Here is a 144,179-nt window from a genome sequence, read left to right as displayed (position 1 = left end):
ATTTTCTGCGATTCTGGTGAAGGCATTGAGGAGAGAAGGTCCAGTGGGAGGGTGGAGAATGGAAGTAGGGAGAGCCAAGGATGGGAGAGCATTTCAGAGTGTCACAGAAACTGGGTCAAGTGTCTTCTTGAACGGTCACAAAGGTGAGAATATCACTTAAAAATTGTGTCCCACTGATAAGATGAATGGGACAGGAACCCTGTGTTCTGTTATCTAACTGTGTCTGTTCTCAGGAAACACATTTAGAAATATTCCCTGAGGCCAGCCTGGTTCTTGCTGTACCCTGATAGCCCAGATGTAGATCCAGAGTAGATTCAAGCAGGCTCGATTCAGATGGAAGTGTCCTACAGCATGCCTTGTCTAGAAAACAGGCCTTCAGGCACAAGGTTCAGTGTTCACTGAGAAGTTTTATCAGTGTCCTGAAAACTGAGGCCAGACCAGGCTCTTGCTATATTGACCAATGGGCTTCCTGGAAAGCTGTTCTCCTGCCTACACTGTGCAGGCAGAGCAGTTCTGAAGATATTTCCTATCCCATTGACACTGGCATCCCACTCCTCCATTCACTCACATCCCAGGGCCATAGGGACCATGCAGCTGAGGGCTACAAGAACATTCAGCCTTTGCCATGAGCCTTTCTCAGCCCAAACTGATTCTCTCCTGCCAAACTTCTGTGAGAATTCAGACTTGGGCTGAACCAGAATGAACCACTGCACTGGCACAAGGTTGAATCACTCCACCCCACAAGGCAAGGAGTCAAAGCTATACATTGGCCACAGCACCCCTGAGTCTGGTTGGCTTTGGTGAAAGCCAGAGTCAAGAGCACACTGGAGCAGGGTGTGAAGAATAGCTTCCTTCTCTCCCAACCCTAACCCCTCCGGGATGTCATGGACCAGGAAGTGCCTTCTTACTATGTGGCATAAAGAGAATTGGAAAATTTTTGTGTTCATCTCTTTGCTCCTCAGAGGTAGTAATGTATTCTCACCTGCAAACTACCTGTAGCAAAGGGGGCCATGCATCTTCCCAGCTCCTTCCTAGTGTTATTTAGCCCAGAAACAAGTTTATCAATTGCATAATACAGCAACTCTGTTTAAGTCCAGAGCTCACAGTTCGAAGAGACTGTAGAGATGGTCTGTATTTATTCCAAATAGATGCAAGTTACAAAGCCAAAGGTCCAACTTGTTCCTTTCCACCAAGCCATAGCAGAATTCTTCTTCATGGCTGTACATTCTCAGTTGCTTTAATTATTCCTCATGACTCCAGACATAGGTATGTGTCCAGTCCTGGACATTCAAGGATGAATAAGGCAAAGTCACCAGCTAAGCAAATAAGTACAAAGTGCTGAATCTTCTCTAAGGCCACATACCAAGTGCTGCAGGAAGTACAGGGAAAGGAGCACTTGGTGGCAGGAAGGATTCTCAGAATGCCTGACACCTGAGCTGGGCTGTGAAGTCCTTGCCAGGTGGAGAGGCTACAATCTAGGCAGAAGAAATAGCATTGACTCATTCATTCCTTCATTCATTCCACCAATATTTCCTAAGTGTCTACCTTGTGGCAAGCTCTGTTTTAGAACATCAGGAAACTAAGAGTGAGAAAAATAAATGGTGTCTCTGTCCTCAGGAGCGTACAGTCTACTTTGGTAAGAAAAAAAGGCAACAATGACATAAGGTGAGAGAAGCAAAGGGATAAGATAGGTGCTTTGAGAGCACACAGGGTGCACTAAACCTAGGGGCAAAAGCATGGAGGGAGAATGAGTGTGGCATGTTCAGGAAATGGGGCAGCCATGGCACAGAGCCTGCTGGAAGAGGCTGGAGAAGACAGGAGAATCTTGGTGTTTGCCCCTCTCCCCTGGCAATGAGGAAGGGGCATCGAAAACTTTAAAGAAGTGAGTGATATGATCATATGCATGTCCATGAAAAGCTGCTCTTTGAGCACTATGGGGAACTGGCAGAAACAAAACATGGAGGTGAGAAGACCAGCAGGGAGGCATTGTGGTGGTTTTCATGGATCCTGATTTTTCTCCCTTCTGTGCACTTTGGTACATCAATTTCCCTCTTTAACATGATGTTAAGATGAAATGAAATTCTGTAGCTGTGGACTAGCCAGCATGGAGTGCCAAAAGATAGTTAACTGATTGTCGTTTCCACTCTTTTGTTGGTGATGACGTTAGCTTTCATGGTAGCATATCCTTCTGCCGTTTCATTACGTACTCATTATCACCAGAAATCCCTGGGTCACTTTCTTACTTACGGTGGCCAAAAAAATGGTTCCCTTGTCTGACCCTTTACTATTCAGTTTTATGAGGATGCAGGAATTCCATCCTCATAAAATATCATTTTGTTAGCTCTGGCCCATACCAACAGTTGGTTAGAATTACTGGGGATCCAGTTTCATTGGTCATCGCATTTCTATCTTACTTGGCTGTATGACATCTGCAAAATGGACTATCATTTCAACGAGTTTTTTTTACATATCAAGTCCTGATAAAATTTTTGTATAGGTCAAGGATGAGAAGAGAATGTGGAATGTGCCGCTCATAAATTCAGCTAGTGAAACCGTTTCAGAAACCCATATTTTGCCATGTCCCTAGATATTAGAAGAACCTTTTTCCAATCATCATCCTGAAATCCAGGCAAACTATGGCTTTGTCTAGGGATATTTTCTAAATAAAAGAATGGGCTTCAGCTGGGCAAACCTGTTCTTGGTGCAGGAATCCTGAATTCTGGGCATCATTGCTTTCTTTTTTAAGGATTCATTGAAAATCCTTTAAACCTACCACTTAGTAGTTACTTCTCAGGCCCGTTGATCCCTCCCTCTTCCCTGAAACCCAGTTATCACAGGGCCCCCCCCAGGACACCACAACCTCCTGGTTTTCTTCCTACCTCACAGGCATTTTCTCCCCAGTCTTTTTTGCTGCTGAGTCCTCCTCTTCTCAACATCTGAACACTGGAACGCTCTGGGGCTCAGTCTTCGGACTTCACCCTTTTTTATCATTACTTTAAACCCTGTGTTAATCTCTTTATTCTAATGAATGTCCCCCTCCAGCCTTGGTCCTGTCCTTACTCTCCAGATTCACGAAGCCACCGTCCTACCAGGCACCTCTTCTTGGATATCAAATAGGACTCAAAAGCACTATATCCAAAACCAAGCCCTCATCTCCTTCCAATACTCCCACAGTCATCCCATTTCAGTTAATGGTCAACCCATTATTCCAGGTGATCCGGACCAAAAACTTTGGGCTCCTCTCTTTTCATATCCTCATTCAATCCATTAGCAATATCCACGTGTCTCTATCCAGAATTTCACTACTTATTGGACCACATCTCACCATTGTCAGTGGTTCAAGTCATCACCTATTACAACAGCTCCCTAACAGGCGTCTCTGTTTCCACGAATACCTCCCTTCAGTCTACTTGCAGCACAGAGTCTAAATCAGGCACATTACCTTCTGGTCTGTGGTTCCTGTCTCTCACTCTCTCTCTCTCAGTTAAAGCCAAAGTCCTTATGACGGCATCCAAAGTCCTTCCCAGTCTGGTCTCTTGTTATCTCTCTGTTAAGCTCTCCTTCATCCCCTCTGCCCCAGCCCCACTCACCTCCTTGTCGTGCTCCCCTCTTGGTATCTTTGCACTTGCAATTCCTTCTCCAGAGATCCACCTGTCTTCAGGTTTCACCAAAAGTTGTTGTCAGAAAGGCCCTCCCTGACTCTCCATAGCCTCTGCCAGCAACAACATATGCTGTACTGTCTTACATTTTTCTATCATCTGGGTCCACTGATTAAATGTCAGAAGGCATAGACTTTTGTTTATTTTGTTCACTGCTCTATTCCCAGGGCCCAGCACAGAGCCTGACACACAGTCAGTATGCAATAATATGTGTTTCATAGCGGAATCAGTAGCGATTTTGTGTGGCATGGACATCATTGAGGCAAGTCACTTATTTTATTTTGAAAATTGGAATATATTTGTTCTTTTCTGTCTTCTGGACTTTTCTAGGATTTCCATGATTTTTTCATAGACTATCAGCATTATAATTGCAGCAGCAATAAACAACTACTGAGCATTTATTAGACATTAGGCTGAGTGCTAAGAATACTAAGAATAAAGAGGATCGTATTTAAATCCCTCAGTAATCCTATGTGATAGATAAATTATTTTATTCATTTGACAGGTGGAAAAACTAAGGCACGGACTAAGTAGTTTTCCCCAAGGTCACAGAACAAAGAAGACAGGTCTGTCCCTAGAGATGAATGGTGTGATGTTATTGAGTAACAAGAACAACAACCCTACCAGTTTCTACTTTTCTTCCAACTTCTCTGATAAAGTGGATGATTTTGTAATAAAAATGGATAGAAGCAGGAAATAGAAGACATAGAAATCCCCAAAGAATGTGGTGGTTCAAGAGTGAACCTCATTCCTCAAATTTGTTGAAAAATCCTGAACCAAATGAATTACATTCCAGGGCTCTGAAAGAATTTTCAAGAAGGAATTACTCTAGAAGCAGAATAGCATGAAGAGCCCAGGCTCTGGAGTTAGGCTCCCTGGGTTTGATTCTTGGCTCAGCCCTTTGCTAGCTCTGTGACCAAGAGACAGAGGAGGGACGCTTGCTTCATCAGACACTTGCCGGGCCACTGGGACAGGCCAGGCTCTGTGCTAGGCACCAGAAGTCAAAGCTGAAGGAGACCTGGGCTTGTGTGGAGCAGTCCAGTCAAGGGGAGGAAAGAGGTACCCGAACAGACGTACAGGTATAAACAGACTCGTTCTCTCCACCCAACCTGTAGGAATACCCTGAGGAACGGCCCATTGTTCTTTTGAGGGTCAGTCATTCAGAAGACTCAAACTTCTGTGCTGTGCATCTATTCCCTCACATTTGGAGGAGGGCCCACAGACTGCCTAAGCACCCAAATCACCACCCCTATTTCAGCATCGACCACCAAAGCCCTTCCCCCAACACCACTCTCCCCTGCCGGCCCCCCTCTGATTTTAGAATGACACTTTGCGCTGCTGGGTTCGGGCATCAGCCACGTCATGGTCGGCTGCAGGCACAAAGATTGGGATTTAGAGTTCTGGGCCCCCTCCCAGAGCATTTCTGCTTGCAAGCCTCTTTCTGGCTTTGTGCTTTGTGATCCATGCTTGGCCTTAATGGGTTCAGGAGACAGGCCAAGGCCCTGCTACCTGCATACCCCACCCCCCTGGGGGTGCTATACGGAGGCTGAGCATTCATTAAACCAGCCATTAACTCAGAAGATGTCCATTGAGAGCCCAGCAAGGGTGGGTACTGCACTGGCCATCAGGGGCTCTGGACCTCAGGCTCCCCGGTGGGGCTGACCCAGAAACCAATTATCTGCCTTAAAACAATGATCCAAATTTGCGATGTGTTGGTACACAGGTGGTTCCACGGTAGCGTGCTCGCCTTCCACGTGGGAGACCCGGGTTCCATTCCCAGACCATGGACCCCCAAAACAAACAAACAAACAAAAAACAAATGTGCAATGTGAATTCAGAGGAGGGACAACATAACACCACAGCGTGTGTGTGTTTGGGATGAGCCAGGAGGGAAATGCACCAGCTTGTTTACCAAGAGACATCAGCTACACATGGGCTCATCATGCCAACTTCCGTGGGAATCCACCCTGAACCTGACCTCCTTACCTCTGCCCTGTCTGGGTCCTACTCCATGAAAGGGAACTGGGAGAGCTGACTTCAGGAATGAATTCCCTGCCCTTCCTGGCATCTCCACCATCTCTTCCTGCTGTCAGAGGGGGAGGCCTCACTTTGGTGAACTTCCAGTAATGCCCAAGTTTTGCCCAGGGGCCTGGGCCAAGAGGGTGGTTGTTTTCCTCCCTTGGCTGTCCTCTTGGTTGCCTGAGTGATTAAGGAGGCAGTGGGGCAGCCTGGAGCCGAGCAAGAGGCCCAGACCTTACCAGGTGCCACACGGACAAAAATTTTCTGTTTTTCTGAGCTCAACAGCATGGTCTGATATGGGGTTCAGTGAGGCCCTTAAAAAAGAAGAAAGGAAAGTGGGGGAATACACATTTTTCCCCCTTGGCCTGAGCTCCAGCAGATAGTACAGAAAGAGTGAATTCTCCTAGGGGAACAGCGGGGTGTGCTCCGTCTTTGAGGGGACTCTTTGCCCAATTACAGGAGTCGCAGAGGGGCTGACTTCCGGCCGCACCACGGGCTCTTCTCCCCACCCTGTCCAAGTGCAGCCACACCCACTCTCAGGGGCTGGGGCTGGGTGGCTGAGAGGGGAATCCCCGCTTCAGCCCTTTCCTTGTCTTGGGGAAACCCTGCAGGAAGTATGGTGGGCGTGGGTATCATTCTCGGGGTGGGGCTGAGAAGGACAACAAGGCTTCCTACTCACCTTGTGGACCTGACCCCCTTCTCCATCCTACCCATCACCCCTTCCAAATACCCTGCCCCTCATCCAGGAAAGACCCCAACTTTTCACTACAGAGGAGCACCTTGTTATATCCCAAAGTCTCGTACAGAGGGTTGTGGGGAGGAGAAGCTGCCTCTGAAGTCCTCGGCGATGTGATCCCTCCGTGGACTCTCTCCCCTGCCGGCCCCCCTCTGATTTTAGAATGACACTTTGCGCTGCTGGGTTCAGGCCTCAGCCACATCATGGTCGGCTGCAGGCACAAAGATTGGGATTTAGAGTTCTGGGCCCCCTCCCAGAGCATTTCTGCCTGCAAGCCTGTTTCTGGCTTTGTGCTTTGTGATCCATGCTTGGCCTTAATGGGTTCAGGAGACAGGCCAAGGCCCTGCTACCTGCATACCCCACCCCCCTGGTGTTCTGCTCCATCCAGGAAGTTGTCCTGAAGGTTGACCAGGAGCCTCCACCATCTGGATCACTGGCCAGGATTGGCCTGTCCCACCCATGGGTCACATTCATTCTCCCCAGAATATCATAGCATTGACTTTATTTAAGAAGATGTGATAACACACAGGCCAGCTTTCACATATCTATCTAATCCATCCTTCAGGGCCCAGATCACCTCTACCATGAAACCTTCACCATCACCTCCAATTTTCCTCCACCTTCTCTGCCCCCCTTATGTATTCACGATAGTTAACATCATGCTTTCTGGCTTCCTGCAATTCTGACTGTGTCTGCTCTCATCACACCCTCAGGAGACCGTCCAAGGCGCCAGGGAGGATACAACCATCTAACCCTCAGAGTTGCTTCCAGCGCAGTAGAGATGTGGACACAGAAGACAACCTGCACACCTGGTGCTAGGAGAAATATTTGGAGAAAATGTGATAGCAGATGGGGGAAGAAAACACTGCACTGAGCTGGGGGGCAGGGTGTGGGCAGCAGAGGCTTCTCAAAAGGAGTGGCATCAGAAAAACGAGTTTCTGAAACAGGATTTGGATGCGAGTGGAGCTGAGTATAGGAAAAGACTTTCTGGACAAAGGAGTCAGAAAACGGTGAATGTTTCATGGGGAGCCTCTAGAGCACAGAGGGCCACCCAGGCAGCACCCCTTGACTGTGCTTCGTGAAGTGCACCCTGTTGGCCCCTGGGTGCCCCCGCTCAGGGCTTCCCCTTCCTCAGCAGGACTGCCTGTGGGGGGTGGCATGGGGAGGCTGCAGGAAGAGGCAACAACCTGGTCCCCTCCTGTTAAAACCAAAAGCCAGTCCTCCTCACCCAGATTTTCTGAGCGTGGGTAGCCCTGCCGACTTATGCCTGCAAACAACACCAAACTGTCCTTTGTGGACCTCGGTTCAGTGAGAACCTCCTGAAGGGCCTGTCTGCCTGCGAGGCGGGGAGCTGGCCACGGAGCACTGCCCAGCTACCCTGCTTGCACACGCACTGAGCACTGCCCGGCTACCCTGCTTGCACACGCACAGAACACTGCCCGGCTACCCTGCTTGCACACGCACGGAGCACTGCCCGGCTACCCTGCTTGCACATACATGGAGCACTGCCCGGCTACCCTGCTTGCACACGCATGGAACACTGCCCGGCTACCCTGCTTGCACACGCACAGAGCACTGCCTGGCTACCCTGCTTGCACACACATGGAACACTGCCCAGCTACCCTGTTTGCACACGCACAGAGCACTGCCTGGCTACCCTGCTTGCACACGCATGGAGCACTGCCCGGCTATCCTGCTTGCACATGCACTGAGCACTGCCCAGCTACCTTGCTTGCACATGCTCTTCCAAAGGCCTTGCCATTGCATTTGAGTTCAGCCTGGAGAACGGCAGCCACAGGTGGGCTGGGCTGAGTTCAGGGCTGAAGTAAGAATGGGGAGTGCCTACCGGGAGCCTGAGGGCTGCACCCTCAAAAAGCACTGCTTGTCGTTAAACCAGAGCAGCCTTGTCCTGCTGAAGGCACTGAGCTCTGCCTTCCTAGGTGAAATTCTGTGCCCAAGAGCAGACAGAAGGCGCTGTGGGCTGGGCTAGGTTTTCCTATTAGATAAATTCAATTCTGTGTCGGAAAGGCAGAGCCTTTGGAACCTAACCCGTGGGGGTATACTGAACGGGAATTTTGCCTTGCCCACGTTAGAATCACCTGAGGATTCTGGGGTGGGCCTCTGCATCCACGAGGTTCTGATGCAGTGGTCCTAGGTTGAGGCTTGAGAGTCTAACTTCCCTCCTTTTTTCCTTTCTCTCTCTCCCTCTCCCTGTCCTCTCCCTCTCTCTCCTCTCTCAAGGAAGCACACGAGGTCCCTAGAAGAAGGTCTGAAATAAGAATTAGGTCGGCAATGGCTATGGACCCTTCCTGTGGGTAAGGCAGGGGTACACCGTCCGTACCCCAATCCCGCTCTGAGACTGGACTAGAAAAGGCCTGTTGAATGCCTCCCCAAGCAAGATATGCGCCTTTTGCTAGTATTTGCCCGGGGAACGCGCTCATCCATGCCTCATCCACGGGGCAATGCTGCCTCCTGCTGGTCACTTCTAGAAACAGCTCCCATTTTCCCGACGTGGGGCATAAACGGAGGTAGGGAGCAGGGAGGCAGCGCCCCACCCTCCCCGTTCGCTCTGCCTTTGAACTCCTTGCTCTGAGAACAACACTGACCCCAGTCACGTGCCTCTTTTGGCGCTTCTCATTTAAGCCCACTGCCCTGGGCAGCCGGCAGTCTACGGGCAAATCCTGCCCCCCACCACCTTGCTTTGAACGCAGCTCAGTTTAACCCGACTTTGAGGGTACCTGGTGTGAGCCCCACGTATTCGTGGGAACACAGAAGAAAATAAGGCAGGGCACTACATTTGCAGAGGGAAGAGAGAAGTGGGGGCGATTGATTTTAACATAAATAAGGAAAATTTCAATCTGAGGTGATGTCTGACCTGAGCATTGAAGGGTAAGTGGGATCCAGCCAGGTAAAAAAAACGGAAAATAAAAAGATTCCAGGCAAAAGGATCAGCAAAATATGATACTCAGACTATTTTAATATAGAAACTGAATTGCTTTATTTATTTATTTATTTTTATTTTTTACATGGGCAGGCACCGGGAAACGAACCTGGGTCCTCTGGCATGGCAGGCAAGCATTCTTGCCTGCTGAGCCACTGTGGCCCTGTTTTATTTTTTAATCCACTTCTTCACTGGCCCCAAAAGGATGCAATGCAAACATTTCCCCCTAATTTCTGGGTAGGTTTGAAGATTGAGAGAAAAGGGAAATACATTTTTCTGTGGCATATGGTTAGGGTCCGGGTCTCAGGGGCCTTCAAGATCTATTGTGAGAGGACAAGGGGGAGGCCACAGTGTGAGGGAAGCAGACTGGGGAAGCAGGAAGCAGAGAAGGCTTGCTCCAGACTCTACAGTCTTCTGGGTCAGTGAGGGGAGAAGATTCTAGGTCTACTGCTCCCCACCCTAGACCTGGTAGTGCTCCCCACCCTAGACCTGGTAGTGCTCCCCACCCTAGACCTGGTAGTGCTCCCCACCCTAGACCTGGTAGTGCTCCCCACCCTAGACCTGGTAGTGCTCCCCAAGGAAAGAAGAAGACCCCAGAGAAAAGAGGCTGCATAGAGCCAGGACGCACCAGACTCCTAGTCCTGCAAAGAATCTCCAGCTTCCAAGGATGGCAGAGATGTAGCCAGGAACCAGCAGATCTGTGAACCCCATACTGAAAGAGTCAGAGACATCTCTGTGATCACCCACGTGGACAAATGCCCAATGCCCAGACCTCTGGCCCTGTGGAGGACTAGAGAACCCTGGCGTAGCCCCAGAATGGGGAAAATACAAAGTCAAAACACAAGGAAAAACTAAAGGAATGCACACCTGGTGATTCATACTGGTCATGGGTACAAAGAAAGGTAAATCATGGCCCTCGCCCTTGAGACAATGGCAACGAAAGCTACAAGCTTCTGACTAGGAGCCAACCATTTGCCTACTGATTTAGTCTTTAGGGACAGGATAAGGAGGTTGAGCCATGTGATCTCTAAGCCCCTTTCTGCTATGAATCTATAGAAATACAGTTTCCTTATGTACTGTATGAGATCAGGGAAAGAAACTTGGTTTTGCTGGAATGATCAGAAAGGCCTTTATGAATGGGACTTTGAAAGACAGAGGCAAGGAATTGCAACAGCAAAGAACTCGGTGGGGGGGGGGGGGGGAGGAGAGTTTACACAAGGTGCCCCTATGAGCCTGGGCAGGGTGTGCCGGGTCCAGAGCAGACCTGTGTGGCTGGGGCAGAGGCGACGGGGTGGGAGGGTGGGGGTATCTGCAGCTCTGGTTCCCTGCTAGGGGAAAAGGGAAGGCAGTGTTAGCAGTGAAGGAAATAGGAAAGATTTCCTCTGAGAATCACTATATTTCTAGAGAATCTAATATTGAGCCAGTTCCCTGCAGAGCCCTTCCTGCTCAGACACTTGTGTTTCCATCATTGAACACATGACAAGTGTATTTTCATTGCGACTGGGTGCGTGTGCAAGGCAGAAAGCTGAGGAGAGAGCCTATAGCCACAGAGATGCTGCGGCCTGTGAAACCTTCGGCAATCGGACACACTAAACATTTGCTGAGGGCTCCGCTGGGCAGGGCCAGTGGACACCATGGGCAGGCAGCCAGCCCTCCACAGCCGCCATCTACACAGCTGTCCTTCAGAGGTGTCCAGCCGGGTCAGGAACTGGTGCACTGAGCAGAGAAGCATTCTGGGCGCTGGTGTATCATATCCTGGAAGGCAGTTTTATGAAGTCTTGAACACAGTAAAATATGCCTTGCTCCCATACCATTTTGAACCTAATTTAATCTTACTTTGACAGTGTAAAAGGAACCAGATTTAGAGGTGGTCTGAATGTTGGTTAAGAACATGGGCTTGGAGTCAGTCTCCATGGGTTGGAATCTTTACTAATTACCAGCTGTGTGGCAAGGGAGAATTTACTGAGCCGCTACGTGCCTTAGTTTCCTCTTGTGTAAAATAGAGATAAGAATATCTACCTGTATTTGTTTCCTGGCTGCTAAAACAAATGCATATGCAATGGATTGGCTAATAGGAATTTATTGACTTGTGGTTTCGGAGGCCAGAAGGCTTGTTTCCTCTCAAAGTGTCTTTGGCTGGTCGGCAGCCTTCGGCTTTCGTGTCACAGGGCAGTGCACAGGGCAGAGTCTTCTTTCTCTTCTGGGTTCCACTGACCTCCAGCTGCTGGTTCTTCCCAGGTCTGTGTCTTTTGTGTCCTGTTTTCTTTGTTTATAAGGACTTCAGCCATATTGGATTAAAGCCCACCCTCACTCAACTTGGGCGCACCTTACTTAACTAATAACATCTTTAAAGGTCCTATTTACAAATGGGTTCATACCTACCGGACCAGGGGTTGGGACCTGGACGCACCTTCTGTGGGGGATATGTTTCCATCCCCCAACTCCCTCTTTGGATTGGTGTGAAATGGGCCTGGCACATGGCAAGCAAGTAATAAACATGAGTTATAATCATTTTACAAGGCCTCGAGAGCAGCACTGTGCCATGGTGTAAACTCAGAGAGGAAGTATGTAATGATTCCAGTTCATTGTTTTCATGTCATTTGACCCCTTGGCATCAAAATAGAATGGAGAAGGCGCATCTGTTGCAAAGGATGTTAATAAACACTGCCTGGGTGGTGTGTGGGAGGCCCACAGTCCAGGACATTCTGTAGTTTGGGTGGTTCTGGAAGCCTAGCCAAATGTTTCCCTCCAGACGATACCAGACACCGCTTTGTGCCCCGCAAGGCTGTGGTCGTCTGGCTCTTGAGCACCGGATTTGTACTTGTTCTGGGGCCAAACACAATGAGGGCCAAATTTGATAATATTCCGCTTCTGCTCATAATCTTTCAGCGAAAGAATTATATAGCTTAGAAGATGGACATTGACCCTTCAGTGGCTCTCTGCAGCACTGAGGATAAAACCCACACTGCTTAGCACGGTGCATGGTCCCGCCTTGCACCCTGTCTCCACAGCCTCACCTCCTGTCAGCCCCTCTCCATGCCACCCCTCCCGAAGGGCTTGCAGCTCCTCTATTCTGTCAAGAGCTTCCCAGCCTCTCCTGCTCATCCCTCATGCCTCTGCCTAGTCATTTCTCCAAATCTTCTCTGCCCCATGGCTGAGCTAAGAACTTCTGTGGACTCCCACATACTCTTGGTTCACCCCAGAAACAGCATTCAGCACTGTCTGAAACTCTCTGATCACCTCTCTCTGCCTGTCTCAGCAGACCAGGAACGACTGGAGAGCAGCTGGTGTGTCTGCAGTCCCCTGACTTAACAGAGGGGATTCAGCTGGGTTTTCAGAGGTCGTGGTGCTTGTCATGAGACCTAAAATATGGGGTGGGAGTGGAGGTGCATTTTTGAGAAAAGAAGGAGCATGCCAGCAAGTGGAAAAGGAACATGCTTAGGATGTTCCAACTTGTGGCTGGAATGTGGGGAAGTGAGTGAGCAGGTGGCACGGGATGATGTCAGAGAGGTTCTTAGCATGAGGGGAACGTGTTAAACTGGATAGAAATATAATCCTATATCCTCAACCTCATATCCTCCCTTTTCTGCTCTCACTGAATGCATACCTTCTCCTGAAGGCACTGCTCCCTATGGCCTCTCAAGCGGTGGCCTTGTTTATTCTTCCACAGTCCTCCTAACCACTGGCCGGTGTCTTCATCACTCCTTCAGACCATTCTCCATCTTCTATAAAACTTCTTGACTTTGAACATCAAATCATCATGCTGCAGCCCCCAACCCCTGTCGTGGAGCAGTCTCCATCAACCCAGGTCACTTTCCCTACTTCCTCACGGATTGCAGCATCTGGCTGCCCATCACTCTCAACCCTGTCATCATTCTTGGGATTCCAACCACGTGTAGCTGGCTTCTTCATCCCCTCAGCTCCTCTCCTCCAATTATCTTGTCCAAATGGCCAAAGCTTAAAGACTGTCGTCAGTAACAACTGTACTCCCTCGATAATCTCTAATTTCATGCATCTCATTCTCTGAGCACCACCTCCTAACTTTCTAGATCATTGCTTCTGCAATCCCATCACCAAAAATCCTTCAGCCCATGGTACCATTGGCCCTACCATCTTTTAACTCATCCTACTTCCCTCAGGCTCTCTCCTGTTACCTTACTCAGTTTAAATTCCATGGTTTTTCCCTTTAATCACTTCTTTTTCATATACCTTCATCTTTAGCACTCTTCTTTTGCTTCACTGTATTATTTAATTCTAAATCTGAACCTATTTCATGCCTGTCACCACATAGCTGATCATGAAGGGGAAAAAAACCATGACTTTCCTGACCAATCTAACATTAATTCACGGTCTTTAAACTCGAGTGAACCTTCAATGCTATCTGGCAATCACAAGACCTATTCATTCTCCCACTCTCCTAGATTAATGTTTCATACTTTCTTTCTCCTCAGAACACCCGCACTTTCCCCTCTTCTCCATCTCAGCTAATGACCCTGCTTCGTATTTCACTAAGAGAAAAAGCAGCCCTTGAAAGAGAACTTCCTCAAGTTCCCACCTCTACACAGACCCTCTTACCTGAATCTGTGCCCTTGTGCTCTAACTTCTGCCCTGTAGCCATGGACAAACTTCCCCTGCAGAAGTTCACCCATTGCTCAGGCATTGGATCCCATCCCTTACACAAAGTTATCACCCCAGCAATCCCCCTATCTCCACATCATCAATTCTTCCTTCTGTACTGGGTCACTCCCTTCAGCAGAAAAAACATACTGTTTTCATTTATCTGTTTTCCTTCATAGCAATATTCTTTGAATGAAGTGTGTACATTGACTGGCTGCATCTCCTCTCCTTCCTACTTCTCTTGAATCGAATCAGGTTTTGATTCTCATGTGGCTAAATTCAATGGCCAATTCTTAGATCTCATTTAAAATGAACTCTCTGCAGTATTTGACATAATGAATCACTCTCTTCTTCTGAAACCATTTTCTTAATCTCTAGAATATCACAGACTCTGAGTTCCTTTCAAACTCCTTCAGTAACTTCTTTTAATCTCATTTGATGGGTCCTTTTCAACCTTCCCACTTGTAACACTGGGTTCATTCAGAGGTCAGTCCTTGGTTCTCTTCTCTTCTCTATATACATTCTCTTGATAACTCATATAGTTACATGGCTTTAAATGCTATCTATATATTGATAGCTCTCAAATTTTATCTCCTGCCCAGAACTCCATCTCGAAACCCAGACACCTATACTCACTGCCTTTCCAATGGTTCCACTTGGGCACATTGTCCAAATCCAAACTTGATCTTTCTCCCTAAAATGTGCTTCTCCCACAGTCTTCCCCATCTCAATAAATGGCAACTCCATCCTTCTAGTTACTCAGACCAAAAATTTTAGTCGTCTTTGACGCCACACTTTCTCTCACATTCTGCATCCAAAATACAACAAAATCATGTAGCTCTGATTTCAAATCAGACCATCTCTTATCACTTGTGACCAGTTTAGCTCAAACTTCCATCATCTTCCTGAGGCTACTGTTCCTCCCCTCAGCTTTCTTAACACAGCAGAGTGACATGATTAAAACATCACCCACAGTAAAAGCCAAAATTCTTAAAATGGCCTTCAACTATCTATATGGCCTGGTCCTGTGACCTCATCTCCTTCTTTTCCTCTTGATCTCTTTATCTAACCACCCTGGTCTCCTTGTTCCCCACGCTGTAGGCATAGTCCCACCTCAATGTCTTTGCACTGTTCCTTTCTTCTCCTGGCTTCTTCCTTATACCAGCACCTCTCATTCTCTCACTTCCTTCAACATTTTGCACAAAAGCCATCTTGAGTCATATTGAGACATAGCTCATGCATGCAATTTAAACTGCACCACTACCCCCACTTCCAAACCCCTTAACACTGTTCTATTTTCCCATACCACTTACCAACATCTAACAGATTCTACATTCTATTTACTTATTATGTTTCTTTGTGATGGGAGAGCTTAAAATAAAAAGTCTATTTCTTCCATGTTACATGTTTACTGTGGGTCAGACAGAGGCTTGACGGAGCTACCACCATATTAACTGTTGCTGGTTGCCATGTGAGAGAGAAGAGAGAGGTCTGGAGAACCTCAAAGAGGCAATTTATGCTCTGTCTGAAAGCCACTCTCACCTCATTGGACAGGATGAATTACATGGTCCTAATCAACCATAAGTGTCCAGGAAGTAAAATGCTATGAGCTGAGAAGAGACAAAATTAGAAATATGCGATGGACAACACTAATGATTACTAAGCAATAATAATTTTTTGGTTTTTTTGTTTGTTTGCTTTTACATGGGCAAGCACTGGGAATCGAACCTGGGTCTCCAGTATGGCAGGTGAGAATGCTGCCTCTGAGCCACGTTGTACTGCCCCAATAGGTTTTTTTTATTTAAAAACTTTTAAATTGTGAAATATAACATATACAAAAATAACTTTTAAAAGGAACAATAATTATCAGAGTAAATTTTAACAAGTAGTTATAGAACAGATTTTAAAGGTTGGTGTGGGTTACCTTTCCACAACTTCAGGTTTTACCATCTAACTGCTCCAAAACACCAGAAGCCAAAAGAAACATAGTGACTCAGCTGTCACATTCCTCTGTTAAATCCTATCTTTTCTATTACAGCTCCTCCTTCTCCTTTGATCCTAATCCCAGTCTATAGGGGTCTTTGGTGTAGGCCTATTCTAACGTTCTCATGTTGAAAAGGGGTATCAACAATATAGGATAGGGGAATGGAATTAGTTGGTATCCTCAGAGAAGCTGTCCCTCTGGATTTCAAGACTTATCTGTCTTATGACCTCACTGAAGGTTATAAGTTTCAGGAAAGTAAACCTAGTTCATGAAACTTTTATAGAGTCTCAGTTAGAGGCCTGGGTGCTCTTTAGGGTGAATAGGAAGGATATTGGTTGGGGTTTAGCAAACCTTGGCAATCAGCAATATCTAGTTGAAGCTTGTATAAGAGTAACCACCAGAAGAGTCTCTGGGCTTCAATTGAATTCTCTTAGCCACTGATATCTTATTTTGTTACATTCCTCTTCCCCTTTTTGGTCCAGAGGGCATTTAAGGATTTATTATAGGAACAAATGAATCAACTGAGAGTTAGAGGTCTCTGCAATTGAACAAGATTTCTCTGGTCGCAGCTGAGAAGAGAGAAAGAATACGAGACAGGAGTAAGTGACTAATCAGATATGTGGGTGTGACAATGTGAGAAAGTCCAGTTTGTCTACCAGATTTTCAGTCTGGTGAGTTGCAGAAGTGTGATATCAACTTAAATTTTAAAAAAGGAAAGTTAGAGAAGGTACAAATTTAGGTGTCTTACTATGCGTATGTTAGGTAAAGTACAGAAAAGACAATGGAATTATGACCTTACAAGAGAAGATCTGATATCTTGGCACCAGGTCCCTTGCTCACAATACTATTTCTCCTTTGTGGTCAAGCACTGGGACTCAGCTATGAATCAGACCTAGTCCCTGCTCTGAAGGAGATCCAGCCTGTAATGGGGGCAGAATTTTAACAGGTATGGAGAATAAGGAAAGGTTTTAGGATGTACAAGGTGCTTAATATGCATCACTTCATTTAATCCTCACAACATTCCATCAGTAAGATACTCTTATAGAATTTACCATTGCAGCCACCTGGCCTGGAGTTTTCTCTGTGTGAAGCATTTTAACTCCATATTCAATTGTGTTAGTAAATACAGGGCTATTCATGCTATCAATTTCTTCTTGAATTAGCTTTGGTGGTTTGTTTCTTTCAAGGAATTTGCCCAGTTCTTCTTGTCAAATATATTGGCAGGAAGTTGTTTATAAAATTCTCTTATTATCCTTTCAATAGCTGTAGAATCTGTAGTAATGTCACAACTCTCATTCCTGATATTGGTAATTGGTGTTCTTTCTCTTTTTAACCTGATCAGCCCAGTTAGAGGTTTATCAATTTTATTTATTCTCTTAAAGAACAAGCTTTGGGAGAGGAAAAGACAGGAAAGGCTCAGGACTAAATTCTGAGTAACACCAACACTTAGATATAAGAAAAAGTAAAAGAAACAGTGTGCTGTCATGGAAGCTAAGGGAGCAAAGTACTTCAAAAAGAAGGGAGGGGCCAATCATGTTGACCGAGGCTAAGAGTTTGAGTAAAGGACAAAGATTTGGCAAGGTAGTGACCATTGCCCTTGACTAGAACAATTTTAGTTGGATGAAGGGTAGAAGCCAGACTGCAGCAGATCTGAAAAGTAAGTGTTAATGAGAAAAAGGGGACAGAGTATGTATAGACAAGTGCTTCAAGAAGTTAGCTTATGAGAGAAGCAGTAGCAGGAAAGGCCTCTCTTTTTATTCATGTATATCTGTCCTGATAGCATGCTGCACTAGTTGCCTCTCCAGCTGGACTTAAATTTAACAGAGGAATTGCAGGAACTGCCCTGGGTATGAAGGTCATGGTACCTATGGAGAGATACTCCCAGGTCCTCCTCCAAAGAAGCTCTTGCTCTGAAGCTGCAGGGAGCATGGTCAGCACATGACCTCTAGTTCTCAGCTCCTTCAGGGTCTGCCTCAGCTGCAGAGTCACCTCATCCTGATGAATGGATAAGGAGTAGGTATAAAGACCCAGCCACCAATGCTAGACACTCCAACCAGGAAAACTTGCTCCAAAATTGGGTCACAGTCCAACTTCTTCCTCCATGGAATACCACTTCCTCCCTTTCTTTCCTTAATAAAGACTTTGTACCCCAAAGTCCACATCAGCAGCTGCTTCTTAAGAACCCAACCCAAAACAGAACTCTGGCTGTCTAAACACAGCTTGGGAGAGATACGATGTCACCACTGCTTGTATGAAAAAGGCTTTGGTGCATTTTTCACACTGAGGGGGCAGGGTATGTGGATCCCAGCAAGGTCAATGCTGTTGGGCTGCTGAGAGAGAACCAGAATGAGGGAAGGGGCGATGCTGCTCAGCAACTGGTCAGACAGCTGGACCCAGAACACTGTGCTCAGTTTGGGCACCACAACTTAAGAGACCCATAAACATCTTCAAATAGTAGATTCCCAAGTAAAGGAACTCAAATAGCAATCGGACTGCAATTTTTTTCTCAGATGCTGTTTTTCCCCATATGTTTTTCTTCTTGAGATTGTTGCAACTGTTATGTACTGAACTCTTGTACTGTGCGGTGTGATGTTGGGGTACATGTTTGTATATTGCCCATAGGAGCTCTGTGAGAGAGACCCTGCTATTCTTGCTTCACAAATGGGAAAGACAGAAGTTAAGGCAGCTCCTTAAGGTCACAGCAAGTAAGCGGCAGAACAGGAATTTGAATGGCAGTCTTTCTGACTCCAAACCTGTGACCCTGCCTTCTCTTATTAAGTAGACAGATGGCCACAATAAAACTACTCCAAAACCTGGAGATACACTCACCTTCTAAGAAAGAGAATCAACATCCAATGCATAAGAGCAGCCCACTCACCCAAGGAGCTGGTGCATGGCATGGAAACATGTGGCTGAAGAGGTTTGGGAGGCCCCCAAGTCCATTAAAGTTGTTGAAAGTCCAGTTGTTAGGGCAACTGGAATGAGACAACAGCTGGGTCCTAACTAATGAAGTAGAAGAATGAATTACAGGAGAATGTTGTGCCTGGGTTCAGGGAAAGGGACACCCCAGAGCTAGAGTTCAGGGCTATGTCCTCAGCACTGCCCACATATGTGCGTGTGAGAACACACCAGCACACTGGGGCCACACGCAGCTGGGCTCCCGTGCAGCTGTGTCTTTGGGGAGATTGGAAGCAATGGGCTCTCCAACACCAGCCTCGAGGGCTCCCCAGCTCACTCCCCTGATTGGAGTTCTCCTTTAGGCTTCCCTAGTGACAGAGACAGGTCTGCCAGACTGCAGGGAGCAGGAGTGTGCCCAGCTCCGCAACAATCCCCTTGCTCCTGTGAAGAACGACAGTAACAACTTTGTGCAAAGGGCCTCTGCCATCACGCATCCTCTTTCCCTGCTATGGGTTAGATTTCTCCCACAAAGACATGCTGAAATCCTAATCCCCAGAGCCTCAGAATGTGAATTTATTAGGAAGTAAAGGTTGTTGCAGGTGTCATTAGCTAAGATGAGGTCATATGGAGTAGGGAAGGTCCTTAATCCAATCTAACCTGTGTTCCTACAAGAAGAGGAGAAGGGACAGAGACACAGCAGAGAAGGCCACATGAAGATGGAGGCAGAGACTGAAGCGATGCAGCCACAAGCCATGGAGCGCCAAGGACTGCCAGCTACCACCAAGAGCTAGAAGAGGCAAGGAAGGACTCTTCCTTACAGGTTTCAGAGGGAGCACAGAACTGCCAACACCTTGATTTCAGACTTCTGGCCTCCCGAACTACGAGAGAATAAATTTCTGTTGTTTTAACCACCCAGCTTGTAGCTCTTTGTTACAGCGGCTCTAGGAAACTAATACACACCCCATCTCCCCCTTTTGACCAAATGAAGAAACCTGGCTGCAGAGCCAAGGCTCCCTGCAGCCCTGCCTGGAGGCACCACGCCTCTGCCCTCCCCCTCTTCCACCTCCCCAGGATGAGCACACCTGGGTGCTCACTAACACTGAATTTCTGTCCCTGTGAGGTTGAAGTGGAGTCAGCCGGCAAAGGCACTTTCACACGACGGGGCCCAGCCCCTAGCAGATTTTTGAAACTTTTTTTCCCAAATGCAAGATTTTTTTTTATATGTGTACAAGAATGACTTGTTCCGCTGTTGTTTCCTAATATAATGGCATAATACCGTGCAAAGTATTCTCTCATATCTTGATCCCCTTTATTATTATTTTGCATGTGTTTTTACCTACCCCTTCCCCTGATTCAATGTGCCAGAGGTGTTCACGCCCTTTCCGAAGAACTGAGCTGCGCGCCTTGCTGGGGTGAGAGGCAGGACGGCCTGAGCTCACCTCAGCAGGCCTGGAGAATCCGAGTGCCCGGAGCAATACTGCATTCCAGGAGCCCTAAAGGGAATTTCTTTCAAGAATCTTGGCTTCACATCCATGAGCCTCAGGAAGACAAGAGAGTCTTCCTGGTGGTGCTCAGTGTGGCCGTTGGGAAAGAAAGGGGAGGTGTGTTTTTATAGAAACCTCGTTTAAATGTTTTCCCTTCTCTGAGCTCTGAAATGAACGCCTCTCCTCACCACCCATGAATCACCTCTGTGTTCAGGCAGCCGAGCTAGACAGCTGCAGGGAAAGGCGTGTGTGCTTGATGGGGGCCTTGGGAAGAAAAGGCCCCTTGTACCGCCGCCAGCCTGTGAAGGTGGTGTGACCTGGGAGGGCAGGGGAGCGGGGGGCTGCGCAGCGGCTGGGCAAAGCCAGAATCCCTGTGGCCACATGCAAGCGGGCCGGAGGCGGGGCAGGGGAGCTGAGAGGCCTCTTCACTGTCCGGAGACAGGCAGGGCCACAGGCCTCACCGCCACGAAGGAGGTGAGCAAAAGGACCAAGGGAAAGGGTGGAGCATTCCTGACCCTGCCGTAGGCCCTTACCCGCCTCTCCTCTGCTTGGCAAACTCCAACCCATCCTTCAAAGCCCAACTCAAAAGTCATCTCTTTTGGGAAGACTTCCCCGACCCTTCCCTGGCAAAGCCGGTTCCTCCTTCCTCTTGCCACCCGGCATTGCCCGCCCGCGGGAGAACTGGGCCGAGGGCTCTGCAGTCTCGAGCCGAGCCGCTGCGAGGCCGGGTGCAGTGGAACCCTCCTAGTTCCTTCTGGATCTTGGGCTTGGCTCAGCCCCTGACCCCGGGCTGCGCTTCTGCCGGAACTTGGGACTCAGAGCTTTGCAGGAGCTTGTTAAAATGCAGATGTTAGGGACCTGGATCTGAAGAATCTCTGGGGGTGTGACCATTTAACAAGTATTCATTTAACCAGTTCCCCATGTTATTCTTCTGCATGCACAACACATACAAAGGGCAGTGATTTTCAAATCTTCTTGACCAAAAAACAGAGCCAACCAGAGTGAGAAATACAGCTTTCATTACAACCCCCCCCATTATATGTATATAAAGCTAAAACAAAAATTGCTTGAGATTGTACTTGTCCTTACTGTGTGCGACACTCTGATGTATTTTATTCTACCTAAATAAGGTGTCGGTTGTAGCTCACTAAAGTGATTCTCTGCCCTAGTCACCAATGTGTCCCGAAGTTTTTAAAAATACAGACTTAGTGATGTTCAATCAGTATTTCATGAATACATAAATGAATGAAGAAACAAAAAAATGAATAATAGTATCTTGACATCTGTAAACCATAGGGGCAGCATTAGAAAATCTCTAAACTCCCATTCACTTAAAAATTCTAAAATCAGATTTCAGCCTTTTCTTCAAGTTCCAATAGTTTCACCTGCCACAGGGCTCCGGTAGTCTTCCGTGAGAGGGATTCCAACTGACATAGTCGTTCAGAGGGCTCGATTTCAATTTGTTCATGACCTGAGGGCACATGGGGCTTCTGCTGTAACCCCTCCCCCCCCCCCCCCAGCATGGAAGAACCAGCAAAGGCAGAAGATAAACCTGAAGTACAGGAGAGTCCCGGGAAGCTTGTTTGTGGTGTTCTTTCCTTGTGTTCTACAAGGTCCCGATGCTGAGGGGCAGGGGGTGGGGTAGGCAGCTGGGCATCTCTGTGCCCCGGAAGGGCGTGCCACGGCAGCTGGGCATCTCTGTGCCCCGGAAGGGCGTGCCACTCCCTGGGTGGAGGAAGGGTGCTGCTATGCCAACAGAGAGGGTAAGGCTTTGGCCTTCTGTACCCATTGGCCTCTGTGACCTTCAGAGATGCCACTCTGAAGCTGCTGCTTGCAGGGGGTGGGGGGAAGGGGGAGGGTCTTTAGAGGCCACCTGGAGGACCACCCAAGCAAAACATGGGTGCAGAGGAGCTAAAGGGGGCTGGTCTTCTCGGAGCTCATCTAAGGAGCTCTAGTGAGCACTGCCCCAACAGGACCTGGTTACAGCTCACCCACAAGGTGAGGCCTTGGGACAGCTCATGGAGAGGATTCTAGTGGACACCAGGGGTGGCGAAGCTGGGTTCTCTGCAGTTTGGAATGGAGGGAGAGGGGAGTGTTCCCTCCCCAAATTATATTATTATTAGCTAATACTGAGTACTTGCCATCTGTCAGACCCTCTGAAAAGTACATCATCTCATTTCATCCCCACAGCTCTGTGAGAAGGATACTATGTTAAATTTAATTTAAAGACCAAGAAACCGAGGCACAAAAAAGGTTAAGTAACTTGCCCATGGTCACGGCACAAGTGGTTAAAACAGGACTAACCCAAGTAGTTTGGCTCTAGAGCCTGAGTGCTCGGTCACCACCCAAGCTGCTGTGCCCAGGGCAGGTAGTGTTAGAGTTAGTGAAGGTAAGGCCTCCTGCCTGGCCTGGAGGTGCTGGAAGTACTGGAGTGCCGTCATCCTGTCCTGCTGTCCTGTCAAGAGCATGAACCCCCACCCCTGTCACTGGCTGCCATTGTGTGCTGAGTGGGGCACACACCAAGGAGCCCAGGTTTGCAGGAATCACTGCTCTGGAAATACCACTGGCCTCAAAAGAGGTTGCTTGGCCAGTCTCTCAGCAAGAATGTATTTGGGCAGAGAAACCAGAATCAGAGCTGGAAGGATGGAATCTTTCTAAAAGTAGAGTAGTTAAGGACAAGCATTCTGGAGGAATAGGGATGGGGTCAAGACAATGGCCAAGTCCCACCAGCTCTAGGAAAAAAAAAATAGTAAGGATTAAAACCAACAGAGCACCACTATATGCCTAACACTGGGCCAAATGCATTAAAAATACTATTTCGGGTTATTTCTACAACAGCTCTGTCTTAAAGGTATTCTCATCCCCATTTTACAGATGGGGAAACTGAGGCTCAGAAATGTTAATCAAATCATTTAAGAATGTGGGACAAATAGGATTTAAACCAGAACTGTCTTACCCAAGAAGGTGCCCTTCTTTCCAAATTCTAGACCCACCTTCAATTCTGCGTTCTGCATATGTATTCTTACTCAACAATTTTGTGGCCTGGGATAAAAATGACAACAATATTTTGGGGGTATCCACCATCAGGCATGGGCCACTCAAGGGGCTTGAATTAATCTTCCTCAAAGATAATGAAGAGCCAGGGGCAAGAAACCAGATTGGATGGCCAGTTCCTACTGTTTTGAAAGCAGAGCAACTAAATCACTCATGACAGCTGGCAGCAGGGCAGAGAAAGAAAACTGCAGGGAGGAGGAAGGTTCCTGGCTTCATGTTCATCGAAAGACCTTAGGGAGCTTTCCAGGTTCCTTCAGAATCACAATTGAACCCAATGTCCACACCTAGTCTGGGCAAGGCCCACAATTAAGTTCTCAGGCACGATGGGCCTCCGGTGTGCAACTCATTTGGATGGTAAAGTCTTCTATACAGAAAGGGTGCATGACATATCCATCCAAGATTTTTAAGAAGGCTTGGGGACATCTCAGGGTAGGTACCTTCAGGGAGGTATCATCGAGGCCACTCATCCTATTTCTCACTGGGTGGCCTATTTCACACCAGTGAGACAATGACACCAGGTGTCTTGAAAACTAGAGAGGTGACCAAGTGGCATATGGTAGTCTGTCGTTGCTGTTTCTAGAACTAAAGCATAATGAACAGGCTCGTCTAGGCGGATGAGAATGGGGGGACTTTGTGACAACCATCTTCTCCTTGAACAGCTAGGCTGAAGGAGCAGGAGCTCTTCTGGGGAAGTGACTGCAATGACCACACACTCACAGGTCTCAGCCTTGGGGTACACGCACAAAGGGCTTTCTGGAAATAGGGGTGGAACCAGGCAAAGGTTACACGTGCAGGCTCGGAAGGGACAGCATTCGGAGAGCTTGTACTGGAGCGGGTAAGAGTGCAGGCTCTGAAACCTTCAATTCCAACTGCAGCTTCACCACAATGTAACTAACTATATGACTGTGACCTTCGGTGAGGGACTGAAGCTGCGTGCAACTCGGTTTCCTCAGTCACCAAGTGGGGAGAGTACTGATAGTACCCACTCCATCAGAATGCTATAAAGATTAATTGAGATACTATGTGTGATGTGTTTAGCATAGCGCTGTTAGTGTCCAATAAATGTGCACCATTGCTGTTCTGGGAGTGAGGAGGGACACACTCACACACACTCAGCCAACCTCTGGTTTTCACCTCACTTTCTTGCCAGAGGTATCCGAAGCCCAAAGTCGGCATGATACAGCCACTTAGGAAATTGTGAAAACAGTGCTGGGATGTGGGTTGTGGAATCGCCATCTGATATGTTGTCATGGGGGGCACTTTAAGTATTTGCCGCCTCTCCCCATCCTATTATCTTCCCCAATACCAGTGATTTTTAACCTATTTTGGATCATGGCTCCTTGGGAAAACCCATGACAACTAAGAATCTCCACCCCCCGCCCCCAAGCAGTGCATACCCACAAATCCACAGCATTCTGCACTTTATTTCAGGGGTTTTATGATCAGGGATTTGAACCCTGTTCCAGACTTGCAACTCAGAAACTCAGAGGCATCTCCCTGCTGCCCGGCTCCTCCCTCTGCAGCCAGGCTTACAGAACGCCATGGGGCAGAGAGGGGCGCGCATCTCTGGATTGCACTCTAAAAATTCAGAGTTCAAAAAAATGCGTAGGGTGTCGGTATTCCTATGGAGTTACAGCCCTCACAGGATCCTGGGGATATAAAATGAGTCCCATGAGCCGTGTCTCCCCTAGAAACATCACCACCCATCAATAACAAAGAGGGCGGCTGAATTTTCTGGGCCTATATTATGTTCCAAATAATGTACTCAGCTCTTTCCAGCATTATCTTCTTTAATTCTCCTAAGACCTCCATGAGGAAGGAACTGACATTATCTCCATTTTACAGATGAGGAACTAAGACACAGAGAGGTTAAGTAACTTGCTTGAGGGCCACAAAGCTAGTGATTGGTAAAATCCAAACCCAGGACGAGAATCCTGCTACTAGCCACTATCTACTTCTTGGCCACCTAGTAACACCACAGTTGCCCTCCACGCCAGCCTCGTATTTTAATGTCTTGGGTGTTCCCCAAATAAAGGTACATTCGACTCAAGTGGGCGTAAATTCAGGACACAGTGAGTTTTCTATCCTGGGACAAACTTTCTCTTCAAAATGAACCTGCATAGGAAACAAGGCTGAGAGACAGAGAAGTCCTCGACAGGCCTGCACCTGTCTGAAAAAAAGAGAGAAAAGTATCTCCCTGCACTCCCACCCTCAGCTAAATGGTGATGGGCACCTTTGAGCCAATGACTTCTTCAAAAACTTTTGGGAACTGTCCCCCACCCCCACCCCCAGTCCATCCTCAGTTCTGCAAAAAGTGGCTAGTAGAATAGAAGAGGTGAGGGAAAATCATGCTCCCCAGGAAAGTCACAGGTGACAAGTGGGCTTCGGGCACACCAGGGCCCAAAGGAGTGAAGGATGAGCTGCTCTTCCAGGACCGAGTGAGACTGAACAGGAGGGAAAGGGCCACCTACAGGAGAACTGAGCCACCTTTCTGAGGAAAGAGAGGGCAGAGACTGGCTCAGGCAGGGTGGGGGAGAGTGGGCCCAGAGGGAGCGAGAGGATCGGTTCAGGCAGTGAGAGAGGGCAGCTCGACTTTATTTCCCAGGCTGCCCTCTGGGATGCAGGCAGGAAGGCCGAGTGTATTACACAGGCCCCACCTCCCGAGGCTCTCTCTGCAGCTGCTGGACGGGACACAAAGCGGCAGAGACACCATCTCTGCTGCTGAGTGCCAAACTCTGCTTCCCGTCTCCAGGAGGCCCCCCACGGTGCTGTCTGCATTTCCCAGGTAAGCGACTGCTTGTGTCTGAGTCTGCGGTGGAGAGCAAAACCTGAAGTCAGAGGAGAAGGTGGGAGGTGGCTGTCCTGGGGTGGACAGGACAATCTATGGAAGGAAAGAAGGAGGAGGAGGGAGGCCGAGCGTTGGAAGGATCCCTTGGGCAGGCTTCTGCCAAGTGTCCACAGAGGAGGTGGGTGTGGGCTCAGCCCACTCCTGGCTGGTCAGGCCAAAGGAATTTCCAGGAAAGTGCTGTGGTTTGACGGGCTCTGGTGTCAGCACATCTGGAGAGCAGAGGGGCCAGCCACACCGAGGCGTCAGTGTTCCTCTTCCAAGGCAGGTACATTTGTGCAGACTTTGCCAGGAAATTCCCATCTGGGGCCCCTGCCTTCCTCCCCAGTGTTCCCAGGGCTCAAGAGCTCCCCTTTGGCAGCTACAGAAGGAAGAAAGCAGAACACGTGCACTGGGAATATGGCTGCAGACAGGAGGGATTTTTCATGTGAAAAGGTAATCTGGGGGTGGGGGGCTGGAGGCTGCCCTGGGGACACCCACGGAGGCCCAGAGGAAGGGGAATGAGACACAGGCTGTACAGAGTGGGGTACATGTGCTGGAGGTGAGGCGGGGGGGGGGGGTGGGGGTGGTCAGAGGTCCGTGAACAGTTTCACGTGAACATGTAATGTGTTGTCCCACAGAAAGAAAGTCCTGAGAGGTCTGTTTCATACAAATTCAGCCTCCCCTCTGCCCTCCCTGCCTCTGACAGGCAGACCACACCCCCCCGAGCAAGCCTGCTGGTGTACTTAAGTCATATTAAGCCATTTAGTGCTGTGTTCCCTCTATTAACTACACATACATTCTTTTTTTGTCTCTCTCTCTCTCAGGAAAGGACCATGCTGGAAAGATGTTAAATCTGGTTTCTTGTCAAACACATATCCCCGTGACACTCTGACATGTCATGAGGACAGAGAAGAGAGGTAAGAAGGAGCAGTTCCCGGGCTGCAGGGCAGAGAGCAACATGAGATGCTGCATGCTGGCTGCTCACCCGTGCAATGTACTGGCCTCTGTCTGTGGCTTGTGTGTCTAGAGGAGAAAGCACGAGTCTCTCCCATGGCTTAGGCAGGAGCTGAGGGAAGGACAGCTGGAGGAGACGGGGGTAATGTAATTTTAATGCGTGAATCTTGACCACCAAACTGCTGTCATCCACCTAAACACCTCCCAGAAATCCTACTGGGATGGAGAAGAGCTAACAGCACAAATGACACTGCATAATTTATTGAATGCCAACCTCGTGCAGGAAGGTTCCACTGTCTATACATCCACTAGGATTATTATCTCCATTTTGCAGATAAGGAAAATAAGGTCCAGAGACATTTGCTGATGGCAAATGCTCATGATTTTGACTGGTAAGCACGTGCTGCATGAATGAATACACCTTGCTGAGTGTACAGAGGCCTCCTTCTTTAAGAAGGGAGCACTGCAGATACATCACGTGCATAGTTTGCTCCCTTCGCTCCTTTTGAGATGGCAGTAGGAGGCGGGTGAAGGTGGAGAGAAGGAACTTTAAGAAGGTAAATAGTGATTAATACTCTCGACCACCCCAGGCAGCAGTGTCTGCAGCATGCGGCTCCAGCAGTCACCACTGGCCTCTCTCACCTGATGCGGGCAGTTTGGGTCAGTAAGAGCAGGGAGGAGCCGAGCAGGGAGGAGCCCAGCAGTGAGGCTCTGCAGCCAAGGTTCCTTGGCCCAGAAAACATAAGGGGCTTTATGCCTGCAGGAAGCAGCAGTACTTCCCCCCAGGATGCTGTTGGGCAGGCCCCAGTCCAGGGCAGGCCTTGGACTGGAGGCCACAGCTGGGAGGCAATACGCTCAGGGCTTAACCAAACGGCCTCAAAGTTAAAGAGAAACAACAGGACTGCTATTTATCAGCTGTGTGGCCTTGGGCAGGTAAGTAACCTCGTTAAGCCTCAGTTTCCTGGTCAGTAAAACGAAAATAATAATATGATAGCATCTATCTTAAAGTCTGCGGGGAGGAAAAAATGGGATCATGCTTAAGAAGCTCTCAGTACAGTGTCCAGAAAATGGGAACTTCCCATACGACCCCCTCTGGGGTTCTCAGGTTCCCTCCAGGCCAAAGTAATCTCAGCCTCCTCGTTCAGCCAATCAGGCCTCCTCGGTGGCCTGCCATTCACTCCAGCAATTTCTGGGGCTCAGGGTCCCACAAAGAGTCTATTGGAAACTCTTTGTTATGTTCCCATTATGGAAATGGGAACAGTTCCATACACTGTATTTCCAGACTATTCTATTCTTACTTTCAGTGTGAGTCATGTGAGCCATAACTGCCAGTCCTTCACCCCTTGCTGTATTATCATAGGACCCAGACGGGGTCCAAGCAGACCAAGAAGGATTCACTGTTATATTTTGGGATCCTGTATTGATGTGTTAACCATCTAGAAATGGACTTCATTTTCAGACTACTAAGGGATCCCCCAAATGCACCCCTTCTGCTCCCCCCTTCATTCTGATGGGAGAGGCATCACTCAGCTCTCAGTTTTTCTCCCTATTGCACTTGGAGGTCCCTGCAGTTTTTTGTTCTGCAAGGTGCACACAGGCCTTGATACCTAGTGGGAACCTCTGTGGTCTGCAATCCATCCTCTGTCTCATCACCCAGCTCCCATATCCCTTGCCCTCTCCTGCCATTTCCTCCAGGAGGACTTACGAATGTGAGCAGCCCCTCTGTTCTCTGGGGCTGACGCTAAGGAGGGATAAGGGTGGCTGTGAGTCCTCTGGTTGGTCAGGTGCTTGGAGGGTGTCAGCCCTAAGCCATGGCCAGCCCCCAGGACTTGGGCCACCCAAGGAAGTGGCTGTCATCCCGTGAGACTCCTCAATTATCATTGAGAACTGCCTCATGCAGTCTTACCAATGCCAGCAGACTTTCTCCGTGTCTTTGAGCTAAAACAAAATCTGTTATAAAAGAAAATCCAAAAGGCTCCCATGCCTCATATCAAAACCCCAAGTCTATGCTTCTCAAGTCAGGGTGTGTGCACCCCTGGGAGCCTGTGGGGTTTATGCTGGGAGTACATGATGTCATGGGACACGCATGGCACACTGAGGGGGGGTGGGGAGTGAAGTAATTTAAGCTGAAGGCAGAAGAGAACACTAGTTTTATATTTTGACAAAACATGGCATACAATGCATATTCTCATGAATGTTTAAGAAGAAACATTTCAAAGATGGTCATACTTCCAGTGGGCACCCCTCCGTCTCTCAGGGTGCTTTACCGTCCCCAGGTGCTCGTGTCCTTCATCACAAAGGTCTCAGAAGTCCTGCTTAAACGTGAGGAGCGACCAAATGTCTCTTGAGGAACACACCTGGTGTCTTCCTGACCCATCCTCATCCACTTAGGGGACGTTCCTTGTTTTGGGAAGAGGCAGGCTACACAGCGCTGGGCCAGTGGCACCATCACAGATGTAGACCTGCATTCCGGGCCAAAGCCAGCCTGGTTTGTAGCTTCCTCGTAGGGAAGTTTCAGACCGGCTGGGGAAGATCAGAGCTCGCTTCCTGCAGTCTCATGTAGCTTCTCCCATGCTAGAAGCTGGAGTTCGAACTTCCTGGACAGGGCAGACCACGGGTGGCATTCAGCAAATATCTCACCCTGGCCTGCTGATTACCCCTGACAGCATCATCTCCTGGGGCTTCTTCCAGCAAGCGGGACTTCCAAAGGGATAAGGGTGACTGTGTGGATTCTTCAGTCCAGCTCCCTCTTCCCACCACAGGCTCAACCATACCCCTGGCATGGGCACCCACTGGGCACAGACATGTAGCGAGAACCTCAGGTGCTCTGGCCACGAAGGAGGTAAAACACATTCATTGTGATTCCCTCTTCCCACTTTCCTTTTTGCAGGTATGCTGAGGCGAGCGCAGCCTCTGCCCGGAAGGCGCAGACAATGTAAAGGACCTGACATCATGGCCCACGTGGAACTCCAGGACACTTGGGGCACGGTGGCTCCCCTTGGCAGCTTGACTGAGGAAGCTCAGGACAGCCTGATGCTGAGCATGAACTTAGAGAGTGAGGATGAGGATGGTGGGGAGGTAGGTGACAAAGGGGGCACCGGTGATCATGGTCACCAGAACCATCCAAGGGGCAGCCCCCAAGTGACTCAGGACAATCGTCACTTGCCAGGGCAGAATCCACAGGGCAAGGAAGAGAAATCTTACGACTCCTTCAGTGCTGGGGATGTGGGGAAGAAACAGATAGAGATACCTGAGAAGGCCAGTGGGGGAAGGGATGAGTCAAAGAGCTCCTCAAGCAAGACGCTCACCTGCGCCCTCCAACACAAGCGGTTAGGCCCCACGCACCCTCTCAGGGACTCACAGCCTCCCGGATATGACGAAGACCGCGGGGCAAAACTAGACGCACCGTTAGGTGTTCCATTCAGTTTTCCCGGCATGGGAAGGTATGGGCACGAAAGTGGAGACACATCTCCAGACAGTTCTTCTCCGCTGTGCCTCCCCAAACCGGGAAACAGCTGGGGCCTCCCCACGCAACAGACACACACACCAGCTGGGCGGTCGCCCACCCCCGCCACCCTGGCGGGGATCACGAAAGCGCGGGCGGTCAGAAAGGGCCAGAATCCGGAGGGCTCGGGGAAGGCTGGGCAGGGGGAGGCGCGGCTCTATAAGCGCCTGCGGGCAGGGCGGGCCTTCCAGGAGCCCAGCCACCCGCGGAGCCCCGCGGAATCACCCACCAGCGCCAAGCCTCACGCGTGCGAGCTGTGCGGGAAGGCCTACTCCCACCGGGGCACGCTCCAGCAGCACCGGCGCCTGCACACGGGCGAGCGGCCCTATCAGTGCCCCTTCTGCGACAAGACCTACACCTGGTCCTCTGACCACCGCAAGCACATCCGCACCCACACGGGCGAGAAGCCGTACCGGTGTCCCGACTGCGGGAAGGCCTTCGTGCGCTCCTCGGACCTGCGCAAACACCAGCGCAACATGCACGACACTAACCGGCCCTTCCCGTGCGCCGAGTGCGGCCAGACCTTCAACAAGCCGCTGTCGTTGCTGCGCCACCAGCGCTCTCACCTGGGCGCGAAGCCTTTCCGCTGCTCCGCCTGCGACAGGACGTTCGCCGTGGCCAGCCGCATGGTGGAGCACCAGCGCGTGCACTCCGGCGAGCGGCCCTTCCCCTGCCCCACCTGCGGCAAGTGCTTCACCAAATCCTCCAACCTGTCCGAACACCAGACGCTGCACACCGGCCAGAGGCCCTTCAAGTGCGCCGACTGCGGCGTGGCCTTCGCGCAGCCCTCGCGCCTCGTCCGGCACCAGCGCATGCACACGGGCGAGAGGCCCTTTCCTTGCCCGCAGTGTGGCCAGGCCTTTGCCCGCGCCTCCACGCTGAAGCGGCACCAGCAAGTGCACTCCGGGGAGAAGGGCTTCCTCTGCGCCCAGTGCGGCAGGGCCTTCCGCGTCGCCTCGGAGCTGACGCAGCACATCCGGGCGCACAGCGGGGAGAGGCCCTACCAGTGTGGGGACTGCGGCCAGGCCTTCACTCGGTCCAATCACCTCCAGCGACACCGAGCCAAACACGGCATCTGTGAGAAGGAACCCATCCCTTCCTCCTCTGATGCATGAGGGCTCCCCACTGGCTAACTCTCAGGGGAGAAGACACTGTTGCCCTCATTGCTTCCCACGCTCCTACATGGACTCGCTCACTCACGTGGACTTGCCACCCAGCCCCGCCGGTCAGCCTCTGCTCCCAGCCGGGTTGCCGGCCATGGGGTGGCTCATTTGATTTACCTGTTTGATCTCTCGTGTTGAAAGTACCACAGGTGTAGTATCCAGGTGTACGGTTTCACACCAGTGTTTCTTCTGAGATGTAGAGAGCATATTCAGTTGGAAAAGGAGAAGAGAAAGTTGTGGAAACTAGACTAGAGTTTGGTTTCTTGGGCTGGGGGATGATCTCAATAGGAAATTATCCATATAATTATATGCTGAGCACCGTGCAGGGCCCCTAAGTCATATGCAGATACTGAGAAGAAGACATCAGGAGCTGGTCCAGAGAAAGGTGCTTTTTAGTTTTTATGTGAATGAAAGGAATCCCTGAAGGTGGTCCCCATAGTGGGCTCTTCCAACACAACAGAGCCTACGTGGCAGTAACTCAAACCCAGCCAGGCAGCACCACCCCATCTCTTCATTTTCTTACTGAAATGACTTTGCTCTCGGAATATCTTTATCAATCTTGGCCTTGAAGTAGAGAGGCTCTGTGTCTTAAAGAGAAATTTCTGTGCTGTGTTTAGAGATCTAGAAGATCAGAATTCCCTTAGCATCTGAAAAAGAAACCCTCTCCTTCCCCTGGTGGAACTTAGTAACTGGATCTCAACTGAGTCTCAAGCACAGAATTCACATGTGCCTTCTGTGCTGGTTTTAAAGGATGTGAGCCCCCTAGAAAAGCCATGTTTTAATCAAAATCCCATTTCATAAAGGTAGAATAATCCCTATTCAGTACGGTATGTTTGAAACCGTAATCAGATCATCTCCCTGGATGATGTGATTTAGTCAAGAGTGGTTGTTAAACTGGATTAGGTGATGACATGTCTCCACCCATTTGGATGGGTCTTGAGAAGTTTCTGGAGTCCTATAAAAGAGGAAACACTTTGGAGAAAGAGAGATTCTGAGAGAGCAGAGCAGAACGACATAGCCACGAGAAGCAGAGTCCAAAATCTGCAGGGCAGAGTCCACCAGCCAGCAACCTTTGGAGCTGAAGAAGGAAAACACCTCCCGGGGAGCTTTATGAAACTGGAAGCCAGGAGAGAAAGCTAGCAGATGACTCGTGTTCACCATGTGCCCTTCCAGCTGAGAGCGAAGCCCTGACTGTGTTTGCCATGTGCCTTCTCACATGAGAGAGAAACCCTGAACTTCATCGGCCTTCTTGAACCAAGGTATCTCTCCCTGGATGCGTTTGATTGGACATTTCTATAGACTTGCTTTAATTGGGACATTTTCTCAGTCTTAGAACTGTAAACTAGCAATTTATTAAATTCCCCTTTTTAAAAGCCATTCTGTTTCTGGTATATTGCATTTCGGCAGCTAGCAAACTAGGACACAGTCTCTCCAACCATCTCTTTGTTACCACCTTGGGACCTTAAGTCATATGTAACATTTACACAGTCAGAAAGATGTATAAAATTTCTCCAGATGGGCCTGCCATGCCTCAGAAAATCCTGTTTGTTTGTTTAAATTCACCTGATTTATTAGCTCTGGTTGGAAGTAAATAAAATAAAGTATCTTTTGTCTGTGTACCAGTTTGGCTTGTCTGTGTTTCAAAGTCATTGAATCCACGTTTGAAAGCCTCTTTATTCTCTGATGTTATTCAAAATTTGCGTAATGAGCATTCTTCAAAGTGTGTTAATATATTCATTGACTTGTCTAGTTTAAAGCCAGTAGTTCTTAGCTCTGGACCATCATGTTAGCTCTGTTTTGCATACAGGCAAACAGCAGCTCTGATCTTACCAGTGTTAAATAAGGTATTCCACAAGAAGATATAGCACTGTCCTACTGAGGGTATCTTTAGTGCATTCCCAAAATTACTACCAAAGGGTACTGTATCAGAATTTCTCTTTGATTCCACCTGATTTGAATCCAAGATGTGACTGCTAAATAGAACTCTCATGTTTGACACATGGGGGCCAAAGAGAGAAGATAGATGTAGTCATGCCTTCTTTGGCAAAGGTTATCTTAATTAAAGAGTTCTGGCTCTAGGCCTGGAAGTTCTGTGTTATAATTTCCTAAGATACAAATGGTCCAAGTAACAGAGTTACCTAGTTCTGGGGCTGGCATGAGAGCCAGTTATTGGGTTCTTAATTGAACCCCATCATTTATCCATGATATAACCTTGGACAGGTAATTAAGCCTCTAAGCTTCAGCTTCTGCATCTGCCTTAGCAAAACAGAAGTGTAAATAATAGGGTAATAAAGGTGTGAGTCATCCCTACCAGGAGAGGAACTTTGTCAAGCTGATAAGTTGGCTGAATGCAAGGACATTAAATTGGTAAAAGAGTCATAAAAATCAACCATAGCTTTGCGACTTTGAACAGAGAAGAGGCTGTATATATTTTTTCTGGGCAATCACTGAAATATTTGAAGATGTCAAGGGATTATTCCTTTGCTTTGTATTTCTTTTTTGAAAATGATTGTTAGCATAGTTTTTACCAATTAAAATTTTTAGTATGGTTTTATAATTTTTTCAAGCAATTGCTCCCAAAAAGCAAGTTCAGAGAATCACTGCATAGGCATCATCTGGAGAGTAATGTTGCTGAACCCTATCCTTGCATAGTGATACTGGTAGTGCATCTTGGAATTGATTTTGTAAAGTTCCTCATGTGTTCTGATGCACAGCCATTTGGGTGCCACAGGTATAGTTAATATATTTGTTTTATATACATACATATAACCTATTTAATTGTAAAGCAACTTTGTGGGAATTATTGTACCCATTTTTAAGATGAAGAAATCAAAGGACAAAGAAATTAAATTGTCCAAGATCTCCTAGCTAGAAAGTAGCATAGTAATGATATGACCCTTAGGCATGCTGGCTTCAGAAGCCATGATTTAGCCCCTGGGCCAGCTGCCTCTGTTTTGTGTAGAAGAAAACGCCCCAGTTTTTGATGACATGCATTTTAAAAGTAGGTGACCATAAACTCAAGAGAAGATAAAGGTTGAAACATAGCACAGAATTTATGGCCTGACTCAAGGAAGAAGACCTGTGAGTTACTTAAAGATGCATTTGGGAGAGCCTGGGTTGGCAGCTATTAATCACTAATTCCTTGGAATAACTGTCAATAAACTGATTAGGAGGAAGGGCTCGGAGTTAAGGAGTGGTGGTCTCTGGAAGGCACATTATTATTTCATCTTGCTGATTAAAGAAACATGCTGTGCCTAAGTCATCCACAGAACAATATACCAGCTATGAATCTAGGCACTCGACATTTACACGGCATTTTAGAATCTAAATGCATACATATTGAATACTATATTATCCATGATACAAACACAACAGATCACTTAGAGAGTTCCAACTCGGCTTTACAAAATCTTTTTTGGAAGGAAATTTTGTCTAAAGCATCAATTTAATTGCCAGAATATTCCTGCAGATGTTATTGCTGTACTCAGAACTAGAATATCAACTACAAACTCAATGACCTATGAAAACATTGCCAAAGATATAATGACTCAATCTTTTATCAAACCAAAAACAGTGTATTTGTTTAAGCTGAGAAGAAGGCTCCATTTTAATGTCAGTTGCCCTCCATCCATCCTGCATAAAACCATGGTAGGACAATGAAAATTTTGCCTCTGTGTTTGGATAATATTTTATCTCTCTCTCTCCTTTGTTTTACCTTTAACCAACCCCACCCCATCCTTCATTCCTCAATCAAATTGGTTCAGAGTTTTACTGTCTCAGGAGTGTTAGGCACCCTGAATGAATTGAATTTCTATAAAATATAAGTTATAATTAAGATTCAAAGACAAAGAGACCTCTTTCATAATGCATAATGCAAAGACATAGGGGAGGCTGAAGATGCAGAGGGAAGCAAGAATGCTACTGCAATAGTTCTAATGGCGTTATGAGCAAGGTGAAGATAATGAGAAGTCAGAGATTTAGGAGGTAGAATCAATAAAGCTTGGTGACAACCCCACTGTGTATTATCTCAGTGAATCTTACTATAATCTATTATAGGAGACCCTCAAAAAACATTCTCATGTGGGGTCTGCAATAGCCTTCCTTCCCAGGAAAGCAGAGGAGATAAATTGTGACTACTGTCTCTTATTCTTAAACAAGGGTCACTAAGGACTATAGGCCCCTTCTAAGAAACAGGATGCATATCTGCAACAAGAAGCACATGCAGCAATTGCCCTGCCTATTGATTTAGAAATCATGATTGCTTGACTTTTTCATTTTCCTTAATTGTGGTGGTTTAAATATCACACCCACAAATTCTTTGATACAACTCCCTTCAAGAGGCAGAGCTTAAATTTCCCCCTTTGTTGTAGGCTGGACTTAGTCTTGGTCCTAAGAAACTGGAAAAGGCAAAAACGTCAGTACATAAAAGGCACTGTGGTTCCACCCTTCTCTTCAAATCCCTTGCTCTGGGAGAAGCCAGCTACCACGTGATGAGCAGTCTTACCCACGTGGGCAGGAACTGAGGTCTTCTGCTAACAGTCTCATCCAGTCCCAGTCAAGAGTTTGCATAACTGCAGGCCTGGCTGACTGCTTGACTGAAGCCCTATGAGAGACCCAAAACCAGAACCATCCAGCTAAGTGACTCCTAAACTCATGACCCTTGGAAACTGGGTCAGATAATAAAGGCCTGTTTTAAGCTCTTAATTTTTGTTGGTAATTTGTGATGCAGCGATAGACAGCTAAAACAATAATATAGAGAATAACTTACTCCTAATGAGACAAGAGTAGTCACTAGATATCACCATGAGCCCCAATTTCTGCCCCCAAAATTGACAGAAGTAAAGAATGGAACATATCTCCATTTCCTGCCACCACATTCCCCTGCCCTCTCCAATGGTCACCTGTTAAAGCTGACAGTGGCTCAGCTGTTGTATAGGACACCCCTCTGTCATCTGCCCCCATGGCCTACTGAATCATGCTGATTCTAGGGCCCAGGAAGAGGGTTCCTTCGGGGCGGGAGCCCAAGCACTGTGGGTAATACCTGGACACCAGCACTTCACTTGACAGGGGACTAAAAGAATAAAATCCTTTTAGTTGCACTCTCTCTTGATATACTGCAATTCCCAATTCACAGAGGTAAGTAAAAAGGGAGAAATCCCCAATTCCCCAGAGCCTAGAATACAGTCCTATGAGGGAAGTATTATTATCTCCATTTTGCAGATAAGGAAATAAAGGAATAGAAAGATTCAGCTACACATCTTGTGGTTCCTACATTCCTAGACTTGTGACCACATCAATCCAATCTCTACCTCCATGGCCAGATGGCCGTCTCCTTTTCTGTCCATATCAAACCTCCTTCTGCCTCTCCCTTCTAAGGTCACTGTGATTTAGGGTCCTCTCAGATAACCCAAGATAATCTCCCCATCTCGAGGTCTTTAACTGAAACACATCTGCAAAGACTCTTTTTCATTATAAGGTAACATTTATAAGTCCCAAGGATTAGGAACTTGAGTATCTTTGGGATATCTTGGAATATCTTTGGGTAGTCATTATTCAGCCTAAAAAAATCACTGCACAGTAAAGAGTATCAGGAGTCTTCTTATAGCTATCAGTATAGGTAGTGATTATTTCACTTTGGATAGCTGAAAAGACAATGGAAATGTAATTTTGTCCTGTCATTTAACCAAAGAAATTTTGGAGCTACAGGTGAGGAAACTGCAAATTATGCAGCTAGCTAAAATAGTAGTCCAGTGCTCTTTCCACTCTACCAGGGCCACTTTGTTTATTTGTTTTGCATGGGCAGGCACTGGGAATCGAACCCGGGTCTCCAGCATGGCAGGCGAGAACTCTGCCATTGAGCCACGGTGGCCCTACTGGGTTCACTTTTAAAAAATACTGTTATGTCCAATTTGATTACTATCCTTTAAGTTCACTAAAGATGATAAATTTAATTAGCTCTATCAATTTCAAAATTTATAATAAATTTAAATAATATTTAGAACAAACATCTAAAGTTGATGTGTTTACATTTTCTTTTTAAATCCAATAAAAATTTGTTTTAAGATTTAATTTTCCACCTAGATCTAGCCATTACTTCATTCTAAGACCCATTCATACTCCATGACCAGCTTCCTGAAATAACTGACCTAAGCTTTACATTACTCCATTGCATTACTTATTTTAATTTGTTTTCCACAATTACATTTATTATCTGAGTAAAGATACAAAGCAAAAACACATTTCCAATTTTAGCATGCAATTATTCAAATTCATCCCCTTTCATCAAATTTCAAAAGATCTTAAAATACATTAAAGCCATTTAGAAGAGATTACTGCCACTATAATCACAAATATAAAAGAAAGCATTTTTTAGATGTATATGAAAGACGGAGCTTTCGTAATGATATACCATCCTGAGAGAAGCAGGTAAAGAACTAAGGAGAACAGTGAGAGTGAATGTACATGGAAACCACTCTAGCATTTCCAAAATACTATGACCAATTAGATTTATGGCTGTTTTCTAAATATTCTGAACCTTTTCTTGAGTCACAGCCTGCTTGAGAATTGAGTTAAAGCTGTGGATCCTCCAAAAAAATCTCCACATTACCAGCTTTGTATTCTGATTCCAGAGAATTTCTAAAGCCATCAATTGGCTCAAAATTAAGAATCTCTGTTAAATTCCATTTCCAAATGTGTATCCAGCTACCAGACCTACAAAGTAAGCCCCATAAAAGACTATCTACTGGTTGATTAAAAACAAAAAACCATGGAAAAACAGCAAGATCATTCATATTTCAAAGGGGTAAATAGATTTCCTCAAGCACTGAAATGAATTTATAACGGAAACAAGAAAGTAGCCATATTACCTCTTACAAAGATAACATAACTTTTAGACTATATAAAATAGTATGCAGTAGTTTGAAAAAGATGCAAGTTCATCCAAATAAGTAGTCAGATTTTAAGAAAAATAGACTATTCTTTTTGAGAAAAAAAAAAGCAACAGTTAATGACAAAGGTAAACCAAAATATAAATGTTCTCTAAGCAAAAGGCTACATTTGCATCCAGAACTACATGCAAACCAGCTCAGGGGTTACAATTATGGAATACTTTGATGAAGACAAGCCCTTAAAAGACCAATCAGAAGCACCAAATTATTAAAATAGCCAGGCTTCTTGATTAGGAGTCTGCCAACCATAAAAATTATTTCTATTCACAGTCATTAATAACAGTATTATATGCCCCTGTAAATAACTGGAACTAACTTAATAAAAGCCTACTTTTCTCTTGCTAGTAATGACCATAGCATTCCTAGGGGGGAAAATAACTTCATTCTTACATGTATGTTAACCCATCTATGAGGGTAAAGGGCCCAAGGAGATGGCCTGGCACTAAGCAGTGACTACATCAGAAAGTTTGCTCTACCAGATGCATCTGAGTAAAGATAAGAATAAAAGATGAGGGTGGGCCACGGTGGCTCAGCAGGCAAGAATGCTTGCCTGCCATGCTAGAGGACCTGTGCTGGATTCCTGGTGCCTGCCCATGTAAAAAAAAAAAAAGAAAAAAGAATAAAAGATGATAAAAAAAAACAAAACAAAACTGTAACTGTCACAGCTACTAGGACACTCCCACTTCATGAGCCCTTTCATGCGTCCTCAGAGTGCCTGGCATGAAAGCGTGATCTCAGGAAGCATAGGAACGTGGCTTCTCACCTGCACATGGGCGAAAGTCCCGGCCTGGGCAGAGGTTGGAGGCGAGAAACAGAGACAGAGACACGCCCCGGCAATGGGGAAAGGAATGTTTATTAGCAGAGGAGCAGCAGGGAGAGTTGACCCCAGGATTCAACTCTCACCTGCCTGGATACGAGTAGGAGTTTTTAAGAGATTTGGGGGTAGAGTTAGGCAGGTTTCTCACAGGTGGGTCCTTGGGAGTTGGGCGGCCTTCCATTGGCGAAAACACTGCTTTAGTTCTGCAATATTGTAACTGCGGGAGGGGGAACATTTGAGCAAGAGAATTGCATCAAAAGAATGCTGCAAGGTCATAACCGTCCGAGGGCGGATGTTTGTGCGCCAGGATTTATCAGCAGATGGGGGCCTGAGAGCCTCAAGAGATTGATTCTCGGCAGTGGTGTCTTCGTCCTTGCTCGTTTCTCCGGTTCAGCTTTCACAATGGGAAGTATGGATCTTTCCCATGGAGGGATCTTCTCTCTTCCAAGTATGGATCTGCTGATGGCATAGCAGGGGCCCCAGCAGGCTGAAGGTCCCTCCACACAAGTGACAGTAGAAAGGGTCTCCTCCAGAGTGTCCTTGTTGGTGTCTTTTTCACCCGAGCAGCTGGATGAAGGCCGTGCCACATTCTCGGCACGTGGATGGCTTGTCCTGCTGGGGGGTCACCTTATGTTTTGATAGCAGGTTTGGCGTGCAAAACCCCTTATAAAAAATAATAGGGCAGACACGTGGCGTCTTCCTTTCCTGAGTCTTGGTCACATGGGCTGTGGGGGTTCTCGTGCACTGCGGACCAGGAACTTCTCCCAGTGCCATCGTCTCCCACAGCCACCTTGGAGCGCTCTATCTCGCGTGCTTTATGCAGGCGCCTCCCACACCTGTGGGGCGAATAAACCCTTTATCATGTTCAGGGCACTTACGTGGAGTGAATCAGTCTGTGCCTGCGTACGCTGGCGGCGTGGAGGAATCCCCTGCTGCAGATCGGGCGGTGGTGGGAATGCACCCCTACGTGGTACTGCGTGTGTTCCGGAAGCCCTGTAAGATCCTGAAAACGGGTCCCCCAGGTTTCGTGCTGATGAGAGCAATCTTCTCCGGAGCTGTGGCCTAGGTCTTCTTCATGTGTGCCACTAAGGATAACATTGTCATCACCCTCATGAGGCGCTCCTGAAGCTTCCTGAGTGCTGAGAGGAACACCGCGCTAACTCTTCATCCTGACCCTGTAAGTCAAAGTCCATGCTAAAGGTGCCAGAGCCCCTGCGGTGGTTTCTCTCTGCGTAAGTGATGGAGTCAGTTGCACAGATTTCCTCAGCCTCACACTGAAGCCCCACTGGGGACTTCTGCCCACCTGAGAGACCTGCCAAGATGCAGCCAGCCCTAGAGAGGGGAGAGCAGGCCCCCGTGAACCGATTGCTCCTCTCTGGGAGCACTCTCACCGGGAAGTGCCGCGTCCCTGCCCTGAGCACCCTCTGACTGCCATGTTCCCTCCATCCTTGGGTCCCTGGGCTGGGTATTTGCTTTTCACTTTTTGTTGAGGTTCTGGTCTCTGGTCTCACATGCTTTCTAACAGACTTGATATAGCTTCATTTTAGATTTTAAGGAGCAGGAAGATAACTTTTATTCACAGAATTTGTTAAAATTTATGCTGGCAACCTCAAAGTGATTTCAGTGTTTTTCAACAATTAAGTAGTGTCTAATTCTAAAAAAAAAAAAAATTAGAAAAGCAACAGCCTGATATTCAGTCAAGATGTTTCTGTGGGTTTACACTTAAATCACCACCTTCAAAACACATGGCAATGCAATGATGGATAAAATATACAAAGGATAAAAATTTTAAAATACAGCTGTACTCAAAAGCAAGATAAATGCCCTCAGGAGCCATCACTGAATAGAATCACAATGCAGTAATGGGGCTTGTTGGGTTCTGGGTCTGAGAATTGGCAGAAGTGGCCAGGAGTTTAATTCCCAAAGTGGAAGTGAAATATAAACGAAGCTGGCCTGGAAGAAGATGTGAATAGAACCTGTGATGTGGCTTATGCAAAACTGTGTGTCTGGAATAGCAAATAGAAGCGGGTAGTGTTCTCAACCAGCATATGGTCAAAGAAGAGAGAAAATTAATAATCTAGAACACAAAGAGAGAAAAAAATCAAACGAAAAGCTGGTTCTTCAAAGATACTAATCAAAAAAAGAAAGCTCTAGCAAGACTGATAATGGGGGGAAGGGCAGGGCACAAAGAATTTGAAATTAAAAAGAAGGCGAAACTATCATTACAGTAGGGAGTTTAAAAACTAGAATAGAATAAACAATATTTTAATAAATTAAACAAACTATAAATTAAAAAAAATTTGAATGAAGTGGAACATTTTTTCCAGAAGAATATGAATCATCAAAATAGTCTCAAGAAAATAAAAATTCAAACAAATCAATAGCCACTAAAATAAAATGGTAATCTCATTTAAAATCTTGTTCTCTTTCCCTTCACCTAAAGAAATACCCTTACTCTTAAGTGGTTTTATGAGTAAATTTTCCAAACCTTCAAAGAAAATATTATCTTCTAATACAAATCAGCATAGAAAACTTTTTAAAGAGAGAGAGAGACTGAATAATTTTTATATCAAGACCTGGAAAAGGACAGTACAAGCAAAGAAAATTACAGCTGCATCTCACTTCTAAATACAAATTTAAAAATCTTAAATAAGTATTAGTAAACTAAATCCAGCAAGAAAATCCCAAAAGCCAACAAACAAAACAAAACACATTATGACTAAGAAGTTTTATCCCAGGAATACAAAGGGTTTATCCCAGGAATACAAAGGTGTTTCAACCTAAGACAATCAATAAAAACAGTCATTAACTGATTAAAATAACAGAAACACGCAAATTCGTGAAATTTTTAAAATAAAATTAAAAAAAATAATAACAGAAACAGAGGGCCATCTCAACCAATAGGGTGGAAAAGTATTCACTAAAATTCAGTAGAAATTCATGACTGAAACTCTTAGAAATCACCAACAGAGAGGCGTATCCTAGGATTTCCTTGAAAACAGCTTGAGACAAAAATGAAAGCTCTGAGTAACTTATTTGGGAGATGATTCCAGGAAGGTGGTAAGGCAATATAAGGATATGTTATCAAGATCACTGCAATAAGCATCAATGTCTCAATTCCATTACTCAAGAAGTAAACAAAATGTATCTCAGAATTTTCACCAGAGGAAGGAAAGACTAGAGGCTGCGGCATCTATCCATAAGCTCCCACTCACATTGATTGAGGGAGGAACACAAGGGCTGACTTAACACTGCACCCCAGCACTTCCAGGCTCTACATACAGAAGGGCAGAGTGGGCTCCTGTGGCTTCTGAGAATGCCTGCTATTGCAGAGAAAGTCACAATATGAATACATGGCACACATTTGATGTGAGATGTTGTTAGCATGAGTTACAAATGTTTACCATTGCTGCAGTTGATCTTAGAGATGGACAGAGGGGAAGTGGTGGCAGGAACCAAAATGTCTATTGTAGTTACTTAGCACAAATCCACAGTAGCATCATGAGAGTGAGACTCTTTAAAACTCAGGAACAAGACGAAGATGTCTCCCATTATGACTATTACCATATGACACTGTATTTGAGGATCTATGTGATGCTCTAAGAAAAGAAAAAAAAATTGAAAACTATAAACATTTAAAAGGAAAAGACAAAATTGCCTTTATTTGTAGAGGATACAACTGTTGCCAAGACTGTCTAAGAAAATTGACAGACAAACCATTGGAACTAAAAACAAGAGTAAGCTATAAAAAAATCAGTAGATATTTATATGCCAGCAATAATCCATTTAAAAATGTAATAAAAAATAAATAGCATTCACATTAGCAATAAAACCCCTGTGACATCCAGGAAAAAGTCCAATAAAAGATAAGCAAGATTCTTATGGAGAAAATAGAATGTGTTATTTGAAGACCATAAAATAGAATTTGATTAATACAAGTTAGATCAAGGTCATCTCATGGTTAGAAAAACTCAATATTATAAATATTAAACTATTTTAACTTAGCCCACATAATTGGTGCACTTCCAAGGAAAACCCTAATAGTGATTATTTAAGGACCTTGAAAAAATGATTCTAAAATTCATATGGAAGAGTTAAAGTCTCATGAACATGAAGCCCGGTGGACTGAGGTGGCTGAAAGATGCACTGACTGAGAAGTAGGTTGTTGACCAATAGTGTAAACATATGATCGAACATGGTGCTGCTACAAAAAGGAACAGAGTTGTGAGGCATGCAACGACGTGAATGAACCTGTGGGACATTTGGTGAAACAAAATAATCCAAGAAAAGAGCAAATATTGTATTGATCCCATTTAGAAAATACTTATAAGAAAACTGGGGCCTAGATTGTGAGCTCTTAAAGCAGTCACATTTAGTCCGGAGCAGTAATTGTTATTTCCAGATTCTGAGGGGCTGCTTTACATATATATAACCTAGTATTTAGAGATAAGAATGAAGTCAGTCAGGTCGGGACTAAGGTAATTCAGAATACAGGGGTAAGGAAGACATTGCCTGCATTTTAGAACTTCACCTAATCTTTGAGACCAAAGGAAGAAAGTTTTATTATGCCCAGAACCTGAATTTTCAGTAGCACATATCGAACTCAACCTGTCTGGGTAGGTCATTTAAATAATCCAAACACAGGGAGCCCAGAATGAGAGCTTTTAATCCTATATAACTTACTGTAATGCCTGGATACATTCCAGAGTATATTAAGCAGATAATTAAAAAGTATTGGCAAAGTACCTTGAAAGATGGGAGAAAAATTATGGAATTATTAAACTTCACCACTGGGGAAACCCCGGATACTGTGCCAAATTTAGGGATACTCAAATCAATAAGCCAAGCCCTTCATCTTGAGGCCTGCTCTTGTGAAGCTTATGTATGTAGCAGGGAAGCTTAGCCTACCTATAGGTATGCCTAAGAGTCACCTCTGGAGGATCTCTTTTTTATTTTTTTATTTTTTTGCATGGGCAGGCCCTGGGAATCAAACCCTGGTTCCAGCATGGCAGGCAAAAATTCTGCCTGCTGAGCTACCGTGGCCCACCCTGGAGGACCTCTTTTGTTGCTCAGATGTGGCCTTTCTCCCTCTAAGCCCAACTCTACAAGTGAAACCACTGCCTTCCCCCCATGTGGGACATTACTTCCAGGGAAGAAAGTTTCCCTGGCAGTGTGGGATATGACCCCCAGGGATGAGCCTGGCCCTGGCACCATGGGGTCAACAATGCCATCCTGACACAAAGGGGGAAACAAGATATTAGTAGCAGAGAGAGTTCAAATAGAGTCGAGAGGCTACACTGGAGCTCACTCTTATGCATCTTCAGTTAGACATTGCTACATATCCTAACTTGCCAAACCCCTACCAGAACCATTCCAACCAATCCTAAAAAAATACCTAGGGCATGATACAAGATTCTGCAAGGGTTCCATGTGCAAGGATAACTTTCCAGAAACCTATAACCTCTAGATGGGTCCCTAATCAGGTAAGTCCTGAAATGCAGAGGAGCCAGCCTTTCCAGAACATCAACTAGTTCCATCCCCCTGTCCCATATTACTGACAGCCCCTTCCAACATGAAAAAGTTAGAATGGGCATAGCCCAGATACCCTTAATGGGTGGAAGAAAGATCAAAAGTGATGGTGGAGTTACATAGAGAAGGTCAGACTTAACAAATGAGTATGAGTGCTGAATCGTTATACTGATCATTTTTTTAGCCTCCAGTATCTTAGAGCAGCTAGAAATAAAAATCTAAAATTGTAGAATTGTAACCCATACCAAACTCTGAAATCTGTTCTACAACTAATTGTTGTGATGCACTTTGAGATTTGTTGCTTTTATATATATATGTTATATATGGAAAAGGAGGACTATAACAGAGAAGATAGGATTTAACAAATGAGTATGACTGCTGAATCATTATACTGATATTTCTGTTGCTCTCCAGTGTCTTGGAGCAGCTAGAAGAAAAAACTAAGTCGTGAAACTGTAACCCATACCAAACTTTAAAATCTACTCTATAACTACTTGTTAAAATCTACTTGGAAATGTATGCTTTTTTTGCTTAAATGTTATATTTCACAATAAAAAAAAGTTTTAAAAAAACTCATGAACATCAAAAATAATTCCGGGGGGGGGGAATAAAAAAAACAAATAAGGAGGAGGATTAGCCTGACCATACAGCAAGACATATGACATAGCAAGTCATTTTAAAGTAATTAAGTCAATTTTATGTTGACATAAAGTAGCCAAATAGATTAATAAAACAGAATTGAGACCCAGAAAGATATCCAAGCATAAACAAGCTCTTGGTAAAAGAACAGGTTATTTAATAAGTGCTGATAGAGTGCTAAATATTCACAGAGAAAAAAATAAAATTAGTTTTCTTCCTCATATCAAAAAGGATTAAACACCAAAATGTGAAAAACAAAATGTTAAAACAATAAGAAGTACCTGTAAGATATCTTTGCAACATAGATGATTTTTTTTACCAAAATTAATCATAAACACCAAAATTAATCATAGAGGACAATATGGTTGAATTAGACTACAGTAAAATTTCAAAGATCTATGAAACAAAGGGTAATATGAGTTAAAAGACAAATGACAGTCCGAATACCATCTAGGACACATAACACTCAAAAAAAGATCCACAATCTATAAATGACTCAGACAAAACTGTAAGAAAAACATAGCTCTAAAGGAAAATAGTCAAAGACTATAAAAAAGCAAGTTAAGAAGAATAAATTTGGAGGATCATTAAACACAAAAAAAGATGCTCAACCTCACAAGTAATCAAAGAAATGCAAAATAAAATGCATTTTCATTTCGCAGTCTTTTAGATTGGCAAATATTTTTAAATTTTGACAACCCTGATTCACTGAAAAGGACACAACATCACATTTAGAATTCCTCCCCCAAATGCACAACCCAATCTAATCATCTATAAGCCATCAAACAAACCCAAAGTTAGGAACAGAAACAAGAGAACTGGCTTGTACTCTTCAAATGCGTCAGTGTTATAAAAGAGAAAAAAGGCAAAGGCAACTATGCTATATCAATATCAAAATCAAAGAAGACTAAAAAGTCATCACAATTAAATGCAATGTGTGATTCTAGAATAGAAAAATATTGCTAGAAAGGTCTTAACTGGGAAAATTTGAGAAACTTTATAGTTCAATATCAAGTGTCCTGAATTTGATCCTTGTACCATGCTTACCGAAGAGGGTCACATGCAGGCATCTTGAGGGCTGAAGGATGATCATGTCTGCAGTCTACTCTCAAATGCTTCAGGAAAAAATTACACAAATAAATAAATACATAGGAAGGGAATTAGGAGAGAAAGAGAAGAGAGGGAAAGAGAAAGCAAATGTGACAAAGTGTAAATAATCAGGGAATCTAGGTGAAGGGGGTTCATGAGGTCATTGTACCATTTTGTCAACTTGTCTGCTGGTTTCATATATTTTTCAAAATAAAATGCTAAAAGCCTCTGTTCGTATGAATTCATCATAAGGATGTGGGGAAATGGAAATTTTCATTCTCTGCTAGAGAGAATGCAAATTAGCACAGCTCTTTGGAGAGTAATATGATAACATCCAACAAAGATGAACATTCCTATATACTATAGCTAAGCAATTCAAATGGGAAGAAAATAATAGAAATTTCTAGTCATTTATTTCATTCTCTAAGAAAAATCTAAATCTTGTAATGAATATTATATATTAACATGATAGTACCTTTATATAATTTATGCATAAATATACAAATATTAGGCTAGGCAGTTAAATATTTTATTAATGGGGCAGCATGATCAACAAAGTACTGAGACCACTGCCCTTAAGAAATTCAAACATGCATGAGGATATATGTACAAGAATATTAATTGAGGCACTATTTGTAAAAGCAAACATATTGGAAATGTTCTAAAGGTGCATCAGTAAAAAAAATATCCAATTGCTTTTTATTCATATGATAGGTTACTAAGCAGCAGTTAAAGTGAATAAAATAGAGCTATATAAGTTTTTACATTGAAAGGTTAGAAAATGATGAGTGAAAAAAATAAATTGTAGAACAATTCCTTCTGTGTAAAAATACATTGCATACAAACACATTACCAATCACTACGTATTGTTTAGACATCCTTAAATCTGTCCTAAAATAGAGGCATAGACTGGACAGACAATAAATCCACCATAATGGTAGCCTCTGGGAATAGTGCACTAGGAAGGAGATGATTCAAAGCTTAAACTTTAAATTTTATTTCTTTACAAAGACAAAGATTTTAAGAAAATAGGGTAAAAAGCTAATATAGATTAATTCTGTGTGGCAGGTACATGGGTGCTCTATTACTCTTTGAACTTTTCTTTACTGTTGGCTTTTTCCAAAAAAAATCAGAACAAACTTGATATTTTTCATTTTCCTGTTGAATTACAATTCCCATACATGAAGCACCCAAGTCAGACTTGTTCCTACAACTCTTCATATGCCTCAATTTGTAATACAACCAAAGCAATTTTAAATTAGAGCTTTCAAAAGAAGTACATATCAGCAGAGATCTCAAGTTCTTATTTTCATAATATGTGTTCTTAATTTTTTGGAAATGTCAGTCTAGTAAGAAGGAGATAGAACCACAGGGATGCCTTCTTGACCCAAATTTACGGCAGTAATAAGTCTTTTACACAAGGATAAAATTGGAAATAATTTTTCTCAAAGGTTACAAAATAATTTAACTAGATAAAAATTGTGTGTAACTGAGCTACATAAATTAAAACCCACTTCACTTCTTTGTAAAATTAACAAGCTCTTGCTAATGACTCCTTTGTAAAAATATTTCAAATTATACCCCATATAATGAAAGCATTTTAATTACTCAAGGACTAATTAATTTGAATACCTCTATAATTTGCCTTCCTAATAGTAGTTTTATTGGTTGCAAACATCCTTTGCCCACACCCACCAAAAAGATGGTAAAGCTTAAAATTGGCCTATTTTTACTATTTGTTGGGTGAATTAATTACATTTTAAAGAGGAAAAAACATGACACTATTGGTTTAAGGGAAATTTGAGGAGTACCCTTGAAATTTAATTGTAGGAACTATTTATGGCCCTCATTTCCATTGAAAATTAGGAGATTGCACCCATATTATTGATGACAAAATAATCTATTGGATGAAGTGTTCAAGGACTATTCAATAAGCCACTTGTTTTATGCAATATTCCACAGAACAAGTAATCTTTGCATTCCCTTGAAGTTGGGAAGGTGGAAGGGTAAGACCTCAAGAATCTCTATTTGAAGGGACTGTAAGCAGGATCTGTAGTGCTGTCTCCTTTTTCATTCCCAATATGGGATATATATTTGTTTTCTCTCTCTAGTTTTTTGTTGTTGTTGTTGTTTGCATGGTTTTTTTTTTTGTACCTTGAAAATTTCCACCAGCAGTTCATCAATTCTTTTAGTCTTTAAAAATGCTTTTGGTTTTGTCAATTCTCTACTGTATATGTTTTCTCTCATTAGTTTCTGCTCTTTATGGTTCATTTCTTCCACTTTTCTTGTAGTTATTTCTAAGTCCTTTTCTAATTTCTTTAAATGGATGGAATGCTTGTTCATTAATTTTCAGTCTTTTTTCTTTTCTACTATATGCCTTAAGGCTATAACTTTCTAAGAACTTCTTTAAGCATATCACACAAATTTTGCTATGCAGTATTTTCATATTTTTCAGTTCAAAATATTTTCTAATACCATTATGATTTCTTCTTTGACCATGGCTTTTAGAATATATTCTTAATTTCCAAATATATGGGAATATTCTAGTTATCTTTTATTATTATTCCTAATCTCACTGTATTAGAGTAAACATAGATATACATTCTATCTAGTCATATGATTTCAATAACTTGAACTTTGGTAATATTAGAAAAAATGCCATACCTGAAAGGGAATAAATGCTCACCTGATTGTGGAGAAGAAAATTTATTTACAATCTTGCAAGACAGGTGTCCAGCTGAAAAATGGTGGCTGGCACGCCAAACAACAGAGTGCCATAGGTATTTGTATCTTAAGCTTAGCACACAGGCCCCTCCCCTGTTTGTCTACTGACTGGATACTCCAGAAGTTATAGCCTATTCTGATAGTCCAATTAATTCAAATTTTCCGTGGAAGGTTCCCACTTTTGGTTACACTTTACATTTCAATAACCCAGGCTGTTACTTATTTAAACTTCGTTCCTACCTATTTCATGCCAATTCTAAGCTTATGTCAGAGGCGCTTTCCTTGCCTGCCTGCAAAAATGGTTTGAGTTATTCTGTAACTCCTTACAGAAATTCTGTAATTTCCTGCACCATCTTGTGTGAAAGCTAAACTTAATTTTCTTACAGGTAAGATTAGCTTTATGGTCCAGTTTATAGTCAATTTCTGGAGATGTTCCATATATATTGAAAAGAAAGTATATCCTGAAGTGCTTGGGTAGAGTGTTCTTTATCTGTCTGTTAGGTCAAGTTTGTTGATCATGCTTTCCAAATATTTTCACTTTGTTGAGCATTTGCTTGCTAGTTCTGTCAATTGCTAAAAGACATGTGCATAAAATGCTCCCACTATGATTATGGATGTCTTTCCATATCTAGTTTTGACAATTTTATTTGATATATTTAGAAGCCATGATCCCTTCTTCAAATAAAATGTGGAAAATATAAAGAAGGAAAATTGGTTGCAAAGACAACTCTAACTCTATTTAATAAAAGAAAAATATTACTGGACAAGCAACTCACACTGTAGGTCATTTTCTTTTCTGCCATTTATAACTTATAAGGTAATTTTGTTATTAGAAAGTATGTTTTCAACAAAGAAAGAAAATCTGCCCTCCTCATAAATGTAAAATAAGGCAATAGAAGTTAGGGAGAGAAGCTGGTCTGCTATTTGGAATGTGCTTTTACATTTTCACCATAAAGTTAACATTTTTTATGTGGTACCAAGAGATTTTTTGCTTAAAAAACCAGTGGGTCAATCATATTGAGCAAGGGCAAATAATTCCCATGTTTCCAAAATTGTACCATATTATTTCCTAATAAAAGATAAGAAAGACAATTTCCAAGTCTCCTTCAGAAAAGATTGATATAATAAATATAATTAACTCTAAGAGGTTTACTGAGAAATCTACAAATCTTATGAGCCTAATATATATAACCAGGGAGTTATTTTTAATATAAACTCATGGAATCATCAACAATTCAATTTTAGAGCAGCATGAATTTCAAATATAGTGCAGGCATATTATATTTTTCTAGTCATTTGTGCCAGTTTGAAAGTGTTGTGTACCCCAGAAAAGCCATGTCCTTTAATCCTGATTCAACGCTGCAAGGTGGAAACCCTTTGATGAGATTACCTCCACAAAGATCTGGCACAGCCAATTGTGGGTGTGGTCTTTTGATTAGATGGAGATGACTCCATCCATTCAAGGCTGGTCTTGATTAATTTACTAGAGTCCTTTAAAAAAGGAAACATGTTGGAGAAACCTCAAAGCAAATGCAGACATAGACACAGACATTTGGAAGAATAGACACACGTGCTTGGGGAACAGTTGCTTCAGAGTTGCAAAGCCAACATGAGACCCAGATGTTTGGAGATGCAGGGCCCAGCAGATGTCACCATGTGCCTTCCTGTGAGATACTAAGCAAGCCGGAACCCAGAGTTCTTCCCATAGGCACTAAGTGAAGGCTCACAGATGCCATATGAGGAACCCCACAGGAAACAGAAGTTGAAAGCAATGGAGCCCAGGAGCAAGGGACCAGAAAATGGCAGCCATGTGCCTTCCCACCTGACAGAGGTATTCTGGATGGTACCAGCCTTCTTTGAGCAAAGATATCTTTCTCTGGATGCCTTAATTAGGATGTATTTATGGATTTAGGATTGTAAACTGGCAATTTAATAAATTTCCCTTTTAAAGGCTGTTTCAATTCTGGTATATTCCATTCTGGCAGCTTAACAAACTAATACATCATTAAATTTTAGAAGAACATCATTTTCTTAGCCAAGGCATTGAGCCATGCTCAAAGTCATTTTCAATGCAAAGAGAAAGATGTCGTAATGTATAACCCTACCTGTCATAAGATAATGTCAGTAAGGATAACAATATCCATACAAATCTTTATGGTACCTTGCGAGAGAGAAAATATGAAGCTGAATAAAGTACAGAATGTGAATACAGTCTGAGAGAGATCACCTATAAAATTATGTAACCACATATGCAGATTTTCTTGTCAGTTATATGCTGCTCTCTTTAATAACCAAAAGTTTCATGTTCTGAGATTGGGGACATTTTGAGGTTTTTAATCTCACATGTTGTTCTAGTTTGTAAGCTGCTGGGATGCAATATGCCAGAAATGGAATGGCTCTTAAAAAGAGGAATTTAATAAGTTATAAGCTTACTGTTCTTAAGCTGTGAAAATCTCCAAATTAAAGCAAGTCTATAAAAATGTCCAAATTAAGGCAGCCTCAAAAGGTTACCTTCACTCAGGAAAGGCCAATGAAGTTCAGGATCTCTCTCAACTGGGAAGGCACATGGTGAACATGGTAACATCTGCTACCTTTCTTTCCAGTCTTCTTGTTTCATGAAGCTCCCCCAGGGGCGTTTTCCTTCTTCATCTCTAAAGGTATCTGGCTGCTGGACTCTCATGGTTCTTGGGACTCTGCTCTGTTGCTCTCCCCCTCTCTCCAAAATGCTTACCGAGATTTTTTAAAGGATCTCGGTAAACTAATCAAGAACTTCCTGGAACGGGTGGAGCCACATCTGTGTGGAGATAATCTAATCAAGTTTCCAAACTACAGTGCTGGATAGGGATTAAAAGAAACTGCTGCTCCCAAAAGATTGAATTAGCATTAAGAAACATGGCTTTTCTAGGGTACATAAATCCTTTCAAACCAGCACATGTGTTCAGAACAGTACCTGCAATAGGCATTTGATAGGTGGCTGACTGATAAATAAGGTGAGACAAACAATTTGATGTGAATCCATTTTTATTTGTTTTCATGAACCCAGAGCTTATCAACAGTAAGAAATCAATTGCAAACCTTTCAGCTTATTGACAATAAGAAGTCAGTCACAAACTCTTGACTTTGACATATAATCTGATATAGTAGATATATAGCCAATTCAGATGAATCAATGAAAGTCTGATTTAAAGTACTTAAATTTAAGTATCTCCAAGTCAATAATTTTATTTCTTAGCTTAACTCTTCTTTAGTTCATAGAATCGTAGAAATAGATAAAAAGGATCTTAGAAGCTATCTTCTTCGATCATCAGGTTAAAGCAGAAAACCCACATGGATGGTCACCCAACCTCTTCCTAGACACTTCAAGTGATAGAAGTGTCACATGTTGATTAGGTATTCCATCCTACCATACAACTGCTCTGATTGTTAGAAATCCTTTTCCTAGAGTGTGCCCCAAATTTCATTATAGTTAAGTTGACACGAAAGTCTTGATTTTGCCTTCAGAAGATATAAGAGTGAAGGCTAACTATAAATCTTAGAAATGAGAACTCTTCAGCTATTTAAAGAGAGCAATCATGATTCCACTCAGTCTATTCCTAAGTACCAAATAAACACATTTCTATCTTACAATAAATGCAAGAGATACAGTTTTCAATGATGGAGTTGGAGGTAAGTGGGGGCTGGAAAAGAATGATTCAATATAGAGCAACTACTAAAAAGGATTTTTATAATAACTCTCTACTAACTTGTGTCTGAATTAGTTCCACACAGAGTGAAATCAAGGAATACCCCATTAGGAAGCCAGAAAATTACCCAGAGAGGAAGAAACAGTGAACTGGGGTAAAGGGAATCTTCAGACATACAGAAAGCAAGGTCTTAGATGATTTTATCATTTTATCATTTATACTTTCTGTAGTCTCTTCCCTAATTTTTCTATTTCTGCCCTTTTTATAGGAAAATAAGATTATTACTAAAACATTACTAAGACTGAAACGAGGTCTTGTCAGTCATAAATTCCTTCCCAAACTTGTTTCTAATGAAGACCCCCTGGAAATGAAGAACACATATTAATTCCCATTAATTGGTAATCTCTGTAAAATGTGATCTCAGCTTTTTTTTTTTTTTTTTTTTTTTTTGGCATGGGCAGGCTCTGGGAATCGAACCTGGGTCTCCGGCATGGCAGGCAAGAAATCTGCCACTGAGCCACCGTTGCACCACCCTGATTGCAATCTTTTAAGTTTTGCCACCTAAATCCTGAAATACAAATGTCTTGAGAAAGGTAAGTAAAATGTTTAAGGGTGAATTTAATAAATAAAAATCATATTTCTCTGTTCTAATTTCTAATAATGGCCATATACACCCAATATTAATCAATCCATCAAGTCTCCAGACTTGAGGCATGAAAATTTTACATTTGTGCTGCATAATAAAATTTAAAAAGCCAGTTATTCTGTAGCATTCATTTTTTCATGGCATGAATACATGTTATTTTAGGCTACTAGTGGTCACCTAAGGGATCGGAGGGACATAAAAGAAGAAAATTAAGGCCACATTCCAGGTGGCACAAAAATAAACCCAGATTTATTCCTTTACCTGTCTTTGTCTTTTCCACGCTGGTCCAACTTACTTACCAGTGCTATTTCTGCTCATTTCTCCATTTGTCACATGTGTATAGCCACAAAACAAACATTATCAACCTTTCTTTTAATCCCCTGTCTTATTTGTGGCTATCCTATTTTTTACTAACAAGCTTCAGCCCCAACCAGTCTAATCCAACATAATTGTGTTGTGATTAACATCATAAAAATATATCCCAGTAACATGGTGGAACATGAAATTGCAAAATTTTAATTATATGGAGACAATGATTATATCGTTTTATGTGGTGGTGAATACCCCTTCTGATGGATGGATGGTGATTACAAAAACTAAATTATTGTCCAGATGTCTTGTCAAAAAGCAAAAGCAAAGAAAGAAAAATAAGATCAAGAAAAAAAATCTATAAATTAAATTATCAGATGCTAGAAATTGTACTTTGGAGAACTGAATTCCTTTGAATGTATCTCATTCCTAAAGCCTAGAGAGACCACTAAACATGGCATATCAGTGTATTTCCTAGGAATATTTTTAATTCTCTGTAGATATGGCTCATATACTTGGATAAATATGCATGTAACATTGAGAAGCACATAAGCACACAAAATAAACTGAAAATAAACAGTGAAAACTCTGTGGTGCAAAGGTCATGTCCTGTATCTTGTTAGAGATTTGAATCACGTAAGAATAAGTGTTTAACAAATCTCACTGAGTGCTACATTTAATATTTATATACACATTTTACCAAAAAAGAAAAACATCAGACAAAAATTGAATTCTAGTTAATCATGCGCATACCAAACGAATGATGTGTACTGATGTCTCCAATTTACTTTGAAATAGATAAAAAAATAAGATGAATTTTTGGATGGATAGATATGGTAATAAAGCAAGTATGTTAAAATATATAGTTCACACCGGTTTAAGTCAAATAGTACTTATTTTTATTAAGCACTACATGCACAATAAAGTTTAAGTTGAAAAATAAAAATTTGCACACTTCTTCACTATTTAGTACACAAGTGACACTTATTCTTCGACCTAATTTTGATTATCTCTAAGTTGTAAATTGTCATCCTTAATATTAACGTTAAAAAATAGCATTTAGGGCGGGCCGCGGTGGCTCAGCGGGCAAAGTGCTTGCCTGCTATGCCGGAGGACCTCGGTTCGATTCCCGGCCCCAGCCCATGTAACGAAAAACGGAGAAACAAAATACAATAAAACAAGAAAATCTTTAAAAGATGTTTCCCTTTCTTCCTCTCTTCCTTCCTTCTATCCTTCCTTCCTTCTCTCTGTCTTTCCTTAAAAAAAAAAAAAAAAAAAAAAAAAAAAAAAAAAAAATAGCATTTAGATGTTATTTAATCTATGAAATGTGGAAGAAAATACAATTAGTGATTTTTCAGGGCTAAGTTATGTGGCAATAATTACCTTGAATTCTTAGTGGCTCACAACGGTTTATTTCTCATGCTATTGCAGAGTAGGCTTCAGCCCAGCTTTATGTCTCCTTCATCCCAGAATCCAGACTGAAAGAACAGCCCCTATTCAAACATGATGACCTCATGTGAGAAGGAAAAAGAGACTGCCCATGAGATTGCTCAGCAGTGGAACCATCACTTCTGTTCACATTGCAATTGTCAAAGCAAATCACATGACCATGCCTGCCACAACGGGGCCCTGATGTGTCCTCCTCCCGTAGGTAGGGACCCTTTCAGAGAGACAATGAGTATTTTGAGTAATAATCTGCTCTATACAGCAGAATATAACTTTCAAATTAAATTCATCAGAAATTTACGAAACTACTCTGTGCCCGTAGTTCCATAATTAAGGAAACAGACATTCAACTAATGCTTGTTGAGAAATGAATTTTTCTACATTGTGCCTTTCCAAATTTATAAATGAATCATAAACTATAGGAACCAGGCACTTAGTGTAGCTGAGTGAAGCACTCGGTTTAAGAGAGTGAGGGCTGGAGTGAACTGTGGGGAGCCATGGCCTGACAGAGGGGGCAGCTGCAGAGAGTTATTTGTGGGGTGTATAGGCCTAGTTCTCACAATTCTTCCTAATTTCTCAAGAAGAAAAGATGGATTTTTATGTGAAACTTTCCACTTATAAAGGCTTTTCAAGTGTACAGACTTCTGCTTCCAGAAATATGGAATAGATATACTTTTCCCTATTCCTCCCACTGAGTAAAACTTGAAATTCTGTACTGTACATAAAATAAATATAAACATTACTCTAAAAGGTAGAAAGAAGAAGGCAAACTGATTAGGGACCTGAGGACCTGGGTTTTCTTTTCCTTCATATATCTCAGACTTGGAACTGAAGGAAAGCCTGCTCTTTATAGACTAAGGAATAGGAGCAGCCTGGAGAGACAGAAGATGTGTAGACAATAGCTGCTGTACTCTGACCAAACAACACAGCCAAAACCATGGCCCCACTCAAAGCCATGTCAGGAAAGGCCAAGAAGAAAGTCTAGACTTATGAGGCTGTAATGAGGTACCTCAAACTCTCTACCAGCAACAGCAGGGTAGTGTTAGAGAGTGCAAAGTAGGAAGTGGGACTTCACCCCAACCCAGCAGTAACAAGGTGGCTCTCCCTCTTCCCATGGGGCGAATTAAGAGGAGGCCTAGTGGAGAGTCAGTAATCTCACTAATGAGGCCACCCACATTGCAGGACCAATGGAGATGACATGGGGATCCAGGACTCCCATCCTTGGCCAACATCAACAAGGAGTGTCCCATCTCATGTGTAAAAGGAGGCTGAACAAGGAGTCTGGACTCTACCTCCACCTGGCATATCGAGGCAGTACCTCCTCCCTTGTCTGCTGGAGTGCTGTCACCAGAAGCTAGATAAAAGAGAAAGTTTAAATAAGATACAGAGTCTTATAACATAATATACAAGATATCCATCTTTCAGTTGAAAACTCGTCATACCAAGAGTCAGAAAGATCTCAAATAAAGAAAGACAATTAACAGACACCAACACTGAGAAGACAGAGATGTTAGAAATATCTGACCAAGATTTTAAAGCAGCCACAATAATAATGTTTTCTGTGTGCAAGCATACTTGAAACAACTGAAGAAAATATCGAAAGCCTCAACAAAGAAATAGAAAGTCTCAGCAATTAAATAGAAAATATAAACCATAACCAAATAAAACTTTTAGAACTGAAAAATACAATAAACAAAATAAAAATCCTTTCCAAGTTTTTACCTAGATTTATCATTCTCTATATTCACATATGTTATAAATCCTTGCTTCTTTTTTACAGAATTGTCCAGAAGCAAAACTGTGAAGTTTGTAGAACTCCTGTCAGGCATCCTTTAATCTTTTGCTCATTTGGCAAACTTTAACAAGACCTTGTGTAGCACCTTGGAGATTGACAGTCATCCTCAGCCTTTTCTCTTTTACTCCATTCTTAGAGGTTGAGATGTCCTTCCTCCATATAAGGGTCCATCTGGGCCCTTGATTGCATCCCTTTCAGTCTCCTCAGATGTCTTTCCCTGTCTTTATACTGTACATTTGTCACTCTCTCCTCCCTAGCTGATTCTTCCCAGCTTACTAATATTCCCTCTTCCAAAACAGAAAAATCCCTCACTCATCCCATCTACCCCTCAAGTCACCATCCAACAGCCCTCTTTCCATCTTTTTCTTCTCAGCCAAATTTCTGGAGAAGACGTAGTATATGGTGCTCAACTCCATTTATTCCTCAGCCAACTCACTGCAGTCAGATTTTGCTTCCACTTTCTGCTGAAATTGTTCTAAGATTACACAAAATCCTCTTAAATGTCAAAGTCAATGCATGCTTTGAAACTATCATCCTACTCCATTTCTCTGCTGCATTTGACAGTTTGGGTCATTCCATCCTGCTTTAAACTCTCCCCTCCCTTAGCTTCTGGAAGATCGCATCTGCCTATACTTCTCTTTGTATTGTTGTGTTTTTTTCCTGCCTCTGCTGTCTAATGTGGCCTGATGTTTACACCTCATTTCGTGCTGTTCTGTGAATTCTTCCACTGTGATAGCTTCAGTCAACATCTTTATACAGGGCTATGCACCAGAGCTATATAGCAGTACCCAAAGACAAATCATTAGAGGTAATTAAACCCCATCCTAAGATTTTCATTGGAACTCTTGGAAAAGACGCAAACTCTTTTCACTGCAGGGATATACGTTTAAAGCTGCAGGCAGCCATATTGCCACCATAGGGAATGTGAAAGGCTCCAAGACAGAGGAGGGCGGGGGCAAGAGATGAAAGAAGATGAGACCAAATCTTGGGAACATGGTTTGAGCTCCAGGATCTAACCACATCTGATGTCACTCTATCCCTGGACTTTTCAGTTACATGGGCCCATAACGTTTTTTATTGTGTTTTTTTTTTTTTTGCTTAAGCCAGTTTGATATTGTTCTCCTTTGATTTACAATAGAAAGGGCCCTGATTAATAGAGTAATCTGATCATATTACTTTTATGTTGTAAACATAGACACGTATGCATCAATAAGCATTCTAAATTTTGCACTTATTTCTTGATTTGCCTTAGAAGTAGAATTGAAATATTGATATTAACTGCAGGTTTACATAAATATTTGAAATCTTGACTCAAACCAGTCATATGGCCCTCACTGAGTTCCTGAGGGTTTAAAAAGAGGGACTAATGATCAGAAGGGCTTTATTACAGGTGGGCTACTGTTGGATAACTCCTAGCATGGGCATCTTTTGTTTTGCCTCTCCAACAGCCCTTCCTTCTTTCTGGTAACAGCATCCCCCAGTTTCTTTAGGGGAACTGTTTCTCTTCTCCACCAGAAATCTAAGTTAGGCCATTCAGGGTCTCTTTGTAACTTTCTAAGTAGAAACTAAGAAAAGAGAATCCTCTCTTCTCTGGAGTTGAAGCTGAAAAATGGCAGGGCCCATGACTCCAGCCTTACGGAGGGTGCCGGTTTGAGAGAATGAAGCCAACTTTCTGAGAAAAGGCAAATTGTTCGTCAAATTCAATCATTCCGAAGAATAGCTACATTCATGCTCTTCCAAAAGTTTAGTTATCAGACCCAATAAATTCCTCTTTTTTTCAAAAGGTGCTTTTCACTGGGTTTATGAAATTGCATCTGGGTGTTAACTAAATATCTCCAGTGCAGTGCCCTGGTTAACCAAGGCAGGGGCTTGCAGCCTTGTCTATTCTTTCCCTAAGCCATAATCCAAATCCTGGCATCTTGTCTCTCTTGAGTCAGTAGCATATTGTTGGAGCCCAACTCAAGGATTTGTTCTTAGGTGTATGAGTGAGGGGAAAAGAAGATAGCAAGATGGCTGAGCATGCTTTGCATGATCCAAAATTCTATCCTTAAGGAGATGGGAAGAAGTCATGAGTCCTGGATTGCAAACCAAACTCTGCTGTAACTTTCTGTTTTTTTTACTCCTGCTTCCTCCTTCTGCTCGCTGGGTCTGAGGTTCATCTATGCTCTGTCCAGTTCCAGTTCATAATTGTTTGGCTTCTAAAGCTTACAGAACTAAGTAAAGAAAAAAAAATGAAAGAAAGATTACAGACACTTTTATGCTTTTGGTTCTCATAGCTGATAAGTATTATTATTGTGTTCATTTTAACGATGAGATAAAAGAGACTCAGAGAGGTTAAGCAACATAGATGAGGTTATACAGCTTTATAAATGGCAAAGTGGGATGAAAACGTGTGGTGGCTTAGAGGGCCCAGGCTCTTTTGATGTTATCACACTGCCACTACATAACCATCTGGGTACACACAGTTCTCCTTAAACATGACCCAGTTGCTTACACTTTCTTCTTCAGCCTACAGGGTGAAGGGGTGCCAGGTTTTTGGATGCAGGAAAAAAAGTGAAAAAATGGTAGAACATGTTTTAAAGAGGGAAGCCCTAAATCAACTGAGTCATTTCTACTCTACTTAGTGTATAGAAAGAGTGGAAGAGAGAGAACAGATGGCTAGTCAGCTGTGAGGGAAAAGATCCTCAGTTGTGAAGAAAAAAGAAATAGAGGGGCAAGAGAGTAAGATGACAGGCCTGATTTAGGGAGGCAGAATTCACCCACCTACCTGCTTAGCTCTGAGAAGTGGAAGAAACACCCCCTAGTAAATGTGGCCTAATCAACGAGCTGGAGTCCACTCAGGTGAGCAATTCCTCTTACCTTGGGGAAGGAAGAAGGCTAAAACGTGTAGTGGAACAGAGACTAGGAAAGTAGAGAATAGGACGGAAGTTATCTACCCTTAGCTACAAGTGGCTATTGAGTACTTGAATTGTGGCCAATAGACCTGAGGATTTTTTATGTTTATTTTATTTTTATGTTAACTTAAATTTTAAAAACAAAGCTGTTTTAAGATATTTTTTCTTTATTGTTTTAGTAGGACCACATTTCTCTTTAACCATTACATTGTTGCTGTGTTATAGTGCATATGTCAGATGTGTGTGCCATTTCTGATATTACACATAAACACATCATTGCTTTCACTGGTGTCTACCTATTAATTCACTCCAAATGTTTTTCCTATGCACCAATGTAACACTATAATGCATTTATTTGAATATTTTATGCAGACAGCAACAGTTACACAAGTATCTATGGAGATGGTAGCTGGCAATTATATTGAAATACATATTATTTTCATTATAGTACAATTAAATTATTTTGATGAGTTAAAATATAAAGGGTGCTTGGCGGGAAGTGTGGTGGTTCCACAGGAGGCTAGAAGTGGGGTTGCCATATGAACCCGAAACCCATTGCTTAGTATATACCTGGATGAACTGAGCGTGGGGACTCAAATGGACATTTGCACACTGGTGTTTCTGGCGGCAGTGTTTGAGATCCACAAAGGATGGAAGTGGACTAAGAGTACAGTGACAGAGGAAAGGAAAGGGGAAGTGTGGTATATACATACAAGGGACTACTGAGCGGTAGCAAGAAGGAACGAAGCTGTGAAGCATGCAACTAGGTGAATGAACATATTAAGGACTACATGTTGAATGAAATGTCAGGAACAAAGACAAACATTTTGCCTCAATCATATGGACTAACTATAATATAAAAACTCTATGAGCTGAAGTTGAGAGCACGGGTAATCAGGTTGGGGCCTATTGTAAAGGGTCCTAGATTGTAAGCTCTTATAGCAGTCACATATATTCAGGAGATGTAACTGTTAATTCTAAATTCTGAAATACTGATCTAATTGTTTATAACCTGGTCATTCTCAGAACTTTGGGTGTTTATGTGACGCCTGAGACCCAGAGTTAGAGTTCTGAAGCTATGAAAGTTAACAGTATCCCATACAGGAACTATTTAAAAAGTTGAGAAAGGGTTCAAACTTCAAGTAGAGATCTGAAGGAAGCAGATCTGGATAGGACTAAGGTAGACCAGAATACAGGGTAAAGGATGGTATGGTCTGTATTTTAAAACTTCAACTTCTGTGTGAGACCAAAGGGAGAGATGTTTATTTGGTGAAAAATTTATATTCTGGGTAGTGCATTTCCTAATTTAACTTGTGTGGTCAGTTTAGTTGAACACCTAGAAGTACATGGAATCTTGAATAGGACGTGAGAGTTTGTTGATTAGTGTGATGCCCTCACCTATCCCAGAGTAATTTGGAAGTGAATAAAGAAGTATTTGCAGAGAAGATGGCGGCTTAGTAAGACGCGCGGGTCTTAGTTCCTCCTCCAGAAAAGCAACTAAAGAAACAGAAACAATACGAAACAGCTCCCGGAGTCACGACAGAGACCAAAAAAGACAGCGTACCCCATTCTGGAACAGCTGAACGGGCAGGGAGAATCTGCTGCGGTGAGAGACCCGAGGGGCGCGCGTTTTCCAGGCCGGGGCTGCTGGCGACTGGGGTCCCCTCCACGCACGTGGCTCCCCAGCCTGACTGGGAACGTTGGATAGCGGGGCCCTCCCGTCACGCTTGGCGTTTCGGGCCAGCTGGGCAATTAGGACCGGCACTCTCCCAAGCCGCGGCGGCCAGCGACCCCCACCTCCACGCGCGGTTTCCCGGGCCGACTGCCGTGCAGACAGACGAGCGCCACGAGCGCCACCTACTGGGCAGGAAAAGAAAAACAGAGCCCAGAGATTTCACAGAAAAAGCTTTCAACCAGCTGGGTAACACACCCAGGGAAATCTGATCAAATGCCCAGACACCAGCAGAAAATAATGGATGACGCTCGGAAAATTGAAGATATGGCCCAGTCAAAGGAACAAACCAATAGTTCAAATGAGATACAGGAGCTGAGACAACTAATGCTGAATATACGAACAGAAATGGAAAAATTCTTCAAAAACCAAATCAATAAATTGAGGGAGGACATGAAGAAGACATGGGCTGAACAAAATGAAGAAATAGAAAATCTGAAAAAACAAATCACAGAACTGATGGGAGTGAAGGACAAAGAAGAAAAAATGGAAAAAACAATGGATACCTACAATGGTAGATCTAAAGAGGCAGAAGCTACAATTAGTGAACTGGAGGATGGAACATCTGAATTCCAAAAAGAAACAGAAACTATAGGGAAAAGAATGGAAAAACTTGAGCAGGGGATCAGGGAACTGAATGACAATATGAAGCACACAAATATACGTGTTGTGGGTGTCCCAGAAGGAGAAGAGAAGGGAAAAGGAGGAGAAAAACTAATGGAAGAAATTATCACTGAAAATTTCCCAACTCTTATGAAAGACCTAAATTTACAGATCCAAGAAGTGCAGCACACCCCAAAGAGAATAGACCCAAATAGGCGTTCTCCAAGACACTTACTAGTTAGAATGTCAGAGGTCAAAGAGAAAGAGAGGATCTTGAAAGCAGCAAGAGAAAAACAATCTGTCACATACAAGGGAAACCCAATAAGACTATGTGTAGATTTCTCAGCAGAAACCATGGAGGCTAGAAGACAGTGGGATGATATATTTAAATTACTAAAAGAGAAAAACTGCCAACCAAGACTCCTATATCCAGCAAAATTGTCCTTCAAAAATGAAGGAGAAATTAAAACATTTATAGACAAAAAGTCACTGAGAGAATTTGTGACCAAGAGACCAGCTCTGCAAGAAATACTAAAGGGAGCACTAGAGTCAGATACGAAAAGACAGAAGAGAGAGGTATGGAGTAAAGTGTAGAAAGAAGGAAAATCAGATATGATATATATAATACAAAAGTCAAAATGGTAGAGGAAAATATTATCCAAACAGTAATAATACTAAAAGTTAATGAACTGAATTTCCCAATCAAAAGACATAGAATGGCAGAATGGATTACGACCCAGCAATACCACTGCTAGGTATCTACTCAAAGGACTTAAGGGCAAAGACACAGACGGACATTTGCACACCAGTGTTTATAGCAGCATTATCTACAATTGCAAAGAGATGGAAACAGCCAAAATGTTCATCAACAGACGAGTGGCTAAACAAACTGTGGCGTATACCTACGATGGAATATTATGCAGCTTTAAGACAGACTAAACTTATGAAGCATGTAATAACATGGATGGACCTAGAGAACATTATGCTGAGTGAGTCTAGCCCAAAACTAAAGGACAAATACTGTAAGGTCCCACTGATGTGAACCGACATTTGAGAATCAGCTTGGAATATATCATTGGTAACAGAGACCAGCAGGAGTTAGAAACAGGGTAAGATAATGGGTAATTGGAGCTGAAGGGATACAGACTGTGCAACAGGACTAGATACAAAAACTCAAAAATGGACAGCACAATAATACCTAAGTGTAATGTAACTATGTTGGAACACTGAATGAAGCTGCACCTGAAATATAGTTTTTTGTTTGTTTGTTTGTTTGTGTGTTTGTATCTTTTGTTTTTGTTTTTTTCTTTTTCCTTTATATATATATATATATATTATTAGTATTATTATTTTAATTCTCTTCTCTATATTAACATTCTATATTTTTTTCTGCTGTTTTGCTAGTTCTTTTCCTAAATCGATGCAAATGTACTAAGAAATGATGATCATACATCTATGTGATGATACTAAGAATTACTGAGTGCATTTGTAGAATGGAATGATTTCTAAATGTTGTGTTAATTTCTTTTCTTTTTTTTGATTAATAAAAAAATTTAAAAAAAAAAAAAAAGAAGTATTTGCAAGGTGCCTTTGGGGGACTGGGGAGAAAGGAGGAAATACTCAACTTTCACATTTGGAGAATTTCTGATATTCTTGCAAGCAGTGGGGACAACACAATCAATAAGCTGGGCCCTTGATCTTGGGGGTTGCCCTTATGAAATTTATCCCTGCAAAGGATAGGCTAAGCCTACTTAGAATTAGGCCTAAGAATCACCCCCAGAGAACCTCTTTTGTTGCTCAGATGTGGCCTCTCTCTCTAAGCCAACTAGGCAGGTGAACTCACTGCCCTCTCCGCTACATGGGACATGACTCCCAGGGGTGTAAATCTCCCTAGCAAAGTGGGACAGAAATCCTGGGATGATTCAGGATTCAGCATTCAAGGGATTGAGAAAACCCACTTGACCAAAAGGGAGAAGAGAGAAATGAGAAAAAATAAAGTTTATTGGCTGAGAGATTTCAAATAGAGTCAAGAGGTTATGCTGGAGGTTATTTTTATGCACTACATAGATATTCTTTTTTAGTTTGTGGTATAATGGAGTGGCTGGAGGGAAGTACCTGAAACTTTTAAGCTGTATTCCAGTAGCCTTGATTCTTGAAGACGATTGTATAAAGATATAACTTTCACAATGTGACTGCGGGATTGTGAAAACTTTGAGTCTATTGCTCCTTTTATCCAGAATATGGACAGAATAGTTTAAAAATATGGATAAAAATAAATAAATAATAGGGGGGGACAAAGGATAAAATAAATTGGGTAGATGGAAATAGTAATGGTCAATGAGAGGGATGGGTAAGAGGTATGGTATATGTATCAGTTAGGGTTCTCTAGAGAAACAGAATCAGCAGGAAATGCCTATACATATAAAATTTATAAAAGTGTCTCACGTAACTGTGGAACATAGAGTTCAAAATCCTTAGGGTAGGCTGTGGAGCTGATGACCGTGATGAATGGTCTGGACAAACTCCACAAGAGAGGTTCGCCAGCAGAAGCAGGAAGAGAGACTGTCTCTTCTGAGTCCTCCCTAAAAGCCTCCCGGTGATTAGATTAAATGTCACTCATTGCAGAAGACACACCCCTTGGCTGATTACAAATGCAATCAGCTGTGGATGCAGCTGATGTGATCATGATTTAATTCTATGAAATGTCCTCATAGTAACAGACAGGCCAGCACCTGTCCAACCAGACAAACAGGTACCACCACCTGGCCAAGTTGACATATGAACCTGACTATGATAGTATGTATGAGTTTTTTCTTTTTATTTCTTTTTCTGGAGCGATGCAAAAGTTCTAAAAAGTGATCATACTGATGATGAATACACACCTATGTGGTGATATTGTGAGCCATAGATTTTACAACATGTATGGAACGTATGTGTGTGAAGAAAAAAAAGAATTGTAACAAATGTAGCACACTAATGCAAGGTGTTGACAATATGGTGATGTATGGGAACTCTGTATTTTATTATGATTTTTCTGTAAACCCACAGCTTCTTTAATAAAAAAATAACAAAAAATTAATGTGAAATAACTGGCATTAACATAACTGAAGAGAAAAAAAAAGACTAGAAGAAGATATGTTGCAAAATTTCACAATGAATTGCAATTTGCTGAGCAAAATATAAAATCTGTGTGTGATGTTCAGAAAATTTCAAGATAGTAAAGTGGGCTTATTCAGAAAATACACAGAATTTGAGAAGCTTTCTCTCAATAGTCAAAAAAGAATTGGTAAAATTGTATCCCTTTCCATCAAGCAGAGGCAGAAGAACTTGAGAAGATCATAAAGGTGATCATATACCAGACTCAATCAAGATGAAGAAAAACATTTTCCTAGGACCTTCTGTACTCAGGTCTTCAAAGATTTATATAACTGCTGCCCTTGAGCATTGATCTGAACTGATCATTCCATGACTTAACTTCCAAAGCCCAACTTCTTATTCATTGATTTGAACAGTGACTGAGCATTGAAGCTTTGTATTTGCTTGATACAAAGGGTTTCTCTCCTTACGGTACCAGACTCTCAATGTCAATTCCTGCTTCATGAACTACATTTTCACCCACTTTTGTTTATAAGATCTCTCTTCTCCCTCCACCACTCTGCCTTTGTTTTCCCTCAGGATTCCTCCTGATATTTTAGATTTGTATTTCTATCTTGGTGATGACAGAAGTAAGCATTGCAAAGACAGAAAAAACTCAATTATTCAGTACCTTCAAATATTTAGTCCTGGGATGAATTCAGAAGCAAGTAAACAGGCTTCAAAGAACGGGTACCTAGGTAAAACAGAAAAACAATGAAGTTATGATATCCCTGCGGTTAAAAAAAATGAAACTGAAGTTCAGTGGTCATGAGGGGTAAAATCTCCCATGCACAAGTTGAGTTTCTCAGAACAGAAACAGTATCTCATTCAGGTGAAACTGAATTTAGTAAATATTTATTGATTACCAATTATATGAAGGTTATTGTGCCAAGTACTAAAATAAAGCAAAGATGAGCAAGATGCAGTCTCTGGCCTCAGAGAGCTGCAGTCCTTGGGCAAGATAGTTTTATCCACACACCTTACTTTGCAAATCAGGGCTAGCCAACAAAAAAACTAATGCAATCCACTTATGTAATTTAAAGATTTTCTAGTAGGCACATTTTAAAAAGTGACATAAATAGATGTAAATTAATTTAAATAACATTCTATTTAATCAGCCTATTTCGAACATTATAATATCGACATGTAAGCAATATAAAATTATTGATATTTTTCATGCTTTTTGAAATCTGGTATGTATTTTACACCTTTAGCACATCTCAGTGCAGTTGCTAGATTATCAGAAATTCCCAATTTATATTTAAATTTCATAAAATTTACAGTTGAAATAGTACTTTCATACACCTAAGTTATTCCACACATATTTAGAAGTTTTGGGATAGCTGAATTAAACACCGAAACATCACATTCCTTAAATATTAGCATTCACATTTATATAACTGGTTCATCCTTTTTAGAAGAATTGTTTTGACATTGAAGGAAATGTATTTCAGGTTCACAACTATATTTATTAAAATTACCTCATTAATTCTTGTATTATTAACATCAAATTCAAAGGGGGTATTCCACAAATTGAAAGTCAACTCTACATTTATCAGCCAGCAAAGCTGTTCTTCAAATTTTTCTTGTAGTTTTTTTTTTTTTTTTTTGCACGGGCAGTTACCGGGAATCGAACCCGGGTCTCCGGCATGACAGGCATGAACTCTGCCTGCTGAGCCACCGTGGCCCACCCCTTTCTTGTAGTTTTGCAGTCAATTTATGTGACGCTACCAATTGCAACTGAGAATCTTGTGCATACTGATTCATAGTCATATGATTACATGATATGTGAATATATATCAATAAAAAATTTTAAAATAAAATGAAAAAAGAACTGGAGTGATAAAGGTGACATTTATGGGGACTCTGCTGCTCCCGTGACAAAACAAATCTAGTCACTGGTATGCTTCACTTTCAAGTTTATGGGAAATGGGACATTAGGGGGAAACAGAGTGCTCCAGAAGCAGCTGTCCATGCCATGGGCTCAATTACCGGGAATATAACACTATCTATAAGCCTCATGGATTCTGACCCACCTACCACTCTCTATCTCTCTGGGAGTATGAAATAAGTATGCCACTGCTCAGGAAGTGCTTTGGGTCTGGGCAATGGAACCCTTGTCCCCACCCAGTGACAGGTTTTCCCTTTGAGGGTGTGGCTGTTGCCTTCATAATCTCACTATGTGAACATCCAGAAAGTTCAATGGACCTTCAACTCCTCCCTGAGGAAATAAGAGCATCTTCATCATAAGAGTTAGCGTGACCATAGGTAAATGATCACCTCTTTGTGACGCAGTTTCTTTATCAGTAAAGTGGGGCTAATAACAGTACCCACCTCGCAGGGCTGTGAGAACTGAATGAGCTAATGCAAGCAAAGAGCTTAAAACGTACCTGGCATATAAAGACTGCTTGGTCTATGTCAGCTGTCGTTGCTCTACTCCTCAGAAGGAAACAGGAAAGGATTTTGACCTATTAACATCTCAGGTTGATGATAGTGGAGAGTCAAGTTCTTCTCCTGCAATCCCATGTAACTTCCTCTAATGAACCCTTGAAATTCCGATTTTCCATTAGAGTCTTTCTATTTGTCTTTATAAAGAAAGACTCTGGCATTTGGTGAAGTGTTATATGTGAAGTGAACCCAAAGCAGAACCATTGCAGAATGATATTAGACATTTGTCTACTGATTAGTGGGGGAAATGCATGTTTCCAGGGAAGTAAGATTGGCATGCCACTGTTACAAAATCTGTTATATGGCCTGAGATGACATCTTGTGGGAAAAAGGACTCTGATACCCAGGTTTTGGTTTTTTTTTAAACATAACAACATACAAAAACGAACATTCTTACCATATGATCATTCCATTCTTCGTATATAATCAATAACTCACAATATCACCACATAGTTGTATATTCATCACCATGATCATTTCTTAGAACATTGCTCAGGTTTTTTTTTTACCTAGTTCTGCCCTTAAGCTAATGTGCTACCCTGGAAAACTTGTTGATGTCTCTTGTGCCTCTTTTTCATAGTTGAAAAATGGGCAATAAAATAAATGAGCTTCGAAGTCCCTTTCAGGTCTAGCATCCTAGAATTTATGTAATTTTGAATCCCAAGATTTAGAAAACACATGAGAAACTAGGTCTATCTGCTATGAGGAGGCCCCTAGTCCCAATTCCTGAACAGTTTACAAAAGATTAAATAGAAACTAATAGAAAAATCCTAACAGGTTAGTTTTAGGGCTTATTAGCATAACTCCAAGCAACCTCTTAGTAAAAGACCATTGCTGTAGTTCTGCAGCTCTCAATTCAAGAAAGTTCTCAGACCAGGTTATGTCAGCATTGGAAAGTGTGGGTGGCTGAGGAAGAGAAAGGAGCTCTGTGTCCAGGCCTCAGCGCACTGTGCCATCCTCAGCAGTCACGATGTACACGGTCTGGGCTAGAGGTCAAGTTCATGCACCTGTCAGATGAGGCCCTCCAAGTGCATCTCCTGATCGGCCGCTGGACAGATCTGCTGGAGGGGAGCTTTTCATGGGACCACCACTCACTCAGACCTACCTTGCTTCCCCTGGGTAAGAATTTGAGGGGTTCTAGAAATTTACTCCTCCATGTTTGCCCTAAGAAAATGACGCTAAATTCTGCATCTTTTCTTTCGTATCCTTTCGATAATTAAACCCTGTTTGACAAACAAAGAAATTGTGTGTCAGACCTTCTAATGGTCTGAAACTAATTAAATTTGACGGTTCAGTGATTGTTCACACAATAATGACGGGATCCAGTAATTTATTCTGGGACTAGTATAGAAACAAAGTCGACACCGAAGCAACCAAGCATTGGGCAGCAAATGGAGCATTGGGATTTCCTATGAGGACCAATACCAGCTGGAATAGGGTCCTCCATAGTTTCACATTAAACACAGTAAGAAACAATTGGCAGTAGATCCCACACCTTCAGAATTGCCAGCGGGAGGCAGCAGATCCTCACTGACCTGGAAAATCACTTATCCTACGTTAGATCTGATATTCTACTTCAGCAAATCATTGGATCTCTCTACTTTGCATTCATTTTTTTTCACATGCCTTAATTTAATTGGTATGTATAAATTACAACATGCTATAATTCGCTTTATTGTATACCATCTTCTAACACACAGAGGCAGGACTGAATATAATGAGTTAAGTTCCAGGCAGACCGCCTGGGTTTTGAAATCCATCGCGGCCCCTTACTAGTTGTGTGATCCTGCCTTCATTTTTAAAGGATATTTTCACAACATAAAAAATTTTAGGTAGAACATTTTGGGATATTTTTTTTTTCACTGCACTTTACAAATGTTGCTTCTTTGTCTTTTTGTCTTCCACTGTTTCTTATGAGAAACCAGCTGTAATTTTTCTCATTGTTTTCTTCTGTCTTGTGACTTTTTTTCCTGGCTGCTTTAAAATTTTTTTTTTTTTAATCTTCCTTTAGCAGTAGTTTGGCTATAATGTGCCTAAATATGGTTTTATTTGTGTTTATATTTCTTGGGGGTTATTGAGATTCTTGGATCCGTGAGTTAATGGCTATCTAATAATTTGGAAAATTTTTTGCTATTATTTCTTCATATATGTTTTTCTGCCCTAATTTCTCTTTCTCATCTCTGAACCCCCACCCACACACACCCCTCTGGGCCTTTTATTTTATGTATCTACTGCTTTATGTGATCCTATTGTCCCATGTGTCTCTGAGGTTTTATTTGATTGTTTGAGCAGTTGTAGGTTTACAGAAACATCATGCAGGAATTACAAAGTTCCCATATACTCCTCTCCTCTGTCACAGTTTTCCCTACTATTAACACTTTGCATTAATGTGGTGACTTTGTTATAATTGATGAGCCAATGTAATTATGATTATATTATTAACTATAGTCCATAGCTTATATTAGGTTTCATTCACCCTTGGCAAAGTTCTGTTTATTTTATTCAATATTTTTCTCCCTATACTTCTGTTTAGAGAGTATCTATTGACCTGTCTCAGTCACTGATTCTTTCTTTTGCAGCCTCTAATCTGCTATTAAGCCCTCCACTTAAATTTTTCTTTTCAGACGTTGTACTTTCATTTCTAGAATTTCCATTTGATTCTTTTTCTATCGTTTCCAGTTCTCCCCTGAGATTTCCCCATCTGTTCACACATTCTGTCTGTAGTTTTCTTGAAATCCTTGAGCATAGCTGTTTTAAATTTCCTTTCTGCTAATTTCAGCATCTGTGCCCACTTTGGGTCTGCACTTGATTATGTAGCACATTTGTTTGCTCTTCTGATGTCTAGTAATATAAAATTTTACATTAGATGTAGCAAATGCTGTGTTGAAGAAAGTTCGGATTATGCTCTCTGTTTTGAAGGATGTTGAATAGTCTATCAAACAGTTAATTTACTAGTGAGTTTTCCTGATCCTGTGGAAACTGGTTTTAGGCTTTATTAGAGCAAATCTGGAGTAGCCCTCATGCTATTGTATGGTCCTTATTTCTAAAAAGAAATTGAATACTTGGGATGTTTAGCAAAATGTTTCCATTTTTGACTGATGGGAACTCCACTATCTCCAGCACCGTGAAAACTCAAATTTCCCCTGAGTTCACAGATCCTAGCAACTATTCTGTGCCATGCCTTTGTGCAATCTTGCCTCTTATATGTGCAACTTAGCTTTCACCCAAAGAATCAAGGAGCTATCTGCGGGGTCTTTTGTTGCACGGCTTCTCCCTCTCTAATACTACAAATTCCTGTCACCTCAATATTGCCAAACTCTAATCTTTGTTTTCTCCACTCAGCATGACCTCTGCTTTGTTTGTGGGCTCTCCTTCTCTGTGTTGCCCCCAGGCAGAAATCTGGGGTGATTATTGAGCTCACCTCATGTGCATTCCTTGTCTAAAAGACAACTGCTCTGTGCTTCCTCTTGTCCAATGTCTAAAAATTCTAGCTTAATATATTTTTATATTTTATACAGTTTTAAAATGATTTATGATGTAGGACAATCCTCAAATTCATTTTCCATCATGGCTAGAATGATAATATTATGAGTCTCTCTATCTAGATCTATCTCATGTGTGTCTCATGTCCTCTGTCAAAATTTGATAGTTGACCTTGTCCTGTGTCCATCAGTTAGAAACATGGAAAAAAATTACCCTTTCTCCTTCCAGCTCTGATTCTTTCTTCTATGCATTTCATTTACATATAGAAATACATTAGAATGTTTCTCGATGACTTCACCAAAGAGTCTTTTTTTTTAACCTTGGGTCCTGGAATTTTTCATGTGGGCTGTTAATTAAAGTAAGTGAACCGCAGCTCAGGGCTTGGAAAACTTACATTTGTGTTTGATGAAATGAAAAATTGACCAGAAATGTCTTTTTAAGAATTTGAGTCTGTGAAATAAACCTTTCATCTTCTGACACCTGGGATTACTTATTTCAGTTCCCAAGACTTGCCATTTTTTTTTAATGAAAACTTTCTTTAGTGGAGTCAGACAAAGTGGCAAGAGAGGCCTCAGAAGGTCAAAACTCAGAGATCCTGCTGCTGAAACCACAATCCTGGGATCTTCTAAGGGAATAGTAAAACAGTTACTGATGAAATTCTACATATATCTTATGAAAAATGTTCTGTAGGAAAGGTGAGACTTTAATCACTGACAACACAAAAGTAATGGGCTGAAACCATTAAAGATAAACAGTTTTACCCAGTAGAAAAAAGGCAAAAAAAAAAAAAAGGCTTGAACAGACACTTCACTAAAGAGGATATTCAATAAATGTATGAAAGGAGCTCAAAATGATTAGTCGCCAAGAAAATTAAAATTAAAATCACAATGAAATACTACTATAGATTAACTAAAATGGCTATAATGAAAAAGACAACAGTGAGTGCTTGTGAGGAAAATGAATCCTTGAAATTCTCATACTCTGTTTGTAAAAGTATAAACAGGTACAACCACTTTGGAAAATCAGAAGTTTTTACTAAAATTGAATATAGGCAATCCCTATACCCTGCAGCTTTTCTCCTAGATATCGCCAACTGAACTGTATTCATCTGTAGAGCAAAATACTAGTACAAGAATGAGCCTTGTTCATTATAACCCCAAACTATAGAATAGATAAATAAATAAATAATAGTTTATTCATATGATTGAATGCTATAAAGAAATGACAAAGAAAAACTATGGCTACATGCAACAATTTGGGTAAAAATCACAAACATGATATTGATTAAAATAAACCATATACAAGAGAATAAATACTGGATGATGCCATTTATTTAAAGCTTGATGAAAGGAAAAAGCTAATTTGTGATATTAAATATAAGGATAGTATTAACTTTGGGGAAGGGAGTAGAGATTAGGACAGACTTCTTGGGTATTTGTAAAACTGTATTTCATGATCTGGGAGATAGGTACATGGGTATGTACACTTTGTGAAAACCTATCAATTTTTTATGTCATGTATTAGTTTGCAAGCTGCTGGAAAGCGATATTCCAGAAATGAACGGCTGCTATAAAGGGAATTTAATAAGTCACAAGTTTACAGTTCTAAGCCTATGAAAATACCCAAATGAAGGTGTCCAGGGAAAAACATCTTAAGTCAAGAAAGGCTGTCGCATCTGGAACACCTCTGTCAGCTGGGAAGGCATGCTGGTCCCTTGCTCTTTGGCTCTGTTGCTTTCAGCCTCTGTTCCTGTCGGAGTTCCTCATTTTGCTTCTCTGGGGCTGGGCTTCATCTCTTGGCTTCCTTTGGCTCTCTCCAAATTCTGGCTTTTTTTAACATCTCATGGTGATGTCTGCTGGGCTTCAAGCATTTGCAAACATCTGTGTCTCTGTTCTCCAAGTGTCGGCATCTTGTCAGCTCTGCTCTGAAGTTCCTGTTGGCTCTGAGGCTTCTATTATTTCTGTTGCTTCTGGCATTTCTGGCTGTCTCCAAAATGTTTCCTCTTTTAAAGGTTTCCAGTAAACGAATCAAGACCCACTTTTGAATGTGTGGAGTCACATCTCCAGCTAATCAGAAGTCACACCCACAATTGGCTGCATCACATCTACAAGGAGATCATCTAATCAAAAGTTTCCAACCCACAGTATTGAATTAGGATTAAAAGAAATGGCTGCTTCTGCAAGATTGAATCAGGATTCAAACATGGCTTTTCTGGGGTACATAATACTTTTAAACTGGCACACATTGTGATTTCCAGTTTGCTGTACTTATATTATACTTTAATAAAAGGTGTATTTCAAAAGACAGATAGTTTAATAACATTAAGGAACAATTTTAAATTTTGAGTTTGATCCACAAAAAATGGCTAGATACCTTGAAGGAATGGAATGGTCATATTTACCCATAATTTTTCCTGAGATTTGATTTGCTTAGGATTTCCACACTCTCTGAGACTAAAATGATGGATAAGAATTGGGCAAAACTGAGGGAGACACCAGTGTAAATGGAAAGCACAGCATGAGAAAAGCCGAAGGGTGAGTAAGCGCAGGCACGTCCACTGACTACTGAGAGGTGGGCCCTCTGCTCCCCTGAACGTTCCTAGGTTGAAAGTTTCATCTTGGAGCATCGTGGGAAAGTGACTGAGAAGGGAAGTGGGGACCATACTAGGGAATGTTTTTGGTTTTTTCATTGTGAAATATAACATAGATACAAAAAAATAATAAATTCCAAGTACATTTTAACAAGCAGCTATAGAGCAAATATTAAAGTTTGATATGGATTACAGCTCCATGATTTTTCGATTTTTTTTTCTAACTGCCCCAAAACACTGGAGACCAACAGAAATATATCAGTATAATGATTCAGAAGTCATACTTGTTTGTTAAATCCTCTCTTCTCTATTATACTACTCCTTCTCTTTAAATAACATATATACATAAAAGCAAAAAATTTCAAAGTGCATCGCAACAATTAATTGTAGAACAGATTTCAGAGTTTGGTATGGGTTACAATTCCACAATTTTAAGTTTTTACTTTTAGTTGTTCCAAGGTACTGGAGGCTAAAAGAAATATCAGTATAATGATTCAACACTCATATTCATTTGTTAAACCCAACTTTCTTTGTATAACTTCACCATCACCTTTGATCTTTCTCCCACTCTTCAGGGATGTCTGGGCCATACCCTTTATAACTTTTTCATGTTGGAAGGAGCTGTCAATAATATGGAGTAGGGGGTTAGAACTAGCTGATGCTCTGGAGAGGTTGGGCCCTCTAGGCTGCAGGACTTATCTGGTCCAGGGACCCATCTGGAGGTTGTAGGTTTCTAGAAAGCTACCCTAGTTCATGGAACCTTTGTAGAATCTTATATAATGCCCTGGGTGTTCTTTAGGATTGGCAAGAATGGTTTTGGTTTGGTTTGGCAAGTTATGATAGGCAGCACTGTCTCTCTGAGGCATGCATTACGAGTGACCTCCAGAGTAGCCTCTTGACTCTATTTGAACTCTTTCAGCCACAGATATCTTATTTGTTACACTTCTTTCTCCTCTTTTGGTCAGGATGACATTGTTGATCCCATGGCGCCAGCATACTGCGGAACGTTTTGATGAGGTTTGTTCTTTATCTCATAGGCCATGGAGAGCCAACAACAGTTTTAAACAGTGAAGTGACATTCCCTTCCCCCAGTTCTCTTCCTACTTTAAATAGAGTGAGGTGTGGGGAAGATATCTGAATTGACGGAGAGCTTATTTTTTCCTGGGCATTACATATATATATATATGTGTGTGTGTGTGTGTGTGTGTGTGTGTGTGTATAATGTTTTTATTTCCACAACAATCCAAAGAGGTGGGCTTTTTCATTTCACAGATAAGGAAATTGATACTAAGAAAGGCTGAGTAACTTGTCCAAGGACAACAGAAGTGGCCTTCGGCTAACAGATGAGAGAGACTTTGCTTTCTTTTTCAGAGTGACCCCAGGAAATATAGCTGAGAGGGATTCAGCAAATGATTTACTCGTGGGGGTAGGAGTTGACAGGAAGGGAAAGGAAGCAAAAGAAACCTCAGTCGCATACTGAAGTAGCCCTATCCAAGGCAAGTGGCTGGCATGGTTTCCCTGGTTACAGATAACCCCATCCCACCACAAGCACTCATCTTCCCTCTAGGCCAGAAAAACCCAATTGATGATCTCACCCAAGCTATGGAGTCAGAGCTATTCAATCCTGTGTCAGCCCAGGGCACTGCTTCTAGAAAAATAACTTTTTATTTTAGCAAGTCATTATTAATGATTCTCCCTTCTTATCTCAGAAATGTTCCCCTGCTCAGTGATGTACTGGGTGAATGAGTGTTTTTTGAAATTTTCCATCTCTTTCATAGTTTTCAGATTTGGCTCATGTGAAAAAGAGTTGAGAAGGTGGAAAATTTCCTTTATCCATACTGAGGTCCGTATCACCAATTGTCTCTATATTTGTGGATCAATGATGTGCCATTTTCTCACTAACATAGGATAGTGGTATTGATGTCAGATGATATTTTCAGGTTCAAATCCCAAACCCATCCCTTCCAGTTATGTGATTTGAGGCAAGATAATAAACATCTCAGATTCCTTATCCCTATTATGGGATACCATGAGTACCTGCTTCATAGTGAGAAAATGGACATAAAGTGCTTAACATACAGCCTAAAACTAAATAAATTACTATTAATTCTATATTTAGACTGGGTTTCTGGCCTTTCCTTTACTTAACAGAGAATTTCTTAGTAATGTTAACACTGTTCCCAAAGCAGTTGAGAAATTAAATGTTTCAGTTAATTAAATATTACTGGCAACTTATCAATATGCATCTTGATCTATATATATATATATATATATATATATATATATATATACGATCAGCTTATGAGGTCAATGATATTTAGCAAATAAGATTCACAATTACATTCAGGAGGCAATGTTATTGCATGGAACTTACAGGATTTAATCTGATTGGCTGACTCTACCGTCCCCACTTTAAACTTCCAAAGGTATGAACATCAACGAATTCTGTGTGTACCCATTTTTACAAATACAACTTAAGTATTCCAATTGCTTCACAAGACTATTACACCTGAAAACATGAACCCTCGTTGTCCCTAAACTTTCAAGCTTAATTTTTCTTTTCTTTAAAATGGCATAATCCTAATACCCCCTACATAGTGTTGCTGTGAGGCTTAAATAAGACATCCAATGACAAAGGGTTTAGCATAGAGTATGCACTCATTAAATATTAGTGTAATGGATTCTATTGGTTTCCAACCTGGATAGTCTGTTTACAGGCCAGTGTGCAAATCCCCCACCTGCTGTTTACATTGGCTGGTAACAAAGTAGAGCTGACCCTTCTCCAGAAAATAGACCTCAGTCAAAGAGGGAGTCTCCTTGCTAGGAAGAAACCATGTCCTAGTGCAAATCTCAGCCAATGACAACAGACGTACCAACTGCTGGCCTACTTGCTCCATGGTGGGATGTTTTGTGAAACAATTTAAGCTTCCCTGAGGAAGCAAAGTGAAACCAGCCTTCAGCACAGATCATACCCTTGTTTAGCTTTTCACTTCCATTTCATCCTGCCTCTCTCTCTCTCTCCCCTTATCCTGGGAGCACTTTATCAATAAATCACTTCCAAGAATCTCCAACTCAGTCTAGTTGAGTTGCTAGAGCACCCAACTCAAGACAGTTGCTATCAGAGGTGGTCTTAGAAAGCAGACCTTAAGGATGGGACTCTGGAGCTGCTGGCCAACAGCAGTGAGAGCCACCCCACTGGAGTTGGTAGAATGGTGGTGGTAGTAGTTTCTGGCACGCTCCAGTAGGGTGAGTATAACTAATCTGTAATGAGCTGGGATGGGATTCAGGTGGAAGGGACTACACTATCTGGTGTCTCAAATGTCCCAGGCATTTCAGAGGTCTCTGGAATTAGATGGATAGCTGAAGAGGGAAAATTACAGGCTCAGACTTATTAGTCAAAAGTTTAAAGCAAAGCATGAGAATCAGGTGGCTTCAGCTCTTGCAGCCGGGGGAGGGAAAGGGGAGACAGAAACAGTTTAAGATCAGCCCTGAGGAGGCTGAATTCTCAGTTTCAGTCATTCTCCAAAGCCCAAGTCAGGGCCTTGATAGGGAAAGAGTGGTAACCTGAGAATTAAGATAGGCATATCTGCAGAGATGCATTTTGAATCCCCAGATTTCCCTGAACCCTCTGACGCTGAAGAAGTATCCTATTTCCATTGTTGAAGCTAGAGATCCCAGCCTCACCCCACCTCTCCTAACTTGCATGAAAATTGTAAAGGGACTTTAAATAATACTATAAAGAGTGCTTTTCACAATATGTTCCCACCTGAACACCTCACACAGATCCATGACTTGGATCCAATCTCAGCATAACCCAATCAGGAAAGTGTTGGACCTGCCAAGGGAGAGGATGTATTATATATCAGTGGAGCTGCAGAATCTGCGAAAAGTTTACTAACAGAAGCCAGACGAGTGTATCTAAGAGAGGACCTGAGAGTGCTTGATCAAGGGGAATGGAATAGAAAGCCGGTTAAGGGAAAGTTTGTGGAGATTGGGGCACTTCACCATAGCAGAAAGAATGGAACTTAGGAAATGACTCAACATTGCTGCTGGAATAGCTCTCAGAAGCTTGTAAAAAACAACGATCTACACGAAGTAAAGTAAAAGTGCAAGAATCACTGCAGCAAATGGTGGAGGAAGGAATAAGAAGGCTCAGAGAAATGAATGTGCTGGAATGGATCTAGTCTATAGAAGGCCACTCCATTCAGCAAGGCAATAAGGAGTACTCTGAGGAGGGCACTTCACAGACTCAGTAATAGCTCTTTTGAAAACCTTGACTGATGGTAGAACATGTTATTACAGAGTTGGAATCCCTAGTAGTGATGAGGATGATAGGATTCTAGCAATGCCAAGGCCAGGTGGCAGCACTTACATTTCAGAAGCATAACTCCCATAATGGACAGCAAGGTCAGAATGGTAGCCAGAAGCACCTACCCGGCTGGGATCGCTGGAGATGACGAGAACATGGTGTTCCTGGGCACAAGAGAGACACTGCTTAATACACAATCAAATAGATCAAGAATGGATAAGCAGAATTTCCATTTCCAGTCTGACATGTAAAGAGTTTGGAAACTGTCACTCCTGTCCTCACAACACAAAAAAAGCTGAAAATCTGAAAATCAACTACTCTCCTTAGAGCCTTCAGAGAATGAATCACAGGACAAACTGCTCTCCCTAAAACTGGGGAGATAGCAGAAACATAGAATCACAAATTGCCAGGAGCAGAAACTGCACCTGGACCTGGCATCAGGGAAGGATATTTAAAGGTTAATTGACTAATTGCTGGAGACTAAGACCAGGGGTGCCTGAGAGAGAAAAACTCCTGGAGGCCCAGTCCGGTACTTACCATGGGAATAGGAGAAAAATAGCCTCATGCTTCTGGCGGGGGTGGGGTGGGGATTGTAACCATTTTGAAATAACGTGCAGAGTATTCTGTTCTCCTTAACAAATGCCTACTCTCAAGGGAACTATTTTACTACATCCCGATCAGTGAGGGTTATATGAACATACATGAGAAGAAACTGAAGTCTTCTACCCCTTTAGAAAGTCATAAACTCTTGGCCAGTTTCCAGCGCTCAGGAAATTGAATGAACCCATTGACTGAACTGGAGGTTAGATCCCCATGAGAAAGGACATTTCAACACAATGGCAAGTATATACAACAGTTATTTCCCCAGGCCTTCCCCAAAGAGGCCTTTGGTCATTTATCCGGCTCTTTCAGGATTTGTTAGATTAAGGGTTTGAGTTGCTGCTGATATCCAGGGCTCAAAGCACCAACATGGCACTCCCGTTAGACATGGGCATATGGGGCTCAGGAAACAAATGGCATCTTGGCCTGGATCCACTCACAGTGAATCCAATAGATCCACAGACCCACACTGTGGTCATCACCTCTGTCTCCAAATTTGTAATTGAAAAATACACATTAGCATTTGACAGAACCATCACTTTCATTCCTTGATCTATACAGTAAGAACTCCTGCAGTAGGAAAGACCAACTTGAAGCCCTTGAAACTCCCTACCCCCAACCACTGCACCAAGAGTGTTTTAAAATATTGCATACGAGGGCAATGGCATCTAAAGGATGCAGATGTGGTGGTCTCTATTTGCCTTGTTCACCTCCTTTCTCCTTATCGATGGTGGAAGAAACTCTTCCCTAAGTTCTGAGGTTGACCAAACACACAACACCTCATACTAGTCAGATGAGATTGACAGAAGTTTATTAGTCATACACATTCATAGCTTGGGGAAGGAGGAGCCCACACACCATGCTTACAGGGTGATTGCTCTTGGTAACAGAGTAAACATGCAAGGGCTGTGGGAGGCAGGCTTTGTAGGAAAAAAGAGGATAGGTTGTCTTCTGGTTCCCATGGGAGGATCTGATTGGTCTGTTGGAATAAGTTGGCAGATTGGCAGAGAACTGAAGCCTACTCTTTGGAGATGAGAAGGCACTGTGTCTGGTTCCCTTGATAAGGAGTGTTGTTTGGCTGTGGGATCTTGTCTGCAGGAGCAGAGGGGGAGGGGAACTTGTGGCTAGGCCCTTTGACTTCATCAGATATCAAAGCAGCACTTAATATTGAAACTCAATTTCAGGCCTGACACCACACCATAATATTCCCATTAATTCACTAGTCTGGTCCCTGTAAATCAGATAGATCATGGCCAATGACGTTAGACTACTACATATAAACCAAATAGTACCCTAATGGCAGTTGTGGTGCTAAATGTGATATCTTTATAAAAGTAAATTAATACAACTCCAGGTGCATGGTATGCAGCTATTGATCTGATGGACATATCAGGAAGGAAGATCAGAAACATTTCCCATTCTGAACACTGTACATCCATAGTTTTGCCTGTGTGTATATTTATTCTCTGCTGTTTGTCAAAGTGTAGCATCAAGCATCCTGGACAGTCTGACCATTCAGCAGAATATCCAATTGGTCAACTAAATTGACGACATCACCCTAGTCAAACCAGATGAGAAAGAAGTGACAAATACTCTGGATATAAAATACATGTGCTCCATGGGGTAGAAGATAAACATTACGAAATTTCAGAGGCCCACCATATCAGTGAAGTTTTCTGTGACCTAAGGATCTAGGGCATGCGATGACATCCTTTCCAAAATAAAGGCTAAGTTATCGGATCTTGCATCTCCCACAACTAAGAAGGAAGTGTGATGATGCTTGGTAGGCCTCATTTCTTTTTGATACGGCATTTAATGCATTTGGAGAGTTTACTGCAAGTCACTGCAGGAATGGGGTCCATAACAAGATCTGGCTCTGCAGCTGGCCCAAGCTGTGGTACAAGCAGCCCAGCTACTTAGTCCATATTACTTGGTTGATTTCAGGGACTCAAGTTGGAGGAAGATGCTGAGTAGAGCCTCTGGCAAGTCTTAGTAGGAAAGTTGTAGTACACCCATGCACCAGCTGTGTGAGTGTTTTTAGATAATAATACACTGTTGTCCCCTTCTTCCAAGAACTGGTCCTTGTGCAATGGGAGCTACATTGCCCAGGAGGTGACACAATTTATTCCCAGGGATATGTCTTGGCCAATGAGCGATTGACAAGAGAAGACCACTTTTGTGGTACAACTTGCTTTCCTTAGGGTCAGAATGAAGCTAGTCTCCAGCCGAGACCACCTCTTGCTTAGCTTATTGTTTCTCTGACCTTTAGCCTTTACTCTCCTTCTCTTGAGCACATCTCCCCAATACATTATTTGATTAAAACCACAGTTGGAGCTTGGTTGATCTACCTTCTCCTGCTTCTAGTAGAGTCTGCCTCTATTTCCCCACCAGGAAGTGTCTCCAGCCACCTGCCTTGGCAATGGGGGAGGGGCGCCAGCCTCCACAGCTGGGGGCTTTACTCTCAGTTCTGTGCTGTGAGCTCCCGCCCTCCCACCCCTTTCAGACTGGTGTACAATGCGCATCTGGTCACAGATGTCCCCTAAACAGTTGCTTCAGACAGTTTCTGGATATCTACTGGCTGCTCTAGAAACTAATTAAATTCCATACCTCCCTACACCACCATCTCACTCCCCAGTACATTTGAGCAACAATTTTGATCGTAGGCTCACTTCTAAGGAAATTGACCTGAGATAGCTTTTATTACAGCCAGTATTATATATATATATGTATACGTATTGGCTTCGTGCTCTGTGCCAGTCACCAGGCTGAATACTTTATCTATAACATTTCCTACTGTCAAATTTCCCCACAATGCTGTTAATACCATTTCTACTCTTAGACAAAAAAATCGGGTATAGAAAGGTTAATTGACTTTCCAGAGAACACCCAGTCAGAGACTGGAAGTCATATAATTCTTATAATATCTGACAAGTGCTCCATACCCCTTCTCTTAGCTAAAACTATATGTATAGAAAAATGCATCTATCCTTTCACCCACTCTTTTAACCAATATGTGTGGTACCCTTAGTTGCCAAGCACCTTGCTGGGTGCTGGGGACTCAGAGTTGAATGAGAGGGACACGCGGTGCCAGACTGTCCAATAGGAGGTCTAAGCCAAGGCTTCTCAACCTTAGCAGTGCTGATATTTTTGGCTAGATATTCTTTGTTACAGGGGGTCCTTTGTTTAAAAGGTTAGGGTGTTCTTCACTACAGGATCACAGGAGACCACCTGAATTAACCTCAGCATTGCACTCGAATCAACAAGTATGAACTATGGACCTTCTTCTCATGTGAATAATTTTATCTCTGAATCTCCAGATACCCCTGGCAGGGACTACCCCAATCCCACACCCTGTAAACAGACGTGTGCACGGGAATATGAGGTAAACATTAAAGGAACAATAAGAAACCAACCACAAAAAAGTCGACTCAGTTTGCAAAACAGTCTATTAAAATGTATAAAACTTGGTTTAAAATAGTCAGTTCATTAATTAAACATTGGCACTCACACCTGCTTTCATTTTCCTCTGTTCATAAGTTGGCTTTTTACTGCCTTTTATTCTGTCTCCATTGAACTTCTTATGTACAATACCACAATGACAGTGGTAAACATTATTAAACAGTCAATATTTAACTAAGTGCTGTAAGTATTAAAAAGGAACTTCAAAATTTTATAAATAGAAATGGAGATACATACCATATTCTGATTTGAAAAGCCAAATAATATTTTCTGCCTCTTCGACATTATTAAAATATTAAAGAGAAACTTTAATACAAGTATTAAAAAGAAACTTCAAAATTTTATAAATAAATATAAATGGAGAAGCATACCATATTCTGATTTGAAAAGCCGAAAAATATTTTCTACCTCCTTGGCATTAATGCAATTCCAATAAAAATCGCAATATTGGGGGCGGTTCCTGACAAAATGATTTTAAAGTTCATTTAGAAGAATGAACAAGCAAATGATAGAAAAAAGGGAGAAACTTCAACTCACAGATGTCAAAATATAAACCACAGTAATTAAAACGGAACAGTTCTGAACCAACAGAAAACATAACAGTGAAAAATAGCTCAAAAATAGAATATATTTACATATAATAATTTCTGTGTTATATATGAGGTACATAATGGATCTGTTTCAGGGATTGTGCTGGGATAATGGAGTAACAATTTGTTGATAAATGTCACTCCTAAGCAGAGGCAGTTACAAGGTGCTGCCAGGTCCGTCCCTCTTTCCTTCAGCAGTGATGTCCTGGTGAGCTACATGTGAAGACGGAGCCATCACAAAATCAAAAGGGCCTGGATGTCTGAGTCCCAGATAAAAAAGAATGCAGTTGTTTGCTTTGGACTTGGTATATGTGAAAAATAAACTTTTGTTGTCCTAAGTCATTGAAACTTGAGGGTTTGATAATACAACATAGGATATCATTTTAGTACAGTTCCTTTTTCATATTATTCTATTTTGATTCATGAATGTAATATTTTTTCCTCATTTCTCAGGAGATCATAGTGATTCTTCTGTTCTTTGCATAGTGTTTGCTTTTATTCTGATTCCTTTTTCCCATTTTTCTTTTTTATGTTAGAGTTTCTTCTTAAATGTCTCATAATTTTTGACTATTCAATGTTAAAACACAGCTCCAAAAATTCTATAGAAATCTATTGCATGGCATATGCAACTTGTAGACTGTTGAATTTTACCAGAGGATGGGGCCAGCTTTTCATTAGGAGACCCACTTATGTTAATTTATGAAAGTCATTTCTTCGGGGCTGTTCAATATCCCAATAGAGAATGCTCCAATTTCCTGACTGGAGGGTGAGATGACACACATGCCTGACTGTCTGAGTCCTGGGAGCAAGATGGGAAAAATATCTACATTTTAAAATGAAAACTTTCACTAACTTCCCCCGTTTTCAGTGCCTGGTATCCCCACGTCTGGCATTCCTCTTAGTCAGTTTCACTGGACAATCAACTTCTGGTCTTTTGCACGGGTTGACTGTCAGGTTTTGTAGTTTTCGGAAGGAAACCTGGGAGAAGCCAACTCTCCTTGTATGAATTTCACCCAAGCCCCTATTCAGTCAGTCCTGTACCTCACCCTCAGCTTTGGTGGTGCCTGAGTCTCGATGCTAAGATCTCTGAGGATCTATTGGGCAAGTCACCTTTTTCTCTGAAGACACACAAGAGGTTATATTTACTCCACTCTGCTAAGTCAGTCACTGTTCTTTCCAACTAACTTCCATCTTCTAAAACTTCCAAAATCTCTTATCTATGGTTTCCTTCTATGTTTTTGTTGTTCCTTGTGGACTTATGCATTTTTATTTCTTCACTGGGACTTTACCAGGCTTAGAGTCAGAGAAAAGTTGTTTTTTTTTCTTTTTTTAAGTAAATGATAAATCTAGTTTAACTAGAGATATATTGCTTTTAAAATGGAAAAATTATAAATAATTGTTAATTATTTATAAACAATAAATAATTATTTATTGGCACAAAATAATTAGAGGGGAGAGTTGACATTGCTTCCTATATGTGCTGATTTGAAAGGATGTATGTACCCTGGAGAAGCCATATTGAATCTTAATCCCATTTTGTAAAGGGACCCCTATTCAGTACTGTATGTTGGAAACTCTAAGATTATCACTGTAGAGATGTGATTCACTCAAGAGTGGGTGTTAAACTAGATTAAGCATGTCTCCACCCATTCCAGGTGGGTCTTGATTATTTTACTGATTATTTACTTATAAAAGAAGAAACATTTTGGAGAAAGCTAGAGTTTCCAAGAGAGCAGAGAGAATGACACAGCCACGAGAAGCAGAGAGTCCACCAGCCAGGGAACTTTGGAGATGAAGAAGGAAAATGCCTCCTGGGGAGCTTCATGAAACAGGAAGCCAGGAGAGAAAGCTAGCAGATGATGCCATGTTCACCACGTTCCTTTCCAGATGAGAGAGAAACCCTGACTGTGTTCGCCATGTGCCATCTCACTTGAGAGAGAAACCCTGAACTTCATTGGCCTTCTTGAACCAAGGTATCTTTCCCTAGATGCCTTAGATTGGACATTTCTATAGACTTGTTTGTTTGTTTGTTTGTTTGGCGTGGGCAGGCACTGGGAAACGAACCTGGGTCTCCAGCATGGCAGGCAAGAACCATGCCACTGCGCCACCATCGTGTCACCCTATAGACTTGTTTTAACTGGAACATTTTCTCAGCCTTAGAACTGTAAACTAACTTATTAAATTCCCCTTTATAAAGCCACTCCGTTTCTGATATATTGCATTCCGGCAGCTTGCAAACTAGAACACCATAAATAATAGAAATCTGTTTAAATACAACAGGAAGATGCTCAGCATACATGGTTTATTTGAAATATTAGAAAAGGATTCACAGGGCTTATCTACATATTTGTGCAGATCTTAGAATATGAAGGTTTAGTAATTCAATTTCACAAATATTTATTTATGAGAGAATCACATAATTGAAATCCTTTTCCAGAATTTTTTTCTGCAAATTGGCCAAATAGTACAAGTAGAAATGAATATTTTAACTTTCTATTGCTGTGTTCTTTGGTTATTTCAGAGTAAAACTCTAAACATAAAAAACTGACCATTTTAGCGGAGAAAGGAATGGATATAAAGGATATTTGAATTGAATGCATTATAACATATAAACTCAGACACGTTACCTAAATATTATTTATGTTTTTATGGTAACTTAGTTCTATTAAAGTTTGAGTTTCCTAAGATTACTTTTTTCCCCATCATAACCAACAATGAGACAGAAACTGCTTATTTCCCCAATCTCTCTTTCTCTTTCATTATGAAATTATAGATAATAATAATAAAGTTTGCCCCCATCCTTTTACTTTTGGGGAATCCATCCTACGGAAATAATCCAAAATTCAAAATTAAAATCTAGCCATTAAGATACTCATAACCGTCCTATTTATAACAGCAAGAAATTGGCAGCAACATCCCCCCCTCCCCCTGCCACACAAATGCAGAGACCTGCACCCTCAATTCATCCCAGTCTGGTTGTCTTCATTACAGAAGGGAGGGATTGGCATCACACAGGACAATAGAGAGTTCATCTTTCCTAACAGGAAGGAGGCCGAGTCTGTGAGTGCAGATGGATGGTAGGTGGGGGGGGGGGGTTGGGGGGGGGGATTTGTGTAAGCTCTTTTCCAATGGCTCCATTTCATCAGGAAAGGAAGAAGCAAGGTTGTCTGCTGAGAGAATGGAGGCAGAGGTGTCAGATGTGTGAGGAGAAAGAGAGGGTATGAAATAATCGTCTCGCAGTGTGGGAGGTTTCCCCAGTGTTCTTAGGAAACAGTGTGGTTGCTGGGCAGCGCTGAGGGCCCACTTGAGGTCATGGCATGACTTTAAAGCAAGGCCAGTCAGCATGGTTATGTGTGTGCTTCCGGCTGCTTCCAGCTGCTGCCAGCTGCTTCCAGGTGCCTCCGTCCATAGGCCAGAAAGGGCAAAGAGTTAGAAATATCACATTTGGAGATTTGCCAAGCAAATGCAGTGAAATGAGAGGGACGGGAGAAATGAGGGGATATTCAAGGAGATATCCCCTTGGCAGGCAGGAGGTCTGGAGTCTTAGTTTTAGTGTAGAGCTTACTCTTAACCTCTGTTGGGAAGGAATGAAGCTTCTTTGAAAGCGTGGGGCTCCCCCTTATCGTTGTTCATGGAGTTGGGAATATGTGGGGAAGTTGGGACCTAGTCCAAACACGTAGGACCTTCTTAGCATATGCTCCTTAGCATAGCATAAAGGGAATGCTTCACTTCCCTTTATTTCCTTTATTCCCCTGGTACAAAGTCTAGAACATCATATGTGCTCCAATAAATGCTTCCTGACTTAGAGTGGTAGGCTGTCAGAAAACTGGGCAGAGTGCTTAAGAGAGATCAGAGAAATCATTTTAGGGTCATCAATATATGGATGGTGGCTGAGGAGTTGGTGGTGAATAAGGAAAATAATATAGGGTATGAATTTTAGAGGGTCAGCGGGGGTCGAGGGGGCACAGCATTTGAGAGGCCACAGAAGAAGGACACTGGGGAGGAACAGAGGCTGGTGCCCTGTGGGCTGGAGGTGGGGTGGTCCATGCCTCCAAGAGAAGAGGGAGTGATCATAATGCAAATGTCACCAAAAGTTCAAATAAAAAGGGGCCGAACAGAGTCCACAGGATCTGACCGTTTGAAGGTCTTCAGTGACCTGAGCAAGAGAAATTTCAGTAGCGTGTTGGGGTGAAGCCATTGCGTAAGGAATCAGGGACTGATTGGGCCGTGAGGAAGTCAATGTGATTTAGATGATTGTATTAAGATTTTTCACTTTGGAGAGGAGAAGGGCAGTAGGGAACACAGGTCTTATAAGAGAGTTTTTGTTTGTTTTCATTTTCTTTTTAAATATTTTTATTGATGAAACAACATACAAACACAAAAATTCTTAACATACAAACATTCCATGCATGGTGTACAATCAATGGCTCACAATATCATCACGTAGTTGTATATTCATCATCATGATTTTTTTTAGAACATTTACATCACTCCAGAAAAAGAAATAAAAAGGAAAAAGAAAAAACTCATACATCCCATACCCCTCACTCCTCCTTAAGAGAGAGTTTTGAGCATATTTATACAATGATATTGATAGAATAAGAAGATATAAAAATAATGGATGGTTGGTGGAACAATGTCAAAAAAAAAAAAAGATGAGGAATAAGATGGAGATGAGCGATAGTAGAAAGAACTAACATTTACTGAGTGTTTTCTGTGTTTAAATGACTCACAGTGTCATTTAAACCTAATAACCCTACAAGGGATTTCTTTATTCCTCCTTTTACAGAAAAGGAAGTTAACTTGGGCTCAAAGAGTTTAAGCAACTTGTTCACAGCCCCAGATCTAAAAAAATCCTTTGCTCCTTCATCAAATTGTGCACCGCAGCATTCTCACAAGTCACGTGTTTTTGTAGTAGAAGCCACACAGGCATTTGATGGGGAGTAAAGATGGGGTACTTATCTGACTGACAAAATAACTTCAGAGTGAACATCATGCCCTTTGGTTTATAAAAGCCCTATACGTTTCCCTACTGGGATTTTTCACTGACTTCTTCACCCAAAGAGGCCAGCTTACTTTGGCCAACTTGCTAATTCCTCGCTTTTCTTCTCCTCTTCAACCCCTCTCTCTATTAGGTAAGGAGAGGGGATTGGGGAGGGCAGGAGTGAGAAAGGGAGGGGAAAGAAGTGAAATACCAGATACCCTCTGCAGGGAAATGGAGAGAGGAACATCAAGAGAAAAAAGATTTTTCTCTAGCAATCAGCCGTCCAAGCAAGAAAAAAAAAAAAGTATGGCTGGAGTTCCTTGGAGTTGGCAGTCTGCATAGTGATTGCAGAGTAGAGACAAAAACATGAAGTTGTATTAATGCTGATGAAACAGTTTCTGAGGACAAGGGTCGTGAGTCTGAACAGGGCAATGAGGAGGTGGGGCCAAGACGGGAAGGAGGAAGAGAGAAAAAACCCAAGGTCTCAACAAAGACTGAGAAACTAGCGTTGTGAGAGGAGGACCGAGAAGGGGAGGAGGTGACAGTCTGAAAAGGGGTTCTGGAGTTCAGATTTAGCAGCTGATTGGCCCGGCTGGCACTCTGGGGACCGAAAGTCCTCGTGGGGCCAATACCACGCAGAGGCTGGCTCTAAGCAGAGAAAGCTGCCTCCCCGGGTCTCCTTGCCTTTTTTCCCTGAAAGAGAGTAGACTGCCAAAGCTGCAGCTTCACAGAATGAGACGAGAAAGGCTAATTAGGAAATCTAGCCCCCTCCCTTCCTGGAGGAAGGAAGGAGGTTTTAGCACGGTGCCCTGCAGCGCTTGCCTTCAAGTGATGGTCCATTTGAGGACAAAGCACCACGGCTTTTATAAAAGCTGCTATTTCTCTCTCCTACTTCTCTCTTCTAACAGCCCACTCTCCTTTTAGGGAACAATGTTCACTTTTGCCTGCTGCCACACATATGGGGGCGGGGCGGGGGAGGGGCATTAGGCCAAATGGAATACATCTCTACTCCAGAAATTTCTCTCCAATATCCATTTACTCAGTTTTGTCATCCTTTAGTCCTGTTGTGCATAAGTTGTCTTCTTCACCTTCCTTCCTTCCCGCAGTCTCCCCACATCTTTGTTTCTTTTTTTTTTTTTTTTGCATTTTCATTTACTGCTCCTCCAATGAAATGCCGCCTCTGTTAACACTGTATGGGAAGAAGGGCACAGAAGGGCTGTGTTTCCAAGTGCTCATTGAAGGTGTCACCGTTGTTATTTGGGAGATACTCCAAATGTCATACGTGTTCTAACATCAGTGCATCCGAGGTATCGTCTTCTCTGCCGGCTCTTTCAACGTGTAGCTTCTGCCCGTAAGTAGTAACTCGAATAGCTTGATATGTACCATTGTGCTTATGGCACAGTGAGGAGGCCACTTTAAAGTTAGAACAAATGTCCTTAGTCATGAGGCCATATGGAGACCTGGTGGGTGGTACCATTAGCTGTAAAGCCTGAGGCAGATTTGCAGTTGCTTTGCCCTGAAGAGAATCCCAAGTCAGAGGAATGTTTTGATAAAATGCACTAGAATAGATTTTTAAGCTGCTCCACTGTCAAACAGAGTCTTCCTGCTCTCTACTCAAATATATTTTCCTCAAATGGATTTCAGACATGTCACTTATGCACAGAAGCTCCTGCCACCATCTGCTTCACGCTTGACTGCCATCAGCTAATCCCCTAATAGCCACACTTGATTATAGGGAACACAGCCAGAACCAGGATAGGGCTCTCTCAGCCCAGGAGCTAGGGGATGGGTCGGGAAACAATGCACGTTTTCCTTCAATGTTGCATCATGCACATATTGCTGAGGAACTCACAATTAAGGACTTGGGGCAAGCTCTTCATTTATCAGTCAACTAACAATAAGGAAACCTTAACTTTTGGGGCACCCTGCTCATACTCAGAGTAATGTCATCAGCTAACTAGACAACCTGCTTTTCTACCACATGGAAAAAATAGACCAAGAATGTAAGTAACTCGCAGGCTGGGACAAGTCTACTCTCATTGCACCTAGCCCGTGGTGGCGAGAAGTAGGCCTTGGTGGGAGATCTGAGCTAAATTTAGAAGCAGCACATAAGGTCATCAACAAGTCATCTAGTTTAGGATTTCCAAAAATGTGTTCTTTAGGACATGAGAGCCAAATGAAATAGAGGCTGAACAGTTGTCTGGGAGAGGGGGAGGTTCGGGGGGAGGCAGGAAGAAGAGTGGTGCAGGGGACCTGCCTCATGGACAATTTGGTTTTGAAAATAATTTGATTAATGACTTTTTCTTTTTACAGGACCCAGTAAAGTCTTTAAAGTGCTACTGAACCTTGAGAATGACTAAAAGAAGGGATAAAAGGATGTACTGCGCATTCCCACTAGAATTCCATGGAAGCATTTGGGAAGGACCAATCCAATCCAACCTTATCATTTTACAGATGAGAAAAAAGAGATCAAGAGAGGAAAAGCTGCGCTAGAAAGACTTGGCTGACCTGTAACAGATCTGGGATTTGAACCCGGACATCTCCTTACTGCCCATTATCCGTACATGACCAGCCCAGAGCCTTCCAGGCAACAGTTAAGAAATAAATGATCTAGTCAATAGCATGGATCTGACAGTTTTGACATTTCAAAGATTGATTCCCTTTGATTGGCAGGAAGTATTACTCTAAACCTCCCCAGGCTCTTAGAGAAGGAACACATTTCCCTCATGAGCCACGCAGTTCCCAAACTTCTGATCCGCCTGAAAATATGTCACACCCTGCCTCATATTTTATTCATGCTAGGCCGAGCTATCTCTTCACCTAAAAAAAGGCCATTGTTCCCTACAGCAATAACTCTTGCGGACGAATGCAAGGCCCTCTGCTGAGACCACATAAAAAAATAAAATACCAAGAAGAGTTAAACGTGCAAAGAACACTAGGCAGAGAGGTGTGCATGTGATGGAGTGGGGGTGTCTCTGAATCATTTCCCTAAATTTAGCAATGCAGTTTTTAAAAAGTAAGACTTTAAGATCTACCTCCCAGAAATCCTGTTATTTCTCTGCATATGCCTTATGTAACTCTGTGCCACAGACCTGCAGACTATTCAGATGGGAAGGACACAGCATTATCCCAGAAGAAATTCAACAGAGACTCTGAGATGTTATAAGAAACTCAGCAAAATCCAACCTCTGCCTTGTCTCACTATGCTGCTGTGAGTGGCGCCGTCTACCGGAGGTGCTGCCTGCTAAGTCCTTCCCACCTGGCTGTTGAAAGGTGGTTCTAAGATTTATTCATTCCTCCCTCCTGAATAGAGCTGCCACTGTTGCTAATTATTTGCAGAAGCCCTTGTCATCATTCTTATTTGACTCCTCAAGGAGCTTCTCTCTCCATCGCCTGTCCCATCCCCTTGGCCTCTCACTCTTCTCTCCCTTTTTCTTGCTTTAGCTTCACCCCATGAGGGATTCTAGAAGTCAGGGCTGCTAAGTTCTTAGGAATCCCCCTTTTTTTTTAGATTCCTGCTCCAGTCTACATCTAGTAATTAATTATGTACTTTTGCTGAATTTCCTTTGAGTAAGTGGCACAGGGTGACAAGAATCCTGCCAGCCAAGGGCGGGTAATGCACAGGTGATGTTGAGGAAAGAAGGTCACATCTAAGTTGGGGGGTCAGCTTTGCATGAGCCAGTGAGAATAGAGAAAGGTGTCACAAAGACCAACTGCTCTCCTCTCCCAGAGCTCTTTCAGATGTCTTCTACCTGCCTGCATCCTCTTTCAGGCATTTCTTACCCCTGCCCCCTGCTCCCCCATCCAAGGCTCTCTCTCCCTGAACTCCCCAAAGCAAAACCTCTTTGCCAATCTGCAATCCTCATTAATCCTTCTTTGTTTCTTCCACTGGGCTGCTAGAGATAGTCATGAATCCCTGCTAACTGGGGCCCTGGAAAGAAGCGATAAACAAACTCACAACAAGCTATTAATGACTGATTAAGACTTCATGTATGACTTGCCCAGGATACTTCACATCTTAAAAGGAGAAAGCTCATCAATTCACTAAACACTGAAATACCTCCTTGGTGCCAGACCTTGTTCTAGAGATCAATTCAGACAAGGTCACTGCTTACATCCTAGTAGGAGAGACAGACTAAAAGCAAAATAAGCAAAACAAACAAAACAACAAACAAAACCAATAAACCATTTGCAACAGTAGCAAGTGCTATGAAGAGAATAAAGCAAAGTAATGCAATCCAGCAACCTGATGAAGCAGTTGAGCAGGGAAGGCTTCAGTGAGGAAGTGACATTTGAATCGCCAGCTGAATGGAGGGGAATGAGATCGGGGTGAAGGGAATTCCAGGCAGAGAGACAAGCAGGTGGAGCATTCCTGAGCTGGGATAGGGACAGAAAGAAGGCCAGTGTGGCTGCCATGGAGTGAGGGAGGGGAAGAGTGGAGGAGATACCTTTGGACAGGTAAGCACTCTTGGAATCCCTGATAAGGACAAGTAGAACTTTCGTAAAGCATGGTAAGAAGTTTGGAGTGTGTCTATTGCAATGGGATGCTTTTGTAGCATTTTAAGTAGGGCATTGACATAATCTAAGCTTGAAAATACCAGACTTTACTGTAATAGAATGACTCAGCACTCGTACGGGGAACTTCCAAGCCAGAGGAGGAAGAGCTAAGATATGATGAGTTAAGGAAGAACGCTTGGATTGAGGATGTCCAGCTCTTCCCAAAACATCTAACCAACCTATTTCATCATTACCTCAGTTTTTTAAAAATGCAACTTTATTGAGATATATTCACATAGCATAATCTTCCAAAGTGTACAGTCAATGGTACACAGTATCATCATTTGACTGTACATTCATCACCACAATCAATTCTGGAACATTTTCATTACTACAAAAAAAATAAATGTAAGAATAAAAATAAAAATGAAAAAGAACACCCAAAACATCCCATGCCCCTCACCCCCCCCAATATTTGTTTAAATTTTGTCCTTATATTTTTACTCATCTGTCCCTACACTGGATAAAGTGTCAGTCATAGGGTTTTCACAATCACAAGGTCACACTGTAAAAGCTATATAGTTATACAATCATCTTTAAGAATCAAGGCTACCGGAATACAGTTCAACAGTTTCAGATATTTCCTCCAAGTTATTCTAATTCACTAAAAACAAAAAGGAATATTTATATAAAGCATAAGAATATCCTCCAGAATGACCTCTTGGCTTTATTTGAAATCTCTCAGCCACTGAACTTTATTTTGTTTCATTTCTCTTCCCCTTTTGGTCAAGGCTTTCTCAATCCCACAATGCCAGGTCCAGGCTCATCCCTGGGAGTCATGCCCCACGTCGACAGAAATTTACACCCCTGGGAGCCATGTCCTATGTAGGGGGGAGGGGAATGAGTTCACCTGTCGAGTTGGCTTAGAGAGAGAGTCCACATCTGAGCAACAGAAGAGGTTGTCTGAGGTGGCTCTTGGGCATAACTATAACAAGGTTTAGCTTCTCTTTTGCAGGAATAGGTTTCATAAGGGCAAGCCCCAAGATCAAGGGCTTGGCTTATTAAATTGGTAGTTTCCAATGCTTATGAGAAAATCAGGAATTCCTCAGGTAGGGAAGTTTAATATTTCCACATTTTCACCCTTACCTTCGGTTTTGTCACATGGAAAATGATGAAGTTGGGACCACTCAGTGCTCTGAGCCCTTTCACATCATACTACCCATAAAAATGGTGATATTTGTAAAGCACACCTGGAAAAAAAATGAGGCTTCCTTGAGTCTGTACCAAGATCTGAGCATACTCATAACACATGGGGATGAAATTTCTAGACTAGAGGATCTCAAAGGATCTATTGGTTGTATTATTTTAAGATTTCATAATGTTTTCCCATGCTGCCACTCCATCCAGACCACAGAGGTAGTTGTTTATTTTAATTCAAGTAAAAGCAATGCAAACTTAGGTGACAATGACTAGTATGGCCTATTGTTTCACATTTCCCAAATATCAAACATTATGACCTCCATCCCCTAACCCCTTAATTTCACCAGCCCATCCATCTACTCCCAAACTCACTTATTCCACTTCTCACTGTATAAATGTGTTCACCAGGAGCCCTTGTGACCTTTACCTTCTATTTTTGCCAATTCTTAACTATAGCTGTCCCCGTGAACTCTCCTATATTGCTAGAGTTACAGAGCCCATGGAACTGAGGTTTGAGTATGTGAGAGGCAGCCCTGTAGCTTCAGCAGCTTAACACTGGACTCTGCTCAGCTCCCCGTGGCCTCCTCAGTAAGTATCCATGCTTTTTCAGAAGGTTTCCTTTGCATTGTTTCATGGAGGTGGCCCTACTAAGAATAAAAGGAGTCACACTTGAGGAAATGAAAATGGGAACATCAACTCTAAAATAATGTTATGCATTAGAGCAAGTTAGCCTTGCTGCCTACGATTTCTCTTCTCCTTCTCCCCACTTATTCTAGTGACCTTCTCATATACCTGACTCCAGCTGCTGATGAAACCTTTCCCCCTCTGTGCTACCACTGAACACATGCCAAGTAAGCTTGACTGTGGGCTCCTTTTTCTTCTCTGAAGTTTTCGTAGTGGAAAGTATTTAGTAGATACTAAGGATTCAATAAATATTTGCTGGATCAAACACTAAAGGAAGAGAAAAGGAAAGCACTAAATTAGGGGCCATTCCTCCAAAGAGGAAGTGTTTATTTCTGGTTGTGATGTGAGGAATGGAGCTTTACTTCTTGGACTCAAGCAGAGATTATGGTGATTTTGAATCAGATCTTAAAATCTTCCAGCCTGCCCCAAATCAAGGACCTATCGTGTCTCCACCAGGTCCAGCTATTGGGTTCCTACCCTATAGATTTCCCAGAGAGATTTCCTAAGCTCCAGTTAAATAAAAGACCTCATCTCCTATTTTGTCATCCACCACAAATTCCCTGAATTTCCTCTTTTCCCATCTTAACATTTACCCCTATCTTCTTTTCCTGAGTAACATTTATTGAGCAATTTAACACAAGGTACTGGTCTAAATGATTTATGAAGATAATCTCACTGTCTCCTCATAAAGTATGAGGTGGATATGGTTTCTGCATTTGACAGATACGGAATTGCAGCCTAAAGGGTAAGTAAATTGCATATTTCCTGTAGCTAGTAGGAAGCAGAGCTGGAAGACATTTAATCTCTGCTTTGCCCCATCTCAGTGCATCTATCCACCTTATAACAGCTACATGTGACAGACACACAATGAGGTACCTAGGTAGGAACAAAGATAAATCACACGGTCTTGTCCTCAAGAGAGTTACAAACCCCTCTTTGGGGGAGGGTGTAAAAGAAGATGAAGAAATGACAGAAAGAGAAATATAAGAGAAATAGAGAAAAAAGCCACCCACAGACACAGAGGCACTGCAGTATTTCCAATGCAAATAATTTCTATTTCTTCCTTCAGTGATAGACAAAACTAAGAACTTAGCCCTTTGGTTTTCAACATTGAATTTCAATCCAAGTGAGACTACCAAATGGTCTTCAAAGGTGCTAATAAAAGTATCTTACCCAACTTCCTAGTCAGATATCTTGGTAGCACAGCACAAGTGTTGCCTCCTTCCCTCAGCCATGTCACCAGGAAGAGTCATCAGCCTATGACCAACTCTGGAAAGGTAGACACCAAACCTGCCACTTTTCCTTCCTGCCTGGACTTGTAGAACACTTGCAATGGGACAGACCAAGTCATAGAGTTAAAGTCCTGCTGATTTGTGGTGGTCAGCCCCAGGGACAATTTAGTAATATCTACTTTAGTTTTCCATCTGACCTTAGCTTTTCAAAGCTCCCAGGTGCTCAATCCTGCATTGTAATGATCTAGCTTTAGAAAACCATCTACAGAGGTGAAGGTCAATGATAAGATAGGTAGGTGGATGAAGGGAGGGGATAAGAGAGAGCAAGTGAAACATTTGAGAAGTTAGGACATCATGAAACCTCAGGGAGAGAAGGGATCTTAGAGGGCAATACTGAAGAGTTCAGTGGCTCTAACAAACTGCAGTGAACTGTCAGTGTCCTAGAATCTTTCTCTGAAAGTGTAATAATAAATAGCACTTGGATTTTAGGGCTATTAATCCCTCCCACCAGATGAGTGGCTGACACCACAGGAACACTTCTTACCTTTCATCAGCCTCTAATCCATCTTGCTACTGCTTCAAACACCTGTGGACAAATATAACGCTTGTCAACTGGGAAAACAAGAACATTTTTATTTGAAAACAACAACCTTTTGTAAAATCCCAGCACAGCATTTATTTTATAAGGCCAAATATTTTTATCTTTCATCCTTTGTCATTTAAATGGAACTTGTTTTCTGTATTCTTCTTACCTAGAAAGTTCTCTCTTCTCCCTATGTCCTTCCTATTTCTTTACCTTCTATTTCCCTTTTCTCTGAAAACTTGAGCCAGACAGGGCTCTCATATACTCAAGCTGTGTGCAAGTAGACTTATTATTTAACCTCCCTAAAATTCAATTTTGTCTCCTGAAAAATGGGGTAATATTAGTTGCTTTACAGACTTACTGCAAGTTTAAATGAGATAATATAAGTAAGGTCTATGGCTTAGTATCCAGCCCATAATAAGCACATAAAAGTTGCTAGCTATTCCATTTAGTCATTGTCATTTTTGTTTTTATTTTTTATTCATTTCTATTTCCTTGTCTCCCTGGATCTTTTCTTTTTCTTTTCTGACATCAGAAAGCCATTGTTGGAATAATGATGATTTCCTATTCATTCAAGGAATAATAAAGTTCAGGGGTTTGTTCATGTGTCAAAATGTTTTCAAACCACAATTGGAAGTATCTGTGTTACAGACGTAGATGCCACAATGTTTACCCTGAGTGTTGAGAAGCTGGAACTTCTAGCACGGGGTCTATACACACAGCAGCTGCCCAGAAAAATTGTTGCCTGAGGACTAAATAGAGAGGAATTTTATTGTCTTCTTCTATCCCAGTCTCCATGGAAATTTTGATCAACTATTACAGAATTATTACAAGTAGGCAAGGGCTATAAATAATTATCAGACAACTTAGGAGGAGGCTGGGAAGGAAGAACCCATTCTCCTCCCACCCCTCTCCTATTATGTATGCATCTTCCATCCTTACGCGCCCCTGTGCCTCACGGCCTCCAGGGGGCATGGTTAATACTTGGGCTTCGGAGACCACTGCCAGTACAAGGGCACAGAGGGCTTGGAAATATTCCTGCCAGGCTAGGCTCTCAGACGGCCCCTGAGGGTGCCTTTTGAAATATGTATAACCCTAGTCACTTAGAAATACATCTCATTAAATGAGATACTTTTTAAAGAATGAGAAATAATTTATAAAGATAAAAATAACTCAGCCTTGACACAAAAGAGCAAAAATAAATTTCTATACCTTCTATGCCTGATTCAGGGAGGGAAGGAAAGCGAATGAGTGAGGCTATATTCAGTCTGAGCCACCTGAGCAACCAGCAGTGATTCCCAAAGGTTCAGGACTCTGAGGCAAGATAGTGGAGGGGAATTGGATCAAAAAAACCCCAGCAAAAGTAGCTTAGAGCGCATGAAATCATTCCCAGCATAGTGCTTTGGTTTTAGACAATGGTGCATCACTATTGGAATCTGTCCAGCCCTAGACCCACCTCAACCACTGCCAATACCTTTTAATTATAGGGCTTTGAAAACACTAAATAATAGAAAGCTCTCCAAAGGCCACTTCTTTCAATGTTTTTTAAATACACTAATGCATTTGCTCTCACATGGCCTCAGCTCCAACTATTTTTCCACTCATTCACTTGCCCTAGCATTCATGAAATGCTCCCCATGCTGTGCCTTGTAAACAGCAGCCATACCCCTGCCTCAGGGCCTTTGCACTGGCTGTTTCTGCTTCTCAAATAGGCTCATGGCTCACTCCCTCACCTACTTCATGCCTCTGCTGAAATATCATCATCTTCTCAGAGTGCCCGTTTAACAATGTCAGACCCTTAGCCTGCAACCCCCATCTTCTATGTCCTGTACTTATCACCTTCAGTCATACCATAGAACTTGATTTAATTTTTATTTATTTTATTATTCATTTCCCTTCAATGAGTGCAGGAATTTTTATATGCTTTGTTCGTGGGTGTATTCCTAATTCCTAGAAAAGGCCCATAATATGGTCTGATGAACAAACAGTTCACCAGAAATTCTCAATCACTTCTGATGGTGGTCCAGAGTCTTCCCTGAAAAGGATGAGATGGATATCAGAGTTTCCCCTCCTGCCAGCCATGATTTAGGATGTTACGGTTTACAGCAGGTGATGGTGAGAGCAGGGTGGTCTCAGATAAGATTACTGGAAGCTACCAGCTTTGGTAACCCATAACATTTATTTAACTCCATAGCCACATTTGTACTTCAAGAAACTGGAAATGCAATCACAGAAATAGAATCATGAAGACCGCTTAGAGGGGGGAGAATCCCCCCCACCCTGCCCTTTTGTAGCCTCTTGGATAGAGCCCCAGGTGTGCTCTCACGGTTGGCAGGAATGGGGTCAGTTGCCTTTGCCCTCTGCCTGGGGCACAGCCCTACGCGGGGCTGGGAATGTAGGAAATAGGGGGCAGCTATTGCATCACTGTGCAAAACCCTTTATTTTCTCAATCCCTATTGTTCTGGGCTCATAATATACCAAGTTAGTAATTGTGAGTAATTATAGTAATGCACAGTTCTAAGCCATTTGTACATGGTTGTAAATACATCTTTAATTTGGAACCAATTACTGTGATACATTCTGTCCAAAGCTCGGGTGTGCTTGTTTTGATTGCCTGTCTGCGTCCCCTAATCAGTAGAAGACTTGAGAGGCCTTCCAATCCTGTGGAGGGAAAGTAGAAAGAGGGAAGAGTCACCCTGGAAAAAGCACCAACAAGACAAGGCAGGCAGCATGGCGTGTCCTAGATCCAGTGTTAGGAGACAAGGCTAAAACGTTAGCTCTTCCACTTATCAGTTCTATAAGCTTGGGAAAGTACTTGAATATAGCCAAGCCTCATTTCCATCATCTGTGAAATAGGGTAACATTACATGCTCGTTTACTACAGAGAAATCTAATAATAATAATAATGAAAATGGTTAACATCTATTAACATCTATTGAGTGCTTACTATGTAACAGGTACTGTTGTATATATATGTGTGTGTGTGTGTATATAAATATGAATATGTATAAATGTGAATATATAAATATACATATTTGCATATATACATACCACAAAGAACACAGCATAAAGTTCAATGAAATTTCATGTATCTATTCTCTTGTGAAACGACTACTGAGATCTAAATATAGAACTGTATCAGCATTCCAGAAGAGATGTCCATGCTTCCTCCCCTAATCAATAATCCCCAAAGGTAACCACCATGAGACTCTATTACAAGAGATTAGTTATGCACATTCTTGATCTTTATACTAATAAAATTATACAGTATGCTTTCTTTTGTGTCTGGCTTTCTTCATGAAATATTATGTCTGTGAGAGTCATACATGTTGTTTATCACAGTAATTTATCTGTTCTTCCTTTATTGCTGTGTACTATTTCATTATATGAATATGCACAATTATTTATCCATTCTGCTACTGATAGACATTTGCATTATTTCCAGTTTGGGACTATCATGAATAAAGCTTCTGAGAGCATTCTTATACCAGTCTTTTGGTGGGCATGCTGTCATTTCTCCTGGGCATACGGCCAGGGTGGAGAGCTCGCTCGGAATGTTTCTGTTTTGTCAGTTCTATTTAATGCAGCAGGCCTGCATCCAGTGAATACTGGGTCAGGGTTCAAGAGGGAAATTATTTCAGGTCTGTGAACTGAAGCATGTTTTCTATGTTAAAACTGCAAAAGATGTAATTATGAAAGATAATTTGCTTCAGGAAATGAACCATAAAACTCACTGCTAGTGACTCATGGGAAGGGCCCTGTGCATAGTTTTCAAGCGCGTAGAGAGGTCAAAATTTGAAATTGAAAGAAAAACGTCCAACCAGTTTCTGTGACAATAAACCTGAAAGCACAAAGAGCTCTTTTACTACTCTGTCAAATCCATGTCGTCTAAGAAATAAAAAGACACATAGTATTTGTCACTGTGGTTCTCATTGCCACTGGCCCACGTGCTGATAATACTGAACTTAAGGAAGGAAAATCTGAAAAATTTCAGGGAAGGGACCAAGCCATCTCTGCGATGCTGAGATATGTGCATGCATGTATGCGCATGTTTCTGAGCTCACGTGTGATCAGCAGATATCCCCAAAACGTGAGCTAAAATGACCTCAGACATTCTCCCTGGAAATCTTGGGCTTTTTTCCTTCTAAAATGGACAAAACAATAACTAAAAATGGGGTTAACAGAAAGTCAAAGGAATGTAGGAAAAATGTTGTATAATTAAAAAGGCAACAAAATAAAATATGTATATGAAGGAAATAGCTCTTTAATTAATAACTTCATTCATAAGAAAGCTGCTTGAAGTGTAAAATTTCAGCTGTTTGTTTTGGCGTTCATTTAAGGGAACACCAAAAAGTATAAGAAAGATGTATCTATTAGTGCATAATAAGCTATTTTCTGAAGATGCAGCAACCCTAATAGATTTCTCTCAGTGGATTTTTCTCACTAGCCTTCTGAAGTTAATAGACCATTGACCTAGAGAAATACAAAAGAGAATAATAATTATAGTAATAATAATCTCATTGATAATCCACCTTGCATTTATACAAGGACATCCTGATGTCAAATGCAAAGTTATCCTCATATATATTTTTACATTAATGCTCCCATAAAATTTAGGCAACTTAGGAGCTGAAACAATTAGTGCTTTTACAGATGGCGTTAGGTTCAAATACATCAACTGACAACACTGTTCATAACGTGTTATGAATGAAATGGGGCAGATAATTTCCAACTCCCTCTTCAAAGCTCTTTCCTACAGGTTATATTTTTTACACCCTCTACTTCCCCTAGTTTATATGAAATTAGGATGTTCTTTCACACTGTGTTCCTGTTATTATTACTCCAGGAAAATAACAAATGTCTGGTGGAAAAGTAAGAGCAAAGAAAATGTGCTGCAGACACTTAAGGTAAATTTGAGTATTAGAAATATTTAAACAAATAAAAATGCAGAGTTGGGATCCATTTAATTATTGAAACTTCAAGAAAGCAAAGTCACTCGTGCAATTTTATTCTTGTTTCATTAGCTCCAAAATTTCTGATGTTCATCCTAAGAATTATTTATAAATTCTAGGACTGAAAATGGTTATTCCCTGTTTATATATATTTTTAAATGTTAGCCTTAATTGGAAGTTATAGGTAGGCAAATTATGACTCAATGTAAAGAAAAATGTCTAATGACCTCTGGAAGAGTCAAAGGATGGACATATACCTATTGTAGGGTTTAGATGGTTTCAAGAAACCATTTAACAAGTTCAAAAATGTTGAGACACACGAAATCAATTAGTTTAGAGGAAAAGCCACAAGATGAAACTAATCTGAGATGAAAATCTATAAGATGAGATAAAAATAGAATAAGAAAGCTTGCAAGGAAACTGCAATGCAAATACTACAAATTAAAACTTACCTAGACAGACATAAAGAGCAGAACTGAAGCTGTAGAAAATTGAATTGTGGACAAAACTGGGAACATTTTCAGAATTCAGATTAAAAGGAAAATGAGGGGAAAATGCTGACTGGGTAGATGATATATATAGATAGTGTAAAATGGAAAACCCAATACATGGACGTTAGGTAATCTTGAATCAAAGAGCAGAGTAAGTGGAACCAATGCTATTCTCTAAGAAATAAGTGAAAAACACTTCCATTATCCTATAAAAAAGACCTGTGTTCACATGTTGACTTCACACAGAATTAACAATTTTAAGAGGAAATCCATACATAGCATGAGCAAAATTTTTTAATTAAAAAAACTACATATATAAAAAAATAGCTTACAGCACAGAAAAATAAAAATCACGCTACAGTTCCATATTCATCAATGGTAATCTAGCCCATTTTTCTCTTGATGAGAATAAGAAAATGCAGAAAAAAATATAAAAATCATCTGTTTAAAGGCATTGGAGAGCAAATAAGGCAGTGTTGTGGGATTAAACCTTGGGAGAAAAGGGAGACAAAAAGGAATGAGTCACGCATTCATGTAGTTTTACCTCTCAAGTTAATTGCCAATTTCAAAAAGAGCTACTAGGAAAATAAAAAGCTGAGCAAACTTTAGATCCACGTAAACAAAGGAGCAAAAATTGGAGTCCAGAGCTCAACCAGGAGGAAAGGCTTGGGCTTTCAGCTGGGCCCTGAAGGAGGATGCCCTAGGAGTAAGTATGAATTAGAAACAGACCAGCTCCCAGAGATTCTCACGAAATGGTCTATTATACGTGTAATTTTAAGCCCAGTGAGAGGATAGGAAAAATGGAGCAGGAGAAATATTTGAAGAGATAATGGCTAATTTTCTAAAACCAAAATAACACCTTGAGCCACATATTGAGGAAATACTATGTATTTCAAGCAAAATAAATACAAAGGAAGCTACACTCATGAATTCCAAAATAAATTTGCTAAAAATTGATAGTAAAGAGAAAATCTTATAAGGAATCAGTGTGGGGAAAAATCAAACTGGATCATAGAAAAAAAATAAGTAAAGGAAAAGATTGATGGATTTTACTACATTCAGATTGAAATGTTTTGTTGATTAAAGCATAATGAATAAATCAGAATGTAAATGGGATTTTGGGAATACATTTTAACATATATGACAGATTAAGTATTAATAGTCTTCACATATAAATAACTATTTCAAAGAAATAGAAACTAGGCAGAGAACTTAAGAGAAATGTTCAAACTTACTAGACATAAACTGCAAATTAAACAATAAGATTTCATCTTTCAGATCTACAATGTAAAAAATGATAAAACTAATTTTGGCAAGAACATTGGAGAGTATTTACCCTCATTTCTGGATAGGATGGTAAAATCAGACAAATTTTCTAGATTGCAATTTGGCAATGCGCATTCAAAACTTTAAATATTCCTTCAATCTTTTGTTCAGTGATCTAGTTTTAGGATAAAAGAATTTTTGCCAGAAGAAAATGTATAGGTAAGCATAAAATGTTATATTCAAGATGCTGATTACAACATTTAAGAATATAATAATAGCCAAAATTGCAAACAGCGTCAATATCTAATTTGTGTTGCTAATAATGTAGTTACTAAATTTTAAAATGTTCTTGTCTTTTCAAAATAAATGCATCTACAATTGATATTAAAAGATCACTTACAATTGGCAGGTAAAATAGTAAGTTATGATGTGGTTGTCACTGTTTTACATCTGTGAACTTAACTATAGCATGTAACTTTGCATCAGTGGTCACTTTAGTTGAATTTATTTGCATTGGCATAGCACAAATCATTAAAATTTACTTTATTTGGGGGTACCTCTTGATAGATGAATCAGTAGACTGGACATGGCCAAGGAAGGAATCAAGTGATTTTGAAGAGGTGTCTGTACCTTCCAAAATTCAAATGTACAGAGGGAAAAAAAAAAGAATAAAAAGATGGAACAGAATAGCCAGGAACTGTGAAACAGTTGCAAAAGTTGTAACAAATATGTAATGGGAATACCAGAAGGAGAAGAGAGAAAGGAATAGGAGAAATATTTGAAGCAATAATGGCTGAGAATTTTACAAAATTAATGATAGCACCAACCCACAGATCCAGGAAGCTCAAAGAACACCAAGCAGGATAAATACTAAAAGTATCTATGCCTAGGCATATAATATTTGAACTACAGAAAATCAAAGACAAATAGAAAAATTTGAAAAAAAGCCAGAGGGGAAAAAACATCTACTTCTAGAGGAACAAGAAGATGGATTACTGAAGACTTGTCTTCAGAAACCATGGAAGCAAGAAGAGAATGGAGTGAAATATTTAAAGTTTTGAAAGGAAAAAAAAGCACCAACTTAGAATTCTGAGTCCAGTGAAATTATTCTGGAAAAGTGAAGGATAAATAAAGACTTTCTCAAACAACCAAAAATTAAGGGAATTTTCCTCCAGTAGATCTGCCTGGCAAGAGATGTTTTTAAAAAGTTCTTCAGAGAAAAGGAAAGTGATATAGGTCAGAAACTCAAATCTACATAAAGAAACAAGAGCATTCAGGAATAAATCAGTGAAGGTAAAATAAGACATTTTCTTTTCCTATGCTTAACTATTCTAATATTTGACAATTTGTTCAAAATAATAATGGTAAAATATATTGGATGATTAAAGTTTATGGATAAGTGAAATGTATGACAGCAATATTATAAAGAATGGAAGAAAGGAATTGGGAAATCTCTGTTATAAAATACCTGAACCACAGGTTAAGTGGTATAGTAAGATGAATAGTAAATGTATATTTCAAACTTTAGGGTAGCTACTATAATAATTTACAGAAAATATATAATTGACATGCTAAGAGAGAGAAGAAAATGGAATCACATAAAATGATCAATTAAAACTAGAGAAGACAGGGGGAAATGAGAAGGGAAAGACAAAAAATAAAAAAAAGAAACAAAGCAATGAATAGAAAACAGTTGCACATAGTGTAGCCATTCATCCAACTGTATCAATAACCACTTTAAATATGAATGGTCTAAAGAAAATAATTAAAAGACAGAGATTATCAGAGTGGATTAAAAAAACAAGATCCAACTGTATGTCTACAAGAAGCCCATTTTAAAATAAAGATATAGATAGATTAAAAATAAAGGGATGGAGAAAGATTATCCATGCTAACATTAATACAAAGATAGCTGAAGTAGCTATATTAATTTTAGAAAGAAGAATTCAAAGTAAGGAAAATTATTAGGGATAAAAAGAGGCATTCCACAACAGTAAAGGGGCCAATTCTCCAATAAAACATAGCAATCCTAACAAAAGAGTGTTCAAAGTGAGGCAAAAATTGAAATAAAATTTTGACAGGGAAAATGAACAAATCCACTATAACATTTGAAGACTTCAACATCCCTCTATCAGAGGGATCTAGCAGGCAAAAAAAATCACTATAGACATGGCTGAATTGAATAGCACCATCAATCAACTGGACCTAACAGACGTTTATAGAACACTTCATTCAACAAAGCAGAATATGCATTCTTTCCAAATTCACACAAAATGTTTACCAAGATAGAGTACACACTGGGCTGTAAAACATATCCTCATAAATTTACAGTAGAAATCAAATGCAGTGTGATCTTGAACTACAGTGGAATTAAACTAGAAATCAATAATAGAAAGATATCTAGAAAATCCCCCAAATATTTGCAGATTAAACAACACACTTCAAAATAACACATAGGTCAAAGAAGAAGACTCAAAAGATATTTAAAAATATTTTGAACTGAATGAAAATGAAGATACAACTTATGAAAATGTGTGGGATGCAGCAAAAGCAGTCTTTAGAGGGAAATTTATGGCATTGAATGCATGTATTAGACAACAAGATTGTAGTCTAATTGTTGTCAAGATTCTACCTTTCTACCTTTAGGAAACTCAAAAATAAGAAGAGAAAGCTGAATCCAAAGTAACCAGAAGAAAAGAAATAATAAAAATTAAAGCCAAAATTCAATGAAATCACAAACAAGAAATTAATAGAGAAAATCAATGAAATGAAAACATGCTCTTTGAAAAGATCGATAAAATTGACAAAACTCTAGCCAGGCTAACTATAAAAAAGGAGAGTGAAGACACAAATTATTAATATCAGAAATGAAAAAGCAGCCATTACAACTGATCCCATGAAAGGGATAATAAAAGGATATTACGAACAGCTCTATCCCCACAAATTCGATAACTTAGACGATTGACCCAATAGCTTAAAACATCCCATCTTCTAAAACTCACGGAAGGAGAAAAATAATAGGCCTATATTCATTAAATAACTGAAGCAGTAATTATTAACCCTTGAAAACAAAATGCATCAGACCCAGAAATTTTCACTGGTGAATCCTACCAAGCATTTAAAGAAGGAATTGTAACAATTATCTACAATATCTTCCAGAAAATAAAAGCAGAGTAGACATTTTCTAACTCATTTGACCAGACCAGTATTACTGTAATGCCAAAATCAGACAAAGACATCACTAGGGAGGAAAAGTAAAGACCAATATATCTCATGAACATAGATTCAGAAATCCTCAACAAAATATTAGCAAATAAAAAAAAGAAAGAAGAAAGTAGGAAGTATAAAGAGAATGACAGACCATGACCACAAGGGATTTATTCTGGGTATGCAAGGCAGGTTCAACATTTGAAAATCAGTCAATCTGAAGATCACATCAACAGGCTACAGAAGAAAAAAATCACAATGTGATATCAATAGATGCAGAAAAACACCTGAGAAAATCCAACAACCATTCATAATAAAAATGCTTGGAAAACTAGGAATAGAGGAGAACTTCCTCAATCTGATAAAGAAAATCTACAGAGCACCAACAGCTTACTTCAAACTTAATGGTGAGAAATTATGTCTCTTTTCCCCACTCCCTCAACATCATACTGGAAGTCCTAGCTAATGCAATATGAGGAAAAGAAATAAATGGCATATAGATTGTGAAGAAAAATAAAACTGCTTTTGTTCACAGCTGATATGATTGTCTATGTAGAAAATCCAAAACTGACAGAAACTCACGGAACTAATAATTATATCAAGATTGAAGGATATAAGATTAATATACAAGTCAGTTGGTTTCCTATATGCCAATTGTTTTCCTATATACTACCAATGAACCATTGGAACTTGAAATTGAAAACACAACACAGCACTAAGACCAAAAAATGAAATGCTTGGGTATAAATCTAATATAATAGATACAATACCTATATGAGGAGAACTATACAACTCTGACGAGACAAATAAAATTATTTAAATAAATGGGAAGACATCCCATGTTCATGGGTAGGAAGACAGTATTATTAACATTTCAATTCTTCCCAATTTGGTCTATAGATTCCATTCTATCTAAATCAAAATCCCAGTAAGTTATTTCTGTGGCTATCAATAAACTGATTTTAAAGTTTAAATAGAAAGGCAAAAGACTTGGCAAGAATAATCAACAATATGCTGAAGAAGAATAAAGTAGGAAGACTGACACTATTCAACTTCAAGGCTTATATAAAGTTACAGTTATCAACACTGTGTGGTTTGGGTGAAAGAATAGACAAGTAGATCAGTGGAAAGAATAGAGGGTCTTGAAATAGATCTACACAAATATAGTCCACTGATCTCCGATAAAGGAGCAAAAGCAATTCAATGGAGAAAGCAAGGTCTTTTCAAGATATGGTGCTGGGACAACTGGACATCCACAAGCAAGAAGAAATGAATCTAAACACAGAAGTTACACCTTTCACAAAATTAACTCAAAATGGATCAGAGACCCAATTTTTAAATACAATATTATACACCTCCTAGAAGATAACATAGGAAAAACTCTAGACGACTTTGGGTTTGACGATGACTTTTTAGATAAAGCACCAAAAGCATGATCCTTGAAAGAAAAAAATGATCAATTGAGCTTCATTAAAATTAAAAATGTCTAATCTGTTCAGGACACTGTTAAGACAATGAAAACATAAGTCACACACTGGAAGAAACATTTGGAAAATACATATCTGATAAAGGACTTTTATCAAAAATATACAAAGACTCTTCAAGCTCACCAATAAGAAAACAAACAACCTACTTAATAAATAAGCAAAAGAATTGAACACCTCAGCAAAGAAAACATACAAATGGCAAATAAACATATTTAAAGATGTTCAACATCATATGCTCCCAGGGAATTGCAAATTAAAATGACAAAGAGATACAACGACGCACCTCTTAAAATGGCTAACATCCAAAACATTGACGATACAAAGTGTTGGCGAGGACGCGAAGCAACATGAACTTTCTTTATTGCTGGTGGGAATGCAAAATGGTTGCATTCCACTTCAGAAGAGAGTCTGGCAGTTTCTTACAAAGGTAAACATATGCTTAATACAGCACATACTATCCAGCAATTGTGCCTTTGGGTATTTACCCAGATGAGTTGGAAACTTATGTTCACACAGAACTCTGCACACGGATGTTTACAGCACCTTTATTCATTGCCCCAAATTGGAAGCAACCAAGATGTCCCTCAAAGTTTGATGGATAAACAAACTGTGGTACATCCATGTAATGGAGTATTATTTAGTGATAAAAAGAAATGAGTTGAGGGTGCAAGGGTAGTTCAGTGGTAGAATTCTGACCTGCCATGCGGGAAACATGGGTTCGATTCCCGACCTATGCACTTACCCAAAACAAACGAACAAGCAAAGAAAGAAAGAAGAAGAAGAAAAAAAAAAACTCAAGCAATGATGCTGCAATAATGGGATACTCACATGGAAAAAGAATGAAATGTGATTCCTCCCCCCCATACAGCATATAAAAAAAAAAGAAAGAAGCTACAAGCTATGAAAAGACATTATACACTTGTTAAAAATTCACAGAACGACAGGCCACAGTGGCTCAGTGGCAGAGTTCTCATCTGCCATACCAGAGACCTGGGTTCGATTCCCAGCACCTGCCCATGTAAAAACAACAACAACACAAACCCACAGAACTGTGTAACAAAAAGCATAAGCCCTAATGTAAATTATGAGCTTTTTAATAGTAATGCATCAATATTGGTTCATCAATTGTAATAAATATTCCAAACTAATGCAAGACGTTAATAATAGGAAAAACTGAGGGACAGTATATGGAATTTCTCTATATTTTCTGCATGATTTTTCTATAACTTACAACCGCTCTAAAAAATGTGTATTTTAAGAATGCAATGTAACTAGAGATTAACAAGAATGGTTTTAAGGCAAACCATAAGAAAAAAGGTGAAAGAAAAAATTAAAATTGCAATGATAGTTTATTTAAAATTTTCCTAAAATTAAAACACCCGATATAAAACTTGAGCGATAAAGCCAAAGCTGTACTTGTAGGGAAGATCATTATTTGTTATAAAACAAGGAGTAAGAAAATCAAGTTTCAACCAAGGAAAGCAAAAATTAGTAAATTAGAAAACAGATAAACAAAAAATAGTAGGCTTTATAAATAAACCCAATAATCTGATCTCTGAAAGAGGAATAAAATAGACAAACATTTGGTAAAGCGATGACTTTTAATTTCAGGCTAGTCTCCTATGGTTACTCCACGATATAGATGATATTTTTCATGATATTAGTTGGTGATGAATTGAACTACCTTATGTTCTTTTATGCACAAACCATGGTATAAATCACACTTTGAAAGCTCATGAGAGATTGCTTGTTTAACTGTAAAATAATGAAAATGGAGATGTATTCAATTTCACCAAAGTTCTGAGAAAGGTGCTAAATGAATAGAAACACACGCAGAGAAAATGGCCTAGAGATCGATTACTCCACCTCTTCCTTCTCTTGTTGTGCAGACAGTTCAGTGACTCGTCTTCAGTCTCACTGTAGCTAGTATCAGAGATAGGATGAGTGCTCCAAGCCTTCTAGCTCCTCGGCTGTATTGTCCACTGCCTTAGTTTGCCAGGCTCCTTTAGCAAACATCACACAATGGATTGACTGAAACAATAATTGGTTTCAGGAGCTAGAGGTTCAATTTCAAGGCACTGGCAAGGACACATTTTCTCCCTGAAGTCTATTGCATTCTGGTGCTGGCTTGCCTCAACCCTTGGACCTCAACCTCACATCCTGTAGTGATGTCCTTTTCCTTGGGTCTGCGCTTCTGGTTTCTGCTGACTGCTGGGTCTGGCTCCTCCTCCTGTCCTTGCTTCATGGTATCTAAATTTCTACTGCTTATTATGAACTCCACTAAGAGAGATGAGAGCCCACCCTGATTCGGTTGGATCACTCCTAAATAGGGTCTTAGAAGAGCCAATTCACAACTAATAATACATCTCCAAAGAGTCTAATTTACAAATAAATCCACACCGAGAAGAACAGGAATTAAGATTAGAAGACCATGTCTTCGTGGGGGTACCTGACTCAGTCTAACACAACTCTGCTACCAGGTGGTTCCTCGCCACCATGGGAGTGGATGGCATCATGGCTATGTTTGAAAACCTAATGAAAGCTCAGTTCCTTCTCTTGAGAAAAAAAGTAGGCCCAGCAATAGTTCTTCTGATTTTGGTCGCAGTACCCCTTTATGCTCTTAAAAATTATAGAGGACCCCAAAGAGTTTTTCTGTATATATGTGGATAATATGTATCAATATATATCATACTCAAAACTAAAACAGAAATTTTAAATTCATTTATTTATTTATTCATTTAAAATAACAATACATCCATTTCATAGTAATAAAAATAAGATAGATATATTTTTTAATTTTTTTAATTTTTTCTAAACATAACACACGAACATGAACATTTTTACCATATGATTATTCTATTCTTGGTATAACTCACAATATCATCACAGTTGTATATTCATCATCATGACCATTAAAAATAACTATCTTATCCAAAACCAAAAAAGTAAGAAGAGGGACCTTGTTTTTTAGTTTCACAAATCTCTTTAGTATCTGACTTCACGAAAAGCTTATTACGTTAAGACTCACTATGTGCCTTCAGTCTGGTGCCATCTCACAGGTCATGTAGACTCTGGAAAACTCCACTGCACACTCATGAGAAAATGAGAATGAAAAAGCAAATAATACCTTAACATTATTATTATGATACTAAATTCCTAGAAGAGTTTTGGGGAACCACCCAGAAGTTCCCAGACCACACTTTGAAAAATGCTACTCTAAAGCTCATTTCTCTATTTCCCAGGGAAATTCCATAGAATACTGATTCTTCAAAAATTTATCAAAGGTTAAACAAACAAAACAAAAATGCAACATACCCAAATGACTTTGGGAAAACAGGTGTCTGTAGTACAGGACTTCTGAGACTATTGTGGTCAGTAGTTAAAGATACAGCGACAGGACGATGGAGGAGCGGCCCTGTGAAACAGAACGGCCACTGGGTGGCGCTGCTGTTCCACTCACAGGCAACCCGAGCCACTGGGTTAGGAAATGGCCCCAACTCATGGAAGCCTGCATTCCCTGGAAAGGGTGATTTTCCCAGTAATTTTAAATTTATTTTTATTTTAATAAAGTAATGAATAAAAAGTGCTGAAGAAGGCTATATAACCTCTAGTTTCTTGTCAGCCCAAAGGCCATTGTTCACCTCACCCCAATATGGCAGGATTTCAGGTTATCAAAATCAACAATAAGGCTTCTGGAGCAGCTCCCAAGTTCTGGGCTCAAGGCCGGAACCTGAGGGATTCAGAAATGAAGCTGACGATCCCTGACCTCAGAGAGCTTACATGCAAAGATGGGGTGACAGAGAAACCAGGCGTTCTCAGCCGACGTCCCCAGATGTGGATAATGCGAGTCACTGTTACAGTAATCCTGGGTGAACTGGACCGGCTGGGCGTGCCTGCATTGAGGAGGGCTGGGGACGTGCTGCCAAGGCTGTCGCTGGGGTCACAGCTACACTGGGGTGAGGGAGCCGCTCCTGTGACGACGGGCTCTGCAAGACGCCATTCAGAGGACGCAGGCGCAGGATGGCAATACGGCAATTTAGGGACCTGATCTGCCCTAAGGCCCCACAGAGAGAGGAGAGAGAGAGACAGAGAGAGAGAGAGAGAGACAGAGAGGGAGAGCGCGCCGGGCTCTGCCGGCCTTGGCTCTGCCCTGGTCAGAGCACTGCTGTGTAGCGGGAACACAGTGTCCCGGCACAGGGGACTGGAGGGCAATACGTAAGATATTTTGGCCACCTAACGTTCATTTAACAGGACTGGGCTGTAGAAGCCGAGGAGCGTTGTGGGGCGAATGGAGGTTGGCGTCAGGTCAGCAATAGTGCACAAAAGGTTGAGGAATTTGGCCTTTTTCCTGCGAGCAAAGGAGAGCAAAGGAGAGCCTTTGCAGGGTTTTAAATGGGTGCCCTGCTATGCGCTCCATCCACATTAAGTGCTGGGATTCAGAGATGCAAATGACAACGTGGCCAATGGCTACTGAAGGAGAGACTGTATAAAAATAACAACTAACACTCACCGTGAGATGGTTATCAACTCATTTAATCCCCTATGAGGCAGGAACCATAACCACCTCCTTTCTATACATGAGGAAACTGGGGCACTCAAGAGGTTAAGTGCCGTACCCAACATCACACAGCCAGTATGTGACAAAGTAGAATTTGAACCTAGTAAGTCAGGATCTAGCAACTATTTAACCATCACACTACACTGCCTCACTAATAAAATAAAATAATAAAATAAAATAACAATATGCTAGCTACTCTCATTGACATCAACTGGATATAACGGAAGGCAAAGGAAGGAATGCTAAATTCTACCAGAATTGAGGTAGAGAGAGAGATGTAGTGAGAAAAAAATTCTTGGAGGACACAACTGGAGTTGAATCGTGAGTTACGTCTGTGGTGAAGAGGCATATACGGGGTGGGAGGATAGGAGGATATTTCAAACAGAAGAAGCAAAACCAGCCTGTAAAGGTACAGAGGGGAGGCCTGGCTCAAAACTGCAAATAGTAACCTTGCCCAGTGTCTAAGGAACATGTGGCCACAAGCAAAGCTGGACACGTGGTCAGGGACCAGGTAATGTTGGGGCCATATAAACCATATGGAAGAATTTACACCTGTCCCTATTAAATTTAGATTATTAGACTCAGTCCAACATTCTCCCATGCCAAGATGGTTTAAGAGACTACCCTTCATTATATACAGGAACTTGAAAAAATGACATCATCCAAATCATGATATAAAACATTGACTTGAGACAGAAATCACTTAGGGCTGAGCCCTTGAGCATCTGACACATACCATTGCTTGCAGTCAGCCAGTTACCCCGTCGCCCCTCTGTATTATAACCTAGAACGGGTCTTCATTTTGTCCACGGGGACAGCAGGGAGACAAACATTTAATTGAAATTAAGAGGCCCTGTGTACACAGCTTTCTCTTGGCCTCTCAATCTCATAACCACACCGAATAAGGAAGAAAGATTAGTCTGGTGCGACTTCTTCATGAACTCACATTGATTCCTTATAATCCCCCATTCCTCCCTAAAACCATTCATTTGAAAGTTCATTCTAGAATGTCACCTGACCAATGAGCTGTGACTCCACGGCATCAAATTCTTTTCCCTTTCTGGAAACCAGATCAGCATTTGTCCGTTTTAAGGACCTGGGGCTCTTCCATTATCCACAGCTCAGGAGTCTAACTTGAGATTTTTCACAAGACCCGAGGAAGTGATCTGTCCTGCTCCGTGGGGTTCAGTGCCCTCCACCCCCTGCCTCCGACTCTCTCCCACACTCCAGCATCCAGGGGTCATTTTCAATCTACACCACACTGTACCACACATCTGTGGTTTTGTGTAAACTTCTTCATCTGCCGTCCACCCAGGGAAATCTTACTTATTTTTTTTTAAGTTTTAGTTTAATTCACGCGACACATATTCTAAAAAGTCAAATACTTATAAATCTTATATACATATAAAAAAAGAGTGGATCCCTGACCTTCCCCTTCTCTCTCCTTCATGCCCTCTTTTCAGAGCCAACTATTCTCAACAGCTTTAGGTGTTACTTTGGGCACCTACCTCCATGTTGTTAAATAAGGTGTTTTTACTCCCAACCTCTTGATCTGTTAGTTTTAAGAATTATTGATTGAATTCTCACTATGAAAGTATAAGGATTTAGCTCTCCTTAGCATCTCCTTTACCCACCTCCACAATTTTCCTTCCCCAACCTTCCAGTAGACTTATATCATCATTTTTAGTTAGAAAAATATTCAGAGTTTACATAATTATGACTATATTCACAGCATGCTCATGAAATAAAACATGATTACATTTCCTTTCTTGTACAACTTTAATTTTCCCTGGAGTTCATAATTGTCTTGTTTCTTCATCTGTGTAGTTTTCTATTCACTTACTACTAATTCCTAAGTGGACGTGCTTCCAAATACGTATATATTCATGCATCTTAGATATTCCATCATTTTGTCTTCTTGGAAACTTCTAAACTTTCTATTCTTCCTCTTCAATCTGTACTACCTGCAGTGTAGGTACGCTGAACAACCCTTTTTTTTAATTATCTCTTCCTCATTATCTAGAATTCTCTTTTCCTCTCTTTTATGCTGGGGTCCCTTGTTTCCTGGATCTCATATCTTTATCTTTAATTTCTCCTGCTTTTAGACAGATCAAATCCTGAAGTAGCTTCCCAAGACAGCAAATATTGCAATGCAATTTTTTGAAAGTCTGCATGCCTGAAAATGTTTCAGATCTAGTCTTACAATTGATTGATAGTTCGGCCATGAACAGAGATCGAGGTTGGAAATTATTTTCCCCGAGAATTTTGAAGGTATTGTTCTATGTCTTCCAGCTTCTAGTTTTGTTGCCAGTGGATTAGTGGTAAGTGCAGGAATAGCCAGAAAGTCCGATGCCTTTCTGGTTTTTGGTCATTTGTATGTGACCTTCCTGAAAACATCATCCTCTCTCTGTCTTGGTGTTCTAAAATTTTTCGGTGATTTGCTTTGGTGTGAGTCTGTACTCTTCCATTTTGCTGGCCACTGGTGCACCCTTATGATCTAGAAGGTAATGTACTTCAGTGTAGGGAAATTTTCTTGAATTATTTATTTTGTAACTTCTTTTTTTCTATTCTATCTTGCTAGAATTCTTGAATATTCTTGGATTGTTCATCTAATTTCATACTTTTCCTGTTTTTACCTCTATAATTTCATTCTATTCTCTGGGAGATTTATTCAACTTAAAATCTTTATTAAGTTTTCATGCTTTTTATTTCCAAGAGATATTTGTTTTGTGTTCTTTCTGCTCCCCCTTTTGTAAAGCATACTGTTTTTGTTTCACCAATATAATTCTTCCTCCTCTCTAAAGATATTGAAAAAACATAAATAGTTGTCTAGGTTTCTTTTCCATGAATTATCTTGCTTTTCCTCTACATTCCTATTTTCCAGTGTTTGGGCCTTTGCTATGAGAGGTTTTTCTCAAATATCTGGAAATACTGGGCTGTCTTCTCTAGTTTAAGAGTGGGACGCAGCGGGGCGGGCCATGGTGGCTCCGTGGCAGAGTTCTCGCCGGCCATGCTGGGGACCCGGGTTCGGTTCCTGGGGCCTGCCCATGCCAAAAAAAAAAGTATTGTGCAAGAGTGGAGTGCTAAGACGTCCTAGGCTCCCAGTGGGGTCTGTGGACTAGTGAGTTTCAGTATTGGGCGGCCTGGTGGATGTTTCATTGTGGATCTCTTTGAGTCTTTTCTCTGGGCTAGTCAATTTCCTCAGCACAGAATCGTTCATTCTTTTCCTAGAGGGAAAGAGCCTGGCACTAACATTCGGGTTGCAGAATGTAGAAGACTTTTACGGTTCTGTGTACAGACTTTCATTAATTCCCCTGGTCTCAGGGTAGTCTTCTGCCCTCAGCTGTACCACTGTCCGTGACACGGTGTCCTTCTAGTTCACCCTCTCCAGAGGTCAGAGCTGCAGTCTTCTTACTATGGGGGAGGAGGGGCGCGACCTGAGTGCATGGGGGACGCAGGGTGGTGGTGGGAGAAAGGCATCTCTGCGTCCCACTGCTTCTGGAACCGTCTCTCAGCCATCCCTTCTGCTTTCTGCTTCACCTTCAACCCCACTGTCAGAGGTGTTCCTCTACCTGCACAGGGCCTGCATTGCAGATTCTCTGGGCATTACCCACTGCCAGCTTAGGTTTCAGCCTTCTCGGCTCTGCTGAGTCTGTTATCAAATGTAGATCTGCTTTTCCATTTCCAAATAACGTGTCTGGTGTTGTCTTTCTGTTTCTCTTTGTCCCTATGGATTTTTTAAAATCCCTGTATTTTCATGCTGGTATTATTTCAGGAGATAGCATAGTATGTGTTCAATCCACCAATTTTTAAAAGAAGCACATATCTATTCTTCAAATCCTTGTACAAAATGACCTCCTGTTAGAACTTTCCCTGATTGCCCCCACACCTGCAGACCCAACAGCATCCTTCTTTATAAGCTTCAGAATCTGAACGTTGCACGTACTTCTTTTCTTGCATACGTAATATGATTACATAAGAAGTTTCGATCTTCCTACTGGATTATAAACTGCCCGAGTAAAGGAGTCCTGTTTTCTGCTTTTATATCCCCAAGATCTTGCCCAGTACCAGGTAGCTAGATGATCGATAACTGCATGTTGAATTGAGAGGAAATAGGATGGTGTTTTTATAAGTGAACTCAATCATGGAGAGAGGAATGGCCCAGTTGTGCTTCTTGCAAAAAAGACCCTAAATGAAAGTATTCCCCTAGATCCTATGTCATAATTCCCGGGGAGGGTGAAAAGTGGAATTGCAGACCTTTCCTAAAGAACGTCCTCTGAAAGTGCATGTGCGAGGGGCTTGATTACCTCCTTCAAAAGAAGGCCAGCAGGGTCTGGAACTAAGGGTGGCCTTGGGACAAGGGCTAAATCAGAGCACTTTCATCAAGTCATTTAGGATGAACATGATGTCATGGTTCTGAGAGGACAGCTCTCCACGGATGTGGGTCTAGGTGTGACCAAGAGTGAGTGCTGCATTCTCTCAAGCTTCCTTGAGTTTTCCTTGGCCCTAGACACACTTACATGCCTCTTTCTAATGTTTCCACTGGCAAAATCACACAAGACTGGGTTGAAAAGCCTCCAGTGACCTTTGGTTCCAGCGGTGACGTGGACAGAGGTCTCAGGTTCAGGTCTCCTGCTGGGAATAAAGCTGACGATGATAGCATGGGACACCCTCCTTGTATAAGTTGGTCAATAACATTGCCCCCTCCCCACTAGTCAGGAAGTCAAGAAATACAACTCACACTGGTGACCACAAAGCCATTAATAAGCTGAAAGTATGAACTTTCAATGGGAGGATCCAGATGGTGGAAAGTCGGCCTGGCACAGCTGCCTGAGCCACTGAAAGGTTCACCACATTAGTGGATGTTAGGGAACAAGTGAAGGTAGGGGCAGAGCATGATTCCAGACAGTGTGAGCGGGTGGCACCAGGCTATGTGGCAGCATCAGAGATAAGAGGAACTGAAATCACACCTGGGAATCAATTATATGCATCCAATTCGATGGGTGAGAAGAGGATGGAATGAAATACTGATCAATCAAGAATGTGGAGGGCTCTTTTTACACGGTGCCGGGTCTGGACAAAATCCCTAAGCCCCAGCAGTCTTTCCCTCTGCTGAGCTCTTCTGGTTCAGAAGGGTTGTTCTGACCATCTTGAGCCCCTGTTTCCAGCTAAGATGCCCTGCAGCGGGACACTTCACTCTGCAGGGCAGCTCACCATTCACTATGGCGACAGTGTTTACTCAGGATCTGTCTGCGGGAGAGAATTTAAGAGAGATCAAACGAAGGATAAAATATATCATTTTCTTAGGAGTGGGTGGGAGTTATACATCTGTCTGGGCTAATAAACCTATCAGGAACCTGTTGGCCTATTAGGGTCCCTGACATGACGCCGAATGCTGGCCCAGAATCCCGGCAGCCTCGAGAGCCCGGATGATTGAGTGTTTTGACATTATCAGCTATGCACATGTGGAAAGAACGAGACACGCTGCAGAGCAGCAACATTGGCTAGGAAATCTGCGGTTCTGAAATGGACAGGTACAAATTCGCCTTTCACCTCTTCCTCTGTTCATTTTCCTTCTCCTTATCATAGATTTAAACAATAAATGAAATCTGAACATGATCTGGATGTCACTGAACTGCAAATATCATGAATTGCCCTTAGACAAACCAGAGAATCTTGGAGAAAAGGTCAGATGAGGCCCGGAATTTTCCATGAGGCCAATGAGGGCATGTGAGCTCTTATAGTCCTCTGGGTAAAGAAGGATCTTGAGTGTTACGGATAAGAGCATGGGTGAAGAGGACAAGCAGACTGGACTCAAGTCCCAGATCTGCCTCTAGTTAGCAGGGACCTTAGATGACTTAACCTGTTCAGGCCTTAGTTTCCACACTTAGAAAAGAGGGAAAATAGTAAAACCTTCCTCTTAGGCATGTTATGAAGGGTACCAGGAAAACATACAAAGCTAGCTTCACACAGAGTCCAGCACATCGAGGCCCTACACATGCTGAGAAAATAGTATTGATTTTACCACTATCATCTTGGCTGGCAGACAGCAATGGTCTCTGCCTATTGTGGTGGTCCTACCTGTGGTCAGGCCACATGGGCCACTCTTGGGTCAATCTAATGGAGATTATCCGAACTTGGCCAAAGAATTATGCCTCCCAAAGAGAGTCGGGGAAGAGAAGCTGCCTCATCAAATTGTGAGCATCTCAACAAAAAAATAGCTCTGAAAGCATAGCATGAATGTAGGTAACAGTAGTTACTACTGAGAAGCAGTGTGGTGGGGTCCACAGAAGGTGGGTGTCAGATTCAGACCGAATGGACTCCAGTTCCAGCTTGCTGACAAGCTGCTTGACCTTGGACAAGTTCTTTAACTCCTTGAAGGACCATGAGTTCTCTCCTCTCTCTGTTAATATGAAGACATCAATACTTACTTTGCTGATTGTTACTAGGATTACAGGAAGCCAAATAAATGAAAATATCTTGCCCAATACTTTGTGCGTGGAAGGCATTCCTCGATGAGTGTTAGTTTCTTTCCTTCCTGTGGTTCCTCTTCTATTACTTACTCAAGAATCTCTGAGACATAATTCAGAACCCAGATGTCAAGGCAGAGGAAAAAACACTGAGAAATGACAGGATCAAACTTAAATAACATCTCAATGGGTTGGAACACTGAGCTAAAAAAAAAGAAAAGATAAAATTGAATAAGGATGTATGCGAAAACTGGCATTTGGTTGGATATCCACGTGGAGCACGAGCGCATGATGGATTTGTGTGAGTGTGCGTGTGCATATACATGCGGGGGGAGGGGGACGTGCACAGCTCATACCTCAGGCTTCACCAGGAAGAAGCACTGCACACCAGCTCCCGGAACTCATGGGTTCAGGGTTTCATCATGCTCATCTGGGAGCCACGGGTTTTGTTGTGGTGGTGGTTGTTTTGTTTTGCTTTGTCTGCTGTCTGGCAGGGGTCACATTTCATTCTTTTTCCATATGAACATCCCACTATTGCAGCACCATTTGTTGAAATTTTTCTTTGTTTTGGTTTTTATTTGTTTGTTTGCTTGTTTTGGGGGGAAATGCATGGGTCGGGAATCAAACCCGTGTCTCCAACATGGCAGGCGAGAATTCTACCACTGAACTACCCTTGCACCCCGAGCCATGGTTTTTAAAAAGGAACTCTGTAGATATATATCCAAAAGAACTGGAGACAGGGACTCAAAGGGATACTTGTACACACACATTCGTAGCAGTATTATTCACGATAGCCAAAAAGTGGAAACAACCTAAGTGTCAGTAAACAGATGAGTGGTGATGAAGGTAGCCACTGAATTATACATATAAAAATGGTTAAAATGAGAAATTTTATTACATGTATAATATAGATTTATAATATATATGTATGTATATGTATATATATATATATATATCACCACAATTTAAAAAAGAAAGAAAGAAAATAAATGTATACACTAGTGCCTCTTCAGGGAAGGTAACCAATGCTGTGAGGGCCCAAAGAAATCACTGAAGGATTGAGGAACTTTTGTATGAGACAGTGAAGACTAAGCAAAAGCATAATCGTTGTTTCTTTATTTGCTTTAAGATTAATTTATGAAAGAGGGAGTTCCTGGTGTTATGGGTTGTGCTGGTTTGAAAGGATTTGTGTATCCTAGAAAAGCCATGATGTAATCGTAAGCAATCACATGGGGGCAACTGTTTCTCTTAATCCCTATCCAGTGCTATAGGTTGGAAACTTGATTGGGTCATCTCCATGGAGAGGTGACTCAATCAATGTGGTATTAAACACGATTAGGTACAGACGTGTCTCTACCCACTCTATGTGGGTCTTGATTAGTTTACTGGAATCCATCAAAAGAGGAAACATTTTGGAGAAACTGGGAAATTCAAAGAGAGCAGAGAATGCAGTAGCATCATGGAGCAGAGAGTCCACGAGCCAGCGACCTTTGGAGATGAAGAAGGAAGACACCTCCCAGAGAGCTTCATGAAACAGGAAGCCAGGAGAGAAAGCTAGCAGATGACACTGTTTTCGCCATATCCCCTTCCAGCTGAGAGAGAAACCCTGACTGTGTTCGCCATGTGCCTTCTCACTTGAGAGAGAAACCCTAAACCTCATCAGCCTTCTTGAAGGTATCTTTCCCTGGGTGCCTTTGATTGGACATTTCTATAGACTTGTTTTAATTGGGACATTTTCTCAGCCTTAGAACCGTAAACTAGCAACTTATTAAATTCCCCTTTTAAAAAGCCATTCCTTTTCTGTATATTGCATTCTGGCAGCTTGCAAACTAGAACATGGCTTGAATTGCATCCTCCAAAAAAACATGTTGAAGTTCTAACTCCCATACTGGTGAACGTGACCATATTTGGAAGTAGGGTCACTGTGGGTGTAATCAAGTTAAAATGAGGTCATACTGGATGAGGGTGGGCCTAATGACTGGTGTCCTCAGAGGAAGAGGAGAAGAGACAGAGACACAAATACAGAAGGAGGATGGGCATGTGAGCACGGAGGCAGGGAGTGGAGTGATGCTGCCACAAGCCAAGGAATGTCAAGGATTGCCAGCAAACACCAGAAACCTGAAAAGGCAAGGAGGGACCCTCTTATAGATTTCAGAGGGAGCATAGCCCTTGTGGACACCTTCATATCAGATTTCTAGACTCCAGAATTACAAGAAAATAAATTTCTGTTGTTTCAAGTCTACAGTTTTTGGTATTTTGTGACAGTAGCCCTAGGAAACAAACACAGATGGGTAATATGTCATACCAGGAAAAAGTAAGAAGTTTGAAGTTTCTAAAAGGAAATGTGACTCTTAGTAAGGACAAAATTTTTTTGTTTGCTCACACATTCATTCACTCACCCAAGAAACATTGATTAAACTGAACATTCTTTGGGTATTAGACATGGTACCCTGTAGGAAGTGGTATGCTGGTAAATGTGTAACAACCAATTCTCCAAAAACAAAATGTCCTGATTTATACCCTTTGCCAATGAATGTGGTATAGAAACTCCATGACCGATTGCAAGCTACCAATGTGAATGTGGAATGAGACGAGACGCACACAAGTGGCTTTCCCAGACTGGCGAAAGCTGACTCCTGCACATCCTGATCTAATTTGACTGGTGTATTTTTAAGAACATCCCCTGCAAGCACTGGGGATGCCAGGCTCAAAGGCACAGTCCTGAATTTAAGGGACTTACAGTTTATAGAGAAACCACTCCAATCCCTAAGACCTAGGGGGTGCATTATTTTTCTGAAAGAGGACTCAAACCTCACTGGGAGGATACAAATAATTGGAGTTGGCTGGGAAGTAAGTCAGGGGGTAGGTCATTCCAGACAGAAGGAGCAGCAGCTACAAACATACAGAAGCATGAGGGGGAGTGGTATACAAGGGCCTGTATAAGTTCTCTGGTTTCACCGGAGAAAATTGGATACGGTTCACTCAGAAAGGCTGACACTGGAGAAAAGTGGTAATCGGATATGATAACGAATTTGTGCCTAATTTTGAAGGCATTTGGGAATGATGAAATATTTCAAATAAGGGAATGATGTGGCAATATCTGCATTTTAGAAAGAACAACCTGAAGGAAGGATTGCAGAACAGATTGCATTAGGTCAAGACTGGAGGTAGTGCTATCAATTAAGAACATACCAAAGTAACAGACAAAAGGTGGTAATGGTGTGAAGGTAGTGACACTGGCAAACAGAAAGGAGGGTATGGATCTAAGTGATGTCAAAAACACTGGAATAGGGCGGGCCACGGTGGCTCAGCAGGTAAGAATGCTTGCCTGCCATGCCTGAGGACCCAGGTTTGATTCCTGGTGCCTGCCCATGTGAAAAAAACAAACAAACAAAACACTGGAATAGATAGGACAAGATGACAGAAGAGAGGAAAAAAATAGGACATGGCAAATGAGTTTGAGAGGACTTGCAAGTTGAGGGTCAGAGGTAATTCTTATAAGAATTAATTTGGAATATAAAATTCTACAAAGGTTCCATGCACTGGGGTAACTTTCCAGAAACCTGCAACTTCCAGATGGACCCCTGGACCAGATAAGACCTGAAACCTAGAGGGACCAGCCTCTCCAGAACATCTTTCTACTCCATATTATTGACAGCCCTTCCAACTTGAAAAAGTTAGAAAGGGCATAGCCCAAATATCCCTAAAGAGTGGGAGAAAGATCAAAGGTGACGGTAGAGTTACATAGAGAAGGTAGGGTTTAACAAATGAGTATGAGTACTGAATTATTATATTGATATTTCTCTTAGTCTCCAGTATCTTAGAGAAGCTAGAAGTAGAAACCTAAAATTGTGGAATTGTAACCCATACCAAACTCTGAAATCTGTTCTACAACTAATTGTTGGGCTGTGCTTTGAAATTTATTATTTTTTTGTATATATGTTATTTTTCACACACAAAAAATTGATTGTGATGATAAAAAAAAGATTTATTCCTTCTAGCCTCCAATGTTTTGGAGCAGCTAGAAGGAAAAATCGGAGAAGCTGGTATGGTAGACCATGACAAATTATGGGATTTGTCCCATAACTACTTGTTGAAGAGTGCTTTTGAAAACTATTGCTTCTTTCTTTCTTTGCTTTGTATATATGTTGTACTACACTATTAAAAAAGTAAAAAAAAAAAATTAATTTGGAGTTCTTTTTAAAAATGCTAATTCCTGGGCTCTATCCCTAGAGATTCTGATTTAGTAGGTGAAGCCAGGCCCATGAATCTGCATTTTAAAAGTTACCCCAATAGATTCTATCACATTATTCTGAGACCAGGCTTTCATTCATTTCCTCAGCAGATACTTAAAGAACACCTACTCTGTATCAGGCATCATTCTGAACACTGAGGATTTTCAACCCAAAACACCATCTATTCCTTCTTTCAATAGCTACTCCTTAAACTAAAGAAAGAATAAGCTGTCAGGTTTTCTGCCTTCTCTTTCCAAACACGAAGTCGCTGACTTCATAAAGCCTTTCAGTGAGAGAGACAGAGGATAAACTAACAAATAGAAATGCATACAGTAATGTTTAAGCAGTGATGCACTCTATGAAGGAGAAACAGAATAAGGGGATGGAGTTTGGTGGGAGGTGGGAGTGGGTTGCTATTTTAGATAAGGTAGTTGGAAAATCTTCTCTGAAAAGGTGACATTTAAGCTGAGATATAAAAAAAAATAAGTAAAACACTTTGAGAAACACTGAATTGCAAGATAAAGAAAAAGTTACAGAATGGAAAAATGGCGAAGGTGAAAGGGGTAGCAAATTCTGTTGTGGATATTAGTTAAACCTCTTTGCTAGAGCTCTGAGAGGAGAGATCCAAATAGTCATTGGCTCTACCAGTTTAGAGCTCATGGAATAGATCCAGGCTCAGGATACAGATTTGGGAGACATCAGGCAGTGAATGGTGGTTGAAACCCTGAGAGCGTGTGGAGAAAGAAGAGGAGCTAAGTAAGAATGGGAACCCAGGGAAAGAATGCTATTCTGAGACAGGTTATGGGAAGGACCCTGAAAAGGAAAATGGGAGGCAACGTTAAAGATAGAAACAAAAGCAGTAGGCAGTACCAGGAAAGAAGACAGTTCCAAGAGGTAGAAGCAAACAGGTTCAAGAGCTGCCCAGAGGCCAAGTGGGAGAGGGAGAAAAATGTGTGGATTGGATTTGGCAATTGAAGATAATTTTTTATCTCGATGAGCTCAGTTTCAGATGGATAGCAGGGGAAAGGGAGAACCAGAGCATAACAAATTGAGGGGTAAATGGAAAGTGGAAAGTGGAGATAGCTGAGGTAAAGCCACTCATTCAAACAGTTGGTAAAGGAAAGTAAAGTCGAGTACGGTTATAGGAAAGCATGGGTTGAGGTCAGATTTTTAAGATGGAGAGACCCGAACATGTATATGTGTTAAGGTAAATGAGCCAATTTAGAAAATGTGATTGAGAGAAAGAAAAGATAATGAGAATCTGAGGAAGGAGAGGGATTGAGATTTCTCCTCCTGAGAATAGAGAGCAAAATAGAAGGCTCTGTACCATATGATCTGGCTATCCCACTTCTATTCAATAGCATTGAATAATGCTATTGTGAATACGATAGCCAAAAGGTAGAAATAACCCATGTCCATCAACAAATGAAGGGATAAACAAAACGTGGGAGGTAAACACAATGGAATATTATTTAGCCATGAGAAAGAATGCAGTTTTAAGACACCTTGTAACATGGAGGAAACCTGAAAACATTATACACAGTAAAATAAACAAAGAGCAAATATTGTATGGTATCACTTATAAGAGATGACTAGAAAGAGCAAATTTGCAGAGATTAAAAAGTAGGGATTAGAGGTTACCAGAGGATGGAGGAAGGGTGAAAGGGTTAGTGTTTGTTTGGGGGTGAGGGGGAGTAGAAATAAATTATGAAAGTTAAATTCATGTATTAATCTGGCTAGATTATGATGCTCAGTTGTTTGGTCAAACAAGCACTGGCCTGATTGCTACTGTAGGCTATTTCATGGATTTAAATCATCAGTCAGTTGATTATATCTATAGGTGATTACATCTACAACCAACTATGGAGACTGACTTCAACAATGAGAGAATTCTCATCCAAAGGTTTTTAAGGCCTTAAAGGAAGAACGGTTGATTTTAGCAGTCAGAAAAGAGAATTTCCATCTCTACTTCAGCCAGCTAGCTTCTCCGGGGGAATTCACCAAAACCTTCATCAGAGTTCCCAGCTTGTGGCCTGCTCTATGGAATTCAGACTTATCCATCTCCACAAGTCATGTGAGCCAATTCCTATTATAATTCTCATAATGTTTACAGCATATCCTGTTGGTTCTGTTCCCTGGAGAACACTAATACCTAAATGATCTCTGTTGCTGATCATAAAACCGTATCTCTACAAAGTTCTAGACATTCTGTTTTTTTTTAAAAAAAAAAAAGGTAGGTTCTAGGTGAATTGGGGAGATCATTTATTTCCAACCTAAGGGGCTTTATTTTGCTGTGAAGCAGAAGTTAAAATTATTCGCAAAGCCTGGGGTGGGCAGGTGGTCTAGGCTGAGGTGGGGAAAGTGGCAAAGGTGTGAGAACCAGTCCTTGGAGACAGCTGAGGGGCGTATCAGGGCCACAGGGGCGTGGCTCAGCTAAGTCCCCGGATGAGGGCAGCCAGTCTGCCCATGAATGTGTATTATCCAAGCACTCACGGTGACCAGGTACAGAGTCCAAGAGGGTGCTCGGTTGGATAAGTCTGGTGTTAGTTTTGCTGCATGGGTTTGCTGTGAAAATTAGCAGCACTATCAAAGAAGGCTACAAGCGCTTTTGAAAGGGAAATCTTTTGTGTTGGGATGACCACGGGGTCCAACTCTCACTCTAGGAATGTCTGAGCTAGTCTGGGGACTACTCCCATCAGAATTGCCTTGGAGCTCCTAACCCTTACAATGCCTCTCAGGGGAGCCGAGCCTAGGGCTTTGCATTTTCACAAGTTTCCTAATGATCCTAACGCATACAGAAGTTTAAAAACGGTTGCTTCCAGAGGCCTAAAATCTGTCTGCAGTATCTCTGGCCCTATCAAAACGTTTCCAGTTGAAGCAATAGCTCAGCCAGGGATGGGGCTCCAGACCAGCCCCCTCACACATCTGTGCCTCCCCCCACCCCCACCCCAATGTAGACCTGTCGTTCCCCAGCAATGCCCGCGCTTCCAGGAGTGCTTCTGTGTCGATATCGAATCAGTCCTACCAGAGCAGCACCCCCTCTTCTGGCATCCTCCCGGAGGACCCTCCGGTCCTCTGCCCACGCCCACCCAGCAGGGGCGCGGAACCGTCAGCTGGTCCCGGCTCCCGCTGCCCGCCTCCGACCCCGAGGGGCCCCTCGCCAACTGCTCCCTTTTCTGCCGTCCGTCCTGGCTCTGCGGCGCCTTAACCCTGAGCTCCCGGCAGCACCCCCGTCTCTCGCAGCTCCCCACCGCCCCTTCAAGACCCGAGAGCGGGAATTTAGCAGCCAGAATTAATTAGGCAAATGTCAGGCAGGCCTGAGTCATCCCTGCCTCGGGTGTGAGCCCTCACACCGGCGCCTGCGGCACTGACAGCCGCCCCCGCGGCCGCTGAGCGAAGAGCGGCGCTAGGGCGGCCTTTCACCGGCTCTAGCCGGGGCTCGGCGGGCGTGTGCATGCGGGTATCGCCCTGTGGGACCCTAAACCACCGAAGAAATCCTTATCACAGTCCATTTGGATAATCGGATAAATAACCGAGCCACTCTAGAGGCTTTTCTGCGCCATAAAATCGAAAGCATCTCACTGACTACACTGCGGGCACAGCTGAAGGGGAAATCCACAGAGGCTTTAAGGCAAACAGCTACCTGCCCCATCCTGAGTGTCTTTGTCAATTTTTTCCATACTCGATGGTCCAGAATCTCATCCTGTTATTATGTAAGCTGGGGGCGCGCATGGGAGAAGCGGCTGCTTTACTTGATGTAGAATACCCTTGTTTACAGGAAAGCCTGAGTGTGTTTTTTTTTCCCTGTCAGTCTGCCCACCTGCCTCTTAGGTTCATCACCCAGGCCAGACAAAAGCTGTCAAAGAAACATAAAAACCAGGAGGAATCTTACAGATGCACTTTCCCTTTAATTAGGTTCATTTGTTTATTCATTCATTCATCAAAATTATTGCTGTGTTCCATACTGTAGGTGAGTGAGTCTGTCATGAAGGCTGTTCTTGGTACTTTTAATCAGTGGAGTCAGGACATGCACATCTTGCACTATATCACCAAATAGAAAGCGATGTAAGTACCATGAAAGATACAGAAAAAAAGGTCATGGCTGATGGGAAGAACTAGCGATTACATTAAATTGGGAGATCAAGGAAGGCTTCCAGGAGGAGGTAGCATTTGAAGCATTGGGCTTGCAAGGATGGCTGTTCAAGTCAGAGTTGATCCCCCCACCCCCACCCCGTCCCTGATCAGAGAGTTAGTTAGTAACACAATAGTAGCATCGTGGTAGAGCTCAGTTTTCCTGAATCCCAGTCCAGGGATGTTTAGCCATTAGATAGTGGATTTTCTTCCATCAAACAATTCAACCTAACAAAACCTGTGACGTATTTATGGCAAGCTGGGTCTGATAAAGCATCTTTCTTCAAGAACTAAAAATAGCAGCAATAAACCCAGGCCAGCTACAATTTTTGGTATTCTCTGTACTAGCAATGACACTCCCTTCTACCCAGCCACACAAGCGAGGCCTTTGGAGTCACAATAGATGCCTTCATTCTCCTTATCCTCCATGTCTAACTGATCACCAATTCTTGTTGGTTCTGCCTCATTAAAAATTCAATCACTATGTATTTATAGGACAGCTCTGTTGGGTTCTGGGAAACAAAGATGAAAAAAGCATAGTTTCAAGGAAACCATGATTAATGATGGAAGCAGAGTTGCAAAGCAAAAATATGGTGTATTGTGACACGTGAACAATACGTTATAGTAGGATTGCTAAACATGAACAACGAAGAATTTTCCAGTTCATCCCTTCTCTCATCCCCAGTGCCATTGTCTGCCATCACACTCTCAGCAGTTGATGACCAGACTATCCCAAAAGCTTCCTAAACGACCAGCCCTCTGCCTATATATTCTCCACATTCTTGCTGGATGCTTTAAATATGCAAACCCATCTATGACACACTTCACCTTACTTAAAACTCCTCAGTGGTTTCCTGTGGTTTAGGATAAAACCCAAACACTGGGTCAAGCATACAGGGCTATTCACAACATGACCCTGCTTACCTTTTCAGCTTTTAATAGACACTACTCCTCCATTTCATCCCCTCCAAAAAAAAAAAAAATGCCTTTCATATTTACTTGTAATTACCCGAGCTCTCCCAAGATATTTTCACATGCCATTCTCTTCATCTCATTTATCTCCTCAGGGTAAGCACTACTTTCCTTTCAAGACTTCATCGAAGGTCATCTCGTCAACCCTGTCCTGTAGTCCTCAGGCTCCATTCCTGACAATTCACAGTCCTTGGTCTTTCCTTGGTACATTGGACCTCCTCTATTACCCTATCTCTTTCTTTCTGGTTTACTAGATACTACGTTCATCATGAGGCAGTGGGCATCCTGCAGAAGGGACTATGTCATAACATCTGTATATCTGTGCTGCCCAGAAGGGTTTCTGACACATGCTAGGCACCTGATAAATCTTTGGCATGTGAATTTAAGTAAAGGGCCTAAAAATAAATGTGTTCTCAGAGACCACAGCTTTAAAGGAAACCGTCAACAAATTGAGAAGGAAATTCTTTTGAAAGCACCTAGCAACCGAAAAATATATGAAGTTGATTTCGGGTTGACATTACATCTTAATTTTTTTTTTTTTTTTTTTTTTTTTTTTTTGCTGTATGGCGAGGTCGCACTTCATTCTTTTTTTTCCATGTGAGTATCCCATTATTGCAGCACGATTTGTTGAATTTTTGTTTGTTTGTTTTTTCTTTTTTTGTCTGCTTGTTTGTTTGGGGGAAGTACCTTGGCCAGGAGTTCAACCTGGGTCTCCCGCATGGCAGGAGAGAATTCTACCACTAAACCACCCTCGCACCCCCACATCTTAATTTTTAATCAAAGATGGCTCCTTCATCTACAGTTAACCGTTTGTAATTTGGGACATTCATGTATAGCTCCATCAGGGAATTGGGAATTCTAATGCCACAGAGGGTCCCTCAGAGAAGTGGTATGTCGTATCCTCTCTGTTCCAGTTCTGGTACTTCCATTAATGACTTTTTGATTTGGGTGATTTAGCCTCTTGGAGCATTGGTTTCCCCATCTCCGTAATAGGAAAGTATCAGCCTACGGTGGGTTGAAGAGTGCTCCCTGTCTCCACCACAAGTATATTCTCATCCAGCACCTCAGAATGAGACCTCATTTGGAATAAGGGCTTTGGGAGATGTAATTAAGGTAAGGATTGCTGGATGAGATCACCCTGGGTTAGGGTGGGACCTAAATCCAATGACCAATGTTCTCATAAGAGACAAAAAAGGAGACAGAGGCATGGAGGAAAAGCACAGAAGGCTGTGCAGGGACAGAGGCAAAGATTGGGGGTGTGCAGTTACCAGCCCGGGAGTGCCAAGGATTGTCAGCACCTGCCAGAAGCCCCAAGAAGCCTGGAATGGATCCTTCCTCAGAGCCTCCCGGAGGCACCAGCCCTGCTGCCACCTTGATTTCAGACTTCCTCCTTGCAGAGCTAGGAGAGAAATCATTTCTGTTGTGTTGAGCCACCCAGTTTGTGGTCATTTGCTGCCATAGCCCTAGGAAACCAGCCCACAGCTTCGCCATCCGCTGGAGTTTTGAGAAGGTCAGATGAGATAGTGTCTGTGGAGGCGCTTCTGGAAGCTCTACGAGATTGTCGGGCCACGCGCAGGTGGATGGAGTTGCCGAGCCCAGAGCCCAACACTGTCTGAAGGGAGCCTGTCCTCTGCCCCAAAGACCCTTCCTCTGCAGACGCCGCAGCCTCAGTGAGGTGGAGGCAGTGAGGTCTCTTAACATCTTAGACCCATCTCTGCCTCTCACGTCGGCTTGAAAAATAAAACCTCCTCTTCAAAGTGCTTCAAGAGCTCCAGGCCACAGGTCTGTAGGCACTAATCCATCTGTTTACTTCTTGAAAATATTTCTTATACACTTGATTCCTAGGTTTGGGGCCTTGTTAACTTTACTCAGCATTTTCCCTGACTGCTCAGCTGTGCCCATGCAAACGCTTTGGCCTGAGATGTTAAGGGAACTCGCTGCTCCCTCAGCCCAGGCTGATTGAGTTTTCCTTGATATATGTGGCATCCCAGATGCAGGGGGCAGACAGGCCCTCTACGAATCAGTGCAGGTATTACGCTGCCTCCCCGCATCCAGAGGAGGTTGCCTTAGTGCCAGTCTGGGCCTGGCCTCGAGGGTCAAACTGGGAGAACCATTTGCAAAGCAGCCACCCCAGTGCAGACCTCACAAGATGACTGTCATCACTTTTCCACCCCTCCTTAGACAGGGGACTGCCTGGCATCCAGCCTCTGAAGTGAAAAAGGGCTTAAATCCAGAGCAAACCTGAGGGCTCACACTCAATTGAATAAAGAAAGTCGTCCCATTGTGAGGACATCCCAGAGTCATGTCAGCACCTGAGAAGTCACCAGCAGGCTAGGCAGGGAGGTGAGAGCAGTGTTTCTCAGGCTTTCCTGTGCGTACAAATGACTTGAGGCTTTTGTTGAATGCGTGGATTTTTGGCCCCCAGGCTCTGGGGCATCTGCACGTCTAAACCAGTGCCCCTGGTGATTCCGATGTAGGAGGTCCCAGGACTATACTTTGAGAAATGCCCCCAGTATAGCACAACAGCGAAAGCTGGGCCTCTGCAGTTAGACAGAGTTATACAGCTATACACAGATTTGAAAATGCGGCTCAATTTGTGGAACTTGGGAAAGTTCTTTAACACCCAAGAGCCTCCGTTTCCTCATCCTAAATATGGGGATAGTAGCAATATCATTTTATATAGTCATTTTGAAGGATTCAATGACATAATAGATGTGATGTGCTTAGTATAGCGTCTGGAAAACAGTCAGGGCTCAAGAAATGCGACAAAATGTTATTGTTGCTGTTGGGGCAGATGGTGGGCAGGCAGGAGGCTAGAGCTGAAAGCCTAATAGGTAGAGGGGAGCTTGAGAGTTCCGGCCAGGTCCGCTGAGGTGCTGTCCTTCAGTAACAAAACGTGAGGCTCCGCGCGGATTCGGGGACCAGTCTCTAACCCCCAAGGAAAGACTGGCAGGCGCCTGGTGTTCACGGGAGACACTGAAGGGATAGAGAGCTTCCAGAACAGGAAAATGAGGTGGGACTGAAGCAAAAACCCAGTCATACAAACTGAAACACACAGAATGAGGGTTGAGGACAACGATGGAAAAGGAACTTGGCTCAAAAGCCCATATGGGAAGGGAGACATTTGGGGGAGTTTGGAAGAGAAGGATCAACCCAACGGCCACATCATGGTTGCAGGGCAGTGATTTGGAACAAAATGCAAAAGCCCAGTGGTCAGCAGCCACGATGGGGGCGAGGCCATGGAGAGTGGCAAATTCTAAGGTGCACCAGATGGAGGCTATAGGTCAAACTGAGAGAGCCGAAGTCATTCCACGGGCTGATAGTTTCTTTTTTATCCGACTGAATGCTTGCTCTCAGCATGACGAGGTCTGAATCCAAAGCAGAGCTGACAGGAGAGGATGCGAGGAGAACTGTTAGGAGGGAGTGCAGCGGTCCAGGCCAGAGTTGCTGGCGGCTTGAACTATGATGACAGCAGTGAAGCAGGGACAGAGTCAGATCTAAGATGGTCTTTGAGAGTAGAGTGGATGGGATTGGTGAGGGGACGTGAGAGAAAGAGGGGCAAGACGTATGACTGCCAAGGTTGGGGCGAAAGCACCTGGGTGAATGATAGTGCTATTTATTGACACAGGGAACACTGAGGCAGAGAAGTTTGGTTTCCAGGGAGAGGACTCAAAGGTCTGGTTTTGATTGTAAATGTGGACGTTTACTAGACACACAAGTGGAAAGGAACAACAGGCATTGGAAATAGAAGTCTTGTTGTGTGAGAGAGGCTAGGAACTGAGGCCAAAATTTGGGAATACTTGGTGCGTGGACAGACTACTGGATGACGTCACTTAGGGAGTAAGGTGGATAGAGAAGAAGACACCCAAAGACACTGAGGCTTTCTGACATTTAGAAGTTGGGAAGTCCAGAAGAATCCAGCAAGACACAGTTATTGCTTCATATCTGGCCTCCCCCTTTTATATCACCTGCCTGTCTCTTAGGCATTTGGGTGGTTAGCAGTGCCAGCTCTGAAGGCAGACACACCCAATTAGAGACCAAGCTTCACCATTTATCAGTGTAAAAGCTTCAGCAAATGTCTTAACCTCCCTCTCTTCAATTTCTTTCTTTCTTTCTTTCTTTTTGTAAATTAGGGATAATGGCACCTACCTCCATAGGTTTTGTGAAAATTAAAGTTGAAAACACATGTAAATCACATACCACAGTGCTTAGTTCATCATAAGTGCTCATAAAATTTTGGCTATCATTAGCAGGGCTGTGAAAAATGATTTATAAACAATAATGTGCTAAGGGATTACTACTGCTGCTACCCTTATTATTTTACTGACTCTCAAATATATTATTCAGTTCCATGATAAGTGAAGTGACTTACTGATACCTAGGACATCTTATATAAAAGAATTTGAAGATGGCTGCTCAGTGACCTTGTGAAAGCCAGTATAATCCTTTCCCTGATACTTCTGCCACCCCAAGAAAATTGTCATTTTGGATGTGCAGGGGAAAGCTAAGATAGATGGGAGTGGTCTGCCACAGACAGTATTCAAACATCCACACAAAAGAAGTTCTCAAACCCTGTAAGTCATGAGATCTTTGAAACGGAAAATTCGAGAAGGTTTGCCAAGGCACCTCAGCTGCCAAGTGTGGAGTTCCCTGGAAACTATTCTCTCTTCCCCAGGATTTTATGGAAACCTTGAAGATTCTTGAAGAACATCTGCTTCACTTCCTAGGCCTGACAGAAATGAAAAGAGCAGTAAGCCTCTGCTTATTTGAGTAACTAGTTCTACTGCTGCTTATCTCAATAATTGGAGAGGAGAGAGCTAGGCCAGGATCTAGAAAGCTTACAAAGAACAGGCATCTTGGCCCAAAGTCACCTGTCTCAACTCTTCCCTGGCACTGGGTTCAAATGCCAACAAAAGCTAGACTTGTCTTACAGCTGGAGAATAAGTCTCCAGTTTCCAATCAGAATAGAAATGAAATCATGCCTCTTACAGCCTATCAGCATCTCCAGTGCTCTTTTGCTTTCACAAGGTGGAGAGAGTGGAGGATGTTCTTTAGATCCAGACTGATTAGTCTACCCAGGAAGCATAAGGGAGAAGCCAGATAGTTTGGGAATTAGCTGGAGTCTGGGAAGAAGTAAGCAGCAGACACCAAATGCCTCAGACCAGAACACTGTGTCCTAAAATCAAGACAGTTCCAAATTAATCCAAGTTTTAATTTTACATTAATCATTTGGATATTAACCAGCTGTTCTAATGGCCCAAGTTGTTTAATAATTCAATTAGTACAGAACCGTGGTTCTCAACCTTGGCTGAAAATTAGAATCGCATGGAGAATTTTTGGAAAATGCTGCTATCCAGGTCACAACTTCAAAGACTCTGATTTAACTTCTCTGCTGTGGGGTTCAGATTTTGTTTTGTTTTGTTTTTATGGATGACTTTTTATGATGATTCTAATTTGCAAAGTCAGGGTTGAGAGCTACTAATATAGAGAATCCCTTAATCACTGTTCAGGTGACTGGGGTGCACTGGTTGCTGTTAATTTGATAAATTTCTCAACAGTTGACGCACAATTGGTTGAGCCAACTGCCTATTCAGATTCACCTTCTAGGTGAAAGTCAGTAAGTCAACTCTGCAACCCCATGTGTAACGAGCCAGCAATAAACGTATTTGAATTGTCCTAATGTGAACATGCCCAGGACAGGATATGCAAGAAATACAACCATAATAAGGCCTTCTTTGGGAAATTGTGGTACCTGGAGCAAGGACTACTAAGGGGAACGCTGAAGGTATGAAAAAATGGGGATAGTGTCCCAAAGGACCAGCATCCAGCTGATGGGGTGTAATCAGAAGAAGAGCTCTATCAGGAGCTGTCTCAGGTTCTCTTGAAGATCAAGGGCAGGAGAAGTTATTCAAGTTCTGTTCAAACAGAATGTCTTAGCATCTAAATCCTCATGGCACCAGTGGAAATACTACCCTTCACTTAGTTCACAGGCTGCTAAATTGCTACCTCCGGTTCCTTGTAATTGCAATGATGGGAGCTTCCCGCATCCAAGATTTGAAAACAGCACATTGTCCCAATTTGGTGCATTGCTCTGAGTCATAATACGTGCTCAGAGTGTCCCATCCTGAGGATAAGATTTCCAGAGCTTTCCAAACTTAACAAATCTGTTGCTGGACCTCAGAAGCTAGAACAACATAGTTTCAGTACCTGGGTCCATACCGGATCAATTTTACTTCTCTCTGCCCTATTTTTCACCTACTGAATAAGAAATATATTTAAGTACATGTATATATTGAGTTTACATATGTAAAGATGAATCATGCCTGGTACTTAGTAAGCATTCACTGACCACAAAAAAACAAATAAACAACAACAACAAAAGCACATAAGGTACCAAGATCTAAGAAGTAACTCATTTGGTTTTGTTTTTTTTTTTTTTTTTTGCATGGGCAGGCACCGGGAATCGAACCCTCATTTGGTTTTGTGAGGAGTAAACCGTTATCAGGCCCCACCTGGAAGGTGGAAGTGATCAGGGTGCTCTGTCTTGGTTTTAGAGGTATGTAGGGGTCTGCCTGACGGGTGAAGTTAAAGATTAACAGTGCTCTATTACCTGAGGGGCATAGTCAAAATGGGATAATTGGAGCTTATCTCCCCTCTAGAAGCCTTTGCTCTGACTAAGGGAATATCTCCTCCTTCAAAGCCAGCCAGGTTCTGGCTGGGACCCTACAAACTGGTGGGGCAGAAAGTCAGATGACTTCACAGTCAGACAGGGCTGGGCTCAAAATCCATTCTGAGACCTGAGATATGGTGGCCCAGGACAATGGAAAACCCTTCTCCTCTTGCCTTTGCCCTTCAGAAGCCTTTCCCGATAGCTTCAGGCCAACCACTCACTGCTCCTTCCATACCCTTAGCTCTGTCAAAACATTGCACTACCACCCGATTGAACAGCCCAGTTGAGCGAAAGCAATACATGGTAATTGACTGCAGAGCACTGCATTATAATTTTCTGTTTACATGTCCATCTCCACAAGTTAGGCGGATCTGACTGTGAGCTCCTCAAAGTCAGGACTGTGTCTCATTCATCTTGCTCTCCAGTGCTGACGGGCAGAATACTGACACCTAAAAGCTGCTCAGTGGACATTAGAATAAGTGAATGAATTAAGAAAATTCCTCTGAGTGTTAGTCTAAAACTGGGGAAAGTCATGCCTACTTCATGGTATTATTGCTTGCATTGGGTGAGACACTCTCTGGGATTGGGTGCAGGATAAGCCCAGCTCTGATGCAGCCCATGTGCCTATTATCTGGTACATGTAGACCCTCAGTCGATGGTTATTTCCTTCCTTCCCCAAGAATTACTTCATAGAGGTCTCTTTCCCATCAGGGAGTCTCTGTTCCGGGGCATGTCTGTAAGTCTGCTAGGCATCTTCCCCTAGTCCTCCCTGTCAAAGCTGAATCCCCTTTCCTCATAGTCAGTGAAATTTTTTTTTTGCTGAAGGCCTCAGAGATTAGAACACTTACAGAAACAGCACAGCCCTGGGGAGCACCTTTATGGGCCCCAAGATTATTTCTGTGCAGGAGGAAAAAAAACAGTTCTTTGTCTCCACTAGAGAGCATCCGGCTACATCGCTGCTATTTTCATCTGCCAGATATATGGGTTTTTCCTTCTCTCCATCACCCTCTTCCAGTTAAATAATTTCCATTATATGTTTAACCTGATCACCTGCAATCCAGTACAGCGGTAGATGTAGCCTCTGGCTGTGGGTAATGTTTCTCATCAGACAGGGGTTCTCCACCCCAGGAAGGAAAAGAAGGTTGCATAACGGATGGCCGTCTGGGGATAAAAACTGACATAATCACCCACCCCCACTCCCGGGCATTTCCAGACAATCTAGTACACTGCAGATGACTCAGAAATAGGATGCATGCTCCCTCTGCATGCTCCCACCATCCTGCTCTTGACCCACCATAGGGGAAATCCCAGGCCCCGCGGGGAGACCGCAGCCCCAGCCTGGAGGGCACACCGCCGCGGTGCGCAGGCAGACGGTGACGCTGATGTGTAGCCACACCACACAGGAAGCGGCAACGTGCTGCAAGATGCTGCAAGCCGCTGAGTGGGCACTGAGGCTTTGAGTTTGCCTCCGGGGCCCAGAGGAGTGATTAATTGTAACACAGTGAGGCAGCCCGTGGACCTGCCAACCATCTGGGCACGCACCAGTGGAGGACCCTGCTCGGTGGTTATGTTATCGGTGATTCGGAGGCAGAACATGGCTCTGAGTCCTTGCGGCACTGTCCGAGGGGCTAATATCATCGAACTTCCTTGACTAAGCAAAGATACTACAGCCATGGAACATCTGTTCTGCCACTCCCGGAAACCAGCATGAGGACAACCTCCCTAGTCATGCCTGTGTTATTGAGATGGGCTTTTCGGCAATTACTTACAGACGTTAACACAGAATTCAAATCAATCTTAGCTGAATGCTGTTAGAAATGCCCCCCAAAAGTTCGTATTTTTGGTACGTGTGTTCTGAATCCAAATAACCTCTTGAATATCTGTATCAGAAAGAAAGCAGAGGAAGCAATAATTAAACACACACACACAATAAAGTCAACTGGGTTTGACAACACTAGCCCGAAACAATGTTTGGAAACATTTTCATCTCTGCTGGAGAGTGCATAAATAGCCCTGGGTGTGTGGTGTGTACACAGAACAAAAGCATTGTAATCCCTTCAGAACAAAGTTTGCTAGCTGCAGCCAAATCATTGGTTAATTTTAGTAAATTCTTTTTTCACTCCCTTCCTCCCCACTCCTCACCATAATCCCAGTTTCCTGCTTTAAGTTACAAACAGGTTTTTAAAGGTTCAAAAAACATCTGACATCAAAAGCAAGATCCATAAAAAAACATATGGATAAATCGGACTTCATCAAAACTTGCACTTTTCAAAAAACACGTTAAGACAATGATAAAATAAGTCACAGACCACAGAAAATATTTGCCAAGTATAAATATATGATAAAAGGACTAGTCTATAGAATATAAAAAGAACTCTCAAAGCTCAGTAAAAAGAAACAAACCAATTAAAAGTGGTCAAAATATTTTAACAGATGCTTAACTAAAGCAGATACACAGATGGTGTTCAAGTGCATGAAAAGTTGCTCAATATCATTAGTCATTAGGGAAATGCAAATTAGAAAATTATACACCACTACACACATTTTAGAATGGCTAAAATTTAAAAGACTGAGTATACCAAGGGTTGGCACACATGTGGAGGAACTGGAACACTCTATCACTGGTGGTGGGAATGTAAAATGGTATGATTACCTTGGAAAACAGTGTGGCTATTACACATACATCCATCATATGATCTAGTATTCCACTCCTAAGTATTTGCCCAAGAGAAATGAGTATGCCCATACAGTGATCTGCTCACTGTTCAGAGTCGCTTAATTTGTAACAGCCCAATACTGGAAATATTTCTCATGTCCATCAACAGATGAATGAATGAACAAGTAGTGATACATCCATACAAGACAGTACTACTCAGCAGTCAAAGGAATGAACCATGAATATACTCAGCACCATGAATGAATCTCAGACTAATTATGCTGAGTGATAGGAGCAAGGAAAAAATGAGCTCATACTATATAATTCCATTTATTCTAGAAAATGAAAACTGAATACAGTGACAGAAAGTAAATTCTGCTTTGCCTAGGGGTGATGGTGGGGGAGGGGCTTGAGGAAGTGTTTACAAAAGGGCCTAAGAAACTTTTGGGAGTTTTAGATAAGCCTACTCCCTTGATTGTACGGATGGCTTCACAGTGTCTAAATATGTCAAAGCATCAAATTGTGCACTATAAATATGTTCAGTTTAGAAGATGTCAATTATTTTTCAGAAAAGCTGTTAAAAATACCTGGGAGTGCAAAGAGATACTCTTTCAATGCAGAGTTAGAAACAATGATGGCTTACACCTGCATGCATGGATTCACAGGCTTCTGGATGCATGGGGTTCCGGGTTCATTGGTGACATCTCCAGAGCATTCAGAAACTGCAGCCTAGGATTGCTTTTGAGGTGAAGACATCCTTGGAGTCATCTATTTGCAGTTCATCAAGCCACACATCCAATCTAGTCCTGTGTTCAGCGCTCATGGGAACAGGGTTTAGAGTCAAGGAGGTCCTAGTCCTTGGGGGAACTTAGGAGTCTAATGGAAAAAGCAAGTCAGCCTCTTCATAAAACGACTCAACATAAAAATGATACATGTCTACCATATAGTAGACTTAGATCTTGGCTTGACTCTGCATTTTGATGTTGAATTATTTCATCATTTATAAAATGGGATGGTGTGCTGGTTTGAAAGGAAGTATGCCCCCTAAGAAAAGCCATGTTTTAATATAAGTCCCATTTCATAAAGGTAGAATAATCCCTATTCAATACTGTATGTTGAAACTGCAATCAGATCATCTCCATGGATGATGTGATTTAGTCAAGAATGGTTGTTAAACTGGATTAGGGGACGACATGTCTCCACCCATTTGGGTGGGTCTTGATTGGTTTATTGGAGTCCTATAAAAGAGGAAATATTTTGGAGAATGGGAGATTTGGAGAGTGCAGAGAGTGCTGCAGCACCACAAAACAGAGTCCACAAGCCAGCGACCTTTGGAGATGAAGAAGGAAAACGCCTCCCGGGGAGCTTCATGAAACTGGAAGCCAGGAGAGAAAGCAGATGATGCCGTGTCTGCCATGTGCCCTTCGAGCCAAGAGAGAAGTCCTGACTGCTCACCATGTGCCTTCTCACTTGAGAGAGAAGCCCTAAACTTCATCGGCCTTCTTGATCCAAGGTATCTTTCCCTGGATGGATGCCTTAGATTGGACATTTCTATAGACTTGTAATTGGGACATTTTCTCGGCCTTAGAACTGTAAACTAACAACTCGTTAAATTCCCCTATTTTAAAAGCCATTCCATTTCTGGTATATTGCATTCCAGCAGCTAGCAAACTAGAACAGATTGTAATACTCATTCTCCCCCTTGTAAAGATGCTATAAGCATCAAATTAATTAGATAATTGTGGGAAATTGTTTAGGACCACTCCAAACTCAGATCTTATTGCTAGATGCACATGAAGAGAGGTAGAAGTGAAGACTGTGGGTCAACTTGAGGGTTGACAATTCAATAGGCCAAGCCCTCAATCTTGAAGTTTGCCCCAGTGAAACTCATCCCTGCAAAGGATAGGTTAAGCCTACTTAAAATTAGGCCTAACAGTCACCCCCAGAGAACCTCTTTTGTTGCTCAGATGTGGCCTCTCTCTCTTTCAGCTGACATGGCAAGCAAACTCACTGCCCTCCCCTGCTACATAGGACATAATTGCCAGGGGTGTAAACCTCCCTGGCAACGTGAGACAGAAATCCTAGGATGAGCTGGGACTTGGCATCAAGGGATTGAGAATACCTTCTCAACCAAAAGGGGGAAGAGAGAAATAAGACAAAATAAAGTGTCAGTGGCCGAGAGATTTCAAGCAGGATTGAGAGGCTATCCTGGAGGTTATTCTTACACATTATATAGGTATCCTCTTTTTAGTTTATGGTCTATTAGAATGGCTAGAAGGAAGTACCTGAAACTGTAGAGCTGTGTTCCAGTAGCCTTGATTCTTGAGGATGATTGTATAATAATATAGCTTTTGCAATAGAACTGTGTGATTGTGGAAACCTTGTGTCTGATGCTCCTTTTATCTATGGTAAGACAGATGAGTAAAAAATATGGATAAGAAATAAATAATAGGGGGAAGAAAGGGTAAAATAAACAAAGGTGGAAATAGTTGTGGTCAATGAGAGGGAGGGGTAAGGGGTATGGGATATATGAGTTTTTTCTTTTTTCTTTTTTCTTTATTTTGCTGGAGAGATGCAAATGTTCAAAAAAATGATCACGGTGATATTATACAACTATGTGATGCTGTTATGAGCCATTAATCGTAATCATGTCAAGAATGTTTGTATGTTTGTTTGTTGTTTAAAATTAAAAAAAAAACTTGAGGGTTGGCAGGTTTATCAGGTAGAACCTCCTGTAGGAAGCAGGGAACAAAGGAAGAAAAAGGAGTTCCAAGAGGCACATTAGCTGGAGAATCATACTAGCTGAGAGCAGAAACCTAGCCCAACTTATTAATGTGTAACATCATAATTTAAGATAACATATCTGCTGGATATTTGTCATTTCTCCCATGACTCCCTGCTTTCTTCCTAAGAGTACTGGCATTTCCTTTAGAGGCACTATTCTCTCCTATGGGAGATATTCTTGGTGGAAGGGTACTTCAATTGCTTATATCTTGCATTGAATCCTAAGGGGCGGAAATTGTTGCCATTACATCTGTCCAGCAGGCTTCCCTTCTCAGGAGATCAGCATCTCCCTTTCTCCTTGGAACCATTCTGCTCTTCAAGCACTCACGTAGTTATAGAAGACTTTCATGTGTTCCCATAACCCACTTCCATGGCCTCGGTTGATTGGGTTAGCAGTGGTACAAGCCCAAACCAAATCAGAGTCCTTCCCAGGCACTCTTCATATTGAAACTAAAATAACAGAGGCGATCCTTTTCTGGGGGTAAAGGCCATGAAATGTGAGGTTCAGGCACTATCAGTGGCATCTTCACTACCACGGGTAGGAAGATGAACTGGAAAAGAAGATACAGAGAGGAGATTGAGGAGAGAGCCACGGTGTTGTTCCAAGCCTTGATTCCCTGCCTGATGCACACCTGCCCCTCCTGTGATTTGGTTATTCAACCCTTTTTCCTACATGAATTATTTTGGTATTTTTCCCAAAAGCCCAGCTTTTTGCTAAATCCATTTGAGTTGGGTTTTTGTCACTTGCAATAAAATCTCTACTTATTCAAAAGAAATAAGTTCCCATCAATGAATGAACGGATAAACAAAATATGGTATATCCATACAATGGAATAGTATTTGGCTATAAAAATGAATTAAGTTCTAACACATGTGATAACATGGATGAACCTAGAAAACATGCCAAGTGAAACAAACCAGACAAACAAAAGGTCAAATATTGCATGATTCCACATATATGCAATATTTAGAATAAGCAAAGTCATAAAGCAGAGTCATAGAGACAGAGAGTAGATGAGGGATTACTAAGGTCTGAGGGAGAGGATAATGGGGAGTTGTTGCCTCATAGATACAGAGTTTCTGTTTGGGGTAAGAAAAAATTTTAGTAATGGATGGTGGTGACAGCAGCACAACATCATAAATATAGTTAATAACACTGAATTGTATGCTTAAAATAATTAAAATGGAAAATTTTGTTATACATATTATCACAGTAAAATTTTTAAAAGCACAACAGAATTTTGGAAAATATTCAATATAGTTAATTATTTATTGAGCACCTACAATTTGCTTAGTGCTTTCATATATACTAATGAAATCTTCTTAGAATGGTGTATTATTTTTCCCATACTATTCTTCAAAAACATGAGATTTTCCAGGACCAAATCTTATCTACCTTGGTATTTTCAGCACCTTGAAAATTTCTTGTCCTTTAGTGGGCACTTAGTAACATGTCTGTTGAATGAGTGAAGTGTTACATATAATTAGAAGTGTTCTGAATTCAAAGGGCTAGGACAGAACCAAGCAAGATTTGGTAGTCCCTGTAAATAAAATATTTTACATAATTGATGCATTCCCTAGAATTACTTTAAAGATTAAGTTTCCCTGAACCTAGTAATAATTTAAATACAGAGAAGAACTTGTTCCCTAAAGGATCTTGTGATAAATCTTTTTTAACAATAATTATGCCCACTTTAACTTCTGCATAAATCTAGATTTCCCATTATAAGTTTGTTTAAAGCAGCAGTAGCAGACCAGTAGCCCCATGGCTAAATTTGAACTTCAGATATGTTTTAAATTGACACAGTGTTTACAAATGGAACTGATTGCTGACATTTAAATGCAGGAGTTTTCTCACAAACATCTGAAATTTGGGTTTCTCTTTAAAATCAGAATAATGTGGTAATCCTGGGCCTGTGCCAACATGTGTCTGCAGTCAGCTGAACAAAGGAACAACTGTCCCCTTTGATCCTGGTGAGGCCACAGTCCCCACCTTACTCCCTCACTCTTGTCACCTCCCTGTGAGCACTTTGCATTCTTTTTTTTACATGGGCAGGCACCGGGAATCAAACCCGGGTCCTCTGGCATGGCGGGTGAGAACTCTACCTGCTGAGCCATCATGGCCTGCCCACACTTTGCATTCTTAACCCTCGATTTAAGATGAAGTATATTCCTCTAGGTCACATAAAGCATGGGAAGAAGAACTATAGAGTAGGAAGGATTCTATCTCACACTCTTCCTGAGGAATCCCAAAGTCAGGCAGCTGACAGAACTGTTAGCACAAGACATGTTTTCTGACAACCTGAAAATCTCTATTTGGTAAGTGCCACTGTGAGGGTTTGAAAAGCCTGTGCCCAGAAACGTATGTTCTTAAAGTTAATCCATTCCTGTGGATGTGGACTCATTGTAAATAAGATATTTTGGTGATTGGGAACTTAAGATGTGACCCACCTCATTCAGGGTGGGTCTTAATCCTCTTACTGGAGTCCTTTATAAAAGAATGAAATTCAGACAAAGAAAGAGAAAGCCAAGGAAGCAGAAGCTGAAAGCAAGGAAACCCAGAAGAGAAGGGAGAGACCAGCAGAGGCCACCAAGTGCCTTGCCATGAGACAGAGGCGTCCAGGATCGCTGGCAGCAGGTCTTAGGGAAGAAAGCATTGCCTGCTGATGCCTTGATTTGGACATTTTTCTCAGCCTTGAAACTGTAAGCTTGCGAGCTAATAAATTCCTATTGTAAAAGCCAACACATTTCATGGTATCTGTTTTGAGCAGCTTAGCAAACTAGAACAGCCACTAAGTTACTTTTCACATGGATTCACTCGATAAACAATAATCAGCAAATTTGCCTTTCTCACTGGCAAAGGCACCAGCAATGGACTCATCTGCTAAATTCTTCTCCAGGAATCTTCCCCAATGACACTGAAGTGCAGAGCAGAATGAATACAAAACCAAGAGCTTGGAACTCTGGCAATTAGCAAACTCATTTGTTGACTTGGCAAGAAGAAAAAAAGCTGATATAGAAGAGAAAAATAATTTTGTCACTTCTGTGGTCTCTGGACTGATGTATTTGGTCTCATAGTCTTATTATGGCTTGGGTTTCTTGACAAAATCCTTATGAAATTAGCAAAGGCAGTGGAAAGAATTAAATTTGTTTTCAATCCACCTTTATCCCTTTAATGAATTTAACTCCTTTGGCCTGTGTGTAAAGCCTACCTGTGATATACAGCAAAACAGAGACATGAAGCACATGGGGTGAGAGCCAGTGTAGCCTAGTTCACACACTTACTAATTCATTGTCTTGGGCGGTGTGCCGGTTTGAAGGTATTACGTATCCCAGAAAAACCATATCCTTTAATTCTCATTCAGTATTGCCGGGTGGAATCTTTTTTTATTGTTTCCATGGAGATATGATTCACGGAACTGTGGGTGGTAACTTCTGATTAGATGGTTTCCATGGAGATGTGTCTCCACCCATTCAAGGTGGGGTTACTTACTAGAGCGCCTTAAGAGGAACCATTTTGAAAAAAGCTTTAGAGCCACAGAGCCAACAGAACTGACAGAGCCACCAGAGCTCTGTCAGCCAGAGACCTTTAGAAATGAAGAAGGAAAATACCCCCAGGGTAGCGTCATGAAACAAGAAGCCAGGAGAGAAAGCTGACAGACATCACCATGTGCCCTTCCAGCTTAGAGAGAAACCCCAAACTTCATCAGCCTTTCTTGAGTGAAGGTAACCTCTTGTTGGTGCCTTAATTTGGAATTTCCACAGCCTTAGAACTGTAAACTTGCCACTTAATAAATTCCCCTTTTTAAAAG

At 41.9% G+C, this 144,179-nt stretch overlaps 1 protein-coding gene and 2 long non-coding RNA genes across 3 annotated transcripts; 2 read left to right on the top strand and 1 right to left on the bottom strand.

The window, feature by feature from the left end:
- Window positions 1-25,976: 25,976 nt before the first annotated feature.
- LOC143680721 (uncharacterized) lies at window positions 25,977-27,548 on the top strand. The gene is made up of 3 exons (XR_013174148.1): window positions 25,977-26,177; window positions 26,566-26,672; window positions 27,044-27,548. It is a non-coding gene; the product is annotated as an uncharacterized LOC143680721 (long non-coding RNA).
- Window positions 27,549-30,067: 2,519 nt separating this feature from the next.
- On the top strand, window positions 30,068-33,441 carry ZNF648 (zinc finger protein 648). The gene has a single exon (XM_077157178.1). The coding sequence runs from the start codon at window positions 30,126-30,128 to the stop codon at window positions 31,791-31,793; it is 1,668 nt and encodes a 555-aa protein (XP_077013293.1). The 5' UTR covers window positions 30,068-30,125; the 3' UTR covers window positions 31,794-33,441.
- A 25,666-nt stretch (window positions 33,442-59,107) lies between these two features.
- LOC143678887 (uncharacterized) lies at window positions 59,108-143,728 on the bottom strand. Its single transcript, XR_013173461.1, has 7 exons — window positions 143,580-143,728; window positions 136,697-136,807; window positions 96,450-96,491; window positions 93,936-94,039; window positions 78,723-78,823; window positions 66,461-66,523; window positions 59,108-59,678 (listed from the first exon to the last, which is right to left on the bottom strand). It is a non-coding gene; the product is annotated as an uncharacterized LOC143678887 (long non-coding RNA).
- Window positions 143,729-144,179: the final 451 nt, after the last annotated feature.

This window comes from Tamandua tetradactyla, chromosome 4 (genome assembly GCF_023851605.1).
Source record: "Tamandua tetradactyla isolate mTamTet1 chromosome 4, mTamTet1.pri, whole genome shotgun sequence".
NCBI lineage: Eukaryota > Metazoa > Chordata > Mammalia > Pilosa > Myrmecophagidae > Tamandua > Tamandua tetradactyla.
Note: the sequence above shows the minus strand (reverse complement) of the source record. Positions and strands in the feature narration are given on the sequence as shown.

What these genes read in the sequence shown, in the direction of transcription:
- ZNF648 (XM_077157178.1), top strand. Translation starts at nt 30,126, where the DNA reads ATGGCCCACGTGGAACTCCAGGACACTTGGGGCACGGTGGCTCCCCTT.